The sequence below is a fragment of the Ctenopharyngodon idella genome, chromosome 12 (genome assembly GCF_019924925.1).
Source record: "Ctenopharyngodon idella isolate HZGC_01 chromosome 12, HZGC01, whole genome shotgun sequence".
Lineage (NCBI taxonomy): Eukaryota > Metazoa > Chordata > Actinopteri > Cypriniformes > Xenocyprididae > Ctenopharyngodon > Ctenopharyngodon idella.
In genome coordinates this window covers 31,060,367-31,202,826 of record NC_067231.1, presented here as the reverse complement: position 1 = coordinate 31,202,826, position 142,460 = coordinate 31,060,367, and the positions used below count along the sequence as shown (strand labels likewise).

The 142,460-nt window shown below is 37.3% G+C and overlaps 12 protein-coding genes and 1 pseudogene across 22 annotated transcripts; 6 read left to right on the top strand and 7 right to left on the bottom strand.

Moving 5' to 3' along the window:
• Window positions 1-196: 196 nt before the first annotated feature.
• Window positions 197-15,217, bottom strand: LOC127523903 (alpha-actinin-2-like; annotated as a pseudogene).
• A 116-nt stretch (window positions 15,218-15,333) lies between these two features.
• On the top strand, window positions 15,334-24,299 carry LOC127523904 (centriolar coiled-coil protein of 110 kDa). 5 transcript variants are annotated; one of them, XM_051915068.1, is made up of 13 exons: window positions 15,334-15,606; window positions 15,778-15,883; window positions 18,234-18,353; window positions 19,159-19,927; window positions 20,496-20,599; window positions 20,743-20,835; window positions 22,354-22,470; window positions 22,539-22,640; window positions 22,726-22,842; window positions 22,912-22,985; window positions 23,497-23,541; window positions 23,624-23,668; window positions 24,064-24,299. In XM_051915068.1, the coding sequence occupies exons 1-13, from the start codon at window positions 15,494-15,496 to the stop codon at window positions 24,140-24,142; spliced, it is 1,884 nt and encodes a 627-aa protein (XP_051771028.1). In that variant the 5' UTR covers window positions 15,334-15,493; the 3' UTR covers window positions 24,143-24,299. The 5 variants fall into 5 exon arrangements, with proteins under 5 accessions (XP_051771028.1, XP_051771027.1, XP_051771029.1 ...); XM_051915067.1 differs by having other exon boundaries at window positions 20,740-20,835; XM_051915069.1 differs by having other exon boundaries at window positions 15,457-15,606; window positions 15,724-15,883; window positions 20,740-20,835.
• A 1,936-nt stretch (window positions 24,300-26,235) lies between these two features.
• On the bottom strand, window positions 26,236-48,310 carry LOC127523194 (rho GTPase-activating protein SYDE2). 2 transcript variants are annotated; one of them, XM_051913627.1, is made up of 8 exons: window positions 48,119-48,310; window positions 35,908-36,693; window positions 33,712-34,590; window positions 32,606-32,835; window positions 32,275-32,401; window positions 31,987-32,156; window positions 29,683-29,965; window positions 26,236-28,537 (listed from the first exon to the last, which is right to left on the bottom strand). In XM_051913627.1, the coding sequence occupies exons 1-8, from the start codon at window positions 48,201-48,203 to the stop codon at window positions 28,092-28,094; spliced, it is 3,006 nt and encodes a 1,001-aa protein (XP_051769587.1). In that variant the 5' UTR covers window positions 48,204-48,310; the 3' UTR covers window positions 26,236-28,091. The 2 variants fall into 2 exon arrangements, with proteins under 2 accessions (XP_051769587.1, XP_051769588.1); XM_051913628.1 differs by lacking the exon at window positions 35,908-36,693 and having other exon boundaries at window positions 48,119-48,253.
• A 2,247-nt stretch (window positions 48,311-50,557) lies between these two features.
• Window positions 50,558-59,122, top strand: LOC127523202 (cytochrome P450 4F3). 3 transcript variants are annotated; one of them, XM_051913650.1, is made up of 13 exons: window positions 50,558-50,702; window positions 50,859-51,057; window positions 53,103-53,247; window positions 53,435-53,488; window positions 54,118-54,245; window positions 55,247-55,368; window positions 55,445-55,733; window positions 56,464-56,530; window positions 56,605-56,734; window positions 58,151-58,284; window positions 58,388-58,452; window positions 58,550-58,632; window positions 58,713-59,122. In XM_051913650.1, the coding sequence occupies exons 2-13, from the start codon at window positions 50,869-50,871 to the stop codon at window positions 58,879-58,881; spliced, it is 1,575 nt and encodes a 524-aa protein (XP_051769610.1). In that variant the 5' UTR covers window positions 50,558-50,702; window positions 50,859-50,868; the 3' UTR covers window positions 58,882-59,122. The 3 variants fall into 3 exon arrangements, with proteins under 3 accessions (XP_051769610.1, XP_051769609.1, XP_051769611.1); XM_051913649.1 differs by having other exon boundaries at window positions 50,589-50,730; XM_051913651.1 differs by lacking the exons at window positions 50,558-50,702; window positions 50,859-51,057 and adding an exon at window positions 51,370-51,543.
• Window positions 59,123-60,799: 1,677 nt separating this feature from the next.
• On the top strand, window positions 60,800-65,229 carry LOC127523201 (tripartite motif-containing protein 16-like). Its single transcript, XM_051913648.1, has 6 exons — window positions 60,800-61,412; window positions 61,610-61,705; window positions 63,724-63,957; window positions 64,053-64,212; window positions 64,410-64,469; window positions 64,548-65,229. The coding sequence occupies exons 1-6, from the start codon at window positions 60,846-60,848 to the stop codon at window positions 65,075-65,077; spliced, it is 1,647 nt and encodes a 548-aa protein (XP_051769608.1). The 5' UTR covers window positions 60,800-60,845; the 3' UTR covers window positions 65,078-65,229.
• Window positions 65,230-65,832: 603 nt separating this feature from the next.
• Window positions 65,833-73,151, top strand: LOC127523221 (testis-expressed protein 47). Of its 3 annotated transcripts, XM_051913686.1 has the most exons (8): window positions 65,833-66,167; window positions 68,292-68,364; window positions 68,491-68,594; window positions 69,314-69,378; window positions 69,622-69,832; window positions 70,073-70,229; window positions 72,463-72,517; window positions 73,077-73,151. In XM_051913686.1, exons 1-7 carry the CDS (start codon window positions 66,066-66,068, stop codon window positions 72,498-72,500), a joined length of 750 nt encoding a protein of 249 aa, XP_051769646.1. In that variant the 5' UTR covers window positions 65,833-66,065; the 3' UTR covers window positions 72,501-72,517; window positions 73,077-73,151. The 3 variants fall into 3 exon arrangements, with proteins under 3 accessions (XP_051769646.1, XP_051769645.1, XP_051769647.1); XM_051913685.1 differs by lacking the exon at window positions 72,463-72,517; XM_051913687.1 differs by lacking the exons at window positions 65,833-66,167; window positions 72,463-72,517 and adding an exon at window positions 66,918-67,703.
• Window positions 73,152-74,347: 1,196 nt separating this feature from the next.
• On the bottom strand, window positions 74,348-78,459 carry LOC127523224 (dual specificity protein phosphatase 13-like). The gene is made up of 3 exons (XM_051913691.1): window positions 78,202-78,459; window positions 77,453-77,670; window positions 74,348-75,602 (listed from the first exon to the last, which is right to left on the bottom strand). Exons 1-3 carry the CDS (start codon window positions 78,324-78,326, stop codon window positions 75,391-75,393), a joined length of 555 nt encoding a protein of 184 aa, XP_051769651.1. The 5' UTR covers window positions 78,327-78,459; the 3' UTR covers window positions 74,348-75,390.
• Window positions 78,460-79,145: 686 nt separating this feature from the next.
• On the bottom strand, window positions 79,146-83,336 carry LOC127523225 (dual specificity protein phosphatase 13-like). Its single transcript, XM_051913692.1, has 3 exons — window positions 83,157-83,336; window positions 80,728-80,945; window positions 79,146-80,409 (listed from the first exon to the last, which is right to left on the bottom strand). The coding sequence occupies exons 1-3, from the start codon at window positions 83,279-83,281 to the stop codon at window positions 80,207-80,209; spliced, it is 546 nt and encodes a 181-aa protein (XP_051769652.1). The 5' UTR covers window positions 83,282-83,336; the 3' UTR covers window positions 79,146-80,206.
• Window positions 83,337-83,647: 311 nt separating this feature from the next.
• On the top strand, window positions 83,648-92,274 carry LOC127523212 (sphingomyelin synthase-related protein 1-like). Its single transcript, XM_051913665.1, has 7 exons — window positions 83,648-83,819; window positions 88,329-88,657; window positions 88,735-89,002; window positions 90,104-90,199; window positions 90,433-90,550; window positions 90,890-91,040; window positions 91,304-92,274. Exons 2-7 carry the CDS (start codon window positions 88,342-88,344, stop codon window positions 91,606-91,608), a joined length of 1,254 nt encoding a protein of 417 aa, XP_051769625.1. The 5' UTR covers window positions 83,648-83,819; window positions 88,329-88,341; the 3' UTR covers window positions 91,609-92,274.
• A 1,751-nt stretch (window positions 92,275-94,025) lies between these two features.
• Window positions 94,026-99,703, top strand: vdac2 (voltage-dependent anion channel 2). Its single transcript, XM_051913681.1, has 9 exons — window positions 94,026-94,189; window positions 95,765-95,836; window positions 95,926-95,975; window positions 96,098-96,250; window positions 96,425-96,477; window positions 96,550-96,777; window positions 97,104-97,254; window positions 97,368-97,425; window positions 98,733-99,703. Exons 2-9 carry the CDS (start codon window positions 95,770-95,772, stop codon window positions 98,822-98,824), a joined length of 852 nt encoding a protein of 283 aa, XP_051769641.1. The 5' UTR covers window positions 94,026-94,189; window positions 95,765-95,769; the 3' UTR covers window positions 98,825-99,703.
• A 1,194-nt stretch (window positions 99,704-100,897) lies between these two features.
• On the bottom strand, window positions 100,898-106,069 carry comtd1 (catechol-O-methyltransferase domain containing 1). 2 transcript variants are annotated; one of them, XM_051913683.1, is made up of 7 exons: window positions 105,840-106,069; window positions 103,773-103,903; window positions 103,488-103,593; window positions 103,296-103,414; window positions 102,715-102,769; window positions 101,431-101,564; window positions 100,898-101,356 (listed from the first exon to the last, which is right to left on the bottom strand). In XM_051913683.1, exons 2-7 carry the CDS (start codon window positions 103,875-103,877, stop codon window positions 101,204-101,206), a joined length of 672 nt encoding a protein of 223 aa, XP_051769643.1. In that variant the 5' UTR covers window positions 103,878-103,903; window positions 105,840-106,069; the 3' UTR covers window positions 100,898-101,203. The 2 variants fall into 2 exon arrangements, with proteins under 2 accessions (XP_051769643.1, XP_051769642.1); XM_051913682.1 differs by lacking the exon at window positions 105,840-106,069 and adding an exon at window positions 104,905-105,080.
• A 9,137-nt stretch (window positions 106,070-115,206) lies between these two features.
• Window positions 115,207-118,072, bottom strand: LOC127523205 (zinc finger protein 503-like). The gene is given in 3 exon segments (XM_051913656.1): window positions 115,207-115,534; window positions 115,536-116,735; window positions 117,636-118,072. Coding segments are annotated over 3 exon segments (1,449 nt in total). The 5' UTR covers window positions 117,864-118,072; the 3' UTR covers window positions 115,207-115,513.
• Window positions 118,073-124,041: 5,969 nt separating this feature from the next.
• On the bottom strand, window positions 124,042-126,562 carry LOC127524264 (nucleolar protein 58-like). Its single transcript, XM_051915724.1, has 4 exons — window positions 126,519-126,562; window positions 126,325-126,407; window positions 125,852-125,883; window positions 124,042-125,745 (listed from the first exon to the last, which is right to left on the bottom strand). Exons 1-4 carry the CDS (start codon window positions 126,560-126,562, stop codon window positions 125,509-125,511), a joined length of 396 nt encoding a protein of 131 aa, XP_051771684.1. The 3' UTR covers window positions 124,042-125,508.
• Window positions 126,563-142,460: the final 15,898 nt, after the last annotated feature.

Below are 142,460 nucleotides of genomic sequence, written 5' to 3'. Positions count from 1 at the left end.
AACATTTATAATAGACTTACCATAGTAAATCAGGGTAAGACAAAAACACGTTTTGGAAGAAGGAAGGATTGATGATGTATTGACTCATTTAAATGTTGTTAATTTTGAACAAAAAACGTTACATAGTGTAGGCCTACCTTTAACATCTTTTACAATACATAATACTACATTACCTGAAAAGCAACACGCAGTGAGATTTGGTTGTGATAAATCTTTAATGTTTCAGTTGCATTGGCACATTTTTTCACTTGTTTGAAACACAGTGAAAAACGGGTAAAACTTATTTAAAACTGGTATAAACTAATTTATCTTGTTTTATGAAGGTTAGCTATTTTTACTGGAACAAAGCAAAAAGCTTTAAATTATTTTTTATGTATTTGCAGTGGACTGGACTAAGCGTTTCATCGTTCAGCATTATAGTTTTTCTTGCATTGATATGAGCTGTAAGTCAATGACAGATCCATCAGTCTGAAGAGATATCAACATCATCATGATGTACAGTGAGTCCAAAAGTCTGAAGCACTAATTATTGGTTCCATGCTGCACGCAAAAGTCATTACAAATGATATCTTTTTTGATTTTATAACTGAAATATAAATATGATTTTGAGAACATTATTATTTGATTTTACCATTCTAAAATGGTAGTTGGATTTTAAAATATTTAAACCAAGGATAAAAATATATTTTTTTTATTTTTCCTTGGTTTATTTAAAAATTGTCTAAATGGGGGAAATATATATATATATATATATAACTGAATGGTCTCAGACTTTTCGACCCAACAGTATAATTCATAGAAATCTATGCCTGATGGATCAAAATGCAATGCCTAAAATTCTTTATTTTGAAATGAAACACATTTTTTCATTTTCAGTAACTGTTCTTGGATGTTACACACATGAAAGATTATCATGGCTGATATTCAGAGACAAAGAATCAAGAAAGAGTACGAGAGAAACGGCACACATGCAGTCTTGTCTTCTATTGGGCTCCAGACAGCTAGAGGTCACTCTCTCCATACAGGGCCGTAGAGAACGCAGTGTAGTCCAAAGCCCCTGGGACTCCATCAGGTCCTTTATACGGAGGCATCCTGGAGATGCAGTATTCCGCCTGCTCTGGGGGCAATTCCCGACGGAGTTCATCCACCAGAATATACGGCTGGAATCACATGAACGGATAAAGTTGCTTATGGATTATGTAAGGTATTTAAATGTGGTTTAACTAGCATTCAAAAAATATTTAAGATTTACATATTTGAATTTCATATAAATTTTCCATCCATTTGGATTACACAGTTTTAACACACATTAGATTTATTTGTTTATTTTAAAACTGAAATCCAGATATTTATATGCAATTCATAAATCTAAAATTTAGGCCTAAATATTATTCAGAGTGTGTTTATGCACCTTATCCGCAGCCAGGATCCTGAAGGAGGCGACGACCTGCTCCGAGGTGTCCGTTTCTCCGGTCTCACGGGTCATGAAGTCCACAAAGGCCTGAAACGTGACCCGTCCGGAACCGTTGGGATCAACCAAAGTCATGATCCGCGCAAACTCGGCTTCACCCTGCAGACGCAGTTAAACATCAGAGAACATTCATGCGTTTTCATCCATTACCAACACAGAAATGAAATGCATATGTGAATATCTGCTGGGGTCACGTGAGATGTTCATATAATCAATCATGTACACAGCAAAATCCCCAGAGTTAAATCAACTCTGCTCAGAGAACATACGGTCCCTCTCTACATAGAGTTAAAATAACACTGAAGCAGAGTTAAAGTTAATATGCTGTTTGTGAAGTTGTTTAATCAGATCTTGAGAGATTTAATGTCTTTTATCTTCAGTTGATTTCATCTAAGGCTGTGGCTGGAAGTCATTTGTAGTTATTGTGTTTCTCTTCAGTAATTCTGCTTGTTAACAGCAGGTGTTCATCACTAATGCTCAATCATAACTTAATTAATCTCATTAGTCTTCAGTGTTACTTTAACACTATATAGAGAGGGACCATATGTAATCTGAGCAGAGTTGATTTAACTCTGGGGATTTTGCTGTGTATTTATGGATTTTTAACCCCTAGTTACAGAAATAAATATATCAGATGTTGTGTTACAGAAACCATATTCAACATGAGAATTTGTGCAGGAACATTTGAACATGTTTGTTGTTGTTGTAGTTATTTCACCAGATCATAACCCATAGAGATCAGACAGGCTCTGAAGTCATCCGTCTCCATGCCACCCTTCTTCTTCTGCGAAAATCAGGAAAAAAAGGTAAGCAACAGGCCAGAAAAGCAAACCACAACCATCCAATCAATTCCCCACAGACAAAATCAAGCCCCGCCCTACATTTGTTCTTGTTCCAGAAGTGTTTCACTCGGATATACGGGAAGAAAATTCTAGTGTGACTTCACTTTCATGCCGACTTTAAGTATGAATGGAAGTCAACCTTCTTATACTGAAGTATGAAAAGCTTTAGTCAGAAATGATGGTTAAAGCTGTATGTTTGTAATGTTTGTTACCCTGTCAAAGTGTGTGAAGGAGGATCTGAACTCGTTGAGCTGCTGTTGGCTGATTCCTTTGGCGTCGCGTGTCAGAATCTGAGTCTCGATCTCGTTGATGGTGCGAGCGATGGTGGTGAGCAGCGACTCCCATCCCACACGGATGTGCTGCGGAGAGACACATGTTAGACGCTGAAGGAGTGAGGTTACGGTATATACACACATCTCTGTACCTCCATAGTGTAGTTAGTGTGTTTGTTGTCGAATATGAGTGACTCCTGGATGAGCTGATGGTCTCCCTCCAGTTTGTCGATGTTCGGTTTGTAGTTGATGATGTCATGCTCGTATTGTTTCAGCTGGTTCATCTGGTCTTCCAGCGTTCCGGCCAGATCCACCGAGCTGCGAGCGATTTCCTGCACGAGCCACATTCATTTCTATTCACTTTATACAATACAGGTTGTGTCAAAGCAGCTGCACAGTAATGCACAGGAAAATAACTGGTAAATTCATCCATTTTTACAAGAAAAAAACACGTATAATGGTGTGTTTGTGTGCGAGACCTCCATGCGTGTCTGTATCCAGGGTCCGATGGCATTGGCTTGTGCTGCAAACTGTCGTCTGAGTCTCTCGTTCACATTCTGTCTGGACATTTCCTCCCGCAGAGCGCTGTCTCTCTGAGGAACCAGCCTCTTCACCTGCACAAACACACACAAATATATATTTATATGTATACACAAATATGTGTATATACATAGTCTAGTTCACTGTGGACACACACACACACACTCACATACCTTCTCCCACATCTGGTTGATGTGGGCAGGTGTGATGTCGCAGTAGATGTTGGTGAGTTTGCTGGAGATCCCGTAACTCTGCGCGATCTTCTGCACCTCGTTGTAAATGCTCAGAATGGCCTGTCGCTCGCTGTCGGCCTCGGGCAGCGTCGTCTTAAACTGATCATGAGCCGAGATCAGATTCTACAGAGAGACAGTCAACATCAATCAATCGAGTGAGACGCACATAATGTGACGCGTTTGTGCATGAAAATCACTGACCATGTTGGCCATCGGGAACTGACTGGTATGTGAAAAGTGTGTTTATGAGAATATGAGTTTGCAAATTAATGAAACAAACAGTTTTTGTCTTCAGAAAAAAATGATGAATGTTCCATCATGCATTAACTAAGTAAAGAGAGTGAGTTTTGACTGACCTGAACCTCGTCCACGGAGTGAACCAAGAACATGTCCTGCAGATCTTCCATGGCTCCTTCCATCCAGTTATTGAACGGAGCCGATCTCTTAGCAAACTCCAGAAACAGCTGATCAATCGTCTCCAGGAGTTTCTCTGTCCTCTTATAAACACACACACACACACACACACACACACGTTTCATTACAACTTTACAACAGAAGCAGAAGGCCAACATCAGATATATATTATGTATATATACACTACAGATCAAAAGTTTGTAATCATTAACATGTTTTAAAGTCTCTTCTGCTCACCGAAGATGCATTTATTTGATCAAAAATACAGTAAAAATAGTAATTGCAAAAATAAAATATTATTGCAATTTAAAATAGCTGTTTTCTATGTGAATATATAGTAAAGTGTAATTTATTCCTGTGATCAAAGCTGAATTTTCAGCATCATTACTCCGGTCTTCAGTGTCACATGATCCTTCAGAAATCATTCTAATATGATGATTTGCTGCTCAAGAAACATTTATGATTATTATTAAGTAATATTTCACAATATTTGTATATTTACTGTATTTTTGATCAAATAAATGCAGCCTTGGTAAGCAATAAGATCACATTAAAAACATTTAAAAAAACGTAATAATTCCAAACTTTTGACCTGTGTATTTTACATTTACAGTGTATATATGTGTGCATATTTAATTAAATATATACTATGTAATTTTACATACTAACATACATAAACTCTCCAATAATCAGTAAAAACAGCAGGTTTGTTAATATGATTGATGTTCATGTGTGTGTGAATCACCTCCAGAGCTTCTCTGCGCTTCTGGGTCAAAGTTCCCAGCTGATCCCACTGATCACAGATCGTCTGACAGCGTTCATTAATGACACCAGCAGCATGATAGTCCAGTTCACTGTGGACACACACACACACACATTAATATCATGACAAGGACTTTCCATTGACCTCTAACATTTTTATACTGAGAGAATGATGTTTATCCCAAAAACTTAACTGTCACACTTTTATGCATTTTAATTTTTTCATGAAAACATAATTTAGTGTTTATTTAACTAAGTTCTGTGGACAGTTGAAGCCTCCTCAGAGCAGATTTAAGATTTTACTACTTTTGTTTTACAAACAACCACAAACAGATGATCATAACACAGCATATTTAATATCCTATTCATTCAATGCAAGTTCTCTTACAGTACATCATGTTTCCACTGGAGGGCAGCATCAGCTCAGACTCATGACGAGTGAAGAACAGTCCAAACAGATACAGTAAGCTCTTATAATCAATTATATTTTGCACATGTTTACATTGATTTTAGATTGGGAGAGAGTTCTGATTAATCATCTGTCTGCTATAGTGGGCATCATGCATCAATAGCTATATTTCAGCTACAATTCACACTGTTACTGTGACTGTTTTTGAAAATACTTCATCTGCAGTAACTTTTTTGACTGTAAATTAATATATGTGTTATTAGAATGTAAATTGCTTCAACATCAAAAAAGTAGTCTGATTACGTTATGTATGTGACTTGTAATGCATTACTTTACTCTTTAGATCAAAAAGTAATCTTATTACTTAATGCACGTTACTTGTAATGCATTACTTGTAACATCAAAAAAGTAATCTGATTACATAATGCACATTACTTGTAATTTGTTACTTGTAATTTCAAAAGTAATCTGATTGCGTTATGCATGTTACTTGTAATGCATTACTTGTAACATCAAAAAGTAATTGATTACATCATGCACATTACTTGTAATGTGTTTCTTGTAACATCAAAAAATAATCTGATTGCGTTATGCATGTTACTTGTAATGCTTTACTTGTAACATCAAAAAAGTAATCTGATTATATAATACACGTTACTTGTAATGCATTTCTTGTAACATCAAAAAGTAATCTGATTGCGTTATGCATGTTACTTTTAATGCGTTACTTGTAACATCAAAAAAGTCACGATTACATAATGCACGTTACTTGTAATGTGTTACTTGTAACTTCTAATGTAATCTGCATTATGCATGTTACTTGTAATGCATTACTTTACTTGTAACATCAAAAAGTAATCTGATTATATAATACACGTTACTTGTAATGCATTTCTTGTAACATCAAAAAAGTCACGATTACATAATGCACGTTACTTGTAATGTGTTACTTGTAACTTCAAATGTAATCTGCGTTATGCATGTTACTTGTAATGCATTACTTTACTTGTAACACCAAAAAGTAATCTGATTATATAATACACGTTACTTGTAATGCATTTCTTGTAACATCAAAAAAGTCACGATTACATAATGCACGTTACTTGTAATGTGTTACTTGTAACTTCAAATGTAATCTGCGTTATGCATGTTACTTGTAATGTGTTACTTGTAACTTCAAATGTAATCTGCGTTATGCATGTTACTTGTAATGCATTACTTTACTTGTAACATCAAAAAGTAATCTGATTACATGATGCGGAAGAAAATGAGGAAGAACATTTTTTTTTAGGTACTTCAGACTGAATCACATGAGTCAATCGAACCCCAAAAGGACCCACAAACAGACAGCAGTAAGACCATCTGAGTACAGGATGACTTACTGTGGGTGGAAATGCCCTCATACATTTAAAAAGATCCTTAAAAATGTGGCTCTAAAGATTAGACGTCATGACGTTCCCAGCAGCTGTTCTGATGGAGGTGTTGACAGCGTTTCAGATCAGAGAGTGTTCAGATGCCTCTGTCACTTTGACGCACCGAATGCAGCTTCTACAAATAGAGCGTTGAATATATACTGAGGTGTGTGTGTGTGTTTCTGGGTACGACATTGACTCATTGTCACAGAGGGAATCTGACAGGTGCTGCGATTACATTTAGAACAATAGAAACCCAACACTGCTGCCACAGCCTTACCTCATCTGAAACACTGCTTCAAACATACAAACATCTCAAGAAAACCGTCAACAACATGTTCGAGTAGTTTACGTAAATGTACCTTAACGCAAGACACCACAAGTGAATAGAGTAACACACACACACAAAACTATGGTAGAAACAAGGCTGACGTTCATGTGACCCCGCATAATGAAAACCCTCAGTGTGAGGCCATGAGGAGGAAACAGGAAGTGGTCATACTTGAGTTCCTGTGCTATGGCAGCGATCTGCTCCACTCTGTCCTGATGAGCAGCCAGGTCACTCTCAAACGCCTCGTGTTTCCGTAGCAACGCTCTCACCTCCGTTAGGGATGCACTCTCGTAATCCTTCAGAGTCAACAGCTGATCCTTTCCTGCAGCACACACACACACACACACACACACACACACACACACACACACACACACATATTACAATGGTTCCCCAAAAAGTTGCAGCAGGTGTGAAGATGCCCAACACCTTCTTGAGTGCTCCAGAATTTTCATTTGTGCATGAACTATTCCTTTAAAGTCTTTATGTAAAACATTTGTTGTGACTCATGGTCAACTTGAAGGACACAACAGGAAGTGATGTCATCTCACCCTGAGCCCAGCTCTCGTGTGTAGTGACTTTCTGCTGGAACTTCTCAGCCAAATGTTCCACACGCTCCAGACGTCTGATCTCGCTGAGCAGCCACTCCTCGTAACCCTTCTCGGCGTGCTCCAGACCCTGCCACGCGCTGGTGATGTCCTGCACACGGGTCTCAGGGTTAGAGGTCAACTCACTGTAATAACACAACTCAGACAAGCACTGTGTGTGTGTGTGTGTCTTACAGACACCATCTTCCCCTCTGAGGGCATGAAGGCGGGTCTGTTGCTGATGTTGAGTTTGGTCTGTAGCGTGTTGAAGCTGATCTCCAGCTGGCATTTCTCCTGGACTTTGGGAGGTTTGTGCATGCGGCGATAGTCTCTGAAATCCTCCAGCTTGCATCTCATGGAGGCCATCGTGCTCTCAGGGGCTCGCTTCTCAAGCCATGGCGTGGTGCGACGGATCCACTCCAGCAACTGAAACACGCAAGAGTTGGGGTCGGTATAATTTGTGTGCGAGTGAGTGTTTTTGTGAGTGTGTGTGTGTGTTGTACCTCACTGGCCAGCCGTTCATATTCCTCCATCAGTTTCTCATTTTCCTGATTCACTCCAAGCACTTTACAGATCCTGTTAGCCGCAGTTTCTGCCTTTAAACACACAGATGTCACATGACAGACTCAACTTTCTGTGGTTTCATTGAAAGTACCCATGATGCATCTACAGGCTCTATGTGTGGTTCACATTTAGTGCAAAAATACCTGTTCTGCCCCAGCGAAAGCATGATAGAAACAGGACACATAGGTCATGATGGCTCGCTCGTCCGGCTTCGGGGTGTTAATGATGTCTGGAGCACAGAGACACAACAAATGACATCTGAAGAATTATGAGAACAAACACTGCAACTTATGCCTAATGCATTGATTACACAGCCATCAGAGGGGAATATGTGCATTGCATTCTGGGATGGATTTTTCAAGGCTGTCACCTTCTGGGTCATGAGGTGCGTGATAGTAACACGACACGCGGGTCATAAAGAGCCGCCCACCACAGACAGCTGTGTTCGCTAAATCTGTTACTGAGTTCAGCAGGAGAGTATTGTATATTAACAAGGTCACATGACTTGTGCACTTTCCTGTGTTGTGTTATGGTAAGAGGGCTCTTCATTTAGAATTTTAAATTCATGTTCCTGGTAATCTTGAATCAGAATATCTTCTCCTCCCTCTTGCGGCATCTCTTCTCTTCTCTGATGACGAGGGTGGGGCAACCTGTCACTCACATGAGATCCACCAATAGCAAACCACAACCATCCAATCAATTCCCCACAGACAAAATCAAGCCCCGCCCTACATTTGTTCTTGTTTGAGAAGCGTTTTACTAAGATATACGGCACATTAGGGAACTATTGTTTTATGGCAACCTTAATGCATAAAGCTGCAATGAAAAAACTATTTATTAAAGATTAATGCTTGATTATAAAGGCTTTAATTTGACACATATGAAGGTGATCTGTCCGTGTTTACCTTCAGGGTCCAACATTTTAGGGATGTCCAAGTGTTTCTCCGCAATTTCTAAAGCCAGATTGAGATTTCCAAGAGGATCGTCCTGCACAGAGAAATGATGCGTTTGTTTTAATTACAGCAACACGTTTGTAGAAAATCCTCGTTTAAGTGATTAGCAAAAGCTCCATACAGGATTATTATCATGAACTAAAAATAAAAATAAATCTACATTAAAAAAATGTTTATGCTATTTGAAATAAAATAAATGTTAACTGAAATAAAATTCTAAAATTATTTTTATTTAATTTAACTTGATGTATTAAAATAACTAAAAAAAACAACAACTATATTGACAAAAAAAGTTAAAAACTAAAACAAAACACTCTGTGACTCTTTTTAATAATGTATTTGTAAATGTTGAAATTGTCATTAACTGAGATTAATTCATGTTAACAAATGGAGTCTTATTGTAAAGTGTGTACCACAAAAACAAAAATGACAAAAACACACAACAAAATTAGTAAAACTTTAACGAAAATAAAAATAAAAACATTACTACAAAATCTAGTAGCTCAGTGATGCTGAAATGACAGGTTAGGTTACAGATCACGACACAGATTCACACAGGTTTGTTAAAGCGTTCTGGTTTCAGACGGGATTATCGGAGGATTTCTCTCTGTAAATCCGTCCGGACCGTCAGACATCAGCTGTATGAGGCAGAGGACCTCGAGTAAAGCCCTTCACCTCAGACTCGAATTACTCACATGATAAACTGATATCACTCTCTCAGTCTTCAGCAAACCCATGTTCAGTTCAGTTCTGCTCATGTCTGGAATATTCTGATTTACTTTAGCTGTGTTTGTTTAAATAAATGTTTCTGCTGCACATGGATCAACTCTCCTTCATTTCTGAAACAGCCGCGTTACAGTAATAATTCATTTAAACGGGTTATCCGTTAGTTAACCCCTGCATGCGCGTGAGTCAGTGACCAGCATGCACTAACAGAGACCTTGTTGAGTTTGGAGTAGTCGATCAGGTCAGGTCTGTGTCTGTGAATGAGCGCACAGAACGCCAGACCGTCCTTCCAGCTGAGTGAGGATATCAGACGTTAGCAGGACGAAAGAAAACTGAATATTTCTTTGGCACAGTCTGAACTAACACAGATAACAAAATGATTTCAAACCAAATGCATTAGGAAGACGTCTCTGTGGCATAAAAGAATATAACCATGTGACATTCTGTGTTCTTACCTGCAGTGGAAGTTTTGTACATTGACGTTCCTGTATGGGGCCGTTTTCCTCTGACACCACAGCAGGAGCCCTTCTTTAGCCGAGGTTTCTGACGAAGAATCGATGTTATTAGATTCATTAGATGTCATTAGATTGAGTCTGTAAGTGTGTGTGTGTGTGGGTGTGTGTGTGTGTTTGAGACACATACCCTCCACTGAGATGTCCTGGATGGCGAAGCGGAGGATGATGGTCCAGATCATTCCCAGGGTCATCTTCACATTTCCATCAACGATCTCTGAGGATCGAACAGACGAATCACTTGAGTTTGATCTCTCAGCCTCTCAGGATCTAAACATTTTTACTAATGCAAATGTCATACAAATAAATATTCAAGATATTAAAATGTTTTAAATAATATTTAAAAATTTACATTTTATATTTTGTTTGGCTTCATATATATATATATATATATAATATATATTGATTATAAATATATAAAATTATATATATATATATATATATATATATATTTTTTTTTATAAAAATAAAATATAAATTTATATATTTATAATATCTATATATATTTCGAATTTTTTTTAATGTTTTTTTATTTTTTGAAAAAATATATTGGAGTATTTGAAATACTCTGAATTATGTAAAGATTAAAATACAGTGAATGTGGAGTGTTTTGCACTCTATGCATTTCTATATTCACTTAAAATTTATTTATTTGGACACCAATATCTGATTTAAAGTGCAGTTATTATTTCATATAAGTATAATCAAATTATCGCAATGAAACTGCTGACTGGGATTTTAATACATTTAGAAAGTGCCAAACATAAAAAAAAAAGAGTTTAAAGCAGTCAAATTCTCAGAAGTACCTCATTATTTTCTTCAGTGGTTCGTCGCATAATTGCTAAAAGTATTTCTTTTATGATGAAGAGCCTGTTCACACCAAAGATGATCACTAAAATGATAACTATAACCCAGCTGACAAATATGTTCTAAGAACATTTTGCTAATGTTCCCATTACGTTATGAAAACATTATTTCCGAATGTTCTCGAAGCATTTAAAACATTAAATGTTTTAAAAATGTGTTTTCTTGGTTATGCGAACATTAAGCAAACATTACATTTTATCATTTTTTAAACATTATGGCAGTGTTTCTTCTGAATGTTCTCTGAACATTTTAAAAAATGTTAGACGAACGTCCAACTAAAACGTTTCAGAAAAAAACGTTCCATGAACGATGTATAAATAACAACGTTTTGAGAACGTTATTAAAGACCAGATAACTGGACGAACGTTCTATTAACATTACTGGAAGAACGTTTGTTCAAAACGTTGAGAAAACCTTGCTAGAACGTTCTGAGAACGTTTCCTGTTAGCTGGGAAAATTTTTTTCCAGTTGATGAAGGATAAAAACATTGACAGCCAATCAGAATCCATCCTGCTTTAAACGACCAAACTGCAGCGCGCTTATCATAAACAGAACGATATCATGCACTGGTGTATATAGTTATCGTTATAATTATCGTTCCTGGTGTATATTTTAGTAATCATCATAAATTAGGCATCATTTGAAAGGGTAAAAATTCATCTTGTGAAAAACACTTTGAAATTGGACAGTTGTAACGATACTTTAAAACCTTTTAGCGGCTCAATTTTTGTGATATTAACTTCAAATTTGGAACACAACTTGGTTGGACATACGGCTTTGATTTTGAGTCCAAATTATGTTGTAAAACATATTTTGTATTGAATAAAAAATGTTTAGTTCAGTACATTTGCTTTACAGTAAAATTTAACTTTATAACTTTTTTACACTTTCATTTTTTAAAGTTCTTCTTTAAAAAGAGTCCAACCAAAGCATTCATGAACTACAAGATCTATGATCAGAAACAGGATGACGAGAGAATCTCACCCTCAGCGCCGATGGACACCAGCTTCACACCTTTACTGGTGATGTAGTCCAGAGCTTTGTTCACATTGGCTATTTTGTGAAGCGCATCTTTCCTCGGTCTGGTTTGGGAAGCCTTTCACCTGGAGGAGAAGACGATGTTACAGAGACAGACCTGCAAACATCTTCTTTAGAAACCAAACCGAGCGTTGATGATCGTCGATGTACCTGAGATGACCTCCAACAGCAACATCAGCTTCAGTCCGTTCCTGAAATCGTCCTCGATGTTCTCGATCTGAGTTCCCGCTTTACGCAGGTGAGAGTTACACCAGGCGGTGAACGTCTGAGAGACGACAGGTGTTCAGTTTATTATTTATTACACATTCGTTCATTTATTAAGAGTCATTTCGATTGACCGAAACATTCACCATGAAATCAAAATGGACAATTCTAGTTTTTTTTTTTAAATTGAATATTGCAGTTTATTCTAAATGATTTATTATTGTTTTAAATCAGAATATCTTCTCCTCCCTCTTGCAGCATCTCTGATGACGAGGGCGGGGCAACCTGTCACTCACATGAAATCCACCAATAGCAAACCACAACCATCCAATCAATTCCGCACAGACAAAATCAAGTCCCCGCCCTACATTTGTTCTTGTTTGAGAAGCCGCTGTAGTGACAAATTGGGTCCCCCCTGAAATCGGGTCTCTATTAGAACCACGAGCGATCCTATTGGTTCAAATTGCTTTTAATAGGTACTCTCTTCAGATTACAATTCCTACAAAATCATGTTATGATAGACGCTGCGTTATAATGAACATTAATGTCTGAATTAGTACTAACATAGCATACAGATACCCGATTAGCCTGATAGCTTAGTTTATACACGCATTTGCACTTACTCTACATGTGTTCACAATCATCTTTAATGTACTTATGTGTTAAATATTTCAGTTATAAATAAAACAAATGAATGACCCGATTTCGAGGGGGGACCCGATTTGTCACGACACCGTTTCACTGGGGAAGAAAAGACGAGTGCAACTTCCATTTCAATGTGATTGTGAGTTTGCAGTGTTTTTAATGGAGGATCAACTTAAAAGCAGAAGCCTAAAACAACGAGTAACAACTATTTGGCGAATGCTGAACATCAAAACAAAAGCATGTGCATCATGTCCGAGCACACAATGTCCGTCCAGTCAATGACAGCGAGGTCTGTTCCCTCATAAATCACACGTGTTCTGAAATAAGAGTGAACCTATAAAGTGCACATGCCAGAGGGAAAACCGCTCCTGACGCGCTTCATCACATTCACGCCAGTCAGTTCACAGAACACGGCGAGGCGTGGAGATTAATCGAAAGCACAAAACGCCCCCTGCAGAACTCACATCTGTGGTGGAATCTAAACAATTCGTCTGTTTAAAATGAAATCAACTATCAACTCCAGCTGACAATATGCATGATCACTTCTGATTCACATACTGTGCTAATTTGAGTTTCGGTCAAGATCTAGAGCTGAGATTGGAGGAGGTCGTGTGGACGGATGATGCTCCTCAGATTCACCGACATTAACAGACACAACAATAGAGAAGCAGGAGTCACGTTTCATCAGCTGTTCTTCACACACTCCATCTATCTGTCAGCTCACTGCGCTCCTTTAGCTCGGCATGTTTTCTCAGTGTTGTCAGACGGATATTTTGTACCCTGGGAAAGGCAGAGCACTTTACAAGCACTCCGAGGATTTTCATTGTGGAAAAACTGTCTCTCGAGAATATAAATAGAGAGTTTTTTTAGCTCTAAAAATCCTTCTAAATAAAAAACAATAGCAGAGTTCAGAGCACCACTAACTGAATGAATGAGTTATTTGTAATGATGTGTTTGCAGGACAGCAGCTCTGGACACACTCCCTCTGAACGTTCATCTTAAAAGGGAAGGTGAAAGAGTTTAGGAGTGACACAAATGAATTTGGCATCAAGGACAGTGGATTAGTGACCCGCACTGACCGACCGTTCCACAGATAAAATTAGAGCTTCATCATCATGTGTTACTGCGCATCTGTCCACAGGTGTCACCACACACACACCCACACACACACACACACACACTCAGAGCTATTGTTAGAGGATACACACATACACACACACACACACACACACACACACACACACTCAGAGCTATTGTTAGAGGATACATACATACACACACACACACACACACACACACTCAGACACACACACACACTCAGAGCTATTGTTAGAGGACACACACATACACACACACACACAGACATACACTCAGACACACACACACACTCACTCAGACACACACATACACACACACACAAACACAAAGTCACTCACACACACTCAGACACACACACAATCACACACACAAACACACACACACACACACACACACACAGTCACTCACACACACTCAGACACACACACACACACACACACACTCAGACACACACACACTCACTCACTCAGACACACACACAAACACAAAGTCACTCTCACACACACTCAGACACACACACACAGTCACACACACACTCAGAGACACACACACACACAGACACACACTCACACAGTCGCTCAGACACACACACACACACAGTCGCTCAGACACACACACACACATTAATCGACAATTCTTAATTGATTTTTAAATTTTATCTTATTTGACATTACTTGGTTTTAATGTTTTTAATTTCTCTTTTTTAGTTTAAATTAATTTTGCATATGAAATGTGTATAAATAACTTACTGTTTTTAATTTACTGCTTATGTTAAATTAGTAGATTGTTACAGTTTATTCTGCATTTAGAACTATTTATAAATTATTTTATCTTAAGCTTCTCAATAACTTTTGTTACAACACTGTTTAATATTTTATAATTCATATCTTATTTGACTGTACTTCATTATTAATTACTTTTCTCTTTTCAATTGGAATAACTTTTATAATAACTTACTGTCAGTTTATTTATTGCCTGTGTTGAATTTGTGGATTGTATTTTACACTATTGGTTATTTTATTTTTCAAATCATTTACGGCGCCATTTGCATTATTATAATAATTATTTTAGTAATACGGATGAATGAACTCTGACCTTCCTCTGCTGTTTCTCCCACGCGGGGTCGAGCAGCAGGTCTCTGTCCCAGTCATCCTCCTGGATCATGTACTCCTCCGGACCATATCCGTTATTATTATTATTATACTGCATCTCCATCGTCATCATCGTCGAGCGGCAGCGCGTGTCTCTCCGGTCCTGCTGTGTGTCCGCGGTCGGTCACTCTCGCCTCATCCGCCCAAGATAACGGCTCCCGTGACGTCACCGCCCACCGGCTACACACGTGACCAAACAGAGTTCCATATAATTACATTCAGTGTTCTTTACATTTTAAGGGCTGTATGCGTGGACATAATATTGCAATTTTATTATTCGTATTTATAAAACTAAAAAAAATAATAATTAATTATTATTCATTTATGAATAGATTTCATGATCTGCGTGACGCTGAAGCAGTTAAAGCGAATCGTGCGGCAGGGGGCGCGGCTTCCCGTGGTTGCTAGGCAACGCGTCTATCTATAACCGCCGTGATGCGCGCGTAGAAGAGCGCGAGGCAAATGAAAGAGAAAAAACGAACAGAAAACCAAACAAACTCTCATTTTTTTGTTACTGTATGTGTGAGATACAGTATTAGCATCGGGTTTTACACAGAGAATCCAGCTGAACAGCGGTGAGTGATTAAATTGTTCCTCATGGTATGAAAAATACTCGTTTAATGTCAAGGCGTGTAGTTTAAATATTTTTTATTTAAGATCATTTAATTCAGCTTCAGTAACCCTCTTTTTAGCTGTGTTTAGTGTGTCATATTGAGAGAAATGGAGAGTTATGAGCAGTTCTACAGCAGGACACTGAACACGCTGCTGCCGCCTGACTGCAGTACCGCGCCTCAGCAGCAGAGGGCGCTGTCCGACATCCACTTCCACGGCAGGAGACTGTTGGAGCCTGTGGTGAGAATAACACTGAGATGGCAATGAGATTTTTGGTAAATAATAATGCATATATTAATATACAGATGAGCACTGGTTAACATGGACTACAATAATCAGACAGATCTAGATCTAACACACTAGTCCAGTGGCCTGTTGCACAAAGCCAGTTTCAGTTTCTACCCAGGTAAGTTCAAGATTAGTTTGAGCAAACTCTGGTTTTTCGGGCTTATGAAGGTGGATTGGTTTTTAGCAGGGTTCATTGCTATGGTAACTTAAGCTACACGGCTGACCTGCTCCGGAGCAGGTTTTATTCTGGCTTAGAGATCACAAACCCAAACTGGACCAATCAGCTGTGAGTAAAGTGTATCTGATGCAATAAAGCCACTCCCCCTGTATCTCTCACTCCAAATGAAATCACTTTATAGTGAAAACATTTTAGAGACAAAATTGCTCAACATTTGCTGTTAATTATTCATTATATTTATATTAAAATTATGTATAATTTATGACATATTCATATAATTAGGCCTATTATATTAACTGGATTTGTCAACTCCAAACCTACTCTGAAACTCAGGGTTTGTTCAGCTAGCTTCATGCAACAGGCCACCGGGGTTTTCAAACTGGCGTTCGGGGAAAAGTTCAGAGAAAAATGAAGGTCCAAATAAATATTAAAGTAAAAATAAATAAATGATTAAATAATTTAATAATAAATATAATCGCACAGAACTATGAGTAAATAAAAAATTAGATTTAAATAAATAAAAATTTATATTAAAGTAAATAAATAAAAGTACATAATAAATAAATGATTAAGTAATAAATCTAAGAAAAAATAAAGAAGTGATAATATAAATGAGTACATAATAAATTTAACAGCACACAATTATAATGACAAAGGGAAAAAACATAATAATGTAACTTGATAGAAACAACATGTTTTCCAAATAATATTTTAGACATATTTATAATATTCATTTTTCAATAAATTCTATAGATGCTTTTTGGGGGTCGTGGCATTTAAAAGTTTTGAGAAACGAAATCAGTCGAGTCTCAGCTGTGTGTGTGTGTGTGTTGAGTGTGTGTGTTTGTGTTTTGAGTGTGTGTGTTTGTGTTTTGAGTGTGTGTGTGTGTGTGTGTGTTTGTGTTTTGAGTGTGTTGAGTGTGTGTGTCAAGTGTGTGTTTGTGTTTTGAGTGTGTTGAGTGTGTGTGTGTCAAGTGTGTGTTTGTGTTTTGAGTGTGTTGAGTGTGTGTGTGTGTCAAGTGTGTGCTTGTGTTTTGAGTGTGTTGAGTGTGTGTGTGTGTCAAGTGTGTGTTTGTGTTTTGAGTGTGTTGAGTGTGTGTGTGTGTGTCAAGTGTGTGTGTTTGTGTTTTGAGTGTGTTGAGTGTGTGTGTGTGTGTGTGTGTGTGTGTTTGTGTTTTGAGTGTGTTCAGTGTGTGTGTGTTTGTGTTTTGAGTGTGTTCAGTGTGTGTGTGTTTGTGTTTTGAGTGTGTTCAGTGTGTGTGTGTGTGTGTGTGTGTCAAGTGTGTGTGTTTGTGTTTTGAGTGTGTTGAGTGTGTGTGTGTGTGTCAAGTGTGTGTGTTTGTGTTTTGAGTGTGTTGAGTGTGTGTGTGTGTGTGTGTCAAGTGTGTGTGTTTGTGTTTTGAGTGTGTTGAGTGTGTGTGTGTGTCAAGTGTGTGTGTTTGTGTTTTGAGTGTGTTCAGTGTATGTGTGTGTCAAGTGTGTGTGTGTTTGTGTTTTAAGTGTGTTCAGTGTGTGTGTGTGTGTGTGTGTCAAGTGTGTGTGTTTTGAGTGTGTTCAGTGTGTGTGTGTGTGTCAAGTGTGTGTGTTTGTGTTTTGAGTGTGTGTGTGTGTCAAGTGTGTGTGTTTGTGTTTTGAGTGTGTTGAGTGTGTGTGTGTGTGTGTGTCAAGTGTGTGTGTTTGTGTTTTAAGTGTGTTGAGTGTGTGTGTGTGTGTCAAGTGTGTTGGTTTGTTCAGTGTGTTTGTGTGTGTGTGTTTGTGTGTTGGTTTGTTCAGTGTGTGTGTGTTGTGTGTGTTTGTGTGTTTGTGTGTTGGTTTGTTCAGTGTGTGTGTGTTTGTGTGTTTGTGTGTTGTTATGAAGCGCTCCTCAGATCCTCTCATGTTGTGTAATGTAATGCCACGGTTTCATAGAGACAGTGAATCACAGTGAGTATCGGTGCTGAAAACTACACAGATGACCAGTTCTCGGTAGGATTATAGTTATAAATGTTAATAAATGTAATATGTTCCAAACAGAGTGATGATAGAGACAGTAAAAAAGCACCTGAATGTGCGTCTGGGTTTTTCATTTGCTGTTTAGTTTAGAGAATAACGTTTGTGATGTCTGGTTTGAATGTGTCTGTGCAGTTGAGTGAAGAGCTGCGTGTTCAGATGGCTGAAGACAGACAGACAGCCGTGGAGAGAGACAGGAAGAGACAGACAGACGCTCTTCTGCAGCGAGTGCAGGACATTCTCAACAACATCCATGTGAGTTTACACACATTCACACACATTCAACTCTGATCAACCCTGAACTGAACATCTCTAACGTCTAATAAACAAAAAACTTATGTTGTTATGTATGTTTATCTGTACGTTTATAGGGAATAGGGGTTTTGGGGAAACAGCCCTGCTGAAACTAATACTAAACTGCAGATGTAGTATTATTGGGATTATAAAGCTTATTTTGTGGTAATATTACAGCTCTGTAAACACAGACACCTGTTACCTGGAAATTTAGTTTAGATTATAAGCGTGATTGAACACGAGCCACAACAGATAGACCACACACACACTCACACACACACTCACACACACATACATGCGCAGGCATGCCCGCACTCACACAAACACACACACACTTATGCACACAAACACGCACACACACAAACACACTCACACATTGAGTTTTCATTTTTTATGGGGACTTTCCATAGTTTTTATTCAGATTTTGAATAAGTTTGTATTTTTATATTTTCTGTTTTCATTTCAATTTTAGTTAAAGTTTTAGTCATGTTGTTGTGTCATTTTTTATTAGTTATCAGGATTAGTTTTTAAATATTCAATTTTATTTCAGGTTTAGTTTTAGTTATTTTAGTACATCAAGTTAAACTAAAATTATGAATGTTCCCTTGGCAACTAGCAGAAATAAAATGTTTTTTTTTATATTTTAATTCATTTTCTAAAGAGACTCAAACAGTCTCTGCTGGTGGAGATCTCATTTACATGTAGCTTTTATCCAAATGAAGAACTAGTTCTGTAGAAATGTGTATCCTCTTTTCTATTCCTGCAGCTGAAAAAGACGCAGAATGAGCTGGGCAGCATCACATCAGACCAGTCTCTATCTCATGGGTCCAAAACCAGCCCGATCCGTTCCATCGGGCCGTTCACGGCCCCGGCTCAGAGCCAGAACCTCAGTCCCAGCAGCTCTCTGAAGAGAGAGACCCTTCGACTGCTGAACCAGCGCATGGAGAAGCTGCTGTCTGATGAGTCCAGTGACGGTTCTGACCCAGAGTCCCTTGATTCCACCCTGTCCGGTCTCTCTCTCAGTCTGACGGGTTCTTACGCTCAGTTACCTGGTCCTCAGCCCAGCCGCAGCCCTCTCACACACCGAGCACGGAGACCGCGACCGCACACCACCGGAAACATCCTCATTTCTCATCCCGTCAGCGAATCTGAGCTCAGCACGAACGGATCTGAATATCTGTCCGGAAGCGCTCATAATGAACAACATCTAATAGAGCGATCGGTTTTCACAACATCTTCTCCTGCCCCTTCTGGTGCAGAATTGAACTGCAGCTGTTCAGAGTTCAGTGACAGACAGCTGTCAATCATTACCTCCACACCCAGCAGTCGGAAGGAAACGACCAAGTTAGATTCAACACAAGATGTGAGCCATGAGAAAACCAGACCGGCCCGTCGTTCACCTCCGGCGCCCCTCAACCGGTCCTATGATGTGGAAAGCCCCTCGCCATCTCTGATCAGACCGCAGGTGGTGTCCGCTCCCTCACCGGGCTCCGTCGGGCCGATCCGACACTCACAGCAGCAGGATGAGACGGGAGGTTAGTGGGACATCAAGCATGAAGCTGAAGGTTTACTTGACTTAAAGCTAAACAAAACACATGACTGACGTATCCACCGCACATCAGTGAACATGATAACAATCAAATATCAATAAAAATTATAATTACTACTATTATAGTTACTAAAATAACACTGGCATGGTTAAATAAAATGGTTACACTTTACAATAAAGTCCCATTAGCACTACATTTATTACAGTATTTATTAATCTTTGTTAACGTTAGTTTATAAAACACAACTGTTCATTGTGAGTTCATGTTAACTAACGTAGTTAATTAATGTTCACAAGTGGAACCTTATTGTAAAAGGTGAACTTGGACTACTAAACAACCACTTGATCAACCCTCAAAAACACACTTCAGCAGCTGCAGAGCAATGCACTGGTCACCTGACACAACAACATCCAAGTGTTGTATTGCGCTACTCACATTTTCTTAAGGAAATCTTGCATTTGTATGTTGATTTAAAGGTTTCCTCCTGCTCTTCTGACATCTGTGTGTGTGTGTGTGTGTGTGTGTGTGTGTGTGTGTGTGTGTGCATTCGCAGTCAAGCAGCAGATTCAGGCTTTAGACACGATGCGTGAGCGTTTAGAGAGAGAACACGCTCATCAGATCTCTGAGCTCCTCGCAGCACAGGAGAGACAAACACAGGTATCAACACACACACCAAACAGCACTACACCTGCAGTATGAGGCTTTAAGGTATTATAAACATTAACAGAATGAACTTCTGTAAACTGAGAGAGATAATGCAGCAAAAACACAGACAGCTGATGTTGGTGTGTGTGCAGCAGCTCCAGAGGAAGCTGAACGAACAGAGCAGGAGGAGCATGATGTCATCAACGCCGGAGCTCAGCCGGAAGACGAGACACACTTCACACACACAGGTGAGGGTTTGTGAGGGTCAACTTCCTTTAAAGTGCTTCAAAACAATAGTAAAACAGTTCTAAAAATACGATAGATAGTTTTCATTACTTGAAATAAAATAAACATTAACTGAAATAAAAGGAAATATAAAAAAACGTAAACATTTTATTTCAGTTTCCAACATTTGTCATCTTAGTTGAAGTGCTAAAATAACTACAACTAAATAAACTAAAATATATATATAGAGAGAGAGAGAGAGACATTTAAAGGGTTATTTCACCCAAAAATGAAAATTATGTAATTAATTACTCCCCCTCATGTCGTTCCACACCCGTAAGACCTTCATTCATTTTCAGAACACAAATTAAGATATTTTTGATGAAATCCGATGGCTCAGTGAGGCCTGCATAGCCAGCAATGACATTTCCTCTCTCAAGATCCATTAATGTACTAAAAACAGTTTTAAAACAGTTTATGTGAGTACAGTAGTTTATAAAGCGACGAGAATACTTTTTGTGCGCCAAAAAAACAAAATAACGACTTTTCAACAATATAGTGATGGGCCGATTTCAAAACACTGCTTCGGAGCTTTGTGAATCGATTCAGTGACTTGGATCTCCTGTCAAACGGCTAAACTGCTGACATCACGTGACTTTCACTTATTCGATTCGCAAAGCTCCGAAGCAGTGTTTTGAAATCGGCCCATCACTATATTGTTAAAAATTAATTTCATTTTTGTTTTTTTGGGCGCACAAAAAATATTCTCGTCGCTTTATAATATTAATATTGAACCACTGTACTCACATGAACTGATTTAAATATGTTTTTAGTACATTACTGGGTCTTGAGAGAGGAAATGTCATTGCTGGCTATGCAGGCCTCACTGAGCCATCGGATTTCAACAAAAATATCTTAATTTGCGTTCCGAAGATGAAGGTCTTACGGGTGTGGAACGACATGAGGGTGAGTAATTAATGACATTATTTTCAGTTTTGGGTGAACTAACTCTTTAAAAGCCCCATAAAAACATAATAGACTAAATAAAAATGTGTGTATCGTATCAATAACACTGATATTATATATAAAGAAGTCTCTTCTGCTCACCAGGGCTGCATTTATTTGATCAAAAATACAGTAAAAACTGTAATATTGTGGCAAAAATCTAAAGCAGCACAACTGTTTTCAACACTGATAATAATCATAAATGTTTCTTGAGCAGCAAATCATTATATTAGAATGATTTCTGAAGGATCATGTGACACTGAAGACTGGAGTAATGATGCTGAAAATTCAGCTTTGATCACAGGAATAAATTACACTTTACTATATATTCACATAGAAAACAGCTGATTTACATTATAATAATATTTCACAATTTTTACTGAATTTTTATCAAATAAACGCAGCCCTGGTGAGCAAAATTCGAAAATATAAAAAAAATGTTAATGTTTCCAAACTTTGCCGGGTATTTTATAAATATATGATTTTTTTATATTTGAATTTTTTACTTGCGAGTTACTGAACCAGTCGTTGTACAGGACGTGTGTGTGGAGCAGATGAAGCCTCTCTGTCGTCTCACTGCCGTGGCTCGAGGTTTTCTAACACGCAGACTCTTACAGACGGAGAAAATCACACACCTGCGCAAAACCGTACAGGTAAAGACACACACTAGTACTTCCTAAACATTCCAGCCGCTGTCAGTCAGAGTGTGAATGTGCTGCAGGACTCCAGAGCATTCATCCGCTCGTTCCAGACGGATTCCCAGCAGAGGAGAGCCTCCGTCTCCCATCAGGATCTGACACTACAGCAGCGAGTTACAGCGCAGGTAACGCACAAATCTGCATAACGCACAGCTGTACTCTATTCATCTGTGATTGTTTTTCTCTTCATTTGTCTGGTGTGTGTCACAGCTGCAGGCAGCGCTGCATAACATCCATCAGATCTTCTTTGTGTGGCCTTTGAGAGACAGACTGCGTCTTCTTCAGCAGGACAGAGAGATACGCAGAGAGAGGACACTCAGAGAGATGGTACACACACACACACACACACTCTCACAGCGTCCTACACACATACTGACATCACGTCCTTCTGACCAGGAGAAAGACAGTCCTGGAAACACACGGACTCTGTCCTCGGCCACTCAGAAGACGCTGGACAGGAAGGCTCAGAGGTGAGAATCAGCTTCTGATGACAAACTGACACCCACATCACACAAGTTTTACAGGATTTAAGAACTCACTTTAACAACTCATTTAAAGGGATAATTCACCCAAAAATGAAATTTGCTTCCGTGTTGTACGTCCGAACACCAGCCAATACTGAGCCAGCGTTCAGACGTAGAACACAGAAGCAAATTTAATTTTTGGGTGAACTAACCCTTTAATGTAAAGCATCACCATAATTTTTCTAAGTTAATACATTGTTTTCAATTGATATTCAAGTGTTCTCAGATGTTTGGACCGCAGTGTGTGATATTTGTTAATAAAATAATTGAATTAAAGAAAATATAGTGGTTTATATTAAATAAAGTTCTTTATAAACGTTTCTTTATTATAATGGAGCGTCTAATTTTGTTTTGAGTTCAGAGTTCAAAATGAAACTAGATGATCCCAGTTGGACGCTTGTAATGTGTCAGGCGCATGAACATAATCACACTCATGCTGCTTTTCATTTGTTATCAGGCAAACAAAAACAATGAATGTGATTCCCAAGAGCTCAGCGGCGAGGTATGAAACACGATCAGAGTTGAACTTCATTGCTCCGGCACATGAACCCCTGATTGACCTGCTCTCTGTGTCTCTCCTGTAGGATCCTGCGGCCTCGTCTCAGTCAGAACACAGTCTGTTCCTCTCAGTGAGTAACTAAAAATCTCTTCAGATGTGAACATTATGCTCCATATTAATCAAGAGCACAGTAAAGGCTTGTTCACACCAACGACAATAACTATAATGATATAGTTCTAAAAATCGTTCCAAACCACGACTACTGTTTAACGATAGCAACACAGAGGCACGATCTCGTTGGAATCACTTTCAGAGCGATTTTCTCCAGCTGAAAACAATGACAGCCAATCAGAATCCATCCTGCTTTAAAGAGTGTGAGCATTTAAAGCGACAGATGACAAAACTGCGCACCTATGATAAACAAAGATATTGTGCGTTGGTTTGGACGCTAATACAGTTATCGTTCTTGGTGTGAATGGACCTCAAAACTTGTACAGATTCATCATGACGCCTGTCTCTCTGCAGGAGTGCGGTGAAGAAGAGAGACGGGTGTTTGGGAGTGAGACCGCGCTCGCTTCAGAGGAAGTGTCTGTCTCTGGGATAAACACACACTCGTACGGATGATTACTGATCAATAGCGGTGATACACGTTCACACATCACTGTAATCGCTCACTTCACACTGATAAACAGTTTCAGTAGTTCACGAAGCTTTAAAATTGTAAGAATTAAAAAATATATAATAAACTTTTTTGATATGAAGCATTACTGATTACACACTGAATACTAACATTATTTCTAATGCAAAAAGAATCGCATATTCAGAAATGAATATAATTAGAAATACATATAATTGTATGCAGTGTACTGATGTCAGTATGCAGTGAGAAGTACACTAGTATTCTGTTCCAAACAGTTAAAGTCTACAGGAGAAACATGAGCCGTGTGATGATTCACGTGTGCTGAAATGAGTTTGACTCATTCAAAAACATTACAGTCTTCAGTCCAAACCTCAGTGAGCACACACACACACACACACACACACACACACACACAGAGACAAACTCACACTCACATACACACAAACACTACATTCACACACTCACAAACACACACACACACACACACACACACACACACAGATTAAACAAACTATTAAAGGTTTCAGAGTTTGACTCATTTAAGGAACGCCGGCCAAAAATGAACACTGCAAAAATAGATGTTCTTTTTCTCAGTATTTCTCTCTACTTTTCCAGTACAAATATCTAAACATTCATAAATCTGCAGTCTTAAATATCTCAATTCAATAAACTCAATTCAAAGGGGAAAAAGTTTTTTCGGACCCTATTGGCAGATATTTGGGTTTCACTTTATTTCGATGGTCCACTTTAGACATTCTACTTGCAACTACATGTCAACTAGCAGTCATTAAAGGATTAGTAGACTGTTAGGTTAGCGTTCAGGTTAGTAGAATAAGTTGAGGCACTTGCAGAGTCAGTAGAATGTCTGTCGAGGAGCGTCAAAATAAATTGTTAGCAGATAGTAAGCAGACAGTCTACTAATACTCTAATGACTGCTAGATGACATAACATAGTTGCAAAGTTACTTATAGTCAGCTCAACAGAATGTCTAAAATGGACCCTGAAATAAAGTGTTACCAATATTTCTTGTTTTAAGCATAATTTTTTTTTTAGAAAACAATACTTAATATCTAATGCAATTTTGCATCTTAAGTAAATGCATGTTGATTTAAAGGGTTAGTTCACCCAAAAATGAAAATAATGTCATTTATTACTCATCCTCATGCCGTTCCACACCCGTAAGACCTTCGTTCATCTTCAGAACACAAATTAAGATATTTTTGATGAAATACGATGGCTCAGTGAGGCCTCCATAGCCAGCAATGACATTTCCTCTCTCAAGATCCATTAATGTACTAAAAACATATTTAAATCAGTTCATGTGAGTACAGTGGTTCTAACTTAATATTATAAAGCCACGAGAATATTTTTTGTGTGCCCAAAAATAACAATATCTAGTGATGGCCGATTTCAAAACACTGCTTCGGAGCGTTACGAATCTTTTGTGTCAAATCAGTGATTCGGATCACGTATCAAACCGCCAAACTGCTGAAATCACGTGACTTTGGCGCTCCGAACCGCTGATTCAATTTGTAAAGCTCTGAAGCTTCATGAAGCAGTGTTTTGAAATCAGCCATCACTAGATATTGTTAAAAAGTCTTTATTTTGTTTTTTTGGCGTACAAAATATATTCTTGTCACTTTATAATATTAATATTGAACCACTGTACTCACATGAACTGATTTAAATATGTTTTTAGGACATTTATGGATCTTGAGAGAGGAAATGTCATTGCTGGCTATGCAGGCCTCACTGAGCCATTGGATTTCATCAAAAATATCTTAATTTGTGTTCTGAAGATTAACGAAGGTCTTACGGGTGTGGAACAGCATGAGGGTGAGTAATAAATGACATTATTTTCATTTTTGGGTGAACTAACCCTTTAAGAATGTTTAGATATTTGTAATGGAAAACAAGACATAAAAATGCTAATGCAGCGAATATTTTTCTCCGTTTCTGCCCCATGGCAGACATCATCATCAGCATGGAACAACATTGTTAACAATCCCTTTAAAGTGTCATTTAGGATGGTTTGATCCAGAGAAAACACACTCAGATTCATTGTAGAAACGTAACACTGCTTTATTTCTTTAACATAACACTGAATGGTACATTATCCACACACACACACACACACACACAGTAGATGTGTGTATCTCTGGGTTGTGGCTATGCATGAGCACAGACAGAAGTGCTTAATGTTACAGGTGCAATAATAGAATATAATAATACTGTTTATACAACTAAACAAAATTTGTATTCAAATAAAGCATGTAAAACAGTTGCATATAGGGAGCCCGTGGGCTCAGTCATGGCCTTTATATTCCATTTGTGGCTTTTAGAATCAAATCACAGTCGAGATTATTTGTACCGCGTGCAGATATGAAGGATAAAGCTGCTCTCAGTAATGGACTGACCTCAGATCAGCTAAAGCACAACCTATAAAACTATACACAGAAGTGCAATAATCCATCACAACAGTCTTTGGCATGACAATACAGGTTACATTAGCATGTCCTGATTCATCGTTTTAGCATTTATGTCTTCTAAAAAAAAAAAAAAAAAAAACCTGAATCATTTATTTTGGCATAACAAACTGTGCAAATTCAGTCAAAATTAACACTATATTATATTCGTCTCTGGCCAAGCTTTCCTTTTGTTGATTGTCAAACATGAATTCGGTTTTAAACGAATGTTCTGAGTTCAATACAAGTTAAAGATGATGTCATATTGGATAATTTTGAATTAGTTCAAACACTTTAGGTTCCATTTGTTCATTACATGAACTAACAATGAAAAATAATTCTAAAGCACTTATTATATATGTAATATTTAATTTTATTATTTAATGGACCTGAGCTAACAAACTAACAATGAAAAGTTGTGTTTTTATTAACTAACGTTAACAAAGATTAATAAATACTGTAACAAATGTACTGCTCATTGTTACTAATGGGACATTATTGTATCCTGTTACAGTTGCATGCCAACTTTGACTCAACCAATGATGTGAGTTTGGGGGCGGGGCTATCTGTCTGACTGACCAATGAGTGTTTTGACCAAATGAGTCATTGCTTTTCTGTTTGTTTTAGAAATGACACACTTAACCTTAACTTTTAATGACAGCATTTATGTCATAACATCAATTAACCGGCATTGCATCAAATATTGATTTTGGCTCCTCGTTCTCAAACTCAAATCAACATTGCGTCACAAATGCTGTAAAGTTGTACTGAACCCAGAACGTTCCTTTAACATGACCTCGAGGGAATGTAATAAATACGTCCACCGTTAAGCATTACACAGGAATAGAAAATAAGGCTGGTCAGAAAAGCTGTTGCCAAAGACAGTCTGGCAGTGAAACACGCGTAACGGAATGTCCCGGTGGAAAGAATGATGAAATCTTGGCCCGGACGCTGCTGGTTTCTCACACGGAGACACAAACCAGCCTTCTGGAATAAGAGTCGTACACAGAGCTTTAAATAAAATAAACTTCACACAAACGTAACGCAGACGTACTGCCTGCCGTCATCCTTCAGCGTCATTAAGAACTAGTGTTTATATTGAGTTATAATGCATTTACAGCTTGTTATAATAATCGATACGCGTCTCCCCTTCAGATGAACGGTGAATAAAAAAAAAATCGTAGTTTTTGTGCTTGTTGAATATTACGTTACAGTAGCTGCTATGAAACGTTCAAATGCTGCGTCATACACTAGGATGGGCACAAATACCCCAACAATGAAAATACATTTCTTGCTTGACTTTTAAAAAAAAAATTCCGCAATACAAATCGCATTTTTTATCATCTGAAACGTGCTGTGATATTCCAACGCGACTTATATGACGTCAAGCATGCATTTGTGTTTGTTCTGGAAGACAGAAGTGCTCAAAATGACCTTGGAGTCCTGGTTCAGAGGCAGATGTTGATTTGTTTGGCTAACTCTCTCTCCAAGTCTGAAATCAGAGTGTCGAAGTCCTTCAGACTCAGTCGGCATGTGAACGGCGCGTCGAAGTCCAGAGCAAAGTCATCCACGTACAAACCGTCAGGTGACGGCCACACGTCCCGCTTCTTCTCCATGTCGTCGTCACTCTCGCTGCCCGCCACCTCGTCATAATCTGCCTCGTCGTTCGACAGGAAGTCCCGCCCACAGACGCTCCAGTCACCAGCGTAGCGGTTGCAGGGTGGGCTTTCCAGGCGGCCACGCCCCCTACGGGAAACAACCACCACATCCTGAACCGAGGGAAGCTCGACTCGCAGTGGCACACGCTGAGCTCGCCGCAGTGAGGAACTCTGGGATGCCAGAGACGTGATGACATGTGATTGGTCAGAGTCATCCGTCACTCGTCCTCTGGGTACTGCGAAGAAAAGGACATGAAACGCCGTTATATGCTTGACATGTGGCAGATGTGCAAGTCAAGCCGGCTTTATTTCTAAAGAACTTTATACAAGACCGATCGTTTCAAAATCAGCTTCACTGTAATAAACAGGAAAATAATAGAATCAGTGAGGCAAACTTCAGCAAATATGAGACTAATTCAAATTCTGCTGTAAAGAAGCTCTAAAAAAACAATAGAGTCATTATTTAGATCAGTTCAGTTCAGTTTTGATTCAATTCAGTTCAATGACTGTCGATGTTGCAAAATTTGTCAATTAATTTATAAAGCAGTTCTACAGAAGACAAGAGTCATTCAGCTCAATTCAGTTCAATATAGACTCAGTTCAGCGTTGATTCAATTCAGTTTAATATAGATTCAGTTCATCGTTGATTCAATTTGGTTCAGTGTTGATTCAGTTCAGTTCAATGTTGATTCAGTTCATTGCTGATTCACTTCAGTTCAATGTTAATTTAATTCAGTTCAGCGTTGATTCAATTCTGTTTAGTGTTGTTTCAATTCAGTTAATTGCTGATTCAATTCAGTTCAATGATGATTCAGTTCAGTTCAATATAGATTCAGTTCAGTGTTGATTCAATTCTGATTAGTGTTGATTTTATTCAGTTTAATGATAGTGTTGATGTTGCAAAATTTGTCAGTTATAAAACTAATTTGAATCAGTCATAAAGCAGTTCACTCGTTCACTCGCATGCATCAAACTCTAAACACGCGGCACATATTTATACTGATGTGGCATGCAAATCGCCAACAGCTGTCACAGGTTACTGAAATTCCTCCTGCATGTTGCACGTGTGCTGCATCATGAGAACATGCTTCAGCTACCACACGCAAGTCAAGGGTCGTAACATGATGCTCAAAGATGACCTTTCGAGACGCAGTCGATGATTATCAGATTATATGCATGACATTTCATTGCATGAGCGGTGCTGGAATGATAATCAAAACCAGAGGACATTCAGAGAAAAAAGCATGGATAAAATCTCCCACACATGACTGTGTTTTTCATGTGGAAAATTATTTTTTGCAGTGAAAGAAGAAATAAGTCAAACAGGTTCGAAATGACATTTAAGAGAGTAATTGATCATTTTTGTTACACACAAACTCACCAGGCCAGAGCTGCAGGAGGTAGTGCAAAGCCTCTATGTGTCGTTTAAAGTCCACGGCGCTGGCAATCTCTTCACTGTGTGCAAAGCTACGCCCTCCTCGACTGGCCCCGGACCCCATCATGGCCCCTGAGCCGGGTGCCGTCAGCCCGGCCTGCCAGGACTCCTGGGTGGGCGTCAGGAGGACCGGCCCGAAGCATACAGCCAGGTTCTGGCACGTCATTCGGTTGCTGTCGCTATAAGATGCCACCAGACTCAGATGATCCAGCAAGAAGGACAGAGTTGCCTTCAGAAGACACAAAATCAAACAGGAAGTTCTAAAGTTACTTCTGTGAGATATTCAACAAGACAGGATTTGATTTTATGCATCAAGGGATTTTCCTTTAGAATAACATGCATTGATGAATTGTTCGCAATGGGGGCTATATGTAGAATTCAAAAAGCCTTGTTATTAGCAACACCGGTGGCCGTAAAGTGAACTGCAGCCAGCGACTTATTTCTCATGCTCGCACTCGTGCACATGTAACGCACTTGATTCAATGCCCGATATACTCATGCCAAAGTTCTTGTTCATTCTTTGCTTAGAAGTAAAAAGTAATTAGAAATACCATAATTTGCTGCGATATCCTGTTAACGAACTTCTCTACGCTACTCTGCTGAGAGCGATGGTTAGATGAATATGTAAATATGTGCTGTGCGCTTTCCTCATAATGACTAAAACACAAAATGAAAATGGCATTTTCGGCATTATCCTAAACATTGTATAAGCATTTGCTTCATGTGTCATTGAACAGAAGCACATAAACGTCACATCTTTTTGATTTTCCCGGCAAAAACATCCCAAGTCCTCCACATAAAAATCAGTCTACAGGCGTTCATAGACAACCTAGGAAGCTGGGGAAGGTCTGTTCACATATTGGTAATAAAAAAAACAATTAAAGGGGACCTATAATGCCCCTTTCACAAGATGTAATGTAAGTCTCTGGTGTCTCCAGAATGTGTCTATGAAGTTTCAGCTCAAAATTTCCCACAGATCATTTATTATAGCTTGTCAAATTTGCCCCTATTTGGGTGTGAGCAAAAACACAGCGTTTTTGTGTGTGTCCCTTTAAATGCAAATGAGCTGCTGCTCCCGCCCCCCTTTCCAGAAGAGGGCGGAGCTTTAACAGCTCACGCTTCGGTCGCTCAACAACAACAAAGCTAGAAAATCTCACGCAGCCAAAATGACGAAAGTGTTCAGGCTTACATTGTTCAAACCGGAGTCGACACTGATGGAGAGACTCAGGAAGAAGTTACAACTTTTAGACGTTTCTGAATGGTTAGTGGATAAATTTATGTAGAGACTGAATCATGTTAATCTTTTGTGTTGAATTGACCCTCGTTTGTGAAGCAGTCCGGTGAAAAATGGCGGCATTTCAACAAAACTCTACTACAACAACTCTTCCTCTTCTCTAAAGCAGCCCAACATGGCCCCGCCCCCTTTGTTGCGTGTTCTCGGGGGCGGGGTTTATGTAAATTTTTGGGTTTGTGATGTCACCAACCCGGGAAGAAGCTTGTTTGTTCAGCCGTTTGGTGTAGTCCTTAAATAGAGAATTCTTTAAAAGAAAATTTCTCCCTTTGCATATGCTCAAACAACAACATTACACACTAACTAAAGTTAAAAAAGTGAAATCATAATCAACCACCCCTTTAATATATGAAAATTCTTACATATAGTCCCTTTAAGAAAGCAAATCAAGCCCATTTTGATTTCAAGGATGCTCAAACACAGTAAAATTATGCACACTCCTAAAAGTGACCCAAGCATTTCTAAATGAAGAACAAGAGATGAGAAAAGAAAGTATAAATGTTTGAGAGCAGGAGGGACGGACGGTTCTCATTCCCAATTAGTTTGTTTTGGACAATGCTGGAAACCCTCAGGCTGCTGGTTCTGCTGCTCACAAAGAAACCATGTACAGCGGCACAGAGCCAGACACACACACACACACACACACACACACACACACTCCCTCTCGCCCAAATACTTCAGTACTCTTACATAAAATCACATCCTCTCTTCCTCAGGAAGAAGCTCAGACTCACGTCTGGCAAAAGCACAGACAGCCGTGCAAGTAAGAAGACAATGAAATAGTGATAAACCGCTTAAGAAATAAATGACAAAAAATCTAAATGTTTGCATTTCTTATTAGATTTGTTTGCTCAGAGTTACCCCAAACTTTTGAACGGTAGTGTAAACAGAACTTTCATGACATGCATACGCCTTAAAGGTTCACAGACACTCAAACAGGCTCAGACTGGATGAATTACCCTCTCTGGTTCAGGAAGACACTGCAGCAGTGCCACGGTGTTTTGTGATCGCTGAGCGTCGCTGTCGTTTCTACAGGCCGGTCGAACCATCATGGCCTCTAATACCACTTCATACAGGGTCCTCGTGATGAGAGGAGACGGCAGCTCGCGCAGGTAGTCCTTTAGAATGCCTGACCATAAAATTAAAAAGCAATCCAGATTTTCATCTACAAAAATCCATACCTTCAAACCAATACCTTGAAGTACTAAGTAAGAAGCATGCTACATGAATATATTAGGTTAACTGACCGGTAATGACGTTGACGTCAGGATAGAGCTCGTCGTTTAAGGTAACTGCTGCACTGTCCTTCTCAAACGCATCGCGCAATTCCTTCTTCACTGCTGCGGAACCACAAAGACGATATAATCCCACCACCTACAGACACACAGAAACACATTCAGTCTCTTAGTTCAGACATTAATCAGTAGGACACATTTCTCAATACTTAGATCAAAACGCTTCGCAGTGATCACAACAGCAGTCTATGTGGATCATTTATCATTGCTTTGGCACATACACCATTTAAATTATATGAATTATTTTCTCACACAGAGACAACTCTGTCTGAGTTCGGCTCACCCTCAATCCTCTCCTCTCAATCTCAGAAACACACTTCTGAATGATCAGAGGCACTTTGAGTGCGGATGCCTCCTTCTCCACCAGGTGGCGCAGCTCCACCCCGAACACCGTAGGAGGAGGCAGGTCACTGAGGCGGGGGAACGGGGTCACGAACTGCTCCAAAAGGGTCAACTTCACATACAGCAAACCACGAGGCTCCAGACGAACACACAGCTGCTGACTGCGAGAAGCTGCAGGAGAGAGAGACCGAAAGAGAGAGAGAGCAAAGATAAACAGATAAGAGGCTCAGTGCAAGATCAAAGCCAATGAAGGGTACGGCTGGGTGGTATGGTTGTGTATATACACAGTGCAAGGGTAAAATTTGTTATAACGGTAGATATATTTGCTATCATTTCTTCCGTACTATGGCTTATGGCTTGCAACGTGACAAGTTACTACAGAATTGAACTGATACTTGCGATCTTAAAGGGATAGGTCACCCAAAAATGAAAATTTCATCATCATTTACTCACCCTCATGTTGTTCCAAACCCATAAGACTTTCGTTTATCTTTGAAACACAAATGAAGATTTTGTTATGAAATCTGAGAGAATTTCTGTTCCTCCATTGAAAGTCTGTTCACCCAAAACTCTGATGGTTCAAACAGTTTTAAAAAAAAAAATCCTTATGAATGGAGCAGTTTATTCCAATACCTCTAAAAAGACACCATCACTTTATATGATGAACAGATTTAATTCAAGCTTTTATTTCACAAATAAACATTGTTCAGCGAACATATAGAGAAGTTCAACTGTTTTTGCTTGATGTGCAAGAAACAGACCTCATTGGTTCTCGTAGAAGCTCAACCATGCTTATGTAACACGCTAGAACGAACCTCATTGGTTTGCTAATTTCAATCAGATTTTTCTATAAAAATATCTTCATTTGTGTTCTGAAGATAAATTAAAATCGTAGCGGTTTGGAACAACATGAGTAAGTGATGACAGAATTTTCATTTTTGGGTGAACTATCCCTTTAAAACAGCTTCAAAAATGGCTCATCCAATCAGAATTTAGAGAACTATCAATTTTGTGACTTGATTCGCAAATGAGGAGTTGTTCTCTTACCCTTGAAGAGGGGTGGTATAGCCACAGCACCCAGACAGCACACTCGGTTACGCGCGGGAGCGGCAGGCGCAGAAGACACGTTGTTTGCGCTGGGTGTCGTTGGCGTCAAGATGACCAGTTTGAGCAGCCGTGCCCTCTCGAGCTCCAGGTTAAAGGTGTGGTTTAGTGGGAGACACGCCCCTCGACAGGTGAGCAGGGACGTTCGTGCCCGGGTGACCCCGTCCACTTGAATGGCACAGAAGACTTCTTTAGTAGCGTCGTTCCGAGGGGGTCGCAGTAGCTCTTCGACTCCCAGCAGATGCACCGTGAGCAGCCCTGAAAGTCTCTGAGGGCAGCGAGGCTGATCCGTCAGCGAGTACAATCGGAATGACTCTGCGTCTGCTACAGCGAGTGAATCCTGTGGTCCACGGTGTGGTGGTGGCGTAGGCAACCCTTTTGACCCCTGACCCTTTGGCAGGAGTTCAGGTGAGTCTCCGTCGCTAAGATACCCTCCTTTACTAGCAGAGCGTGTTCGAGAGGATCGACGTCTTGGCCTAGCAGGTGCACTGGAGTCCAGGTGGTACTTGCTGATGATGTTGGATGATTCTTTGCGTGCATTTGGTGGTGAAGCCTCATCTGATGCTCCCGGTGCACTGCTGGCATTTCCTTGGCCCTGTCCATGACGCTGATTACGGGACGAGCGCAGGCTAAGCTTACGCCTTAGTTCTGGGAGTTTCCGCATCTTCATAGAGAGCCGCCGAACCGTTCCTGGAGACTTGATCCTGTCAATCACACTGGTGCCATTTCCACCCTCTCCTGGGCTTCTCTTTGGTGCCCCCGAACTGTCAGAGTTCACACCACTAGAAGAGCTAATACAGTCCGACTGTAGTATAACCAGATCTGAACCCAAAGAAACAAACTGTTAGAGACTTACAGGGAATTACAACTTTTAAGGTCCTACACCCTGACAGGCAAGCAGAAGTTGTACTAGTCAGTTTCAAAACATAGTGAGATGCCTTGCTGTTTCCTACCTACATAGGCAGCCCACTGGGCAACAGAAACCTGGAACCTTATAAACCAGGGGAGTTCAGTCCTGCTCCTGGAAGGTCACCTTCCTGCTGTTTGGCTCCAATACACCTGCCTGAAGTTTCTAATCATCCTGAAGACCTTGATTAGCTGGTCCAGGTGTGTTTAATTAGGGCTAGAGCTAAACTCAGCTGTAAGGTTGCCCTCCAGGAGCAACTCTGGCCCTTGAGATCCACTTTCCTGTAGACTTCAGCCCCAACACTTATCAAACACTCCAGAACATGCTAGTTAAGGTCTTCAAGATTACTAGAAAGCTACAGAGAGATGAGTTTGATCAGTGTTGGAACTGAACTCTGCAGGACAGTAGGCCTCGAGGGCCAGAGTTGTGCCAACTCCTGCTCTACGTAGGCAGTAAAACAGTGGTTCATGTGAAGTGCTCCAGAGACTCCACTCACAATAAATTCCGACAGAGTTTGGCATTAGTATGTCACTAGGCTAAAGACGTGATACTGGTTCATGAGTTAACACTTACAAATAATCAGATAGAATAAAATGTATGCGTATTTTGGAGAGGGCTCAGAATTTTGGCCTGAACCCAGGTTCTCTGGTTAGAGTAGTAACCAGGTGAGTGTGAAGAGACGGGGTGGTGGAGGGATGCAGAAAACTGTCGAAAAACGTAAGTTAGTCGGCTATGTGTATATTCCCCACGAACTTTGTTAATAAAACATCATTTAACATAAAAATACACACACAAATATTGGGTAAAGCAGTCAGTTTTTAATTATATTGAACAATTTGTGATGCAGCATATTCTGGGATTGCCTTCTCCACAACTGTTGTTGACTTAGAATTTGGCCAAAAGAAGGATCTTAAAAGGCAGCCCAATTATAATTATGCCGCCTACTTTTTGGAAGAGCCTCTGGAGCACACATATGATGCCTTAAAATGCTGTCTAGGTAGGCAGCTCACTAGGTTTTAGAAAAGAACTTATAATTACATGTAATGTGGTTGCTTTCCATCCCATTTTTTTGAATGCCAAGCACAATCAGCAAAACATAACACAGCATTTCTGTCTACTTACTATAAATATGATTTCAAAACAGTACTGCTCATTTTAAGACCAGCTTTATGTGGCTGGCAGTGCAGCTTAGTTTATGACAAACTCTTACATAATGGAAAACCTGACCATACCCGAACTATCCGCCCTGATGACGTCGACTTCAGTTTGAATGTCTCTCATTTGATGGATGCTGGTGAGGGTCAAACCCCCTGATCGTTTCTGGTCTCTTTTCTCCTTTGCCAAACCCTCGTTTTCTCTCTTTCTCCAAGGGTCTCCGTATTTTTCCTGATCTGCTTCTCCGCTGGCCCTCAAGTCGTCCTCTTCAGGAATGGGGTTGTACCAAATGTTTCCATCTCCATCTGGGCCCTGTCGCCACTCTGTGATTCTAGTTGGATTCTGGGCTTCATCTGAGGCCTGGGGCTTTCCTGTGGACAATACCCAGGCTCGACTGCTTCTGTCCAGGTGCTGGAGATAGGCACCTTGCCCAGAGATCTTTGCTGAGCTGGAAGAGACACACACATCCATATAGGTTGCAGATGGAGGGGTCAACTCTGGTAAACCGGCGTCAACTGAGCTGCACGGTGTCCTGGAATATCCAAACTCCAATTCAAGATCATTTCGATTTCTCTTTAAGCCATCCTCACTTAAAGTCCGTTGGCTCCAGGCCTGTTTTGAGACCTCAGCCTTTCCAGAGCACAAATCCCAGTCCTGTGGCCCGTAGACCAGACTAGGACACAGATCTGTGCTGGCAGGGTCTCTGCACGTGGAGGGAAGTTTGGCCCAGTTCTGTTTTTTGGAGACAGTGATCTGGGAGCGTCTGGTACACTCCTCCACGGTGGCGCTCTCTGTCTCAGCGTGGCCTGAGGTGGATGCAGTTGATGAAGAACTTTGGAAAAGGTCCACCTTTTCTGTCACTTCTAAAGCAGAGGAAAGAAACCAGCAATCATTACCATAGCAGGAGTATTTGGCCTTATTTGGTGTTGAAATATTTGTCTGGATTGGAGTGACTAACATGAAGAATAGATCACTGGAGACTTGCAACATTCAGAAACAGCAAATACCACAAGTAAAAGTGAAACTGGGGGCTATTAACCTTTACAGGGTTTGATTCCTCCCTAAAACAACATTTCTGAGATGAGTTTAGAGTGACGTACATGGACTAAGAGTAGAGAAGAGAGAGGGCGACTGGAAAGAATTAAAAAAGACCAAAAACAGACATCAAGAGGAGGGGTGAAGATATTTACCATCTCCTTTCCCCTTGCTCCCTCTCCCTCCCATCTGGCACATCTGGAAGTTTCTCCAAACTCCCTCCTCCCGTTTTCCCCTCTCTCTCTGTCTGTTCTTTCCCCTCTTGAAATTATGAACGTGGCTTGTGACACACAGTTAGCCAAATATCTTATCCAGTTCCAGAAGCCATGAATAACTCCTGTGTGTGTGCTCTGCGCATTATCTCCCTTGGCTTGCATGACTCTGGAAGTGCTGAATAAAAACATCTCTGTCGATCGCTCTTTAGTCAGCACTGCTCATGAGTGTGTCAAAACCATTGCTAGTTTACAAGGCCAAGACAACACTCCACAACCAAATGCCTAAACCACTAATGCTGCTTAAACACTGCTCAAAGATCTGACAAAAAGTTTGACAGATAGATATGTGCAAGTCTATTTTAGGGTGCGGAAAGAGCCAGATCAGTTGGGAACACAGCTAATTGGATTTTCGAGCACAGAACTGAACCCGCTCGTCTGAAGTTTTCTTTGGTCATTTGATGCCTACACCAGAGGAAAAGTTCAAATTCAATGTTTGTACGAAGTTTGACTTTTGCAGACCTTGTGAAGCACCACAATGCATTTGAAATGTTCTCTGTCATATAGCTTTCAATTAACGGTATTCAACTCCCACCCTACTTTTCTTTCTCAATTAATATCCTGGATCACTCTGAAATGTGTCACATTACAGAAGCCAAATTGACTTTCAGATGAAAACAGAAAAACACAGACCCCTTTATGCTTCCCTGAGCAGGAAGTGTTACAGTACGTTAAGTGGGCCAGCAGATGACTTCCTGTTTTGCCAAAGCAGCCAAGAAAAAGAGAGGGAGAGAATCAGAAAGCAACAGAGCTACACAAGACGTCAGACATATCGCAGACAAAAATGCACAGATAGACTGAGGGAAGGCACAGAAGAGATTCATTTGATTTACATTTAAAGGGGTGGTTGATTATGATTTCACTTTTTTAACTTTAGTTAGTGTGTTGCTGTTTGAGCATAAACAACTGCAAAGTTACAAAGTTCAATGCAAAGGGAGATACTGTATTTTCTTTTAAAGAATTCACTGTTTAAAGACTACAATAAACGACTGGTAGGGACTACAATGAGCTTCTTTCCGGGTTAGTGACATCACCCTAACTCTAAAATTTACATAAACCCCACCCCCAAGAACACACAACAAAGGGGGCGGGGCCATGTTGGGCTGCTTTAGAGAAGAGGAAGAGTTGTTGTAGTAGTGTCGTTACCATGCCATCATTTTACGCAGGACTGTTTTACAAATGAGGGTCAATTCAACGCTAGATTTGCACAAAAGATTAACATGACGGCACATGCTAATGGATGAGTTGAATCAACTCCACAGCAATTACATAAATTTATCCACTAACCATTCAGAAACGTCTAAAAGTTGTAACTTCTTCTTGAGTCTCTCCATCAGTGTCGACTCCGGTTTGAACAATGTAAGGCTGAACACTTTCGTCATTTTGGCTGCGTGAGATTCTCCAGCTTTGTTGTTGTTGAGCGACCGAAGCGCGAGCTGTTAAAGCTCCGCCCTCTTCTGGAAAGGGGGCGGGAGCAGCAGCCCATTTGCATTTAAAGGGACACACACAAAAACGGTGTGTTTTTACTCACACCCAAATGGGGCAAATTTGACAAGCTATAATAAATGATCTGTGGGGGATTTTGAGCTGAAACTTCACAGACACATTATGGAGACACCAGAGACTGATATTACATCTTGTGAAAGGGGCATTATAGGTGCATTCCCTGGGAATCGAACCCAAGACATTGGCATTACTAGCACCATGCTCTAATGTTTGTGCTACAGGAAAGCATATAGTCAAAGATGCAAAAATTAGGATGAAGAATAAAGGTACAAAAAAAAAAAAAAAAGAGACAACAAGATGCACACATAGAAGTACAGAAAGCCAAAACAGGGAGCGATTTCAGTGAGAAACACAGCTGTTGGGCTGCTGAGAGGATTTCAATGAGCGGTCTGTGTTGAGGGCTTTCCTTCACAGCTGGACACACACACTTAACCCTATTCACTATTCATTACAACACCCTAAAATACACACGCTCACACAAAGCACACTCTCACGGGCGGCACGCTGGACTCACCCTTCACCTCTGACGCTACCAGTCTGTGTGTGTATGTGTTTATGAAGCCTTTTCTGGGTTTAAACAGCACATTGATAAACTGCTCTGTCTCTATTTAGTTTATGACTGTAAATAGCCACATGCACCCCACCCAAGACAGACGAACCTTCACACGTAGAACTTCAGTATATTGAGTAGGTCGATTAACCAATCAGCAGATATTTGTCCATTTTTACATCACCAATAACATGACCAATTGGAGAAGTAACAGAAGTGTTAGTTTTGTTGGTCAATTGAGAGCCAAAATACATATAAATTTGCCATTTTTTAGGGTTTTAGATGTTGGTGTCTTCTCAGCTTGCATCAAACACAGATCAAATTTACCTCTAATGCACGACAGATTCATGCAGTCAACGAGTTTGTTGAAAGATAAAATGTGATGAATAATCCAAACTGAAAAGGTTTGTTTGCATGCTTGTTTATTTACCATGTTTGGCAGTGTGAAATAATTAGTGGAAATGTTTGCTGAGAATATTCACAGCGTAACGGTTAAAGAGTTTTTCCCAGAATGCCGATCCCTCCCCCCTTCAGTCGCCCACATCTCTGCAGGATAATTTGAGACATCCTGTCGCTGTACTGCTCTCTTTTGCCCCGAAAACACAAGCCAAACTATTAATAATCGCATCAGGAAAGACTAAAAACATGGAAGCAGATCTTCAGTTTCAGAACATTTATATCTCAAGGCATTAAGAGTTATTTCCTCTAATAGAGCAGCAATAATAAAGCCAAAATAAATATGCATGATCATTTAAACTGAGCATGCTTTTTGAGAGTGAGTACAGGCCCAATCCAGAGGGAAATACAATACTTTCAAGCCTCAGATCCCCCGTGTAGATGTTTCCTCTGAGAGCTCCAACCATCGAATCAGATCTGAGGAAAGTCTCTCACGTCCTCAGTCGTTAGATTGAGAGGAAACTCGCTTCTAAACATCTGCAGTCAATGTTCTCTGTAATTTTTCTTGTCTAATGGTCAGATCCTTCGACTTGAGCAGAAACACTAGACCAGTGAGAGTTCAAGAAAAAACAAACAATATGTTTCATCTGAAGGACTCGATGTGAACTTGAACAATCTGTGCTGTTCTAGGATGAGCTCCTTATCTTAACAATTAATCAGTGCTGCATATTCCTGCACATGATTTATCGCTGCTTCAGTTTCACAGAAAAGCAATGGACACGCGGCTGGACTCCCACTGAAACACAGTCCATTCATTTAGATCTGATACTGAAAATACCATTTTCCACACATTTTTGAGTCTGTGTTGAGTTTGTCCATCACAAGTAATGCAGATTTTATGCAATGCTCTATTTTTCAGATTGGAAGTGGGTCTCCTCTCGGTTTAGATCAGGATTATAGAATTAAACATCGGCCCAGACGCCACATGACAGATACGTCCCAGAACAGCATTATCAGTTTATTAGTATGACCAGACGCTGACAGCTGCATTTCTGCTTACATATTTTCACAGAGCGCCTCAAACCGCACATTACATTCTACTTCTGTTTGGAAGCAGGCCCACAAAATCAGTATGCTTTCCCGTAAGACCAAACTAAATTATTTTTTGTTTGTTTTTTGGAACACTGTAAGTATATGTTGTAAGCGACATAGTTAAAGGGGTCATGAATTGAGAAATCAACTTTTGATTTTGATATGTAAGAGGTCATCGTACTATAAGAATATCCTGTAAGTTTCAGAACTGAAAACTTCCTTGTTAGTCCAAAAACAGCTTTTATTGACACCAGACCCAGAGAACGACTGATCCTGGAATGTGTCTCTAGATAGGTGAAACTCCGCCTCCACAGAAGAAATCAACGCCTACTTCATCATTGCAGCGTTAGCCCCGCCCACTGGTGTGTTAGTGAGATGAGGAGGAGAGAAGAGCGATACAGGACTAAAATAACATTACCTTTCAAAGGATCCTAATGCAGGAATATGATTATTTATTTTCATCAATGTGAATGTCTCAGTTGAGCTTTATTTGTATTCGGTACATTTCACTGTGGATTCTTTGGTAAATCAATCGCATTTCGGTGCAAACAGACTTTTCCGATATGGACTCGACAGTAATGCAACAACATGTCAGTAACTGTGTTAATTCTGATGCCTGATCTGATATTAATGATTCATGTACAGTCAGATGATCTTTGTCTGTGTGTCAGTAAATCAAACTCAGCGGCCAACTTCACCATGTTTCTCTTATGAAAATAATCTATTATTAAACGGTGATTAAATTATATATAGAAAGCGATTAAAGAACGCTCCCTTTACAATCGCTGGAGCTGTCAATCAAACAGTGTGAGTTTATCAGGGACTGAGTTCTGGACTCAAAACTCCTGTTTTATTAAACGAATCTCTTAGTTACATTATTGATGAAAGCATTCATTAGTGTGCAGAAATTGAGTTCCAATGACGAGATCACTGCTTTCATGAGCTCAACAACATGTCTGTGATCGACTACAATGTTCATCACTGCAACCTTTCATGCCACGATCTAAATATAATGCTATAATCAACACTTTTCACGATTAGTTAATCTTGAGAGCTGTAATAATGAAAATGTGCTAAAAGTTTTCGAGAGAGTAATACTTAGCTATTTGATATGCAAAGATGTCAGCCAATCACAGCAGTGGGCGTTTACACTGAAGTCTCACACAGACACGCCCCTTAAAACAGAGCGTTCAAATCAGAGGATAAAATCAGGGAGGAAAAATGCCTTTTATTTCTAAATTACGACAATTTTTGATGTAAAAATCATACTAACATTATAAGTGCACCCCAGGAAACATAAAACAACACAGTTCATGACCCCTTTAAAGTAAATACAATAAATTAAATGAATACATGTACAAAAATAAAAATTATTTATATAAATTATTTTTAATATATATACAATAAATATATAAATTAATTATATACATTTATTAAAACTTTATATATATATATATATATATATATATATAAACTTTATATATATGCTTAATATTTATTTTTATTATATAAAATATAATAATATATATATATATATATATATATATATATAACTAAATTAACATAAATATATTAAAATGCTAAATATTTCCTAAAAATATTTATATATTTTGATGTATAAATAAATAAACAGATTAACAAACAAATAAATAAAAGAATAAATAAATATATATAAAATACCATGGTATAAACTATGGTATTGCCACAGTACTTTATTGAAAGCTCAGACAGCTGACTAACTGCTGTTCTCTGATCAAGCTGTGAATCTGCGCTTCCAGGAAGAACATCAGGAAAAGGAAGTCGTTAAAATAGAATTAACAACATAAATATTTTTCCTCTGAGAAACAGACAGCAAACCTGGACGAATCCTGCTGAAGCTACGCAGGAGATGTTGACAAAACTCATCTATTAATACTGACTGCAATGGTTTACGTTCAGTTATCTGCAGCTCTATTATTTTCAGCATTAGTGGTGTTTATGTATCTCATATCAAGCATCACTATCACTGTCACTGGAGGTTAGTGATTTGTATTAAACGACAACATGTAACTCATCCCACATGCTTGTCAAAGCCTGTAAGCTTACAGATAATGAACGAACAAATGAAATACTGAGTCACGATGATGATAGAGATCTGGTTTTGACTGGAGTTTGCACTTAAATCCTTTTGTATAAACAGTCAAGATCCTGAACCATTAGACGGCCACTAGAGAAAGAAATTATGAAGCAAAAAGACATATGAAGTGTGCATGTTTACATTCTAATGTGGAGCAGCGAGAACATGCCGTACTTCTCTGATGAACCAGCGTTCCTCAAGATGTCAGAATCAGTGCTGTTATCGTTAACTAAAGGCTGGAATACACGACTTAAAATCTGAACATCATTTCTGTAAAATCTGTCAACTTTCGGCAACTATAGCGTTGACTCGTCCAGACTGTCAGTCAGGGCTGAAGTCATGAAGTGTATTCCAGCCTTAAAACTATTATTTATATAAATAAACTTAAACATGATAAAAAATGTATCGAAAATGAGAAACGTTGCCGTCACAGCTAAATGAAACAAGTTGAATTTGAAATACTAAAAATGAGTAAAACTGAACTAAAATTAATTAAAGCTAAATAGAAATATTAACTAATAAACTGAACATATAGGGATGCACAATATTGGTATCTGCCGATAAATGCTCATTTTTAATGCTATCATTATCGATTCGATAAGAAAATTATTTTCTTCAGCTGAGACACTTCAGATTCACACTGTTCACCATGATGGTTTTGAATCACTTCGAAAAGGAAAATACAGTTAAGTGCAACATGTGCAGCACAAATCTGTCATATAAGATACATAAAATTATAATGAGAACATGACTGTAGCAGAATGTTGTGAATACTTTGTGTGCCCGTGTTTGAGCGCGTTGAATCAGACTCTCAAAGTAAATCAAAATTTTAATTTAGATTTATCGGCCAATATATCGGTTATTGACTTTCAAATATAAAGAATTATCGGTCATCGCTATCGGCCAATATATCGGTTATTGACTTTCAAATAAGTTATCACTATCGGCCAATATATCGGTTATTGGCTTTCAAACATAAAGAATTATCGGTTATCACTATTGGCCAATATATCGGTTATTGGCTTTCAAATATAAAGAATTATCGGTTATCACTATCGGCCAATATATCGGTTATTGGCTTTCAAACATAAAGAATTATCGGTTATCACTATTGGCCAATATATCGGTTATTGGCTTTCAAATATAAAGAATTATCGGTTATCACTATCGGACAATATATTGGTTATTGGCTTTCAAATATAAAGAATTATCGGTTATCACTATCGGCCAATATATCGGTTATTGGCTTTCAAACATAAAGAATTATCGGTTATCACTATTGGCCAATATATCGGTTATTGGCTTTCAAATATAAAGAATTATCGGTTATCACTATCGGACAATATATTGGTTATTGGCTTTCAATATAAAGAATTATCGGTTATCACTATCGGCCAATATATCGGTTATTGGCTTTCAAACATAAAGAATTATCGGTTATCACTATTGGCACAATATATCGGTTATTGGCTTTCAAATATAAAGAATTATCGGTTATCACTATCGGCCAATATATCGGTTATTGGCTTTCAAACATAAAGAATTATCGGTTATCACTATTGGCCAATATATCGGTTATTGGCTTTCAAATATAAAGAATTATCGGTTATCACTATCGGCCAATATATCGGTTATTGGCTTTCAAATATAAAGAATTATCGGTTATCACTATCGGCCAATATATCGGTTATTGGCTTTCAAACATAAAGAATTATCGGTTATCACTATTGGCCAATATATCGGTTATTGGCTTTCAAATATAAAGAATTATCGGTTATCACTATCGGCCAATATATCGGTTATTGGCTTTCAAATATAAAGAATTATCAGTCATCTGCTTTTAAATATAAAGAATTATTGGTTATCACTATCAGCCAATATATCGGTTATTGGCTTTCAAACATAAAGAATTATCGGTTATCACTATTGGCCAATATATCGGTTATTGGCTTTCAAATATAAAGAATTATCGGTTATCACTATCGGCCAATATATCGGTTATTGGCTTTCAAACATAAAGAATTATCGGTTATCACTATTGGCCAATATATCGGTTATTGACTTTCAAATATAAAGAATTATCGGTCATCGCTATCGGCCAATATATCGGTCATCTGCTTTTAAATATAAAGAATTATTGGTTATCACTATCAGCCAATATATCGGTTATTGGTTTTCAAATATAAAGAATTATCGGTTATCACTATCGGACAATATATTGGTTATCGGCTTTCAAATATAAAGAATTATCGCTTATCGCTATCAGCCAAAATTTGCATATCAGTGCATCCCTAACTGAAACTATTAAAATTGTTTTCAGTAATTGAAATAAAGTTGAAATTATATAACATGTTAAATGTTTAAAAAAAAAAATGTTTAGAAATGTTACCTTGACAGCTTAACGAAATAATACTAAAAAAATTACTAAAATTAAAAATGAATTAAAGCTAAAAATAGATATTAAAAAAAAAAAAAAAAACTAAAACTAATAAAATGCCAAAACCCCATGATAAAATTACTAAAATTAAACTACAATTAAAATGAAAACTGAAAATATATATATATGAAAAAAGATTTTAATAATTATGAGATACTGTAAATAATACTAAAATAACAACACTTGGAATATAGTGCATGAGTCAGACGGACTACTGGAAGAAAGAGAGAAAGAAAGTCATATGAGTTTGGAACATGATGATGGCAAAGAAATATTCCTTCAAAAAATGAACACGCATTCACAGAAGGCAATTCAATTCTTGGGAAACTGCGGATCTTTTTGCGAAGTGCTGCGGGCACAAACTCTGTGTGGCGAAAGTCAAAGATCAAGAAAAACAGACACACATCCAGCAGAAAGAGTTTTCTGTTTTGGACTCTCATGTGCTTCACAGATGGACAATGATGAAGCAGTCTGTTGACCCTCACTGATGAACACACACACACACACTCTCACACACACACACACACACACACACACACAGCATCAAGTTCCTCCAAGGCTGAACTCTTCCTCTGGGAAGCAGCGATACGCTCTCAACAGCCGTGAAGTTGCAGCTGGGATCAGTATTCCCAAGCGCAGAGTTCACATTCCTTCTCTCTCCGACTCTTATTCTCACATACTTTCAGCGTCGCTGTTTTTCCTCACTCATTCCTAATGGATGAGTCGGGCAAACTATATTCTTCTAAGGCAGCATCATATGCATCCTTTATGGACAATGCAATCCCAGAATGCATTGCAACATTTATGCATTTGGCAGATTCAAAACAAATAATGCAAAACAGTAATGTCAGATATCCCATATTATCAGCCAAAATAAAAAATGATGCCGATAAGATGATGTGATCTAACAAGTAAACTTTTGGTAAGGATACCTGAATGAGAGTTTTTGCTCAAAACTAACTGAAATGAAAAATTATTTGTTCATAATCCATGCACAGGGGAGACTTGGTGTTGTTTCCAAGCAAAGAAAAAAAAAAAGATATGCATATCAGTGTCAACATCGGCCAAAATATCGGCAAAATCCAATATTAAGCATTAAGAACTTTATCTAATATTGCACTTTTTTTGCATGTAATATGGCATTTTTTGATCTTTCATTTCAGTTAAGATGCTGCCTTAGAAGGGAGACAGTAACGCGTGTCAGACAGTTTACTCTACATCTTGTTCTCTGAATCTTATCAATATTTCTTGGTCTCATTCCTCACATAGTGACACACTGACTGTAGATCAGCATGATGACAACACACAGCCTGAGAGCAACTGCCACTGTTTACACACTCTCACACACACACACACACACACACAAGCCAGCCAGCAAACTGCTTTCCCTATTTTAGACATAACAGGCATGGAAAGAGAATGAGAGGGAGACAGAAAGAGGACTACTCTGACTTCTGCGACTATTGAGATCATCTCATGAACTCAAACACTGAATTATCATCCTACAGACCGCAGTACACTGATGGGAACGTGGTGTACAGTAAAAATACACATGAAAACAATCAAACTGATCAGTCTTTAAGATCACATTAAAGAAAACCAGAGCTGTGCGAACGAGCCACGAGGCAATAAAAACAGACTCGATCATCACAGTCACTTTGAGTTTGAATGTAATGTTTGTTCGAGTCAAGAAATTAATACACAAAAGATTCTTTCTGTGTGGGTTTAGAAACGTCATTCAGGTTCAAGTGAAAGTCGTAATGTTTATAGCAGACTAGACTCTTAAAAATAAAAGGGTTTTTTTCGCAGCAGTGCCATTTTTGGTTCCCCAAAGAACCTTTCAGTGCTAAAAACGAACCTTTTTTCTTAATGAAAAGAACATTTGAATAATCTGAAGAATCTTTTTCTGCTATAAAGAAATGGAAATGTAGACATTTCGATGCCAATAAAGAACCTTTACTTTAAGAGTGCATGTGTGCATATTCATGTACATCACATTTACTCCAGAGGAGGAACAGTGACGTTGTGCATCTACACAGAAAGGGAGCGACGTCAGGCTCCTCGACGCATTATGTAACGAACTCACAGCGGTGTTCTGGAGATCCAGCAGCATTAGTCAGCCGCTGTCCATCGACATCACCTCATCACATGAGAGAGGAGCATTAACGCTGCCTTACACCAGAGCACAGAGCTCTCTTTGTTAGATATACTGTAAAACACGAGCGTTTCTCCAAAAGAAACAAATCAATTACACTGACAGTCAAAGGTTTGGACACACTGTTGCTCATGAGCTTCAAAACTTTCCATCTAAAGGAAAAAAAGTTCTGTAGACAAATATAAATTGTGGCTATTCATTTTGACCTACAATTAGTGCATTTACAAAACTTTATATATATATATTTAATGGATGAATTGGAGCAGATATAGAAATCATGTATATTTAAAATCACCTGAAGAATGTGAGTTGGAAATAATTTAACACACATCTATGATAAATATATGGGTTTTCACGACTTCACTCTAATTCTGCTGTGGAAACAAAATGAGTGGATGTGTCTAAACTCTGGTAGATATATATATATATAAGAAAAAAGAATCCTATATATTATAATAACAGGATAAACATATAGAAAGTAGCCTATAGATGTACAGAGATGTTTTTAACTCTCTTTAAAACTGAGCCTAAGTCAGATCTACAGCAGCAAATTAATTTTTCATTTAGGTATTTCACCTCTAATCTGTTCTTCAGCATTTGTTTTAGTTTTAGAATAATAGTAGAATTATTATTTTGCATTTTTAACAAGGCTTCATCTGCACTGTAATAATAACAGAAGCATATTTAAACAGATTTCTGCAGCGGTCTGGCTGTGGTTTGTTCTCTCACCGGTGAGTTTGGGGTCCGTCTTGCGGCGGAATCGCTCTTTCGCCCGGAGTTTGGAGAAGGTTCGTTTGAGCAGCGGCTCGGCCATCACTGGAGCTCCGCAGACCCGCTCATTCAACTCTTCTGCGGGACTGAAGCTCCGAGAAACACACGGAAAAGCGGAGAGACTGAGCTGAAGTGCGGAGCTCCGCGACTCTCGCGCTCATGATGCCAAACACAGGAAACACATTCCAAACATTCCACTGCTGAGAGACTTTCACGCGCACAGCGAGGCATCATGGGAAATGTAGTTCACAATCTGCTGTCAGCATACAGATAGATAGATAGATAGAAAGAAAGAAAGAAAGAAAGAACGATAGAAAGATGGATAGATAGATAGAAAGAAAGAAAGATAGAACAATAGATGGATAGAAAGAATGATAGATAGAGAGAAAGAACAAAAGAAAAAGAAAGAAAGAAAGAATGATAGAAAGAAAGAGAACAATAGATGGATAGATAGATAGAAAGAAAGAACGAAAGATAGAACAATAGATGGATAGAAAGAATGATAGATAGAAAGAAAAAGAAAGAAAGAACGATAGATAGAAAGAGAACAATAGATGGATAGATAGATAGAAAGAAAGAACGAAAGATAGAACAATAGATGGATAGAAAGAATGATAGATAGAAAGAAAGAACAAAAGAAAAAGAAAGAAAGAAAGATAGAAAGAAAGAGAACAATAGATAGATAGAAAGAAAGAAAGAACGAAAGATAGAACAATAGATGGATAGAAAGAATGATAGATAGAAAGAAAGAAAGAGAACAATAGAAAGAAAGACCAAAAGAAAGAAAGAACGATAGAAAGAAAGAGAACAATAGATGGATAGATAGATAGATAGATAGATAGATAGATAGAAAGAAAGAACGAAAGATAGAACAATAGATGGATAGAAAGAAAGAACAAAAGAAAAAGAAAGAACGATAGATAGAAAGAAAGAGAACAATAGATAGATAGATAGAAAGAAAGAACGATAGATAGAACAATAGATGGATAGAAAGAATGATAGATAGATAGAAAGAAAGAACAAAAGAAAAAGAATGATAGATAGAAAGAGAACAATAGATAGATAGAAAGAAAGAAAGAACGAAAGATAGAACAATAGATGGATAGAAAGAATGATAGATAGAAAGAAAGAACAAAAGAAAAAGAAAGAAAGAACGATAGATAGAAAGAAAGAGAACAATAGATAGATAGAAAGAAAGAAAGAACGATAGATAGAACAATAGATGGATAGAAAGAATGATAGATAGATAGAAAGAAAGAACAAAAGAAAAAGAAAGAAAGAATGATAGATAGAAAGAAAGAACAATAGATGGATAGAAAGATAGAACAATAGATAGAAACAACGATAGAACGATAGAAAGAAAGAACAAGAAAGAAAGAACGATAGAAAGAAAGAAAAAGAAAGAACGATAGATAGATAGAAAGATAGAACGATAGAAAGAAAGAAAGAACAATAGATAGAAAGAACGATAGAATGAAAGAACGATAGATAGATAGAAAGATAGAACAATAGATGGATAGAACGATAGAAAGAAAACAATAGATAGAAAGAACGATAGAATGATAGAAAGAAAGAACAATAGATGGATAGAAAGAATGATAGATAGAAAGAAAGAAAGAACAATAGAAAAAAAGAAAGAACGATAGATAGAACAATAGATGGATAGAAAGATAGAACAATAGATAGAACTAGAAAAAGAAAGAATGATAGAACAATAGATATAACGATAGAATGATAGAAAGAAAGAAAAAGAAAGAAAGAACAATACATAGATAGAAAGATAGAACAATAGATGGATAGAACGATAGAAAGAAAGAACGATAGATAGAAAGAATGATAGAAAGATAGAACAATAGATAGATAGAAAGAAAAAAGAAAGATAGATAGAACGATAGAAAGAAAACAATAGATAGAAAGAACAATAGATAGAAAGAACGATAGAAAGACAAAGAAAGAACAATAGACAGATAGAAAGTATGATAGATAGAACGACAGATAGAAAGAAAGATAGATAGATAGAAAGTACGATAGAACAATAAATAGATAGATAGATAGATAGAAAGAATGATATAGATAGATAGATAGATAGATAGATAGATAGATATAGATTGATTGATTGATTGATTGATTGATTGATTGATTTGCTCAGAATCGGTTGTTGTTATTATGCTGTAACTCAGCGCCATCTGCCGGTAGGATTTATATAAAACTAAATACCTGTTCAAAACAAACGCGTAAAAACACACTGTAACATGAACCACTTTGATTAATGTCATGAATATGAACATTCGAGTCTGTATTGGATTCAAATACAAACATATAATTTTCAATAAATTAATATTATCAATATTAATATTTATACACAGGACAATTCTGTTCTATGTTTACTATAAATTCTGTTCTGTACCTTGATGACCAAAATATAAACCTTCAGTCACGTGCATTAATCCTGTCGCAGTTGGACAGTGTGTGTGATGATGATCAGGACCCGGAACTGCAGAACCTCATTTGTCTGGAGACGCTTCAGCTGCTCATCATAAAGGTGTTGTGCTAAAGCGACAGTTTAAAGAGTATGTAGTGTGTTTAAAGCGTTTTTAGCGTGAGAATGCGTCACTGTCCGTATATGATTTCAACTCAGTTTCTGACTGGCGCGCACATGTGGTTATAAACTTTGGACAGTAAATGTTTTTCTCCTCAGGTTCTGGAGGATGGGTTCGACGTCTCTGATCGGGGTTCTGCGCGCGCTGCTCCACAGCTGCTCGGTGTCCGGGATCCTCGCGCTCTCCGCGGCTGCGCTCCTGTGCGCGCTCGCGGCGCGTCTCGCCGTCAAACGGCACGCGCTGAGGTGCTTCAACCAGCCGCCGCAGCGAAACTGGCTGATGGGACACATGGGACTAGTGAGTTTACCTGCGTCTGTATTTATATACACATCGATATGATAAAAATATCAAAATGTACCACACATTTATTACACATGAACATCTGAAGTTTGTGCATTTTTGACATATTTAGCCATGCATTTTCATACTGTTACAGCAGCTGTTTTTGGGTTTTGCGTTTGAAAAGGATTGAGAGATCTTCATGATAGTGCTGTAGAGGTTTGAACCAGAAGCTGTTGCTGCATCAGTACAATCAGTCCGCGGAGGAAATGCCATTTCTCAATTGAGAACAACAGGAACATGTCGTTTGAAAAGAGGAAAGAAAGACAGTCACACAGTGATGTTGCATTGCTATAAAGTTGTACAACTCAGCACGTGTCGTTAGAAATGTAATATATTTGGCACGCAAAGCAGAAAAACGTGTTCTGTTGAAATGACATCCGAGCTCAGTTGATCAGCTTTTGAATGAAACTAATAATTCATCTGTTCCAGGAACTAGAGCAGGTATTTAAAACATTTTCTAACATGTCAGAGCTCGTGGTTTGTTGTTTGTTTCTAATTTGAGGATCCATCAACGGTTTTTCAGAACGGTTTTCCTCACAGACCTTTGCTGACCACAGGCCTATTTGCATCTTGTTGTTTTGGGGGCGTGGTCACATGTTCTGAGGGGGCGTGGTCATTCTACCTGAATACTCTTACTGTTCCTGCAGCATACACTGTGCATATATTCAAATTCATTTATTTATTTGAATTTACATTACTTTAATACATTTCTTATTTATTTTTATCAAATGTATTTATTTATTTACATTTATATTATGTTAATACATTTCTTATTTATTAACACACACAGTTTCTGCCAATCTCATGTTAATCTTGAGTACATATAGAGTAATATTGCATCCTTCATATCTCAGAAAAGTCTTTAGTTTTATCATATTTATAAAAGATAGATACGCTGTACGGAGTCTTTCCGAAAAAAGCAGAGCTCCTGGAGGCGTGTCTGCCGTCAGTGCTGTGGGCGGAGCTAAAGAGTCACGAGCGCGCGCAGCTTCTGCGCAGAGATCGTCTGCTAGCTGTGACATCATTATAAATAAAAAGGGAACAAAAGCGTTTACATTTTATGCACTTGTGCGCCGATTGCTAACAAAACACAGACATCCGATCCAGCTTTACTCTCTGCCCGCGATCTGCAAATCCAGCACCGAACTGGGACTTGTTTACAAAACATTCATCACCAAAATCCCCGGATCAAACAAACATACGTGCACAACTCCGTTGCTGTCCCGGAAAAACAAACTTCATCCTCTGTTCCCTTAACACTGGGTTGTTTGGGAAGCTGAAAAAGCTAATCTTTCCCTCACAACCAAAAACACACTCCTTTGTTTACAGGAGCTGCGGCTCATTTCGGAGGCTGCGTCCTTCGGAGGTCTCATTTAAAGGCTGCATACTTCATCAAGGATGTCTTATTTAAGAAAAATAACCGTAATAAAATTGACTGATATTCATTGTGAGGTGTAAAACACTGTCATTTCTTTCTTACGTTGCAATCTAACGCTTATTTTTCTTAAATGACACTGCCTCGATGATGTGTGCAGCCTTCAAAGGGTGCAGCCCCTGAATTGGGACACAGCCATTGTTGAAAAATCTCTCGTCTTCCGTATCCCGCACTCTGTGTGATGTGTGCGCTTATCAGGGAGAAGTTCCTATACAAGGAATTCCGCCCTTTATGACGTGATAAAGGCCATACTTCACAAAAACTCTCAGAAACCTGGTCCGAAGTAGTGGATTTGGCGCGTCCAACTTGTGTTTTTTTTTATTTAATTTATTTTTTACGCAGTTTTTCTTTAAACTTTTCCCCGGACCCCAGTTTGAAAACCCCTGCTTTATAGTGTAAACTTCAAAGTCAGAATCTCTTTAGTGTGGTTCCTCCGCAGGAGCAGAACATAAAACACACACTTCACACATCATGTCGAGTGTTAAAGCCACAGGAGCCGTAATTATAATGTTTGTGCCTTCAGCGGAAGATTTTCCTCCACTAAACGAGCTGCTGTGTGTTTCAGATGGGCCATAATGAAGCGGGACTGCAGGCCATTGATGATTTGGTCAGGAGGTACGTCCACTCCTGTGCCTGGTATCTGGGTCCCTTCTATAACATGGTCCGTCTCTTCCACCCAGACTACATCAAGTCACTTCTGACCGCCTCGGGTAAGACATGCACGTCTGTCTGGAAAACACACCGCAAATTAAACACCATAAATCATGAACACAGACAATCACATTTTCCCCTTAAATTGCCATTGCTGTATTCTAAAATAGTCTGAAATGGAACCTAATAAGTGAATTTTCCCAGAAGTGTGTAATAACATTAAACTCTTTATGTTTGTTCTGGCAGCTAACATTACTTTCAAAGACAGGATCTTTTATGGGTTCATGAAACCCTGGTTGGGTAAGTGATGTCCTCACACACACACACACACACACGAAATGTGAAATGTCCCAATTCACGTTCTCTCTTTCCCAATCTAGACTAAAGGTGGCGATTTTGAAGAAGGTTAAAGTTTTCATTTGTGTCAAGAAAACTTCATTACATCTGTTCATGTTTTCACTGATGCTTCATCGAATCATTGATTCAGTTCATACTTTTATTCATCGAGGATGCATTAAATTGATCAAAAGTGACAGTAAAGACATTTATAATGTTACAAAAGATTCTGTTTCAAATAAATGCTGTTCTTTTGAACTTTCTGTTCATCAAAGAATCACGGTTTCCACCAAAATATGAAGCTGTTTTTAACACTGATAATAATCAAATGTTTCTTGAGCAGAAACTCTCAGAAGTTCTAATCTAAACTCACTGAAGCTCATCTAAGCTTTTACAATAACTGAACTTTCAGGTTAGGCTTTCTCAAGCCAACATCAAGGTTTGTTGACATGATGAAATCATTCAAATATGCTGATTTGCTGCTTAAGAAACATTTCATTTTCATTGCTTCTTTTAAAACATTATAAAAAAAACAAACTTCTGAATGCCAGTGTGTTCACAGCCGTCTAAAGCTCTTCCTGTGTTTGTCACAGGTCACTGTCTTCTGCTCCAGAACGGTCAGGAATGGTCACGCCACCGCCGACTCCTAACTCCAGCGTTCCACTTCGACATCCTCAAAAAATACGTTCACATTTTTAACCAGTCCACCAACATCATGCACGTACGTCAAACACGCACACATTTTACAAGGTCTAAACTTTCACACCAAAACTGAAGCTGTTTTACCAACAGAAACGCTGCAAAGTCGCAGATGATGATGACAGATTAGTATCTGGTGATGTTTGCAAGATTTTAAGCACGTCTCACAGCGTTTGAGCTCAGACACGCTAACTGCGTGTATCTCATCAGATCATCTGCCGGCTGAAGCATGAAGGCCTGCACAGATAGGGCTTAATCTCGTGCCAGACTGAAATGCACGTTTGAGCTGTTTTAACCAGCAGCATATATCTTAAAATATGTCAGTGCCATTCTTTTGTCTCAAGATGCACACCAGTAATGTTGTTTATAAAAGCTGCTTATTGAACTAATCTTGGCTTAATCTTAATCTTATTCTGTGAAATCAGCAGGCCCAAAGATATTCATCTGGTAAAAAGGGAAGTAAAAGAGGGTGAATCTTACGAAAGCACAACCAAGAAATCTATTTTTTATGGTCATTAAGATTGTGCCATTGAAGTATAATTAATTATAGCTTCATTAATATTTTTAATTTGTTATTTTAGTTATTTTGATGTTTTTGTTATTTTTATTGTTTTTTTTTTAGTTATTTTACTACTTAAACTAAACAGAAATAAAATGTGTTAAATTAAATATAATAGAATTAAAATAATATTTAATATTTTATTTCAGTTTAATTTTTTTTGTTGTATTAGTTAACAATAATAACCCTGATTGTGACATTATTTTAACAACAATTTCCCCCCAAATTCCCATGAATGTGTTTTAATGTTCCTAAAATAAGCTTTAGGTGAAATATAATTTCTTCTTTCTTCAGATTTGACAGTGAAAGTGATCATGTTTTTGTGAGATGTACGCTTGTATTCTTCCTGTTTTAAGTGCGATCTCATCAGTTGTTGTTTCACAGCGGAAGATTGTACTGATATGTGAGGAACTGTATAACTGCTGGTTCCTTCTGTGGTTGCATGTGTTTATGTTTTATTTCAGACTAAATGGCGCCGCCTGCTGGCCGAAGGACAGAACAGCCTGGACATGTTTGAGCACATGAGCTCCATGACTCTGGACAGTCTGCTCAAATGCACCTTCAGCTGTGACAGTCACAGTCAGGGGTGAGTGTGTGTTCATACGTACGTCATACACACGTACAGCAGAGCACGGTCATAGTGTCTGTCTCGTGTCTCGCAGGGAACCCAGTGAATACATCACAGCTATCCTGGATCTGTCTAAACTGCTCGTTCAGAGACAGCATTACCTTCCGTATCACTGGGACTGGCTGTACTGGCGCTCCGAACAGGGACGGCGCTTTCGCAAGGGTTGCGACATCGTACACAGCTTCACTGCTAAAATTGTTCAAGAACGGCGTTCCCAACTCAAACAGCAGGAATCCGGGAAGAGCAACACGAAAAACCTGGAATACACAGGAGGATACAAGAAGAAGGACACGGACCTCATCGATTTACTGCTTCTGTCAAAAGCAAGTTGTTTTTAACAACATACAACACTACGGAATCATTACAATTTTTTAATGCATTTATTGCATTTATTTGATTTTCAACTCTCAGAAGTTCTAATCTAAACTCACTAAAGCTCATTTCAAGCTTTTACAATAACTGAACTTTCAGGTTAGGCTTTCTCAAGCCAACATCAAGGTTTGTTGACGTGATGAAATCATTCAAATATGCTGATTTGCTACTCAAGAAACATTTTTAATTTTTGTTTTTCAGGAGTAAAGAAATAGAATAGAAGGTTCAAAAGAACAGCATTTATTTGAAATAGAATCTTTTGTAACATTATAAATGTCTTTACTGTCACTTTTGATCAATTTAATGTTTCTTGATGAATAAAAGCATATGATGAATAAACAAACATATGAACTGTTTTCAACATTGATAATAATAATAAATGTTTCTTGAGCAGCAAATCATCATATTAGAATGATTTCTGAAGGATCATGTGACACTGAAGACTGAAAATTCAGCTTTGATCACAGGAATAAATTACACTTTACTATATATTCACATAGAAAACAGCTGATTTACATTAAAATAATATATCACATTTTTTACTGTATTTTTGATCAAATAAATGCAGCTTTCGTGAGACTTCTTTCAAAAACATTAAAAAATCTTATTTATTCCAATCTTTTGGTCGGTATTTATCCCAAACTAAAGGAAGTATTATATTTAATGAGTTTTTCTGTTCAGGATGAGAATGGCGAGGGACTCACGGACGAGGAGATCAAGGCACACGCAGATATGTTCATGTTTGCAGGTGAGTCAGTGTTCACATGTTCATTGGTTTGCTGTTGGTTTGGATGATGAGCGCATCACTGCCGTCTGCATCAGGTCACGACACCACCGCCAGCGCCCTCTCCTGGATCTTCTACAATCTGGCCATGCATCAGGATCATCAGGAGCGCTGTCGTGCTGAGGTCATGTCGCTGCTGCGGGACGGAGAGACACAAGACATCAGCTGGTCAGTGCAGCTCGTTTAGATGAACAGCTGATGCTGAACATTTTAAAAAAAATAGGATGTGAAACAGTATGCAGTATGCTTCAAGTATGCATTCTGCAAGACATAAACATAAATAGTGGTATGATACAGTGTTGTTGTCACATGACTTGTTTAATTCAGTGAGTGGCATCATATGGACGACACTTAAAAACAAAATCAAGGAATCAGTTTTCAATGTAATAATTCAAACACAAAAATGGACATTGCGAATCACTTCTTTAAATGGACATTTATATGCATATTTACTTATTTAATGTTTTAAAATGTAGTTAAAAGAAAACAAGTGAATAAATCATTTTTTAATTGAAAAATAAATAGACATGTATAAAATTGTTTAATAAATTTAAGCTTTAAAATGCAGTTTATATAAAACAATAAAACAACGTGTATTAAAAAAAAAAAAATATATATATATATATATATCCTAGTATCATTAATTCATATACTTTTATAGTTTTTATTAATATTTTTAATTAGTTATTTTTTAATGTTAATTTTTTTATTTTAGTAATTTTGTTTTTGTCATTTTTATTAGTTTTTGTTTTTTAAAATGTCTATATATATATATATATTTTTTTTTTTTATTTTTTTTTTTTTATTTCAGTTTTCATTTCAATCTTAAACTAAATGTTACATAAACCCATGAAATAATCTAATAATACATAATTTTTAAATGCATCCAGTTATAATCTCAGAAATAAATATGGTTATTTTGCATTTTCATTTTTTTTTAATTAAAAAAAACAAAAAAATAATAATAATAATAAATAATAATAATATAATAAAAAAATGTATTGAATATTCAAAATAACCATATTTATTTCTGAGATTATAACCAGATGCATTTAAAATAATTTATTATTTGACTATTATATATATGTGAAAAATCATTTTATTCAGTTCAAATGAAGGTCAGGTCAAATGTAGCACATCATCTATATTATATTTTATATTTTATAGATATTTATTAGTATTTTATTTATTTTTTAATGTTTTATTAGTTTTTTTTTTGTTTTTAATATTTCTATATTATTTATTTATTTATTAATTTTTTTCAGTTTTTATTTAAACCCAAAACTAAATGTTAAATAAACCCATAAAATAATCTAATAATACATAATTTTTAAATGTATCCAGTTATAATCTCAGAAATAAATATGGTTGTTTTGCATTTCGTTTTTTTTTTTTTTTGTAAAAAAAAAAAAAAAATTATATATATATATATATATATATATATATATTTTTTTTTTTTTTTAACAAAAAAAATATTAAAAATTCAAAATAACCATACTTATTTCTGAGATTATAACTAGATGCAAATAGTAACACTGAACACATATATGGCTGACTGTGATTCTGCGCTGTGATTGGCTGTAGGGAGGATCTGAGTCAGCTGCCGTTCACCACCATGTGCATCAAGGAGAGTCTGCGGCTTCACTCGCCTGTTCTGGCGCTGACACGATACTACTCACAGAACATGAAGACGCCAGGAGACTGTGTCATTCCTCAGGGTAACGGCAGCACACACACACACACACACACACACACACACACTGCTGCAGCATTGCATCATGGGGGAATAAGTTTCACATTGAGGCATGTGTGTGTCTGCAGGATGCCTCTGTTTGATTAGTATTTATGGTGTCCACCGTAACCCTGAGATCTGGACCGACCCAGAGGTGAGTCGAAATGTTAATTTTTTCCTGCTGTCCGTGACTCAATCTTAACCTAAGTTGAGACGCACAGATCTCATGAAATCATCGGGTCTCTGTGCAGGTGTTCGACCCCATGCGCTTCGACCCGGAGAACTCACACGGACGCTCTCCTCACGCTTTCATTCCTTTCTCAGCAGGACCCAGGTGCGTTCCTTATTAAAACACAAAGAAACACAAAGAAAAAACCTCATGGTGTTCATGCTCTTGCTCTTCTGTTTCTGCAGGAACTGCATTGGGCAGAACTTCGCCATGGCAGAGATAAAGGTGGTTGTCGCTCAGACTCTGTCCAGGTTCAGGATTCTGCCGGGACCCAAACCGGTGCGGCGTCTCTATCAGCTGGTGCTGAGAGCAGAAGGAGGCCTGATTCTGAACGTCGAGAGGCTCAGCGAGTGACCAGCGCTGAAGCACATCCCCTTACAATGCTTACTGTGATATTTTTTAATAATTTATTATTGGTTCAAAGTTTTAAAGGGGAACTGTTGAATTGCAAACCAACTGTTTTGTAACATATACTGCTCTAACTGCGTAAACTTATTATGCTTTGATTGAAAATTTAAAAACTTTGTTGCATAGCCAATTTTGCTTTTTTAAATATTAAAAAGATGGAAATATAATTAAAATATATTTCAGTGAATATTCTAATCTCTTTAAATACCTAATCCTGTTTGTGTTGCTGTTGTTTGCTTTAACAAAATTCAAATGAATAGTTTGCACAGCATGATTTTCTGAAGTTATGTGCCTTGTGTTCTAAAATATAAACACACATAGATTTGTGTGTGAGTACACAACTCTATTACTTGAGTGAAAGTACAGATACTGCTGGTCAAATATTACTCCATTACAAGTGAAAGTTGTAAAGACAGATTTTTACTTAAGTAAAAGTACAGAATATATTTTTTGAACGAATGTCTTGAATGAATGATTCAATGACAAATACATTTTTAACAGTCACTTGTCGCCACCCGGTGGAGAAACAATGTATTTAGTACAATCGTTATTTGAAGCGTCAAGTTAAAGTGTTAGTTCACCCAAAAATGAAAATAATGTCATTAATTACTCATCCTCATGTCGTTCCACACCCGTAAGACCTTCATTCATCTTTAGAATAAATTAAGATATTTTTGATGAAATCTGATATACAGCAAGACAGCAAGTTAATTAACACTTTCAATGCTCAGAAAGCTACTAAAAACATATTTAAAAGTCATGTGACTGCAGTCGTTCAACCTTAATATTATAAAGCGACGAGATCTTTGTGCGCCAAAAAAATGACTTTTCAACAATATCTAGTGATGGGCAATTTCAAAACACTGCCTCAAATATTTTGTTTTCTCTTGTTCTTGTGATCTTTTGTTACTTTTGGGCACTGAAAGTGTAAATTGTCTTGCTGGCAATAAAGGCCTCACTGAGCCATCGGATTTCTTCAAAAATATCTTAATTTGTGTTACAAAGGTCTTACGGGTGTGGAACGACATGAGGGTGAGTAATAAAATACATTATTTTCATTTTTGGGTGAACTAACCCTTTAACTTTCAAATGTTTTATTTTGATCATAGACATCAGTGTTTATATGGGAAATGTAAAGTTTTATCCCAGTACTCATGTGATAATTATCAAATACCAAATAACATGATATTTAGCTAATTTTACCAGAGGAACCCCGCCAAAAACATGGATTTTTGTTTGTTTTCTGGTGGACTTTCTACTCGAGGACCTTGATAGAAATGTAGTGGAGTGAAAAGTACGAAATTTGCAAAGTCCCATTCAAGGCAAGTCTGTTCACTCGGCGGCCATTTTGCAACGCCTCCCGGCAGCTATTTCGGGCATCCAAGACCAAGTCCTATCAGTTTGAATGGGGGAATCCTGAAATCTCAAAGACTGCTTGCCGAACTCACAATTAAATAACATATTTCAAATCAGCAACCAAATCTGACACGAACTGTCTTATACTTAAATAGCAAAAAGCTCATTTTTCAGGCTAGACAAGCCAATGCGCATGTGCAGTCTTAATGAGCGCGAGTCTCAGGTTTCTATGGGAACCGGAGATTCTAACAGCAGCTGCAGTGACGCAATGACTGTCAATCAGCGGTAGAACGCGGGACGTTTTCCGCCATATTGCGCGTCTTTCTATATCTATAGTTTTTGATATTTGTCTTTCAATGTAGTGAAGTTAAAGTCACAAGTTTCCAGAAAAAACAATACTCAGGTAAAGTACAGATACTCCAAAAGTGTAAGTAAATGTACTTCGTTGTACACATTTTCGGACTCCCTCCCATTCCATAAAACCCAGAACAAGGAAGTCACATGCTCATCTTTAACTGAAACCGAAACTGAAAGGACTTTGTTTGCACAGTGAGATGGCGGAGGCTGCTCTCGCGCTCTGCTGTCCAGTCTGTCTGGATATGCCCAGGGATCCCGTGACCATTCCCTGTGGACACAGTTACTGTATGAGCTGCATTACAGGCTGCTGGGATCATGAGGATCAGAAGGGAACCTACAGCTGCCCCCAGTGCAGACAGACCTTCAGTCCAAGACCTGCTCTCATGAAAAACACAATGCTGGCAGATCTGGCAGAGAAACTAAAGAATATGATGCCTGAAGCCACTCTCTGTTACGCTGAGCTCGATGATGTGCCGTGTGATGTCTGCACAGGGAGAAAGTACAAAGCTGTGAAATCTTGCTTGGTGTGTGTGGTGTCTTTCTGTGAGCTACACCTGAAGCCTCACTGTGTGTCTGAGGCATATGAGGGCCATAAATTAGTCACGGCTTCCTGTGCGATCAAGGAGATGATCTGTTCTACTCACAAGAAACCGCTGGAAGTTTACTGTCAGACAGATGAAGAGTTTGCGTGTTTGCTTTGTGTTCTGGAGGAACACAGAGGGCACGAGGTTGTGTCAGCTGCCACTGAGAGACAAACGAAACAGGTAAATGCAGTCTATCAGGAATCAAATGAGAAAGTTTCATTTCAGCTTATTACAGAGTGTTTCAAAGCAGCTTCACAATAATAAACATGCATGCAAGCATGTATGTGTATCACACATAAATATGAATTTCATTCATTCTGTCTGAATTTCATCCACACATCATTAGGCATTAGCTGATTTTCTATGTTTGTCCACAGAAAGAGATTGAGGAGATGCAAAGTAACTCGAAAAAGAGAATTAAGAGACGAGAGAGCGAGTTAACGGAGCTCACAAGATCAGTGGAGACGATCAGGGTGAGTTTTGGGCAATACTGTTCAATGCCTACATAAAATGAACATTATTTTAAAAGAAAATTCAGTAACACTTTGGTATGGGGAACACATTCACTATTAACTACGACTTTTGCCTCAATAAACTCTTAATTTACGGCTTATTAATGGTTAGTAAGGTTAAGTTCAGGAATGGAGTAGGATTATAGTGGTGTAACTTTGTTTTAAAAAGTGGGTGGGACATGAGTGCTGTTTTTGTTTTGTTTTTTGAATGGATGTCAATGGAGGAGAGGCTTCACAAACAGCTTTTGTGGAAAAACAGTTTCTATCATTAAAGGAATCAACAGCCGTTCAGCTAATCTTCAACATGTTTGCCATTAAACCTTCATTTTGCCAAAAAAAAAAAAAAAAAAAAAAAGGAGTCGTCTGCTCTCCAATCGCTCTCATGGTACTTCAATGTCATACACCGATTGGTCTGCGCAGCGCCGACGCATCTGGACAAAACCAGCAACTGGGTTGTTTTGACCCAGTAGTTGGGTGAAATGTTTGCCTAACCTGCCATGTACTTTTATTTAACTCAACTATTGTTTAAAAAAATGTATTGCTTGCATAAAATGAACCCAGTAGTTTGAAAATTAACATTTATTAAAATGTTTAACAAATGAACAATTAAACAATAAACATTTAGTAAATAACTTATTAATAAATGTTCACCTTTTGATTATTTTTGTTGTAATTATGTGTCTGATTTTTAATTTCCAACCTATTTTGGGTTCATTTTAAGCCAGACATATAGTCATTTTTAAACAATAGTTGGGTTAAATAAAACTGCCAGCACGTTGGTCAAACATTTAACCCAACCACTTTGTCCATTTTCAACGCAACTTGGATTGTTTTTAACCCAGCATGTATGTTTTATACACAGCGAAAATAGCCTGTATTGATGTTTATATTATTGTCACTGAATGGGATGCTAAATATCTTGAACAAAGCACTTTTACAAGCTGTTACAGATCATACAGATCATAATCACAAAGTAGGAAGTAGGACATTTCCGATAGCACGTGAAGGCAACATAAATTAGTGTAAAATGTTCCTTTACCCGGGGTCAAAAGAGTTTAAAATGACAATAACTCGAGGTTAAGCACAGTGTGAAAAGCCCTAAAATTAAACAAGTAAAACACCAAAGCCTTTTTATGTTGATCTTATGAATCATTCATTAAAGGGTTAGTTCACCCCTGTCATTAATTACTCACCCTCATGCTGTTCCACACCCGTAAGACCTTCGTTCATCTTCAGAACACAAACTAAGATATTTTTGATGAAATCTGATGGCTCAGTGAGGCCTGCATAGCCAGCAATGACATTTCCTCTCTCAAGATCCATTAATGTACTAAAAACATATTTAAATCAGTTCATGTGAGTACAGTGGTTCAATATTAATATTATAAAGTGATGAGAATATTTTTTGTGCGCCCAAAAAAACAAAATAACAACTTTTTAACAATATCTAGTGATGGCCGATTTCAAAACTTCGGAGCGTTACGAATCTTTTGTGTCGAATCAGTGATTCGGATCACGTATCAAACGGCCAAACTGCTGAAATCACGTGACTTTGGCACTTCGAACCGTTGATTCGATTCGTAAAGCTCCGAAGCTTCCTGAAGCAGTGTTTTGAAATCAGACATCACTAGATATTGTTAAAAAGTCTTTATTTTGTTTTTTTGGTGCAACAAAAATATTCTCGTCGCTTTATAATGTTAATATTGAACCACTGTACTCACATGAACTGATTTAAATATGTTTTTAGTACATTAATGGATCTTGAGAGAGGAAATGTCATTGCTGGCTATGCAGGCCTCACTGAGCCATCGGATTTCATCCAAAATATCTTAATTTGTGTTCTGAAGATGAACGAAGGTCTTACGGGTGTGGAACGACATGAGGGTGAGTAATTAATGACAGAAGTTTCATTTTTGGGTGAACTAACCCTTTAAGGCAGGACACTCTCACCAAATCACCGAATCCCTTGTGTTTGCTAGCGCTCTGCCCAGGAAGCAGTGGGTGACATGGAGAAAGCCAGCACTGAGCTGACAGACTTCATTAAGGCCCAATGCAGTGAGATAATCCATCTGATCAGAGCTCAGGAGGAGACGGCCGTGAGTCAGGCTGAGAGAGTTCAAGAGCAGCTGCAGCAGGAGCTTTCTGAGCTTCAACAGAGAGATGCAAACATTCAGATGCTTCTAAGTTCTGAAGACGACTTCCTGTTCCTCCAGGTTCCTTTAACGTCCTCCTTCCTGTAGATTAATGCTTTTAAATGGGTCTGATATTAACATTAACGCATCCTGTGTTTTGTTGTGCCTTTCACCAGAGTATTAGATCTCTCTCAAATCCTCGAAGGTGTGAAAATTCACCCAGAGTTAATATGAGTTGTCGCGGCTTATTTGGACAAGTGAGGAAATCTATCTCTGACAGAAAAGACAAAATGATGGATTTTCTCGAAGAGAACCGCATACAGTTATCTGAGGAAGGTGAGGGGACCACACTGACACAGTTTGGATCAAAATGCTCTTCCGATGCTCTTCGTCACACAAGACATTACAATCACAGAACTTTTACTTTTATTTAATATCCCTTTTCACTCAAAATGACATCACATTGCAGAGATTTGAAATGATCGAGAAAGCTGTTGACTTTGAAATCTTTTTCTGCATTTCTGTCTCCACAGTTCAGAAAGTTCAGATTTTCAAGCCTCTTCACCCCAAGAACCGAGAAGAATTTTTGGAGTGTAAATCAATTTTTTTCTTCTTAAAGTGCCATATTGTGCAACTCAGAAGAGATAACAGTCTGTTTTTCTCCCGTGCAGATTCCTGTAAACTGACGCTGGATCTCAAAACAGCTCATAACAATCTCCATTTTTCGGAAGGAAACACCAAGCTGACGTGGGGCGTGGTACAGTCGAATCCTGATCACCCAGAGAGGTTTGATAGTTGGTGGCAGGTCTTAAATAAAGAGGGTTTGACAGGCTGCTGGTACTGGGAGGTGGAGTGTAACGGCACAGTCATCATTGCCGTTTCATACAAGAGCATTGTCACTAAAGGTCCTGGAACTGAATGTGGATTTGGACGCAATGATCAGTCCTGGTGTCTGTGCTGCACATCTTCTCAATACACTTTCTGGCATGATAACACTGAGACCAAAGGGTTAAAAACTCCCAGCTCATCTCGAGTAGGAGTGTATCTGGATCACGGTGCAGGAACTCTGTCCTTCTACAACATCTCTGACACTATGAGCCTCATTTACAGAGTCAAGACCTCATTCACTCAGCCTGTCTATCCGGGGTTTGGTTTCAGGCTCGGGTTTTTAGGCTCCATTCAAATTTCTCCCAAAGTCTGAAGTCATAAATACTGAGATTTTAATTTATATAAGTATAGCAATTATAAATTTGATGAAAATCTGTATTTCTATTACATATACACTGTGCAATTCTGAATATTGTGCACTCAAATAGACACCAGTTATATTGACATTAAAAAACGTTATATGAACATTTAAATAAGTTTAATCATCTCTCATTATGTGAAATGTATCTTTTCTGTGTGTAAAATTAATCCATGTTAAAGCATGAGTAGGTTTTTTTTTTTTTTTAATTGTTTAATGAGTACGTTATCTTATGTATACACTCTAAAAATGCTAAAAACAACCCAAGTTGTGTTGAAAATGGTTGTTTTGACCCAGTGATTGAGTTTTTGTATAGTAATTTTTAAACAATAGTTGAGTTAAATAAAACTGCCCACGTTGGGCAAACCCAAACTTTTGTACATTTTCAACCCGACTTGGGTTGTTTTTAACCCAGCCTTTTTTAGAGTGTACAGATAATGGGAAACAGAAAATAGAAACAAGATAGAAAAAAGAGAGAAAGCTCATAAATGTGTCATAAATGTTTTTGACACGTGAATGAAGTCCTATGTCCTTCTGAATCTCTCTTTTTGAAGGCATTTTAAGGGAATAGTGCTTAGGGATCTTCTAAAGGGATCTTCTTGTTAAGACAGCAAACATAAAGTTTGTACACACTAGGTTGATTTTTTGTTTCTCATGACACCTATATACTGCATAACCTACATAAATGGACTTTATATACACATATAGGTGTGTTTGATTTAGAAGATCCCTAAGCACTATTCCCTTAAAATGCCTTCAAAAAGAGAGATTCAGAAGGACATAGGACTTCATCTTTTTGCAGATCTCTTTGGAACAACATTACAACTACAAAATGGATGCCGCGAATCTTCTCCCTTCAAAGTGCCTCACAAGTAAACTAAAGGACTGTCCCGCCCCCTCCACTGGTGTTGCTTAGCAACCAGTGCAAACACACACACCACTCATGGCTTCCCGGGAACTGGACGCAGAGTTGGGCAGATCATCGCTGGAGGACAGAGTGTCTCTGTTCGGCCGGCTGATGGAGAACCGCAGGACTGGCAGGAAGGTTTGTGATGTTCTTCTGTTCTCTGGAGGAGCGTGTCAGATTTCTGCTCATGAACGGTTGCTGGGTTACACCTCGACAACACCCTCACCTGCACTCACAGCGCATTAGTGCACACTTTAGTACACACTTCAGTGCACACTTCAGTGCACACTTCAACCCTGAGCTTCTTCAGACGCAGGACTTCTGTGTGCCACGGGTTGATTTGTATCAAAACTCAGAGATTTAGAAAGAACTTTCTGGATTGGAGACTTTATTCCATGATACTTTTCAAATGTCTTCACTGTAAAAACGAATTGCTGATTTAACTTAAACAAAAGTAAGTTACCTGGCTGCCTTAAAATTTTGAGTTCATTGAAATTTAAAATTTGAGTTAATACAATGAAGGCGATTGATTTAATCAACAGAAACTCAAGATATGATGTTGTCTGAAACACGTTAATTATTGAAGTTGATTTGACAAAAGAAAAAAATGAAAATAGTTTTTTACAGAGTTTAAGTATAGATTTTAATTTTATCCTTGTCCCAGATCAGCATTACTGGTAACTAAATAAAATTAATATAAATATTAGATTAAATATTAATATTAAAACTTGAATATAAAATAAAACTGAAATAAATTACAGTTTAAGTTGAATTTAAGTAAAATGACTAAAAACTGAAATAAAAATAAATTAAAGTTATATAGAAATATATAAAACGTAATAAAAATGCCAGAAGAGACAAAATTACTAAAATTTAAACTAAAAATATTTTTAAAAAATCTAATAAAAATATGTATAAAAACTATAATATATATATATACTAAAATACCAGATTTAAACTTTCAATCTAATAAAAAACATCTTAAAAATATATATGATTATCTAAACAAAGAGTGAAATAAAAGAAAAATATAGGAAAATATCATTTCTTATCAAGCTCTAATTTTGCCAAATTATGCATAAATTATGAAAATATTACAAACATTAATGTTAGCCATGGAATGAGCCTTAGTAAGACCACTGAGGTTTTTTAGTGCTTAAAATGTCATTTCCATCACAGAATAAATGCTGATTTTTTTTAAAAAAAAATTTATGTGATGGAAATGACATTTTTATGATGGTTCAGGGGGGAAATGGAATTCTGCATGTACTGCGGTGGACAAACTTTGAGAGTTTAAAAACATGTTTTAAAGGAGTTTCTTTTCTAGAAATCCTCAGGATGAAAAGTGCTGTAGAAACACATGCTTTCATATTGAAATAAGAGCTGTAGTTTGTCCAGCTGTAGTCATGGTCACTCAGCCTGTCGTATATAAACGGGAACAGGCTGATGGGCATCAGAGGCACACGCTGCCGGTCCGTCTGGGATTGTCATGATTCAGGTTTAATTGCCCCAGGGGCAGAACTGGCGTCTCCAGGAGCCAGGTAAACAGAGGCAGGGCTGCAGTAGATCCAGAGAGACAGAGACATGCAGAGCTCCAGTAAGGAGGAGAACGGCAGCAGTCTGTTCCACCGCCGGCTGACACACCGGAGACGGACACGGCCGGACAACGAGCTGGTCAGTGACGAGAATGACAGGATTTCACTGACATTAATGGATGTTTTAGAGATCTAAACGGAAGTAGAGACTGAGCTTCACGAGAGAACTGCAGAGTTCATGAGTCGATCACTCGAAAAATGCTGGGTTAAAAACAACCCAAGTTGGGTTGAAAATGGACAAACCCAGAGATTGGGTTAAATGTTTGATCAACCTGCTGGGTAGATTTATTTAACTCAATTATTGTTTAAAAATTGCTTGCTTAAAATGAAACCAAAATAGGTTGGAAATTAACATTTATTAATAAGTTTAATGCATAATAATTAAACAATAAACATTTATTAAATTGCTTATTAATAAATGTTCACCTTTTGATTATTATTGTTGCCTCTATGTGTCTGATTTTTAATTTCAAACCTATTTTGGGTTCATTTTAAGCCAGTAATTTATAGTCATCACAGGTTGATCAAACATTTAACCCAACCGTTGGGTACAACTTGATTTTATTTCAGTTAGTTTTCACTGATAAACTCAAACTCTCTCAGCAACCCGTGAACAACACAGTCAAACGGTTTAGTTCATCACTTCCTGTCTGTGTCTCTCGAGCAGAAGTTCCTGTTACACCGGCTCATCGTGGTCGGCCGTCTCTCTGGCGCACTCGCAGACCGGACGACGGTGGGAGGTTTGAGAGCATCTGATTACATGAACAATCTCAGATTTCCCAAAGATTCTGTCAGTGTGTGAACGCTTCTGAATTATCACAGGACAGTCAGTGTCAAACTCTCTGAGGTTTTCCTCTGTGTCTCAGATCACTTCGAGAGGCTGAACATCAGTGTTCAGAGGAGCCGTCCGGGAGAAGACGTCACCGGCGTCCTGCTGCTCTACCCTGAACATGTCCTGAACGTCATCGAGGTGCGACACCTTCATCATTCACTCACACTCATCTTCATATGGCCTTCTGTACACTGTGGAACACAAGAGGAGAATGTTCACTATTGGAAATGACATTTGAAACTATCTTTTAAAAAAAACTATTTTAGGTTATTAACTAGTTTAAGTTTTAGTAAATCTAATGTGTGCTTTTGTCATTTTTATTAGCATTATTTCTATCTTTAATTCATTTTTATTTTAAAGATGCAGTAAGCAATTTCTGAGAAACCTGTTGATGTTTGAAATCACCAAAACAAACACACCCCTAACCCAGAAGAATCACACCCCTATCTTGATAGCTCCGCCCCCAAATTCACCAACACACTATGCGACACAGGCACCTCCCCCCTCACGAGTGGACACGCCCCTTACTGCTGATTGGCTACAAGTGTGTTTTGGCGCTCGGTCCAACAGCGTTTCTCAGAAATCACTTACTGCACCTTTAATGCTGATATTTTCCACACAGTGAACAAACTCAGTCTAGATCTAAAAATGATCTTCAGCTGAAGTTTTTCAGCGTGCAAAATATCTAAATGTTTGTTTTCCACAGAAGAAAGAAAGTCTTACAGGTTTGCAATTTCATTTTAGCTGAATGCATTACATTCCCAAAATCTGGAATAGTTCAGGAACGTCTCGCATCTCCTCATATAACAGAAGCAGTGATTATAAAATGTAAATCCATGATGTTTTTCATCCATTAGTGTTCCACTGAAGCTCTGCTGTCTGTCCTGCAAGACCTGCGACACATGGAGGAAAACCTGCACAGGTGAGACGAACGCAGATCATCTGTTACAGACACACGCCAGTGTCCGAACATCTGCTATTCTTCTGGAACATGAACAAATGTAGGGCGGGGCTTGATTTTGTCCGTGGTTGTGGTTTGCTATTGGTGGATCTCATGTGAGTGACAGGTTGCCCCGTCCTCGTCATCAGAGAAGAGATGTTGTTATGTCCCTTTAATTTGCTCTAACGGAGCTGCAGAAGTTGACAGTCCCTCTCTGACCCGCAGCGGCCTGATCCTGGAGCCCAGAATCCTGCTGGCGTCCCACGACCTTCACAGCAGACTCTTCCAGCAGTGGAACTACAAGCTGTTGAGCGAGTCTGACGGCCGCCGGACCGTCGTCTCAGAGGACCAGAGCCCGGAGGAACTAGTGAACGAAACTCTCCGTCAGGTCCTGCGGCTCGGGCGTCACCTCTTCAACGCGACAGAACAGATGACGGTAGACGTTAGAAATACAGTTGTGCATTAAACCATTGCGCTGCTCAGAGGTTGCTGTCATTTCTCACTTATGTTTCTGATCTTTTGTTTCTGATCTTGTCAGTAAACAAAGCATTAGCTTAAGTGTGTGTTATTATGTACATAGGCGAGCCTGAGATGATTTTAACACTCACAACACTCTAAAGAAGTGTTAGAGACGTGGATAATGCCTCACAGGAGGGAGATCTGTGTGTTTGAACAGGGATCTAAAGTGATTCCAGATGAAGTTCTGAAGGACGCAGCAGATGTGATTCCTCCTCAGGCCGCAGTGTGTCGTCTGGTCCAGATGGAGGCGCTGTTGAGCCCTGCGCGCTACTTGAGCACATATCATTCACCTCTACATCAGCTGCTGGACTCTGGTAACACATCATCACATTCTGCTTAATGCTCCTAATGTGACATTATTCACACGCCAGCTGTATATTATTTCAAATGTAGAGGATTTATACATCGAGGTCTTTAATTTATGGTTTAAATGGAATTTTATTATGGAAGGTTGTTTCCACCATAGAAAAAATAAAAAAGGTAATTGCAACTTTTTTATCTCACAATTCTGACTTTTCCTCACAATTGCAAATTTAGATGTAAACACAGAATTGCAAGAAAAAAAGTCAGAATTGTAAGGAAAAAAGTCAGAAATGCGAGTTATAAAGTCAGAACTGCAGGATATAAACTCACAATTGCGAGAAAAAAGTCAAAATTATTGTGAGAAAAAAGTCAGAATTGCAAGAAAAAAGTTGCAATTATGAGAAAAAAAGTCAGAATTGTGAGAAAAAAAATCAGAATTGTGAGAAAAAGGTCTGAATTGTGAGGAAAAAAGTCGCAATTACGAGAAAAAAAGTTGCAATTATGTGAAAAAGTTGCATTTTGCAAGAAAAAATTCAGAATTGGGAGGAAAATTTGCAATTGCAAGAAAAAGTCAGTATTGCGAGAAAAAATGACAATTGCGAGAAAAAGTCAGAATTGCGAGAAAAAATCAGAATTGCAAGAAAAAATGACAATTGCGAGAAAAAGTCAGTATTGCGAAAAAAAATTGCAATTGCGAGAAAAAAGTCAGAATTGTGAGAAAAAAAGTCAAAATTGCAAGGAAAAAAGTCACAATTACAAGAAAAAAGTCTGAATTGCGAGAAAAAGTCAAAATTGTGAGGAAAAAAGTCGCAATTACGAGAAAAAAGTCACAATTATGTGAAAGTCAGATTGTAAGGAAAAAGTCAGAACTGCAGGATATAAACTCACAATTGTGAGAAAAAAGTCAAAATTATTGTGAAAAAAAAAGTCAGAATTGCGAGAAAAAAGTTGCAATTATGAGAAAAAAAGTCAGAATTGCAAGAAAAAAAATCAGAATTGTGAGAAAAAAGTCTGAATTGTAACGGAAAAAGTCAAAATTGCGAGGAAAAAAGTCACAATTACAAGAAAAATTGTGAGGAAAAAGTCTGAATTGCGAGAAAAAGTCAGTATTGTGAAAAAAAGTTGCAATTGCGAGAAAAAAGTCAGAATTGTGAGAAAAAAAGTCAAAATTGCGAGGAAAAAAGTCACAATTACAAGAAAAAAGTCAGAATTGTAAGGAAAAAGTCTGAATTGCGAGAAAAAGTCAAAATTGCGAGGAAAAAAGTTGCAATTATGAGAAAAAAAGTCGCAATTATGAGAAAAAAAGTCGCAATTATGTGAAAAAGTAGCATTTTGTGAGAAAAAAATCAGAATTGTTATAAAGTCAGAACTGCAGGATATAAACTCACAATTGCGAGAAAAAAGTCAAAATTATTGTGAGAAAAAAGTCAGAATTGCGAGAAAAAAGTTGCAATTACGAGAAAAAAAGTCAGAATTGCGAGAAAAAAGTCTGAATTGCGAGGAAAAAGTGAATTGCAAGAAAAAGTCAAAATTGCGAGGAAAAAAGTCGCAATTACGAGAAAAAAGTTGCAATTATGTGAAAAAGTAGCATTTTGTGAGAAAAAAATCAGAATTGTTATAAAGTCAGAACTGCAGGATATAAACTCACAATTGCGAGAAAAAAAGTCAAAATTATTGTGAGAAAAAAGTCAGAATTGCGAGAAAAAAGTCTGAATTGCGAGGAAAAAGTGAATTGCAAGAAAAAGTCAAAATTGCGAGGAAAAAAGTCGCAATTACGAGAAAAAAGTTGCAATTATGTGAAAAAGTAGCATTTTGTCAGAAAAAAATCAGAATTGGGAGGAAAATTTGCAATTGTGAGAAAATAGTTGCAATTGCGAGAAAAAAATCAGAATCGCGAGAAAAAAGTCAGAATTGCGAGAAAAAAGTCAGAATTGTGAGAAAAAAGTCAGAATTGCGAGAAAAAAGTCACAATTGCGACTTTATATCATGCAATTGTGACTTTATAACTCCCAAGAACTGTGAGATAAAAAGTCGCAATAATCTTTTTTTTTATTCTGTGGTGGAAACAAGCTTTCAAAAATTTTTACGTTGTAATATAGAAAAAAATACTTCACAGCAGTGATAATCATTACTGAGGATGTTTTTTCTGCAATAGTATTATGGTCGGGATTATTCTGTAGTACGTTTGACTGAAGTTTGCCGTTTACTGAATGTGTTGTTTTGTCATCTGTTGATCATCTGAAGGACACGTTTTCGGGAGTTTTCGTCCCACCACAGTGTAGGTTTGGATTTAGGGGAGGTACGACATCATGTTTTACCCTCTCAGTGCATGCAATCATGTGACCATATAGACTGCATGTGTGCATGTGATTAAACCGCCGGAGGAACGACGGATGTTATTCCCGCTTCAACCCAAAGAACACAAACCACCTCTCAGAGGTTTCTCCTCAGAAAAAGACCCCAGTAATCGACAGCTAACAAAAATATCTTCAGAGAATGTTATGAACACGTTATTTCTGAATGTTCTCTGAACGTTAAAAATGTTTATAGCTTATAATAATTTTAAATAATTTTATAGCCTGACAACTATCAACTGATCGGGTCAGTTTTAGGAGAAACATCTGAGACAAAGTTAAGCATACCCGAGGACTCGTTCAGCTCCAAACTCTGATTGTTTTATGACTCTGATTCTTGTTTATTCTCATGTCTTTCTTCAAAAGTCTCATCTGACCTCCAACTAACTCCATGAATGTTCCCATCAACCCATGACTTTATATGTTCTCATTTCGTCTAGATAACTAATGAACATTTCAATGCATATGTCAATAATTGTTGTCATTTTTTGTGTATTTTGACAGAATCTGTGTGGCCTGCAGTGGAACATCTTCAGATCGTTTGAACAACTTTATTAATAAATACACATTTTTTTCACAGCTGAGTGTTTGTTACCTCATTTTACCTCAGAAAGTTTCTTTTCAGGCCAACATTAAAGGGGACCTATAATGGCACTTTCACAAGAGGTATAGTCTCTGGTGTCTCCAGAATGTGTGTGTGAAGTTTCAGCTCAAAATACCCCACAGATCATTTATTATAGCTTGTCTAATTTGTCACTTTTTGAGGGTGAGCAAAAATGCTCCATTTTTGTGTGTGTCCCTTTAAATGCAAATGAGCTGCTGCTCCCAAGAAGAGGGCGGAGTTTCAAGAGCTCATGTTATCAGCGCTGATTACCTCACACAGACTCACTGAAAAAGAGCGAAGTTTACATTTTCTAAACCAAAAACACAAGGGAAAAAAGAACACAAACTCAACTAGACAGCACACCAAAACAACACAAAACTGTTCTGTGTATATGAACTGTTTCATACGGAGTTTCAAACACTGGCGTTTTACAGAATGTTTGTGATTGAGGCTGAGAGTGTAACGCTGGGAATGGAGCGAATGCACAGAGATGAGAGACAATGAGAGAACTGAGTTCAGAATCAGATGAAATGCTGTCACAGAAGGGGAAGCTCTCAGTCCGGATTGATCAGTGTAATGCATTGAGTTCAGTCGGGAACGTTCCCATAACTTTCACTAACGTTCTTGTAAATGTTATGACAAAACGATCTAAAAACATTTAAAAAAACTATGTTTTCTGTAAAGCTGCTTTGAAACAATGTGTTTGTGAAAAGCACTACACAAAAAATTTGACTTTGACAAATAACACTTTAAAAAACGTTTTATGCAAACCTTCCAAAAACATTCAGCAAATATTAACAACACCATAAAGATGTTCTGAGAATGTTGTCCTGAATGTTTTCTCTCAATGTTATGAGAACGTTCATCAAGTAAAAATAACATTGTAAGGACGTTCTATGAATGTGATTCAGGCTGAACACTCTTTCTTCAGGTTCCTGATCCAGAAGCACCAGCAGATGAAACCATATAAGATCATCTGATGAAGATCATCCTCTATAATATCACACTGATTAGATGAGGAAAGATTCTGCTTATTTTCACACACTTCAGTCACCCTCATCTGTGTCCGAGTAACAGCGTCTTAAATTAGACAACCTCATTCCCACAGCGGCGAGATAAAAATACATCCTCGTCATCTGTCAACACTTCACTCTCAACACAAGTGAGTTCATTCGCTTTCCTACGCACCTGCTTTTTATATATATATTCAAAGAATCAAAATGTACAGATTGAACTACAGAATCCAACCTCATCAATAATTTTGCCTATATAGTGATTAAAAAGCAGTATTTTAAGGTCAGTTAAGCATTTTTTGTTGACTTTACATATTCTACACATGTATCACTGATATAAGACAACTCACAATATATTTATTTTGACATCTGCAACATATTTAATGTACAATACACATAAAAGATTGAGTTCGGAAAGATTTGTTTGATTTTGAAAGAATATGAATACTTTTATTCAGCAAGGCTGCAGTCAATTAGACATTTATAATGTTAAAAGATTCTATTTCTAATAAATGCTGTTCTTTTGAACTTTGTATTCATCAAAGAATCCTGAAAAATAAAATGTATCATGTTTTCCACAAAAATATTAACTGTTTTCAACACTGATAATAATCATAAATGTTTCTTGAGCAGCAAATCATCATATCAGAATGATTTCTGAAGGATCATGTGACACTGAAGACTGGAGTAATGATGCTGAAAATTCAGCTTTGATCACAGGAATAAATTACACTTTACTATATATTCACTTAGAAAACAGCTGATGTACATTATAATAATATATCACATTTTTTTACTGTATTTTTGATCAAATAAATGCAGCTTTGGTGAGCAGAAGAGACTCTTTCAAAAACATAAAAAAATCTTGCTGACCCCGAGCTTCTGAACAGTAATGCATGTCACGTTTGCATGATCCTGAGGTGTTTTGGTCCTGTTGTGTAGTTGTTGTGTAGTGTGTGTGTGATGGTCCAGAGTCTGCTGTACATGGAGGTAGTGTATATGTTATATATATATATATATACGGAGTGCTGCATTATGTAGCTCCACCCCCAGTCAAATCTCATTGGTCCATATTCCAGCTCCTCATTACTGCATATTAAGTAGGTCAATTGCATTTGTTCTCGTTCTTGTCACGTCGGGCCTGGTCAGGACATGGTGTTCTGATTATTTTGATCATGTGATCAGTCCTGTAGGTGTTGGCTCACAGCAGGACACATCTTCTGTGTTTCCTCTTCCTCTGTAGGTCCAGATCCAGCAGCAGAGCCAGGAAGTTCCTGTTGGGATAGATGGCTCGTTTCTGGACGATGCGGCGTATGGCCGTGTGCAGAGGCATGTCGTGATACAGCATCAGGTACGCCAGCACGAGCGTCGAGGACCGGCTCATTCCCATGATGCAGTGCACCAGAACTTTTCCTATGAGGACGAGATCAGATCTGATTACAGCCTTTATGATTCTAACAGAAGTCACGACAGCAGCCTCTCATACTCCTGTTCATAACACCCACAATTCAGACATTCTAACAAAGCTTAGCAGCTAGTTTAGGCATACTAGAAACATGTTAAAACATGCTAGCAACATGCTAAATTATGCTAACAACATGCTAAATTATTCTAGCGACATGCTAAATCATGTTAAAACATGCTAGCAACACGTTAAGACATGCTAACAACATGCTTATTCATACCAGCAACATGTTAAAACATGTTAGCAAAACATGCTAATTCATACTAGCAGTGTGTTAAATCAATGCTAGCAACATGCATAATCATGTTTGCAATATGTCAATTCATGCTAGCAGCATGTTAAAACATGCTAACAAAATACTAAATCATGCTAGCAACAGGCTAATTCATGTTAACAACATGTTAAAACATGCTAACAAAATGTTAAATCATGCAAGCAACATGCTAATTAATAATTAATGCTAACAACATGGTAAATAATGCTAGCGACATGCTAATTCATGCTAACAACATGATAAATCATGTTAGCAACATGGTAATTCATGTTAGCAACATGTTAAATCATAATGCTAACAACATGCTAATTCATACTAGCAACATGTTAAAACATGTTAGCAAAACATGCTAATTCATACTAGCAGTGTGTTAAATCATGCTAACAACATGCTGAATCATGCTAGCAACAGGCTAATTCATGTCAGCAACGTTAAAACATGCTAACAAAATGCTAAATCATGCTAGCAACATGCTAATTTATTTCTAACAACATGGTAAATCATGCTAGCGACATGCTAATTCATGCTAACAAAATGATAAATCATGTTAGCAAAAATGCTAATTCATGTTAGCAAACATGCTAATTCATGCTAGCAACATGTTAAGTCATGCTAGCAACATGCTAATTCATACTAGCAACATATTAAAACATGTTACCAACATGCTAATTCATATTAACAGTCTGTTAAAACATGCTAGCGACATGTTAAATCATGCTAGCAGCATGCATAATCATGTTTGTAATATTTTAATTCATGCTAGCAGCATGCTAATGACATGCTAAATCATGTAAGCAACAGGCTAATTCATGTTAACATGTTAAAACATGCTAGCAAAATGCTAAATCATGATATCATCATGCTAAGTCATGCTAGCAACATGTTAAAACATGTTAGCAAAATGGTAAGTAACGCTAGCAGCGTGTGCTAAAACATGTGAACAACACATTAAATCATGTTAGCAACATGCTAATTAATGTTAACACTGTGCTAAATCTAGCAGCATACTATAACATGCTAGCAACAATGCTAAATCATGCTAGTGACTTGTTAATTCATAACAACACATGCTAAATTATGCTAGCAAAATGGTAAAAATGCTAATTCATGCTAATAAATGCTAAAACATGTTAGCAACCTGTTGAACCATGCTAGCAAAACATGTTAATTCATGATAGAAACATGCTAATTCATGCTAGCAACGTGTTAAAACATGGTAGCAACATGCTAATTCATGCTAGATGCATGCTAAAAGATGTTAACAACATGTTAAATCATGCTAACATGCTAATTCATGCTAGCAATGTGTTAAAACATGTTAATTCATGCTAACAATATCTTTATCCCTCCTTCCACTTCACTAAATTTAAAGCTTATAAAACTTTCATATGACTTTGTCAAGCCAACATCAAAGTTCGTCCCAATGAACTTTACTCATCTAGTTATGTTTGATGTTGATTTTAAGTGCACACACTGTTTTACTTCTAAGAGTGAATTCTTTGATGTTGTAAAATGATTTCTTACCATCAGGAGTGTTGAGAGCCTTGTGAATAAAATCTGCTGCCGGTTTGAAGTAAACATCCAAATCAAAGTGTGTGGAGTCTTCAGCGGGGATACCGCAGTACACAAAACTAGTGCCGTAGTACCTTTGGTCCCCAATGCTTCCTCTCTTGGAGTGAGCGGCGTTCAGAATATGAGTGATGCCGAGTTTCTGCAGGGCGTTTCTGTTCTGTGCTATTCCTCTGATGGGAACAATAATACATTCATCATCAGAAGATGGTTAGCCTGAATGATCACATATCAAAATCAGAACTGACCTGGTTTACTTTCTTTACACTCCTAAAAATAAAGGTTCCAAAAGGGGGTTTTCACAGCGATGCCATAGATGAATCATTTTTGGTTCCCCAAAGAACCTTCAGCGAACAGTTCTTAAAAGAACCATTTTTTTCTTAGTGTGAAGAACATTTAAATAATTTAAAGAACTTTTTGTGGAACGTAAAGGTTCCACAGATGTTAAAAGTTCTTCATGGAACCATCAATGCCAATAAAGAATCTTTATTTTTAAGAATGTAAGGAAGAATTCACCTCCATTCTATAAAATGGCCACTTTTCACCATCCAATCAACTGCAGATAAACAAATTTAAGTCCCGCCCTATTTTATCTTGTTGAATATTCTGTTTCACTAGAAATCAGCTTGAAAAAACAGTCACATTTAACAGAAATAATATGATTTCTACAGACTCAAGAGATTTGTCAAGCGGCTTGTACTCACACGTTTCCGATGTACAGGTTTGGCCAAACCTCATCGATTTGGTGCAAGTTTAACTTACACGAGTCCAGAACTTTCTCCAGGTCTTTGACTGACAGATACTCTTTCCTGCTGTATTTACGGGCCATCACTGCTTTCCTGAATTACCCGCCAAATAGATGAAGAGAGTGTGTTTATAATGACCGGTGCGTTTGACTCGTGGCTCTCTGACTGATCCAACACAACAGCTGTTGCCCAATTTAGTGCCTTAGTGTGCAGATAGTCTTACTCACAGAGACATGTACACACACATGTACACACATGTACACACACATATACACACACTCCACTAATTGACCAACAGGCAAAGGTGATCAGGAGAACATGATTATCTGATGTTTGTACCTTTTTTTGTTATGTTTTATTTCATAGTTTATAGTGACATCATCTGTCAAGCTCCAGAAAGGCATTAAAAACTTCATTTAAACAGCCATAAAGAAGTCAATGTTCACTGATGATCTTTCGCTGAAGGTCAGAAATCTTTTTCACATTTGCATTCAGATGTTAAAACTAGTTTATTAGTAATCACACAGGTCTGCTCAGTACAAGATCTCTTTAATATTATTCAGACATTTATGTCACACCTAAAATGATATTAAATGCAAAACATCAAAATAAACATGCTAATAAAGTGTTAAATAATGCTAGCAATATGCTAACCATGCTAGCAAAATGCTAACAAAGTGTTAAATAATGCTAGCAATATGCTAACCATGCTAGCAACATGCTAAAAAAGTTTTAAATAATGCTAGCAACATGTTAAAAAATCCTAACAACATGCTAAATCATGTTAGCAAAATGCTAACACATGCTAGTAACATGCTAAATCATGCTAGGAATGTGTTAAATCATGTAAGCAAACATGCTAAAACAAGCCAACAATGTGTTAAATCATGGTACCAATATGTTAACAACATGCTAATCAGGCTAACAACATGCTAATCATGCTAACATGTTGCTAACAACATGCTAATCATGTTAACTATGTTAAACTTGCTAGTAATATGTTCGCAAAATGCTAATAATGCTAGCAACATGTCAAAATGTGCTAGAAATGTGTTACCACATGCTAGCAAAATGTTAAAACATGTGAGGAACAGGTTAAATTATGTTAGCAACATGTTAATCATGCTAGCAAATTGTTACATTATGCTAGAAACATGCTAATCATGCTAGCAACATGTTAATGACATTCTAAAACAGGCTAGCAGTGTGTTAACAACATGCTAAAATGTTAGCAATGTTAAAACATGCTAGTAATATGCTACCAAAATGCTAATAATGCTAATAACATGTTAAAATATGCTAGCAATGTGTTAAAATGTGTTAACAAAACATTAAAACATGCAAGCAACAGGTTAAATCATGTTAGCAAAATGCTAGCAACACGCTAATCATTGCTAACAACATGTTACAAAACATTAGTAATGTGTTAAATCATGTTAGCAACATGTTAGCAAACATGCTAATCATGCTAGTAAAGTATTAAATTATGCTAGCAACATGTTAAAATGCTAGCAATGTGTTAAATCATGTTAGCATGTTAAAACATGCTAGTAACATTTTTTGAGTTTGTCAGAGTAAAACCTTCAAACTTCTAGCTTTTCAATTTTTTTTTAAACGTTCAGACCTGGCTTTGTCAACGCAACATCAAAGTTTGTCATCAAACTCTAGTTTTATTTTATTATTGAGTACAGGAGACCACAGGCTGCTAATCTGATCTTCTAACGATTTTGCTTAATGCCAGTTAAATAATAAAAAAAAATTAGGCACTTTTAGAAACCTTTTGTTGTTTTTCACAATAAATTACAGTACAAAAAACATTTTACAGTAAAAGTACATGTATTGTTAAATATAAAATAAATCATCTAAATTATAACAAAATAACTGAATATCTAATATCTCTGTAAATCATTACGTTTTCCTTCTAAAGCTGAGAGCTGAGGTGTGATGATTCCAGTTGGAAGGTTTATGTTGTGCTCTTCATACAGCGGAGCGTCACGTCCAGGGCCCGCAGCTGTTTGAGGAAGCCTCGGTTCGGGAAGATCCAGCGGTGCAGTTTGACTGTTTTAACAGCGTTCAGAAGAGAAAGCCGCTGGTGGATCATGAGATACGCCAGAACCAGAGAGGCTGAGCGACTCACTCCCACCGCACAGTGAACCAACACCCGTCCTGCAGAACATGAACTCATGACCAAACTCAGATATTTGTGTTTACAGTATATCGCAACAAATAAACCTTCCTCAAAAGCCTGATGATCATATTTTTCTATAAAATGCTGTATGAATAATCAAATAAACCTGCTTCAGTCCAGTAAGTGTTCATCTTGAAATATTACTAACAATGTACTATGTTTAGTTGATAGAAATCAGATTTTCACATCAAGCATTGATCAGAATTGTGTTCATCTAATATGATGCAGTAGTCTTTAGGGGTCTAATGCATGTTCATGGTGCAGATAAACACAGTCTGAGGCTCAGCAGGTTTTACCTCCTGGAGAACTGAGAACCTCTTTGATATAATCAGCGCAGGGGTGAAAATAAACCGACAGGTTGAACGATGGCGAATCGTCTGCAGGGACTCCGTAATACTCGACGGTTGACCCGTAGAACTCGTGACTGCCCTGACAGTGCATCTTCCCATGAGCGGCGTTCAGGACGTGAGTGATGCCCAGCTTCCACAGACTGAAGCGATCATTGGCCACAGACCTGAGGTCATAAACACACAGCTGTTGAAATGTCAGCTGAGAGCTGAGAGAACGCAGATCTCTGGGTAAATTTATACTGCCCATAAAACCGAGCTCATCTAGAGAAGAAGTATCCGACCTGACTTTGAGAGATTAATTTAGTGTATGATTGAGAATAAAGAGAAATTATTGTTTCACCTTCACCTTCTGCATTTTATGGCATTACAGCTAGACAGCATTTCTGGGCACTATAGTGAGAATTTTTGGCCGTGATAGACAAATTTTGCACATTCAAATTAATCAATTAATCGATTTAACAGCATATCGATCAGTCATGATATACAAATCGAATAATCACAATTTATTGCATCTAACATAAAAGATTGTAAAAAATATATATGTGTATGTTTATTTGTGCATGCATCCACGAAACCGGTACGATTTGGACTAGATTTTTTACCAAAATGTATGACTTTTCTGAACACCCCACAACATTAATGACATATTTAACTTCCAGAAAAACATATTTTCCCATCTCAGGCATCAAATCCCTATTTGTAATGATGGGTCGGCAGAGCGGGGATCCATTTGCAAGCTTTATTAAGAACAGTATTTACACAGGTAGACAGGGGCAAAGGCAGGAACATAAACAGGGACAGGCAATGGTTGAGGCAGGCGGCAGACAAACAGTATCGGGTCACAGGCAGAGATCAGGGCAGGCAGCAAACAAACACAGTCCAGTACACAGGCAAGGGTCAGGGCAGGCAGCAGAGAATCACAACGGGTAAACAGTCCAACAGTAACAGAATAAACAATCCACAGGAAAACGCTCGGAAATGATCACCGGGGCAAATCAAGACTTCGCAATGAGGTGGTGTGTGTCTAAGTCCTTTATAGTCCAGGTAGTGTGCTAAACTGTATGTGGCAACAGGTGATTGGTGTGGAGTGTGCATGTGATTGGCAGGGAGGATTATGGGAAATGGAGTCCAGAAACTGACAGGAACAGACGGTGATCGTGACACTATTATTATTGGTCATCATTTTAAGTTATGGACACTATGGGAGCTCTCTGAATATTATTATAAAATGTATTTGTGATAAAATCAACATTTTCCTATTAATCAGATGACCCTCACACTAATTCAGTAATTGCAAATATAGAAGTTGCATAAAAAAATCTCTCACTTTTGCTATACTAAAGCCTGAAATGGGCACTTTTTCCGTTTCATTTTTTATTAAAGGCTTCAGAATTTGAACTAAAATCAGTATTCTTATGATTGCTCTGAACATTTCAGACAGAATTCAACTTTAAATTACTTTTTCATAAACTTAACAAAATAAAAATGAAAATGTAGGTGTGACGGGGTTGTGATTTTTTGCCCAAATTGGCCACTGCTCTAAATCTAGTGAATAAATGGAGAGCACATGGCATGCATGATATTAAGAAATCATGAATAATGTTGAAATAACAAAGATAATTTTCACAAGTAATAGTTTTCTATCTTTAATTGATGTAAAGGTGTTGAGTCGTTAAGCTTGACAAACACAATTTCACAACATAATTTAATTATAATTATTAAAGAAGGTGTCTGCTCACAGTGTTGTTCAGAAGACTTCTATGATGTCACTTCCTATTAATGGTGTCACATAAGTATCGGTTCATTATTTTTATAGGGGGAGAATGGTTTGTGTAACAGGGCTGAGGGGTTACTGAGGCACGGAACTAAATGATGTGACTTTAATGAATTTACTTAGAAAAAAACATTACCAGCAAAAAAGCACAGATGGATATTTATGGGAATGCCAAAATGAATGGACTTTTTTCTCATTTTATTAGTCATATCCCAAGTACACTTTCATAGAAGGCCTTGATGGACATGACAAAATAGGTGGTGTCAACTGAAAAAAAACAAAATAATTTCTAATATGAAGATAAAATGTATGTCATGACATTGATGCATGCATAAACAAATATATACATATATATGTATACACACACACACACACACACACACACATATATATATATACACTGAGATTTTTTGACCATAATATACAAGTTTTGCAGATATATAGTTTATATACATTTTTATTTCAGCTGTAGTTATTTTAGTACATCAAGTTACACTAAATGAAAATGAGTGATGTTGCTTTGGCTTTGTTCATTTTATTTCAAGTAACGAGAATGTTGTTAGTTTTAGTTTCAGTTCGCTGTAATATCCCTGCGACTCACATGTCACCCAGGAAAAGGTTGGGCCAAACTTCATCCGCATGATTCCCACTCCTCTTCCCTCCAAACAGGATCTTCTCCAGTTCCTTAACGGAGGGTGTTTCACACTCATCATCATCTTCATCCATTAGACAGACTCATCGTAAAGTTTGATATGAGCACGACTACAATATGAGCCTGTCATACTGCTGCTGTCAAATATGATTTAATCTGAAGTGACAGGAGCAGGTGCAGCTGGTAATCTAAAATTAAACCACACTCTCTACCTAGCAACCATTTCAGAGCGTCCACCCATGTGGCCTGGCTATCACCAACAACAGTATTTTCTTCAGAAATGACTTTAAATAAATATATACATTTAGTTAAATTAAATTGATTAAAGACAAAGGAGATCAGTTCACTAAGCAGGTTATGAAGAACACATTAGAAAGCTGCAGCACGGTGTGATTCCACATGTTGGCCAGCAGACGTCACTGTGTGAGTAGCAGCGGAAGTGACCTCATCTGCAGTATTTACACACACACACACGCACACACACATCCACTGCTGTCAGATCGACTGTGCACCTCCAGCTGGGTCAGGGCGCAATGATTTGCCACAGATGTCCCGATAGAGTGACATTTAGGAGATTTATCGCAATTCCGAGTGAAGAATCTGATGTTTAATGTAAGTGAAGCGAGCAGGCTAGCCGCTAGCATGCTAACACACTGAAATATCCTAATAATTCTGCTGTGATGTATTGTCATAGGCGTATGAACCCATTTTCAGGTTCATTCTTGATTTGATCTGTAAAGTATTATTGCTGTGGTGGGTTTATGGGTGCGAATGAGACATGCTAGTCATTTAGAGTCTCTGATTGCAGACTAAATGTGTCACACTGGATATTTATGTCATTTGGCATTCATATCTTGAGCAGTGTTGTGATTATAAGCCTCGTTTGTGATGATTATTGTGCACAGTCAGTGTTATCCTGACAGGTCTTTGTGCTTTTCCTTATCAACAAGCTTCTCCGTGTCAGGTATTGATTAAAGTCCTCAGTGTGACGAGCTGAGAGACATAATTATACCTGAGGTACTTTACTAACTGGCTCATATTACTTTACTCTTGTTTTCTGATAACAGCCTTATTCCTCTCTGCTGATGAGGGGCGTGGTTAGCGGAGGGTGTGGCGACGCGTGGGTGTGGCTACCTGTTGTTTAGACTCTGATGGGCGTGGCCGCCACTGTGATGTTTGTGATGTGCAAAAGCACATATTTTAAATATCGACCCATAATTTTTTTTCTGATGCCATTGTTCAGTATTAGTAACTTTAGCTGGTCCAGCATGTAAAACAAAATTACCAGAATGGCAGTTGCAATAGTGCAGCTTTATTCAGTGAAGGTCATTTTCTGATATTTAAATATCTTGTTTATTGACTTATTTGTTTAGAATATGCAAAGTAAAGTGTGATGCAGACGCACACAGATGTGATTTCACATGCATCTCTGTTGATCTTGTCACTGATTTGCATGTTTGTTTAGCTTCTTTTTCTGGAGAAAAGGACTAGTAATGGACTAGACCGTTTTGGTGCTGTTAGACCAGCGGCCGGTCGACACGTGTCCTGCTGTACTGATGTGTCAGTAGATCCGTGGCTGTTTTAATCAGGAAAAGAGGATGTTTCCTCACCAGCACAATCATCTCTGCGCTGTTTCATTTGTGAGACGTTTGAGACATCAGCAGAAAAAACAAACAAACTCATATGTTTCTCTTCCTGTTGTGTGTTAAAAATGTAGCTGTTATGTTGGGTGAAAAGTGTCATGTTCTGTAAATTTCTAAGCATCTGTTGCTTCTGAAGAGGTCGTCCACAGGGAAAAGACAGTGTTTTCTGAGAGCTAATGAACCGAGATTCGGGAACAGAACAAGATGGCCTGTTGGTTCTTGACCTTTTTGACTCCAAGGTCTCCTGTTGTCCACAACAGTAATGCTTCTAGTTTTTGTACATGAAGTTTAAGTATTCCAGAAGTTTTAGTGTTCTTTTAAACAAATTAATTTGCATAACTTTTCCAGTCATTAGTTTTTTTACTCACAATTTTCTACCTGATAAATATTTTAGAGCTTGGCATAAATGGAAAAATGCCCACAGTGTTGCAGGATCTTTTATTAATTTGCATGACTTTTCCAGGTGTAGAAATCACACTTCTGAAGTTAAATTAACTCAATTTTCTAAGACCGTGGGAATCCTGCACTTCACTGGAAAAAAACACACACATTGAATTAAAATTATCTTATTTTAGCTTAATTTAATGCTTGTTTTGTGTTACTTTAAATTATTTTCTGTCTTGAGAGTTCTGTGGTCGAGAATCACTGCTTTCAAAGTGCTGCTAAATTATTAATAACTAAGAAGTGTTTTGTAGTTATAAGCAAATACATTTTTTATTTTTATTTTTCTTCCATACCGAGAAATTTACATATAATTTGTGAATGCAAAGTCTGATCTTTATCATGTAAATAATCATTTATGTTTCTCATAATTTATCTCAGGTTGCATTATAACGCTTTCCTAATTAGAAATATGATCGAATTGTGTATGTGGATGTTTGATTTTAATTTAACTCCCACAAAATGAATGAAATGACTCAAATAAAGATGAACTTTTATTGACAACAGTAACATGCAAAAATCTCATTTTTAAAGGTAAAAATGAAAATGTTGTACTCTTATTAAATGTACCATACTGAACTGAGCTTCAGTGATTAAAAAATGAAGAAAAGTTTTTGTTTTTCATGAGATGTTGTGACTTTTCCTACTTTTCCCCATATATTAGGGAGTGGAAATGGCTAATAAGCCAATAACCGTCATCTACCGGTTATACTTGTAATTTCATGTCTTTTTTAAATAAAAGTTTGTTTCTTAATCTTTAAACTTTTGGTTTTACAAATCATCACATTAAAAATAACACTGAAATTAGATCATATTTAGAGATTTGAAGTGCTGGAAAAAGTGTTTAGCACTTTAAAAAGTCCTTGAAAAGTGCTTGAATTTCACTCCCAAAAGTTTGCATGAACCCTGAAATGAATAATAAAAACACTGAATAACAAAAACGTTGCTCTGTTTTTTATTGTCCGAGCTGATAAACGGTCCGCGCTTCGCAGCTCAAACAAGTAGCACGGTTTCATTCCGCTTTCGTTTGCCGTTTGATGTTTCTCATATGCATTATGTGCAGCAGAAATGGAAGCGCTCATCAGTTGAGCAACATGGTGGTCGTACCAGTGCGACCTCTAATAGGCAGGAAAAAAGGTCACAAAATGCCACCATTTGGTCGCAGTCTGGAGCCCTGCATCACTAATAAACCGCTGGAACATGAAGAAATCTTGCAAAATGTAATACGTTTTTAATGCTAATAGTTCAAAAAGAATTGTATTTGCAATTTGTCAACTTTATGCACAGCATCAGTACAATCTACTCTTTTAAATTTGGCAATTTTCATCGATTTTACCACACACTTGTGGCTGCATTTTGTGATTTGATTTTCACCTTGTGCATTTAAGAGGCAGTTTTTCATGTCCAGTCGTCTCTGGACAAACAGATACTGCTTGCTGACCGTAATGAAGGAGTTGGTGACCAGCCAGATACTCTAAGCTCAAGCCAAGAAACACAGCTGGGATTTGGTGATTGCAGTCATGAGATCTCTGTGCTGTGAATGTGGCCTGTTTTACCAGAGTTTTACCACAGTATCAACATATGTGCTGGTTTACATCTACACCTGGATGTGATGAAGAAATTTACTCAAAATCTGTTCCTACTGCCTTCAGATGTCATTGTCTTCATGTAGATGATGATTATGATGTTGTTTCTGGAAATGGGATGAATGTTACAGAAATATACAGTGATATGAAATAAATCCTAGTTTAAGGTTCTTTAGTAATTTTACATCTAGGTATGATCAAGTTGTTTTTACTAGATGCCGTTTAGGTCATTCAAGATTCACATATGGTTATGTGGGTCATTGATGAATAAGGTTTTTAAAAGTGTAAAAAAAACATAATGGAGATATAATTAATTTTGAAGTTTTATTAAGTGTTATGTGGTTTTTATAATCAATTAACACTTCTTTTGTCATTTTTTTACAAGATGGACAAAATTTGTCACCAAAAAAGTCGGTTTAACCAAAATTTTGATTTTACCGAATGACGATATTTTCAAACAATGCTAACAGGCTGATATCTAGCTAGCTAGCAAAAGGACAATCAAACATTTTATATTTAGTACAAGTTTTTAAAATATTACAACATTTTCCATGTTTTATAGCGGTTGTATCGAATGACCTGATGTTTCGGGACATGCGTATGAACAAGTGAAAACATTAATTTTTAATGTTTTAATAGTTAAAAGAGAGTTAGTTACTTTGCTTCACGACCATGTGGTCCTTTGCAGGTGTCTGAATGATGTCACATCCTGTCACATGATATTGACCGCATGACTTGATCCAAAATGGTCCCTTTATATTGGTTACTCTGAATGACATCAATGAAATTCATTTTTCCGGACATTCTTTCTCATAACAAAGCAACGACTTCTACACATAATTGTAACACCATTTTGCACTATGTTGATATATGATGTTATAAAATCATGCCAGAATAAAAAATATATACATTTATTACATTTTAAGATATTTTAATCACAAATGAAATGGCTGTATTGGCCTTTGGACGGTTAAACCAAATGACCTTTTGACACTTCAAAATCTTTAAAATACCTTTATATGTAGAAAATATAATTAAAACCTTTTGGATTTGATAAAGTCTTTATTATTATTATTAAGGCCTTTGGACAAAAAAATGACCCGTCACGTCATTAACCCAATTATTGAAGGGAGAAGAACCACCATCATGTCTTTATAATCAAACTCAATGACTATTAAAGGGTTAGTTCATCCAAAAATTAAATTTCTGTCATTGATTCCTCTCCCTCATGTCGTTCCACACCCGTAAGACCTTCGTTCATCTTCAGAACACAAATTAAGATATTTTTGATAGAAAGCAATAGAAAGCAACATAATTACCATCTTTCAAGGTCCAGAAAGGTACTAAAGACTGCAGTGGTTCAACCTTAATTTTTTAGTACGCAAAAACAAAACAAAAAATAATGATTTTATTAATCAATCTCTTCTATGTGGTTTCTGTCTTCTGTCCAGTTCCTGTGAGAGGATGCGCGAACGAGAGATGGCCGGTAACGGCGGGCAGCTCGGCGTGCGTCACTGGACCCCGAAGCACGTGGGCCGCTGGCTGCGAGAAGAGGGTTTCTGCGATTACGTGGACCTGCTGTGCAACAAACACCGTCTGGACGGAACCAGCCTGCTGACCCTGAGCGAGTACGACCTGCGCTCTCCTCCGCTGGAGCTCAAGGTCCTGGGAGACATCAAACGGCTGATGGTTTCTCTCAGGAAGCTGCAGAAGCAGAACGCTGACGTGTTGGAGGAGCTCGGACTGTCCTACGACGGACACTCGCCTCAGAACAGTGCAGGTGCTGCTTCTGATGATGATGATCCTGTCAAGTTTTGTAGTAGTTTGTGTGTTTCATGTAGTTCTCATGTTGTTCAGGTGGAGTGGACTGGTTGTGTAACGGTGAATCTGTGCGGGATTGCGATGCCGTTCTGGATGCGTTGAGCGGCGACCAGTATCACCAGTACAACAACGGCAAATACAAGCAGCAGCCACGGAGACTGGACCCGGAGTACTGGAAAACCATCATCAGCTCCGTCTACGTAGTCTTCGTCTTCGGCTTCACGTCGTTTGTCATGGTGATCGTCCACGAGCGAGTGCCAGACATGAGGACGTACCCACCGCTACCTGACATCTTCCTGGACAGGTGAGTCTGTGTTGATCCCGCCTGTGGGTTTAATGTTTTTGTGTGTGTCCCTTTAAATGCAAATGAGCTGCTGCTCCCGCCCCCTTTCCAGAAGAGGGCGGAGCTTTAACAGCTCGCGCTTCGGTCGCTCAACAACAACAAAGCTGGAAAATCTCACGCAGACAAAATGACGAAAGTTTTCAGCCTTACATTGTTCAAACCGGAGTCGACACTGATGGAGAGACTCAGGAAGAAGTTACAACTTTTAGAATGAAACTGGACGTTTCTGAATGGTTAGTGGATAAATTTATGTAGTTGCTGTGGAGTTGATTCAACTCATCCACTAGCATGTGCCGTCATGTTAATCTTTTGTGTTGAATTGACCCTCGTTTGTGAAGCAGTCCGGCGTAAAATGACGGCATGTCAACAACACTCTACTACAACAACTCTTCCTCTTCTCTAAAGCAGCCCAACATGGCCCCGCCCCCTTTGTTGTGTGTTCTCTGGGGCGGGGTTTATGTAAATTTTAGGGTTAGTGATGTCACCAACCCGGGAAGAAGCTCGTTGTAGTCCCTACCAGCCATTTGTTGTAGTCCTTAAACAGAGAAAATATCTCCCTTTGCATTGAACTTTGAGCGTCGTAACTTTGCAGATGTTGTTTATGCTCAAACAGCAACATTACACACTAACTAAAGTTAAAAAAGTGAAATCATAATCAACCACCCCTTTAAATCACCCTTTTAAGCTAACTCAGAGCAAATGCATAGATGTTGAGATGAATATCAATATATCAAGGTGACACATCTCAGTTGTTGAACTGTGAAACAGACTGAAACTCATCTGATGGTTAATTTCTTCCGCTTGCTGATGATGATTGAGGTTTATGGCAGCAGAAATTAATGTAAACAGCTCTATATTGAGTTGTACCCATTACCTCTGTGAGGTTTGTGGTTTACTGTTGATGATAATTTTGTCCATCATGCTGAAACACCACAGGACAGCTGAAGATGAGCAGGAAAACACAAAACAGCTGCATAAATCACCATCTGTTTGGAGGAGGATTGTGTTTTGCTCGCTCTATCTCTCTTTTTGACCTTTCGCCCGGTTCTCTTCTCCCTACAGTGTACCCAGAATCCCCTGGGCTTTTGCGATGGCCGAGGCCTGTGGCGTGATCCTCTGCTCTATTTGGCTGCTAGTTCTGCTGCTTCATAAACACAGGTAACACACATACACACACATGACAGACGCCATTTTAGAGTCATTATATTTCAATGAAAAATCATTTGTACACAATAAATGTTGGAATGCGTATTGAGAAAGTTAGAGTCGTTAGAGACATGAGCTCGTTTCTCTGTAATCATGACAGCATCCGACGGCTCATAGAAACCGAAGGTCAGTCCATCAAAGACGCTTTTATCCCTGACCCACTTTCACACGTGTGTGTCTTCCAGGTCGATCCTGTTGAGACGGTTGTGTAGTCTCATGGGGACGGTCTTCATGCTGCGCTGCGTCACTATGTTTGTGACGTCTCTCTCTGTACCGGGTCAACACCTGCAGTGCACTGGGAAGGTACAGATGTTTTATGATTTAATTCATTATTAGCTTCATCAATGCTGAGGTCATGTGTTCATGTAACTGATTAAATGTATGTGAACCTTGAATACAATGTAAATCACTTTGGATAGAAGCACCAAATGCATAAATGTAAATTGAAACAAGCTCAATGGGGGAAAAATCCATCCAAAATGTGAGAAATGTTGATTAAACACAATTCAATTAATATTATCTATTATCTTGACGGTATGTTACCTGCAAACTCTATTGAAAGTGAAGTCATTTTCCCAAAACTGTATTAGTATGTTTTTTTCTGTGTGTGTGTGTGTGTGTGTGTGTGTGTGTGTGTGTTAGATATACGGTGACATGTGGGCGAAGCTTCAGCGCGCTGTGGCCATATGGAGCGGGTTTGGAATGACCCTCACCGGTGTCCAGACGTGTGGAGATTACATGTTCAGCGGACACACCGTCGTTCTCACCATGCTCAACTTCTTCGTCACAGAATGTAAGTATTTGAGTATTTGCTGTGATGAACACCATAGCAAGTACAGAAATCTGTAACATTTAAATACTGATCAGAAACAGAAGCTGTGTCCCAATTCAGAGGCTGCATCCTTCGAAGGACACGTTTGGAGGAGCCTTCGAAATGGGACAGCCTTCGTCGCGATTCGCATTTGACATGAATTGGGACGCTGCTTTGTTTACGTGGTTACTGTGGTAATTGTGAATCGCCTGACAGCCCTAGTTTTGATCTCTCTCTGTTCACAGACACGCCGCGCAGCTGGAACTTCATCCACACGCTGTCGTGGGTCCTGAACCTGTTCGGGATCTTCTTCATCCTGGCGGCTCACGAGCATTACTCCATCGACGTCTTCATCGCCTTCTACATCACCACCAGACTCTTCCTGTACTACCACACGCTGGCCAACACACGCGCCTACCAGCAGAGCCGCCGCGCGCGCATCTGGTTCCCCATGTTCTCCTTCTTCGAGTGCAACGTCAACGGACCCGTGCCGAACGAGTACTGCTGGCCCTTCGCTCGACCCACCCTACTCAAACGACTCATCCGCTGACCGGCGCACACGTCTGTACTGTGATTCTTGCGTTGCCATGATGTAGAGGAGGCCAAACACCGCATCTGACCCCTCGATCAACAGCACTCCGCTTCCTCCTGTAGCTGTCGGTCTTTAAAGGGATTTCTCTTCCCATCACTGTGGATTTCAGCTTATTTATGGAAATAAGAAATCATTTTATTCTTCATTTTATGCCAGACACTAAAACTACTAAACTGGAACTACAGAAGTCTTGCTTTTCCTGCTGACAGGAAACTTTTAGGCCTCTTGAAATGGTTTGCATGGCAGTATTCATTTCGCCTAGTTTCATAATACTAGATACTTGATGTTGTAAATTCCTCATTTCTCTCAAAGACATTCAACATCGTAAACATACTGACATGATCAACCGTTGAAGCAATATAGAACATCTTAATGTTCTTTTAAAATCTTTGTGGGAAACCGTATGATTTTAATTCAATTATGATCGCTGAGTAGGTCTTATTGCCATTTATTGTTGCTATTTTCATAGTGCAGATTTTATTTTGGCAGTATTAGTATCTAAATGGAATGACAAAATGAAAATTCTGTGTTTAAGACTTCAGATTGTCCCCTGTATTTCAGTGAATCTCACAAAATATTTAAAAATACATAAATATATATATATATATATATATAATAAAATATGCAAATTATATATTTTATTAAAAATTATTTATATATATATATATACACATTATTTTTCATTAAATATATAACTTGCATAATTTTTATATATGTGTGTGTATACATATATAAAATGTGTATATATTTTATTAAAAATATATATATTATTTTTTCATAAAATATATACACATTTTATATATGTATATACACACATATATATAAATTATGTTAAGTTATATATTTAATGAAAAATAATGTGTGTGTATATATATATATATATATATACACACAAATAAATAAAATATACAATTATATATTTTATTAAAAATGATATAATATATATATATATATATATATATATATATATATTATATCATTTTTAATAAAATATATAATTGTATATTTTATTTATTTATATATATGTATATATATATATATATACACACATTTTTTTTCATAAAATATTTAATTAGCATATTTTATATATATGTGTGTGTATATATGAGTACATATATAAAATATGTGTATTTTATCAAAAATAGTATATATATTATTTTTTCATAAAATATATACACATATTTTATATATGTATACACACATATGTGTGTGTGTATATATATATATATATATATATATATATAATATGCAAATTATATATTTTATAAAAATATTTTTTTCATAAAATATATCATTAGCATTTTTTTTGTTGTTGCATTATAACATTGTTTTACTATTATTTATTATTATTATTTTGTCATTTTCACTGAGTATTCTAATGAGCATAATTAAAACCAAAACATCAAAGATTGCAATGATGTTTAAGTATTTTACTTTATTATTATTAACCGGACAGGTTTTGTGAGATTCACTCTCAGTTTTGTCATTTTTACTGTACGTTTTCCCCATTTAATGAGTGTTTTGAAAAGCAAATCTCGCCAAACTTAGTAAGTTTCTTAACAGCATCATTCCAGTTGCCAATGGTACGTGTCTTAGACTTTATACAAACATTTTTTTCATTGATGTTCTGATTTATTTTCAGATTTACTGATTATGAGGGTATTAGTTTTTGAACGTTTACAAAAAAGTATGTAACTGATGGTAAAACAGAGAAATCTCATGTCTTAACGGATGTTTAAATGGAGTGAACTGTGTTTTTATCATAATCAGGGCTAGTTTTGATGAGATTTTCTGTGTTAGGTCATTAGGATTTTAATTTGGTGTATTTATAGATCTTTGAGCACAGAGAATTGAGAGACCTCATGCGTGTTTTATGGAGATGTACAGAATTATAATGTTATTTGTTTAAAACTTCTGACATTTCCCTTTTTGCAGTATATAATACTGGATCAAAAACATGAAAAATAAATTTAAAAAAGCAAATTTCAGAAAATAATGTAAGAGGTAGCTCGGGGATGAGGAACATAGTTTGCCGCTTTCGACTCGCCAAACGACTGATGTACTTCCTTTTAAAATATGCTGCATAACACGATCTAACAAGAGCTTCTGCTCATCATCTGTAGATAATTTCATTGTGAAGTGCTTGAAAATGCCATTCAGCCTCTTATGGACTTTTTTAAGGCTGGACATGTATTTTTGAAGATCTGAGTGGAATATTATTGTGTTCCAGTGGATACAGGTGAGATTTAGGATGCTCTAGATGTGTTTGTCTGCCATTATAATAAAATTTAAAATTCAGAAAAGTGCATTTTCTGTCCAGTTATTATTATTATTATTATTACTATTATATAAATTAAACGTCTTGTTAGCAGAAAATCTGCTGAATATGTAATTTAGGTCAGGCGTTATTCGAGGCAGCTCTCAGAGGTCCTGATGCTGCTGTGTTAGCATTAGCGTTTAGCGCGACTCGAGTCTCCTTCAGCTCTCGCCGGTGAACCTCGGCCCGGTTCTGCTGCACAGGTTCGACCTGCATTCTCAGGTTAGTGCAGTTTAAAGCTTTAAAACTCTTCTGTGTTTGCTGATGTGAGTCTGGGCTTTAAAATGAACATTAAAACTGATCAGGAAGGTTCGAACCGAAGCTGCGCGCTCCTCCAGGCCAGGCTCGGTCCGGTTCGGTTCGGTGACGGATGAATGACAGACGGCTGCAGGTCAACAGCTGGAGGCTTTTGTTTTGAATTTATAGGGTGGTTCGAACCACACCGGCTCAGTCCGTATGTTTATCTCTATAAAAATGATCTTTGCTATTAAGTTAATCTCTTAATATTTTTGTGATTATTTGTTTTGTCGTTCAGCTTATATAACTACCAGAAATTACTTTTACCTGCTGTATTGTTGTGCATGTAACAAATAAACATGGACACATATGGACAATAATAATAATACATTCAGAATAAAATTTAAAAGGAATTATTATAATTATTATTATTTAAAATATAATTGCCAAAAAATTACTGACAGAAGTTTTATGAATGCTCATATGATGTTCTGATGATTGATAAAATAAGTCAATAAAATTGTATTAATTAAAGTTTAAAAGGAAGGGGCTGTTGGACGCATTGCATTGTGGGATACCGTTGTAAAGGTGCAGGTGTTCTGTGAATCCAGTGGGTTTCAGGTTTGTTCTGTACTGGATCCTGGATAAATGAGAGGTGTGTCTGTTTACTCTGACCACACCTGATGTGTGTGTGTGTGTGTGTGTGTGTGTGCACAAGAGGATTCATAATAACACTCATCACATGATCCAAGAATGTCTGTGGGATATTTTTTTTGGCTGTTTCACTTCCTCAACAACACATGATTTGAGGAATCATTCATGTCTGGAGCACATTTAATGTGCTTATATTAGGATATTCAATTATTTCCTTTCATATAGTGTGTAATAAAGCTGTTTGTGAATGTAAAAGGTCTACAAAGTTTTAAAGATCAAAGATAAATGGAGTTTTTGTCTCCTAAAAGAAAGAATCGATTCTGAACTGCCTAAAACGAGTCGTCAGTAATCCAGTCTCACTCCTGCTGGGGTTGTAACTAATTTGCATAATGCCAGCCTATTGGCTAACAGCATCTCTTTGCCCCGCCCTCAATCACTGTAGTTGTATCTGAGACTGGAAGAGTTTGGTTTGTGTTGCTCATGTCGAGAAGACGCTGTTTTCTGCTGCCAAAGCAAATCCACTTTGATGAGATTGATACGGTAAAACCGTTACTGTTCGTATCACTGTGAATCAAGATTCAGATATGCTAATGAGCGTTTAGATTCTGACCAATCAGAGCAGAGCAGCTCTCAGAAAGGCGGGGTTTAGAGAGACTGAATCTTTGAACGAAGCGTTTCAGACACTGAGAGAAAAGAGCTGATGCTGCAGTGGATATTATGAGAAAATTAAAGTGTTTTTGATCTTGGATGAACGTGAACCTGTTGTAGGAGACGAGAAACAACATTAGAAACCTTTAAAATAGAATAATAGAGGCACTTTAAAACTTTAAAACTGTCACTTATCTTAACCTGCAGTTCCGCTCTTAAACACAGACGATTAAAATCATTGTTTTTCATTGTTTTCAGATAAAATGGCTGTTCCTCCAGCATACGCAGACCTCGGAAAGGCTGCGAAGGACATCTTCAATAAGGGCTACGGTAATGTTCCTCATCTGTACATAAAGCGTATTTATCATAAACATGCATATTGTGTCATATTTTCTCATGTGTCCTTTCAAATGGAAAAGGTTTTGGAATGGTGAAGCTCGATGTCAAAACCAAGTCTGCTAATGGAGTGGTACGTGCTCAAGTCAAAATAACATTTTCTGGTCTTCCTTAGATGTAATGACCTTCCTTAGATGTCGTCTAGGCCACGCAGGCTGTTGGATAATACAATACTGTCTCTCTTTCCCTTATTAGGAGTTTAAAACATGTGGCACGTCTAACATGGACTCAAACAAGGTCATCGGGAACCTGGAGACCAAGTATAAATGGGCCGAGTACGGATTGACCTTCACGGAGAAGTGGAACACGGACAATACGCTGGGCACAGAGATCACCGTTGAGGACCAGGTGCAGACACACACACACACACACACACACACACATATCACAGAATAAGATGAGGGAATTATAAAAACTATAACTATAGCAGTGAGGTTAGGGGGCATTCACTTTTGCAACAAAAGGCAAAATTGGTGCGTAATATACTGTGCCCCTCAAATAACTATATTTTGTGTTTCACAGATCACCAAAGGACTGAAGCTGACCTTTGACACGACCTTCTCACCTAACACTGGGTATGATGAAGTCATAAGCATCGTGAGCTTTAGATGAGGTGATTTTAATGTTTATTTGTGTTATTTTAATAGCAAGAAGAGTGGCAAGGTGAAGTCGGCCTATAAGCGGGAGTACGTGAACGTGGGCTGTGATGTGGATTTTGACTTCGCCGGTCCTGCCGTCCACGGAACGGCCGTGCTGGGATACGAGGGCTGGCTTGCCGGCTACCAGATGACCTTTGACAGCGCCAAGTCCAAAATGACACGCAGCAACTTCGCGATCGGATACAAGACCGGAGACTTCCAGCTGCACACTAATGTGTACGTTCTGCTTTAGCAATCCATTATTATTGACATTTATATTACATATCAATTATTTTTATTTATAATCATTTTAAGAATAACTAATAATAATAGCAAATAATAATAATTGATAAACATCATTATTATTATTAATCATAATAATAATGTTGTTTATTAATTATGCATCAACACTCACACCCATGATGCAGCAGTTGTTTGACGGCTGATCTGTTTCTAGAGCAGGATATTCCCTGTAGATCTTCCGAGATCCGCCGGTGTCGTCCTCGTTTATCTGATGCTTCACTGTGACACAGCTGTGTTCAACTCTTCTGTTTGTGGCGTAGGAATGATGGGACGGAGTTTGGCGGCTCTATTTATCAGAAAGTGAGCGATGACCTGGAGACGGCAGTGAATCTGTCCTGGACCGCCGGAAACAGCAGCACACGCTTCGGCATCGCCGCCAAGTACATGCTGGACTCCAGCTCCTCCATTAGTGTGAGTTTCACTGTTGCTGTGGATCCCCTTTCCTTTGATTCCCTGGATTACCCATAATAGGATAGTGAAACATGTAAAACCCAAACCATGATGCGTCTGTGTTTTCCTCTCAGGCTAAAGTGAATAATTCCAGTCTGGTCGGGATCGGCTACACTCAGACCCTCAGACCAGGTGAGTGTGTTTGTGTTATATTTTTTGTATAAAATTATTTTGTTTTATTTTATTTTTTATTTTAATTGTATTTTTGTTTTGTATGAAATATTGTTTTTGTATAAAAAATATAATTTATTTTATTTTAATTTTGTATAAAATTTTGTATAACTTTTTTTTTTATTTAATTTTTGTTTTATTTTGTTTTTTATTTTTATTTAATCTTATTTTGTTTTATATAAAATATTTTTTTGTTTTATTTCATTTTGTATAAAAATTTGTATAAAATATTTTGTTACATAATTTTATTTTACTTTTTCTTTTGCGTAAATTTTTATTTTTTATTTTTTTTTTATCAAATTATTTTGTGCTTTTTTTATTTGTTTGCATAAAATATTTTTTATGTTTTGTTAGTTTTGCATATTTTTAAATTTTATTTTTATTTTATTTTGTGTTATTTTTAATTTGTTTTAATTTGTATTGTTTTTTTTTTGGCATAAATTATTTTGTCCTTTTTTATATATATATATATATATATATATATATATATAATGTTTCATTTTTCAGTTTAAAAAAAATGTGTATAAAATTGTTTAATTTTAAGTTTTTGTATAAAATTTCATTTTATTATATTATTTGTTTGTTTTGTATAAAATTATTTTGTATTATTTTATTTTTTCTAATAAAAAGTAGTGAATTTTTGTGACCGCAGCCATATGCAGTGCTTTCATACTGACAGTGTTTCTGTCATATCTGTGCAACGTGAGCGTTGAAATTAATATCTTGGTGAATCTCATTAAATGAAGCAAAACTACAGTCAAACCAAAAATTATTCAGACATTAGATATAATTTTTTATATATTTTTACTAGTGGGTTCAGGACACTATAGTTCATTTCTGTAAGTGAGGATAGCAAAATAAACTGTGACATATTATACACAAAAACTCTTCATACAGTGACTACCAGTAAAACTGATAAAAATTTGGAACCAAAAATTATTCGGACACTTTGACCTGACCATGTTATCTGACACAATTAAGATTCAATTTTTTATGACACAGTTTAACTCTGAGATCTTGTCATATTTTATTACTATTTTTTTTTAAACTATAGTGAATAAACTGTAATAATGAATGAAATGTTCAAGGTGTCTGAATAAATTTTGGTTTGACTGTAAGTATTTTGATTTGATTTGGGGGTAAAATGTGAGCTGGACATGAGTTTTTCATGAGTTTGTCCCAAGTGTCGTTAGCATGCTGATGTGAGAAACCCGTCTGATGCTACTGTGTGTGTGTGTGTGTGTGTGTGTGTGTGTGTGTGTGTCCAGGAGTGAAGCTGACTCTTTCCGCCCTGGTTGATGGAAAGAGCATCAACGCTGGAGGCCATAAACTGGGACTGGGGCTGGAGCTGGAGGCGTAGCGTCCGTATCTCCGACTCACGGGAACATCGGGAAAGGGAAGAGTCTGACATCTCCACACGCAGACGACAGCCTCTCGTTGAGTTTAAACCGAGTGCTGAACCCAAACCCAATCGTCGTCTCTTATTTATTTGCAGTACTACCTTCACTGTCAATATTTCTCTCCACACCAGCGCTTTCAATCTGTATGTGCTTTCTGTACAGGCGATTCTTCTGATGAATAGTTCACCAAAAATGTAATTTATTATTTATTCAACCTCATGTTGTTGCAAACCTTTATGCTGCATTATGATAAATTCTGACAGCTCTTTTCTATACAACAATGTAGTGACCACGACTGTCAAGCTCCAAAATAAAAAACACAATAACAATAAAAAGCAATCTAATCCATATGATTTGTGCACTAAAAGTCTTCTGAAACCACGTGATAGCTTTGTGTGAGCAACATAATTATACTTTGAAAATGACTTCATGTCCTTTTTGGAGCTCGACAGACTGTTACTAACTTGTGTAGAAAAAGCTGCGTATGTGTTTGGATCAAAAGGAGGGTCAGTAAATGAGAAGCCTAATTTTGGCCTGACCTTTTCCTTCAATGTTCTTTTGAATGTAGATGATTTGCACATGCCGCTCGCGTTTAGTGACGTTCAGACGCTTTTGTTGGCTGTTGTGGTAGTTCTTCTCTCTGTATTCAGGCTTTATCATGTTGAAACGGGTTCTCTAGTGAGATGTTTGGAGAGCCGAAGCTGCTGTTGTCTCCACACAACCTCTCCAGAAACACTCACGCAGACGCGTATGAGGGCGACCAGAGCGTTTCCCCGCTGAACCGCACAATCACACCCTTGTGTATGTCAACCTTTGCAATAAAGTCCTTAAACTGGAAATGTCTTGTGTTTAACTGCACTTCACGTTGTGATTATTTTGTGTCTAATAATTCCAACCTGAATGTTCACACTTTATAAAAATTGAGATGCACAACCAATTTATTTCCACAAATTCCAAAATATTTCCAGAGTGGTTATAGTTAAATATAAGTAAAAGCATGAAAACTAAATGTTCATTACTTGAAGTAATGTAAATGTTAACTAAAATAATGAAATATAAAAAATTAATTTATTTCAGCAATTTGATAAGGCAATATTTTTAATTTTACGAAACACTATACCTTTTTTTTTGTTCAAAATTAACAAAATATAAATAATGTGTCAATACATCATCAAAAGTATTTTTGTCTTACCCTGATTCACTATGGTACTACTATTATAGGTGTTTTTTTTTTTTAGACCTGACTGGTCGGTTTTCGCGGGAAATTGCGTCCATACGTCACTCGCCCTGCGCGGTGAGGGAGTTGCATTGGTTAATAACCAGTCAATATAATAAATGTTTCTTCCAAAATGAGTTTTTGTTTTACCTTGATTCACTATGGTAAGCCTATTATACGTGTTTATATTTAAGACCTGACGGGATGGTTTTCGCGGGAAATTGCGCCCATGCATCATTCGCTCGTGCGTGTCTCGTCATATCCGTAAGAGAAAAGTTGCTCCGGCTGCTTTGCCGCATGTTTGTTGTGGGAGTGGCGGAGGTTAGTTGTCACAGCGAGCGAGAAATGTTGACATAGATCGCTAAATTTCTGGGAAATCAACTGTTTTAAACAAACGCCGAACAGAGGAGAGTCTGCTGGATAAAAGAGAACGCGACAGAGTAATGAAACAAAACAACGGCTTGGATTTAGGAGATAACGAGAACTGAGGGATTTGTAAAAGCGACGCGGAGATGATGGCATTTTTATTACTTAACAGGTGAGTAAGGTGTTTTATTGAACCGATAAGTCGCCACATGTAGCTCTCTAGAGTTCATTGTAAAGCATTATCTGTTGTGAAGGCTCATATTCATCCGCAGTCAGCAGAGCCGAAGCACAACATTGTTGCACCAAAACAATATTCTTCCGCAGAAATGCATTTTTTTTTGACCGCTAGAGGGCCAAAAGTTGCATAGTGTAACTTGATGTAGTAAAACAACTAAAACTAAACCTGAAATAAAAATGAATAATAACTACGTAGACATTAAAAAACACAAACAAAATTGCTACAAATTTATTAAAAACAAAATCCTTTTTTAAAACTAAGAATACATATATTCAAACTGTTCCTTTAAAATATCACAGATTCAAGTACAGTAGTTTTATTTATTTAAAAATTCTATACTAATACATTGTACAGTTTTTTCAGTAACAATCAATAGTTGGCACTTTTGAATACAAAACTTCATATTTATTTGGTCAAACTTCGATTATTACAAAGCATATCCCCAATCGAGCAACGTAAATGATTACAAATAGTTTCTTCAGTCTGTAACGTGTTTGTGTTATCATTATCACTCTAATGTTAGATTTTGAATGCTAATGTTAGGCCGTCGCCCACAGTGAGCATGCTCAGATTGACTCGGATATCTCGGTGGAGCTTCTTGTTCAGCTTATCGATTGCGATGGTGTCGACGTCGCCCTCTTCTGGGTTCACCACTCTACCGCTCCACAGGACCTGAAGGAGAACAGGAGTGTCATTCAGCCCTCTGCTAAAGGATACATCGGTTCAACCAAACATTATACACTCACATTATCTATAGCGATTATTCCTCCTTTCCTGACCAGCTGCAGGGATTTCTCATAGTAGTTGTCGTAGTTGACTTTGTCGGCATCAATGAAGACGAAATCGAACGTCTCTGCTTGACCTGCAGCCAGAAGCTCATCTAACAACAACAAACAGAAACAAACATTATCAAAGGACACGAAAAAATTATGGGAAAAAAATGAAAAAAAAAATAATAATAAAACGAAATTTCACCAAAATGATTGAAGTGGGCGTGGCCACTTTTACTAAAACAGCTGTAACTCTTGAATGGAATGAGATATTTTCACCAAACTTGGTACACCTATGTACGGGTTTAGTCTGTGGTCATGTGAAATAGGATGCGCCGACTGGCCACTTGGTGGCACTATAACATGGAAAAAACATGAAAACGGCTATAGCTACACAACAGTCTGTCTGATTGACTTGAAAACTGGCATGCAGTGTCTTTGTCCAAGCTGCCACGATTGTCTACGAAGACATCTGCGTATTTCGAAAAACACAGCTGCCATCGGCCAATGAAGTTTGAGCGGCTGTCAGAAAAGGTTAACTGAGGTCAATCGGAACGAAACTCGCTGGGCCTGTTTGACTCACGGCCCTAGAGGCCTGTGAGAAATTCGACAGAAATTGGCCACCAGGGGGCGTCTTCGCATTTTTCATATGCATGAAGGATTGTATATCACACGATTTTTCGCACACGCCAATGACATTATTGACATTATGAGCAACTTTGCCTCTAGGACCACCGTTGTCAATTGAATCGTTCGTTAAATATCGGAGATTATTTCAAAAACCTACTTTTGCAAACTAGTCCTAGATTTTTGGCTCAACCTCGATAACTGTTAAAAAGCTTTAAAACGTATATATCCTTTGTAAATGGTCTGTTTTTGGCTGTAAATTTTCTTTTTCGATCTATGATCGAGATGGTTACAGGCTTACTAATTAAAACATTATACCTTTTTACACATGTGCCGAAAGACCTTAAAGCACTTGAACCTCGATAATTGTTGCTTGCAGCTATATTTGGACTTTTCTTTGTAAATACTTCAAATTGCATTTAGTGTTAAATTACTAAAAGTTTAACTAAAATTAAAATGGGAAATAAAAAAAAAAAAAAAATATTAGTAAAAACTATAATATCTCAGTGATTCTACTGTTCATTCACCTTTTTTTGCTGTTTTTTGTGTGTCTCACGAGGAGAAACGATCAGACGTTTAAGGGTTATTTGGATGTGAAGAATTTCAAACTGCTTGAATAAATCCAGATCTTACCGAGAGTTTGCAGTGCTGGCTTCAGACGCACGTCGATTTTGTGCTCCACCCCACCCTGAGAAGAACATGAGAGGAAGATTATTAAATACATGATTATAATGTTAATGATTGTAATAGAGCCTGATTGCTGATCACACAAAACATGAACCTGGAGATCCAAAATCTTTATAATAAATTTGTTTATTCATAAAACATAATAGCACAGTGCAGACAGTGATTCACTGAGAATAACTGTTAACAGTTATTTAGCAAACATCCAAAGCAAATTTTATGAATATTAATTTCAGTGACCATCCATTGGAGCAAACTGGGGGTAAACATTGATACTTATTAACTATGTTAAAAGTCTCTTAAGTTAAAAATTAACCCACATAAAGGCGATGGTGAAGATTTATGGTCTCTGATAAGGACAGATAAAATTTATCAATATGCAATCTGATATTAAAAATCTTATGGGATTGTGGAAAATCCAGGTTTTCCTGTGCAGACACTTCCTGCTTGGAAAAAAAAACATAAAAAAAAAAAAATTCTTATACACATGTACGTATACATGGAAACTATGCTGCTCACGAGTATCTCACCAGTGCCCAGAAGGGTCTGCCGATGTTGATGTATTCCTCGTTGATGTCGCACGCGATCAGTTTCCCGTCTTCAGGCAGGGTGAGAGCGATGCTCATGGCGTTATAGCCCGTATACACACCTGAACACACACGACTGGAGTTCAGCACATGACCAGTGATTTACACAATATCTGTACAACGACGGTCACGTACCGATTTCAATGGCTTTCTGCACCTTGATTAATCTGGCCAGATTTGCCATGAACTGCGCCTGTTCGCAGGACACCATGATCAAGCTCAACTTGTGCTCCAGGGTTTTCTAGAGATGGAATCAGATGTTCACTAAACACAACAATACAAAATGATGTTCATTGCAAATTATTCTTAGACATATTAATCTTAAAGATCTATTATTGGTAGTGATATCTCCGATAGTAGTGATATCACCCTGATGGACATCTGGGTGTTTTTAGGGTGAGACAGTCGTCATGTTTTTACCTGCCGGAGTTTTTTAAGGGCGGGATGTTCCCGCAGGGAATGATTCAGCAGGTACTGCATCACCGGATCGTCTTTCTTACCCACGTGGCTTTTACCCGACGACATTCTGAAGAATTTAGATTTGCGTTTGCCTGTAGAAAGAGGAAATCAGAGATAGAAATTACTTTTGGCTGTACTGTGTTATTTACACTAGTGTATATTTCATAAAACAACATTTTAATCTTTTTTCTATGTGGGATTTCTTGCCATTTTTAACAATTATTTCATTGTTATTGTTTATTTATTTATTTGCAATTTCAACATAAAATTATGTTTTCACTAAAATACCTTGGAGATTTATTTCAGTTCCATGTGTAAATTTTTACTATTATTTAACTATTTGCAAATTTCAACATAAAATTGTGATGTTTGCATTTATGAGCAGGTGTATTTTCACTGAAACACCTCATTTATTTGCTTGGATGGTATTTTTTGCAATTATACATGCTTTTTTTTTTTTTTTTTTAATTATTATTTTTTTTTTTTTTTTTACTATAACTAGTAGTAGCGCTGTAGTAGTATTTATTTATTTGCAATTTCAACATACTGTAGTAGTATTTATTTATTTGTAATATTTATTTGCAATTTCAACACAAAATTGTGATGTTTGCATTTATGATCAGTTTTATATTCACTAAAATACTTAAGTAACTTGCTTGGAGAGTTTTATATATTTTGTATAGTTTTTTTGGGGTGCAATTCCACATGCTGTCACTTTTCTTTGCATTATCAACACAAAACTATCCAATAATACAATACACTTTTATTGTATATATATTTTTTGTATGCCATTTAGGCGGGAAGTCTTAAAAAATTTGTTTTTTGTTTTTGTTTTGTTCTTTTACAGAAAAAAAAAAAAACCCAATAACTTTACCTTTTATTACAAAAGATAAGGAAAAAAATAACACATGATCTTTATTTTTCACAGGCACAGCTGAAATTGTAAAGTCGTTTCAATTAACTGACTGGCTCGTTTTGTTTAATTTAATTGGGTGCTGGGCCTTTAATTGTGTCATGTTGGATCAAAGTACAAGAACTTCCGGAAAGTTACACACGATTGATTCTGCTGTAGTTCTTTGGTTTCGGCACTTACCCACATAATATCCCACTATAAAAATCACTCCCAGCGTCGCCGAGCCTATCAGCGCTTCTCTGGATAAGTTATGAGATGACATTATTATTATTATTATTATTATTATTACAGCCCTCAATCTGAAGAGCTTTACATCTGACTGACTGAGGTGAGCGTGAACCAACCGCCACACATAAACTCACTTACCGTAAAACACCGTGTATGCGCTCGGCTGAACCGGCTCGTACTGTACGAGTAATGTATGTGATGTGAATGTTTGTTTATTTATAATCTTATCTCATAAGATTAAGAAAAGTTCATGATAAAATGTTTTTTTGAGATTTTGTTTGCGATCTGCCATGTTAAGTTAAGAGCTGTATTTGCAATAACTGGGTATAGTGACTATCAAAGTTAGTGTTTATTGATCTTTTGTATCTGGACCAAAACCCCTAAAGACTCCGTTTCACACATTTAAACCATAGACTGTAAAAAGATTTAAACGCGACTGGTTTCTATCTGCGCTTAAACTCGGAGAACTACGACATGAGCGCCATCCAGATCACATGACCGCTCCTCTGCACATGGACACTCTATTATTTGTCTTATTATTTAAAGCGTTTAATTTATTGACAGCCGTAATGTGTAAGAATGTTATATATTAATTTGCTGTTGTTGTTTTTTTCCTCCCCAGAATTATCTTTTTAAATGCTTTTCCCCCCTAATCCGTCTTCACTGACGCTTCTAGTCAAATAAACAAGTAAACACCAATAATTCAGTGCTGATGTTCACTTGAGGTGTCATAAATCTCGATAAATATGCGTTACAAAATCAGATGCATTAATAAAACAAGCGAGATTGATTCTCTGAAACATGCATGACTGCAGTAAACAAACATCAGCGATCATGTGAAATGAAGCTCGACGTACAGTATTCAGATATGAACGGCTGTAACTCACAGTTTTATGTGGTTTCTTCTCTTCTGCTGCTGATCGTGTTCTTCTCTTTCTTCTGTAAAATGGCTCCAGTTTTGGGGGTGGAGATTGTCCGCTTAATGACTCCAATCATGAATATTAAACATGACAGGAATCCCTTTGTTTAGAGCAATGCTTTGATGCATGAAAAGACAGTATTGAGCCAAGTGCAATCTATATCTTCGTTTTAATGCATTTTTACATGTTTGTATAGTCAAATAAATGAATAAATATAAAATATAAAACACATAGATTAAATAGATTTGTCCAAATGATGAAGGTTAGGCTCTGTTCAAACTCGAGGCCATTAAACTTGTGCTTGTTTAGCTTTAATGTTTTCCATTAGTCATTCCAGACGACCTTGAAGCTGAGTTATTGATCTGAAATAAATCTAAGTTGGCTGGTTTCACATATTTGTTTGATGCAGATGGGATCGGGGTTATATAACAGGCTCAGATCCAAACTAAAGACCACATTTAATCAAACATTTCAGGATACCAGTTTATTTGCTGTCGGGTTTGAGAATGTTTAGTCAGTGTATATATACATGTATGATAACAATAGAGTTGTTTATAAAGAAAGATGATGTTGTTGCACTCTGGAATGAACTTGTACAGAATTATTTTGCTGTTTCATTGTGTCCCTGTATGAGGACAGGCTGTAGTTGATCAGATTCACCAGCAGGTGGCGCTATAATCTAATACATGTGGCTGAAACACTTTCTGCAGGTCATGATGACTTGCAGGAGCTTCAGTTTTCCACACATAAATCAGTCCAGTAAGTCCAGTATTTATTTTTTTGTTAAAACTTTAGATGTAAGTATACTGTATACACTGTACTGTGATTCTGACCTCTTTTCTTGCACTTTTTGCATCTTCTTTCACCGTGTAGATGCTTTATACTGCAGACGTGATGCAGATTACCTCAAACTTTAACACTATTCTTCTACATATTTAACGTACAGTACCGTAGAAAAGTTTAAGGTCAGTGTGTGTATATATATATATATATATATATATATATTTTTTTTTTTTTTTCAAAGAAATTAAGACTTATTCAGCAAGGATGCACTGCAGCAAAACATCACATTAGAATGATTTCTGAAGGATCATGTGACACTGAAGACTGGAGTAATGATGCTAAAAATTCAGCTTTGTCAATTTCAATTTAGTATGTCATAATTTTTTATTTAATGTCATAATTTTTACTTTTTATCATACTTTAAATTTAATGTGTCGTAATTTTGTCTTTTTATCTCAATTTCAACTTAGTATGTCAATTTTGTCTGTCATAATTTCAATGTCATAATTTTGACTTTCTCATAATTTCAACATGTCAAAATTTAGACTTTATCTAATAATTTAAATTTATGTCTTAATTTCAACTTAGTATGTCAATTTTGACTCATAATTTTAACTTAGTAAGTCATAATTTTGTCTGTCATAAATTTCAAGTTAATGTCATAATTTTGACTTTTTATCTCATAAATTCAACTTAGTATGTCATAATTTTGCTGTCATAATTTCAATGTAATGTCATAATTTTTACTTTTTATCGTAATTTCAATTTGTCATAATTTTGTCTTTTTTATCTCAATTTCAAAAGTATGTAAATTTTGTCTCAATTTCAACATGTAAAAATTTAGATAATCTCATAATGTCTAATAATAATAATAATAATAATAATGTCTCATAATAATCTCATAATCTCAATGTGTCTTAATTTCAACTTAGTATGTCAGTTTTTATTCATAATTTTAACTTAGTAAGTCATAATTTTGTCTGTCATAAATTTCAAGTTAATATGTCATAATTTTGACTTTTTATCTCATAAATTCAACTTAGTATGTCAAAATTTAGACTGTTTATCTCATAATTTAAATTTAGTATGTCAGTTTTGACTGTCATAAGTCAAAATTGACATTAAATTGAAATTATTTCATAATTATCTCATCCAATTTAGTATGTCATAATTTTTACTTTTTATCTCATAATTTCAATTTGTCAATTTTAACTTTGTCAAAATTTTGACTTTTTATCTCATAATTTGAATTTAGTGTGTCTCAGTTTTGACTCATAATTTCAATTTGTCAATTTCAACTTATGTCATAATTTCAACTTAGTATGTCATAATTTTGACTTTTTATCTCATAATTTCAACGTAATGTCATAATTTTGACTTTTAAGCCATAAGTCATTATTTCAACATTATTTCATAATCTCATAATTATGATTTAGAGCATGATTTTTGTTCTTCTGTGGCTGAAGTGAATTCATCTTTGATCACAGGAATAAATGAAATTTTACTACATATTCACATAGAAAATGGCTGTTTTAAAGTGTAATAAACTTTTACTGTATTTTTGATCAAATAAATGCAGCCTTGGCGATCATGAGAGGCTTGGTTAGTTTCATCGAAGGCCAGAGTCATGAATTGCACAGATCTGGTGTCTCGTATAGATCATCTGTTCTGTACCGCTGATGATGATCCTGTCAGTCGTTCTCCATGATAACCGCTAAGAATCATGTCAGGAAGAAGGTAACACACCCGTCGTCTGCTCTCAATCTCGCCCGATGCGCGCATCACGCTGTCGGTGAAGTTTGAAGACAGCAGAGATCAGGAAGATCATGTGATCGGTCACATCTCAGGTTCCTCTTAAAGTGCGTGACGGCATTCGTGCCTGATGGCTCTGCCGTTTAACGCTTGAACATTTTTATGGACTTTTCCCCTGGATTGACTTCAGAGACGCGTGTCAGAGTGACTTATGGGCTGAAAGCGAGTCCAGAGCCTGAAAGCCCAGCTGGCATCCATCAGCCCAATGAAACCGATAATTGGGCAACATTTTGAAGGCTGGTATTTGTAATCGAGTGGCTGGAGCCGAGAGAGCTCAGCCTGTATAAAGGCCGCATTGAGGAGAGGCGTTAAACGCTTTCTGCTGAGCTTTACATGTGAGCGACTCAACAGTAGAACCACAGCCTTCCTCTGACCTCAGATCAGGCAGAGCAGTGGACCTTTAACAGACCATTTCATTTTCTGTCATAATCAGTCATAATTCTGACATTTTCATTCAGTTATAATTATGACATAATTGAAATTATGACAATTATGAGAATAAAAAGTAAAAAATATGACACAAGTCGAAATTATATATACTTTGTCAAAATTGTAAGAATGAAGTCAAAATTATGACAAAAAGTTGAAATTGACAATTGATGTAATATAAACTTATGCTTTAAATTCAACTTGGTATGTTATAATGTTAACTTAGTATGTCATAATTTTGACTTTATCTTCTAATTATAACTTTTATATCAAAATTGACAAAATATTGTCATAATTTTGACTTCTAATTATGACTTAAGTCACAGTTTCACCTTAGTATGTCAGAACTTTATCTCATAATTTTGACTTGTCATAATTTCAATTTAGTATGTCATAATTTTGACTTTTTTCTCAATTTCTGTACTTATGTCATAATTTTGACCTTATCTCATAATTTCAACTTAGTATGTGAAAATTTTGACTGTCATAATTGCAATTTAGTATGTCATAAAGTTGAGTTTTTATCTCAAAATCTCAACATAGTATGTTGTAAATTTAAGTTTTTATCTCCTAATTTAGACTAAATATTGTCATAATTTTGACTTTTTAATTGACAATTTATAATTGACTTGAGTTATAATTTCAATTTAGTGTCATATTTTTGAATCTCCTAATTATGAATTTTAGCATAGTATGTCATAATTTTGACTTTTTATCTCCTAATTATGACTTATGTCAAAATTGACTAAATATTGTCTTAATTTTGACTTATAATTATGACCTAAGTCATAATGTCAACTTAATATAACTTTGACTTTTTATCTCATAATTTTAACTTTGTCTCCTAATTATGAATCTAAACTTAGTATGTCATAATTTTGACTTTTTTCATAATTTTAATTTAGTATGTCATAATTTTAACTTTTTGTCTCATAATTTCAACTTAGTATGTCAAAATTTTGACACTTTTTCTCATTTCAATTTCTCAGTTTCAACTTAGTATGTCAATGTTGACTATCATAATTTCAATTTAGTGTCTCCCCACTAAAAAAATTCAGTCAAAAGTCAAAATTTCGACTTTTTTCTCATAATTTCAATTTATCTAAATTGCAACTTTGTCTCCTAATTATGAATCTAAACTTAGTACGTCATAATTTTGACTTTTTATCTCATAATTTCAACTTAATATGTCATAATTTTGACTTTTAAGCCATAATTATATTTTTAAAGTCATTATTTAAACTTTTCATCTCATAATTATGATTTAGAGCATGATTTTTGTTCTTCTGTGGCTGAAGTGGGCTTCCATACGCAGCAGCTCAACATGGAGAAGATGATGATGATGATTCCGCATGTTTGATATTATATTGCTAGCAGTCGTGAGCTGGACTCTGGTAATCTTGTCCTGATCCTCTTTTCGATTGAAACGTAACTTTTATGGTCATCTCCAGACGCTGGTGTTCAGCAGCACATGGTGTGCTCATAAATGAGTGATTTCACCCCTGAAACAATATTTGAGGTATTCAGAGCAGAGGTCAGATATGGCACCGCTCTGCTATATTTGTTTTTATGATGCCATATTTTGTGTTTATGTGGAAAGCAGCGCTGCAGAAGATTCATGCGGCTGTCACTGACGTGTTATTGCCAGCAGAGCTCAGATGAAGGCTTGCGGTTTGTCTCGTGTAGTTTTCACATGTTTGCAGTGTTTCTAATATCTCGTGTTCTTCATAAAGTGTTCAGAATGAAGCACCTGCATACTGAATCATCCTGAACAACTTCATACACACTTCAGCAGCCATGTTCCCGATTAGCCCGATGGAACAAACATGTTCTCTGACGAGGTTTCTTTACTTTATTTTTTTATGTGAAGCAGTAACAATCCTGAAATGCTGAAAAAAAATATTAAGTTTTCAACACTGATAATAATCGTAAATGTTTCTTGAGCATCAAATCATCATATCAGAATGATTTCTGAAGGATCATGTGACACTGAAGACTGGAGTAATGATGCTGAAAATTCAGCTTTGATCACAGGAATAAATTACACTTTACTATATATTCACATAGAAAACAGCTGTTTTACATTAGAATAATATATCACAATTTTTACTGTATTTTTGATCAAATAAACACAGCCTTGGTGATCACAGGATGCTTAAGAATGTAAAAAGGATCAGTTTTGATATGATGTTGACCTCAGATGAAGTGTAATGAGTTATGAAATCACTGCGTTTAGTCTGAGAAGAATGTGTCTCACACAGACACACATGCAACCGTTTCAGAAAGACAGCGCATCAATCTGGGCTCGAGAACGGACATCTGTTTCCCTGGAAGTGAAATATTACAGCGGCGACTGCTGTGCTGTCTTTGGAGGGACTGTCGAAAACAGCCCTGAGAAACTCTTTGAGACTCGATGCCAAACCTGATTTAAACACCTCAGCGGGGAGAATCTGGACTGCAGTTTCGACCCGAAGCACGAACATCCGCGGCGCTGGCACGACTCAATGCGCTTAAATACTCTGGAAATTACGGTGTGTGTCTGTGGTGGAGGCCTGCGTGTGTTTGTGGAGTGCTTGTTGAGACTTCATTTATCTTACTCACTGCACATGTGTTTAGAGGTAAGAGTTTCCATGTGTGCCTGTGTTTAAGTGTGTGTGTGTGTTTAAGTGTGTGTGTGTGTGTGTGATGCACAGTGTATTTGTATCCAATCTGTGGCTAATTTTCAATCTCCACAGACTTGCAGAAAGCGCTCCGTCATTAATCACCTGCGCTCAACGCTTCAGTGGCTTTAAAACAACTGTGTAACTTTGCACATTTTCTCACTTCACCCCAAAAGTCTTTCCAGACTGTTCTGATGAGTCAAGCATCATTATTGCTCATATTTCATGTTAAGGTTCCACAAAACACCTGATGCTTCAATAGAAAACTCCTGCTGCAGACATGAATTGTACTTCAGATCGTTAGTTTCAGTTTTCACCTCTTAAAAATAATGGCATTGATGTTCCATGAACAATCTTTCCATCTTTATATCAGAAAAAGGGTCTTTAGATTATTAAAACGCATTCTTTTAAGGGTTCTTCTATGGCATCTCTCATTGGGAGCCTTTATTGTAGCAACATGCACAGAACACCCTAGCAACCGCATAGCAACGCTGTGTATGTGTAGCAGACAGAAGCGCAGCTGTAATGATTCTGTAAACACGCCGTCAGAATGAACGATCATCTGTGTATAATCTGGGCTATTTGTGTTGACGACAAGATGATTTATGGATGACAGACTTTCACTCTTCCAATATGTGTGAGAGTGTGTCTGTTTGTGTATGTTTGGAGATTTACAGCATGCACAAATCATCTACATCTTCTTTATCTGGGTCTCGTTTTCCAGTGAAATTATCCAAACATCCTTAAAACAAGGTACGAAAGATTTTATGTTGAGAGAAACGGTTATTTTCTAACTGTTAATCTAACACAATTTAGTGGGTTTTTGGGGAACAATACAGTTAAAAATGGTGAAATTTGGCACACAGATAGACGACAGTCTGAATATAACTCGCACCAATTTTGGAGTTTCTAACTCGATCCCTCTAGCGCCACCAACTGGCCAAAGTTGCACTTCCGAGTAACTTTTGAACTGTAAGGGCTAGAAACAAAATTCTTTTTTCCTCAAGTCTTTTTTTACTTCTCAATCTTGTCATTCTTGGATATTTAGTTATTTTACAGGAAAGCAAGACAAAAACGTAATGACTTTTGTGCCGAGTCGTGGTTTGAGAAGCCGACAGCTGGTGGTTCAGTGCACCGAAAGATTCATCGTCCGGTCGTTTAGACGGGCTGAAGCACATGAGCGATTGTTGTTTTGTGTTACTCATATATGAACGTGTGGTCAGCCGGCGGTCACGTCTTCATGTCGGATCAGCAGGAGTCTAAAAGAGTCGTGCGTTAGACTGCCAGCTCAAGCATGTTTGGACCTGAAATGCTGTGGGTTTGGTTTGTAACTAAAACATGCTGTGTTTTAAATGCATGTGACTCCTGGAGTCTGTCAGGATGAATATTTAAAGGAACTGTGTGATTTAAGTTTGCACGCCGCAGTACACATGGTCATGCAAACGTTTAAGCCAAAAAATTGCAAAAATGCACAAAAACAAAAAATGTGGTGTGGCAAAAAATGCCCATATATGCAATTTATTTACTCCATTTAGCCTATTGTGCTGGCTTTAGTTGTTGTGCTTTTTCCATTGAAAGGAAGATTTCTTGCATATACACGTCTTGATCTAATTTGGTTAAAAAAAAAAAAAAAATGCTGATTTAATAAACCTCTTTAGTTGAATTCTTCATTTAAATATGACTCTGTATCTCCAAAATATCAAATATCTTTCCATGTAAGGTGAAATGTTTTATACCGGCCTAATTATAAACAACCAACATTTGCCACTAGGAACAACAAGTTCATATTATATAATAGTAGTTCAGTAGTGGCCAAAAGTGACGTCCGGATTGGATATTTGTTTTTAATGACCCTAAAAGTTTGATTAAACAATCAATGTATGAGGAAAATATTTGATGTTTTTTAAACATTTTAAATATGAGGGAAGAACACAACTTTAAACTTGATTCAGGTTTTTATCTGACAAAATTATTTGGCAAAAAAGACAAACTACAGGTTTTATTTTACTATGCAAAAAATAAAATGCATATAAAAACAAAAAGCTGACAGGAAAAAGCAAACATTGACTACAACATAATCAGTTATTAATATTTTGTTGGTTTTCTCTTGTTTTTGCATTCATAATTGCTTTGTATGACAGTCTGGCCAAAAACTGTTGCACAATTTGTCATGTTTCATTGCATTATTATCACAAATAAAACAATCGACTCCAAGCACAACTTTGCAGTATGACTACAAAATCTGGTAACACTTTATTTTACAGTGCCGTAGTTACACGGTACTACATGTACTTACTATAGTAATAACAGTAAATTATGCATAAGTACAAGTAACTAACCCTAAACCAAACCCTAACTGTAACTCTATAGTAAGTACATGTAGTTAATTAATATTACTCAGTACTTATTTGAGTAATTACAATGTAACTACGGCACTGTAAAATAAAGTGTAACTCAAAAATCACATTTTTAATAATATTTGAAGAAAGGGTTAATGTCACTTTTGGCCTCTAATGGATGATATTATGCACACTACTCATGTGTTATTTCATAATTCTGATGACTTTTTTATTTGCATGAGAGAGTGTGTCCAAACATTTGACGTGTTTAAATCAAAAGAGACGTGCAGCAATTTTTCTGAATGATTAAATGTCGCTTTGTTCCGTCAAGCTTCAGTTATTATTGAGATGTTTTTCCTCCATGATGAACACGAACCTGTGGTTGTCCATGAATTATTGATCATAAAGACTCGCTAAATTAAACCACTAAATAAATCTGTCATTTCTTCTGATATTCAGACAAATTGAATGTGAAGGAGCAGTTTGATGCTCTTCTGGAGAAATATATTGATGGATGTTTTATTTTCAGCAGGAAAACTGGTATTTCTTTTATATTGTCAAAAACAAACCATCCGTTTATCAACAGAGCAGAACTTCATGAACCTTCAAATAAATTCATATGCTATTTTATATGTGCATGACCTACTGATGTGTGCTATTTATGATTTATTAATATTATAAATTGTTTCCAATAGGTTTTGATCATGTAAACAAATCCCTTCTTAGCACATTTTTAATTCATTTTCATTTCTTTAACAAGGAACAAAACTTTTTAAATGGTTTTTCCCTTTATATATAAAATATTTACCTATTATATTTATTTTAGATCTTAGACCTATTATTTTTTATGACCTGATTTATTTAATACTTGTAAAAAGTAATTAAAAAAGCTAGCCTCATAAGCTTAAAATGATGTGGGAAATAAAACAGAAGTATTTTAACATGAAAACACTCGGACTTGCACACATAAATCAAATAAATGTTTGAATTAGCCAAAATTTGTTGCATTTGTTGATTCCTAAATTATTTTCATGATTTGTCATCATTACTTTTTTCTTTTGTCAAATCAATTTTGATAATTAATGTGGTTCAGATAACGTTATCGTTGATTAAACCAATCGCCTTCATTGTATTAACTCAAATTTTAAATTTCAGTGAACTCAAAATTTTGAGGCAACCAGGCAACTTGCGTGATAATAACGTAGATAATAAATCGAGCCAAACGCAACGTTTAAAATCTTGTTTTTAGTGTCTAAATAAAGCAGTGCTGTAGATTCGACATACAGAAGTCAGATAGACAAATAAACAGACTGAACTGAGTTACTCTTTAATTGCTGTCGTTTTTCCCTGAGTTGCACAGTAAAAACATTTCTCCCCCACAAACGTTAAAATATAAGTATTCAAGTAAATTTAGAAATAAACATGCAAATTTTGGCTATGAGACATTACACAGTGCGGCTTGGCTTCAGTCGAGGGTCGTTATATATATAAGAGAATTATAATGTTTAAATAAAGCCATGTGAGTCTTGTTGAAATGTTTTTATTTCATTTGCTTTAAAGCTATAACTTTAATAAATAATGGTCCACTAGTCCTGAGGTGAACGAAAGCATATAAAAATCACTGATATCCGAGGCCAGGGCGCAGTGGTCAGTCTCTGTCCGTACAGTGCGTACGGTGAGTAAAACGGGCCCGTGGCTGCAGGCATCGGCACCGGCGCGCCCGGGCTTTTGGCGTACGGGTGGTACCGCGTGCCGAGCCCCAGCGTGTGATGCGGGGTCCTGAGCGCCAGCGGGGCTCCGGGCATGTGACAGGCCGGAAGAGTTAAAGAGTTGGGGTATCCCGACACGAGCTTCTCCGCGAATGCCGTGTGAGTCCGCAAATGAGCCAGAAGCTCCTCGGAGCTGGAGAAGCGCTTGTCGCAGGGTCCGTTGGCGGACACCCAGTTGCAGATGTGCTGCTGGGACTCGTTGGGCAGAATGAAGCCGTACGGGTACAACGGGTGTCCGGGGAACGAGGGCGGGTGCAGTGCGGCGCTGGGATACATGAGGGGGTATCCAGACTTGCTGTCGTGCGAGCTGCTGGATGATAGATGGCTGGCGCAGTGGTAGCTCAGGCAGAACGGGTCTCTGCACAGGCTGCTGGACATGATGGATGGCGGAGAGGCTCCGGCGAGGGGACTCGACCCCGCCTTACTGCTGAGAGCGCCGGACAGCTGAGCATTAATCAACTGACTGCCGCCGCCGGCCTTGCTCGGGTCCAGAGAGAGGAAGGGCTGCGGGTAGCCGGCGTACGCTCCGGGATAGGGGGAGATGGGGAATACGGTGTGGCCGGGTCTGTAGGGCGAAACCGGCGCCACGAGTCCCGACCCGAGAGCAGACGAGGCCGAGGATGTGGGAGCGCTGTCGGGCGTGACCGGTTTGGAAACATCCTGCGGTTTGTTTGCCTCGCCGTTGCTCTCAGTTCTCAGTTCCGGAGTGGAGTTTTTACGTGCTTCGCTTTCCTTTTTCCCTGTTTTATCTACGGATTCTGTCCGTCCAGGCTGTGGAGAGATGGAGCTGCAGGAGCTCGGGCTGCCCGTCCGCGGCGTGACCGGCCTGCAGGTGGCGCTCGGTACGCGGAAACCAGATTTATCTCCACCCGTGTCTTTTCTCTCTGACTTTGAGTATGGCTTGAAACTAGACTTATCCTCGGCTCCGATGTCGCTGATCTTCAGCGGACTGGATTTGCTGTCCTTGTCCGAGGCGACCGCAGAGAGTTTGGTCGAGGACGGAGGATCCGACTTCCCGATTTGGGAGCATGTTTGTGCGAGGAGGGCGAGTGGACTCTTCTTGGCATCCAACTGTGAAAACAGACAGTTTTAGGAATATGATAGCTTCAAAATAACACCTACAGAAAATACTGATGCTTTCCACATTAATGTGCATTTAATTAATCACATTTTGTAGGATAAAAAAGGTGTTTAGTGTTGATTTACGTGTGGCACGACTCGAATCTTAAATCCAAAATGCTGCAGAGACATTAAATCAAATGTCATGAGGGTTTTATTATATCTCTCTGTACATGCCATAACATGTGTTTCCATGTGGCAAACATGTATTGTTTTCCTTCACTTATATAGCTAAAGAAAAAAACTGCATTGTTGGAAGTAGGTCAGTTTTTAATGAAACCATTAACATGACATTTGATGTTTGTTTTTGCATCCAAGACTCAAAATTGACTGAAAAAGATGCATAAATAGTGTAAAGTCATTTTTTACACTTTCCAGTATTTATGCATCTTTGATTTAAATGTTTTTTGTTCACATAGCAACTTTGTCATATGGCAACTCTTCAGAAATGCTGAAGTTTATAGTAGCCTAATTATTTATGCATAAATAACAATGGTTTCTCCGTAAAAACATTCTCTAAGGTTGCGCGTAAAAGCTTTTATCGCCACTATTAAATTATAATTATTCACTTGTTTGGAGTTTTTAAGTTCGAAATATATATTAATGCACAAAATACACAGTAAAATTAATTTAATGTAAATTAATACTTTTTTGTTTCTTTTTCGAGTTGCCATATAAGTGTTATCAAAAAAGAATAATTCCATTTATAATTGGATTATTTTATGAAGAAGAAAATGGTTTTAACACTGCGTAATATAAAGGGTTAATTATAACCTCTGGTAAATATTATTGTATTTTCTACACACATTCAGTTGAAAATAAAATGATCAAAGGTGAGAATGTCCTCTTTACCTCGATGGGACTGACGGGAGTGGACGGTAGCGGCTGCAGATAGTCCGGGTGCAGGATGTGTCCGGTGCGCGCGCTCAGCATTTTCAACACTTTCACGGGCAAACGGCTCGCCTGGCGCTGCGGGTCTGCGGGAGGCAGTGAGTGCGGGAAGGGGTTAAGGTTTCGCTTCTTGTCCCACACTAGATCAACCACACTAAACACAGCAGACTCCGTAGGCAATGTGATCATGTCCCACTTCTCTCTGCGTAATCTGGAAACGCATCTGTGGATGGACAAAAAGTATCTCCCAAGAAGACAAACAAATGTTTTCAAATATCACAAAAACACACACAAAATATAATCCTTAAAGGTTCTTGCTGGGGAGCAGAGAGAGTTCGGAGCGCATCTTATCTTCCGCGTCGCGCACTCACACTGAGCTCAGCTCACGGACCTCGCGTTCACGCGCACCCGAGATTAAAGCCTTCCCCGCCGTCCAATCATATCGCTGCGTGAGGTGATTGACAGGTCCAAGGGATGTGTAGCGTCACCGTTGTGGGCGTTTGTTTTGGCCATGTTGAGGAGGTAAAAACCTCACATCAATACATAAAACAAATCCAGTATTATAATTCTGTTCATTTAATTTGAACACTAAAAAAGCAGAGCAGGTTTATTAATATATCTTAAACATGAGATGACTTCACAGTTCATCTCAGACTGATATTAGATATGTCTGCAGCTATAAACTATAAAAACTTATATAATGCTGAGAATTTAACCGGCCCCAATAAAAAAAACATTATACTCTGATGACACGTCAAATATTATCAAAAACCATAAACCCAAAGCATATAAAATGAATTAGAGAAGGAATCATAAATGTCATATCTGGTGATTAAAATGCAAAAATATGGTATTGTGAAGTGTTGGGTGAGTTTTAACACAATCCGTTAAACCAATAGAACATCCATCCATCGCTGGATTAAAAACAACCCAATTGCTGGGTAAAATAAAATATAACCCAATTGCTGGGTTGTTTTTAACCCAGCAATTGGGTTATATTTTATTTAACCCAGCCAACTGGGTTGTTTTAACCCAGCAATAGGATTAAATTTTATTTAACCCAGCAATTGGGTTGTTTTAACCTAGTAATTAGCAATTGGGTTGTTTTAACCCAGTAATTAGCAATTGGGTTGTTTTTAACCCAGCAATTGGGTTACATTTTATTTAACCCTGCAATTGGGTTGTTTTTAACCCAGCAATTGGGTTATATTTTATTTAACCCAGCCAATTGGGTTATATTTTATTTAACCCAGCAATTGGATTAAATTTTATTTAACCCAGCAATTGGGTTGTTTTAACCCAGCAATTGGGTTGTTTTAACCCAGCAATTAGGTTATATTTTATTTAACCCAGCAATTGGGTTATTTTAACCCAGCAATTGGGTTAAATGTTTGCCCAACCTGCTGGGCAGTTTTATTTAACTCAGCAATTGGGTTAAATTTTATTTAACCCTGCAATTGGGTTGTTTTTAACCCAGCAATTGGGTTATATTTTATTTAACCCAGCAATTGGATTAAATTTTATTTAACCCAGCAATTGGGTTGTTTTTAACCCAGTAATTAGCAATTGGGTTGCAATTGGGTTGTTTTAACCCTGCAATTTGATTGTTTTAACCCAGTAATTGGGTTAAATTTTATTTAACCCTGCAATTGGGTTGGTTTTTAACCCAGCAATTAGGTTATATTTTATTTAACCCAGCAATTGGCTTGCAATTGGGTTATTTTAACCCAGCAATTGGGTTAAATGTTTGCCCAACCTGCTGGGTTGTTTTTAACCCAGCAGTTTTTTTATCTATCTATCTATCTATCTATCTTTCTATCTATCTATCTTTCTATCTATCTATCTATCTATCTATATTAATTGTTTACTAATCCAGTGTTGATTGTTATGAATTAAAGCGCGCTCCGGAGCCGCTGATGGATGGGCGGCAGATGCTGATGGATGAGCGGGGGTTGCTGTTCTCGGCGGCGTCTGTCAGCTCTCGGTTCTGCCCGTGAGTTATTAGGGCCAGAAACTCCCCCTTTATTGTGCGGGTGATGGATGACGCCCAGCACACGGGCGTTATTCCATAATGGGAACACATTTCAGACGGGCCATATTTCACCACATTTAAGTAGAAAGTTTTGAACGCCTCCTCGATATTTCACATCCCTCTGGCATATTTATGGAAAACTCCACGCATGCAAATGTAATTACACACTACAGCCTGTAGGACTAAACAGTGGTACCAAACATGCAGTGCAGTGCAGGTACAGTTTTATTAAAGCAAAAGCTGTTAATCTGTTTTATAAATTTAACTCTGGAGTTTAGTGAATGATAACAGTTTAATATGAGTTTATTTATTTATATACATTTTTCAACAAGCCTTCAAACTTGTGTTTGATCTTCTGGCTAGAAAATAGTACTGCTACTTATAATATCAATCAGTTAGTAACTGACAGTAATTGAGCGTATTGCTTTTATTGGGAATAGGGAGCTCAGGAGAGATGATCGTTTGGTAGAGCAGATCATCTGAAGCTCTGCTCATTATCTTCTGCTCATTAATCTACGCCAGAGACACATCGAGCAGGACCTGATGTGGTGGTGAAGAAAGAGAAAACGCCATTAACCACCGCAGAGCACGTGCAAACATATGGTGAGCTGGTTTTCCCTGGATGGCGTGTAAATAAATAAACCTGCGTACAAACAAGGGGGGAGAAAACACCATCTTGCTCATCCTTCTCTTGTAATACTAACCTGAAAACATGCAGTCATTCTTGTGCTAAAGGCCGGGTTTAGTTTAACAAATGTGCATTCAAGGAGTTCGTATTAGTCAAGTATTGTGGTGTTAAAGGTATTATGCCGCTTTTCACAAGATAGTCTCTGGTGTTCCCAGAATGTGTCTGTGAAGTTTCAGCTCAAAATACCCCACAGATCATTTATTATAGCTTGTTGTAAATGCCTATTTTCGAGTGGATGGGAAAACATGCTGTTTTAGTGCATGTGTCTTTAAATGCAAATGAGCTGCTGCTCCCCGCCCCCTTTCCAGAAGAGTATTAAGACACTTAAAGTCAGACTTCGTATGTTTCATATTTTGTTCTGAGAAAAGCTGCGGTTGATTTTGATATTTTGTTATCTAACGCAATAACATTCACACACGTTTAAGTGTCACACGAGTGTCTAAATACTTTTTTTAAGGGGGTCGCTGTCTCATTCCAGGCGTTTAACAGCACTTGTCAGTGAAGAGTGACGGCTGTAATATTGGCACAGATCGACAGACTGAACCATTAGCCCTGACAGACAGGATTAGACTGCTGAAAGGATTCATTCATGGCTTCTAAGCTGTCATTTTATACCTCCTTTCTCAAGCTGTCAAGATGCCGGAGCTCTTAAGAGGAGTTTTAACCTTGTCACATGACTGCTGTCATCTCTCGCCGTTATTGGACAGAATCCTTCAGACAAACTGTTTGCTCTCTTAGTGTTCGCATCAACAGGTCAGTCTCAGAGGAACATCTCACTTTAATGTGTGCTGCTTGTTAGGTTGGTTTGGTTTAGATGATTCATACTTTACATGCTGTTGTAGTTGTTGCGGATTGACTTGACGTGCCAATCAGGTTATTAGATCTGCAGAAAGTCTTTGAGTCTACAGAGGATTCACATATTTAATAGACTTGGAATCATGTTTAGATTATGGGTGAAATATTAACACACAAACAGCAAGACACCATTCCAGGAAAAACTGCAAATCGTTTTGATGTTCAGTCAGTGCAAAGTGTTCACAAGTACACAGTTCAAAGGAAAAAGGAGAAAATACAAATATAATTACCAATTCAGTTCATTTAAGAAAAAGGGTTTACATGACAAAGGTTATTCAACAATTTATAAAATAAATCAAATGTTCCTTTTCAGGCTGTTCTTTGGAAATTTAAATTAATTTGATCAGTATATGCATGCTTTTGTATGTAAAAATGCATTCTTTTGAGGTAAATAAGAGTCTTTCTACTTCAAAAATTCATCTTTAATTCAATGTGTTACGCTCGTAAAAATGAAGGTTCTTTTTTGGCATCAATGGTTCCATGAACAGCCTTTAACATCCACTGAACCTTCCATTGATCAGAAGGTTTTTTATAGTGGAAAACGATTTAAAAAAATGTTTTTCACACTAAGAAAAAAATGGTTCTTTTAACCCTCTGGTGTTCGGTCATTTTAGACCAAAAAAAAAAAAAAAAATCAGAATAGTACGAAATAAGGCTGGGTATTGACACAATTTTCACGATTCGATTTGATTTCTATTCACATGCTTTCGATTCGATTACGATTTCGATTCAATATCGATTGTTTTGGATGTAGTATATCAGATACAGTACATGGCAAATTTTCTAAGGAAAAAAATCTCTCAACTAATGCTGTAAACTACACATGGGAGTCAGTTGGTACTACATTACTATAATATTGTTAAAATTAACTTATTTATAATTAATTTATTTATATACAAACACTTAAATTACACTCAATGATGTTTTTTTTTATAATAACTAAAGTTTAGAATTACATAATCATATTTCTTCTCTTAATTCATTTTTTGTATTTAAATTGTGGCTGTCATAACTGATTTATTCAAACATGCATTAAATAGTGAAGAACATTAAAAATTATAATAAATATGTAACGGTGCATATATTTATCAGAATGCTCCTCTCTAGAGTTCACTTTTCAAGCTGAATAACGAGTTTATGGTCACTTCGGAGGTAAATGTGACGTTACGTGACATTGTTTACAAGCTGTTTTATTGACGTCTTTCCGAGGTTGAAACACTGATTGAGCTATTACACAAGACATGATACGGGTTTCGGTAAGTTGTACTGTATCTTTTAACATACCTTCAGATGTTTATTCATGTATATTTCGCGCTGTAACTGGTATTAAAGCAGAGGAGAGGATGTTCACATGCGCTCCGTGCTGCCGCTTCTCTTTAACTGAGACGCTAAAGTGATCTGTCACGCCGCATTTAACAGCGCCAAAACAATATTTATTTTTTGAATCTCATAATAAGATGGACGTCATTTGAAATCTGAGACTTTGCTTCATATCAAAAGTAACAAAGCACAAAGATTATTGTGATTATTTCTACATGTTCTGTTCATTCATCAACTGAAAACAGACTAATCGATTCTTGGGATTTAAGAATCGATATCGATTAGTAAAAACGAGAAATCAATATATATATATTTTTTTTTACCCAGCCCTAGTACGAAATTCAGTGACTTTTGCCACAGTCGCTATGAGACCACAAAATAAATAAATAAATAAACAAATAATAAAAAAATATAGTAATCGTGGACTTAATTGAAGAAAGCTAAATGGACATTAAAAAATTGTTACACTTGATGTAACAAAATGTCTTTCTCAGTGTTCAGGTTTGACTGTAGTAAAATTAATGCAAAAACTAAAAAAAAAAAAAAAAAAAATCTAAACCTTTACAAAAAGTAGTCTTTGAGAATGTCTAAAAATATATCCAAATCTACAACTTAATAAAAATAAGTATTTATGTCTAAAAACAACTAGAGAATTTATATATAGCTATAAAGGAATCTAGTGGTTACGGCATTACAGATGTTTTTCTTTTTTCACTCCCACCAGATGGCACTAATCTGCCTTCAAAAATTATATTTTAAAGGAATTGTCTCTACTTTAACATGAAATACTGCTTTAATTGAAAAGTAGTTAAAAAATCACTTTTTTTTATTATTTTCAATGGAAAAAAAACCATTAGTACTTTCTCAAAATACAAAATACAAAATATTATTGAACAAAAATATTGCTTTACAATGTTACATTTCAGGTGTTGGGTCACTTCTGACTGCGAACAACACAAGTGTGACTCAAATTAACTAAGGTTCTTTAGGGAATCAAAAATGGTTCTTCTACGGCATCACTACATACTCCCCCCCCTTTGGGACATTTACTTTTAAGAGTTTATTTGCTTGGTAATTATTTGTGAAATTCACTAGCAATTTCTGAGTGAAAATAGTAAATCCTATGCCAGTTTTTTCAGTGTATAGAAGACAAAGTCATACAGGTTTGGAACGAGTAAATGATGAGACAGTTTTCATTTTGCCTGAACTTCTCCTTTAAGCTTGAGTCTTAAACTTGGAGCAGACAGGATCCATTACCCGCAAGGTGAGCTGCCAGCCTGCCGACGTGATCTACGGCTGAAAGTGACATGCTTTTGACTGCACCATTCATCTCCAGAGCAGGTGTGTCTCAGGTGCACCTCAGCTTATCCCTCCATCACACTCCTCTCCTTCATTTCTCTGGCGGCTTTAACCCGATCAGGCCCTAAGTAACGTCTCAAACTCTCAAAACTGTTCAAGTCAGTCTGAGAGGTGTGACTATAGACAGAAGAAGAGGGTTTCTTTTTAAGGGTGTCTTATTAATTAGTTAAAGCTGTGGACCTCAGAGACTCGTCAGGGAAGGGGAGGAATATAAGACTGAGGGATTACAGACGGACATCCACATTATCAGCAGGTGCGTCCAAGAACTGCCAGACTTTAGTTATGCCTCCAAATACATCTGACGACTCTGGCAATCTCCACTGCCACTGGAACTAATTCCTGCAGCGTGTGAAGCCCAGCGACCTGACATCTGTCATATTATTGTCATAAGAACTCTTTGAAACATTCTTATATTCTGAAGGCCCTTCACTTTTACTAATAGTCTTATGAGGATCATTTGGCGCAAAGTTTCTTCAAGGCAAGTCAGTCCGGTCTGCGGCCATCTTGGTCTACAAGAAGAGACGTAGCTATACAGGTCATTTGTGTAAGTCTCCAAGACAGTTTTGGTTTAAATAATAATCCCAAATCAGATCAGATCACACTAGAAACTATTTTTCAGACTGGTTCAGTTGCTCTTCAGTCACGCATGTCGCGATTGGCTTTTCAACTGAAATGTGGGACGTCCATTTCTAGAGTCGCCTTGTTGTTTTTGTGAGATTTGAACACCTTTTGTTTGTACTTGAGTTTTTTGACTGATGTCAGTATTGTGTTTTTTAGGGTTGCTCGTGACTGGATGTGGTTTCTTGTTGCTCCTCGTGCTCGTCTCGGAGCGCTATCAGGTTAAGTGCATTAGCGCAGTGATGGGATTACTGTCACCCGAGTGCCTAGTCCCATCTCCAGCTCTCCCAGTGAATAGTCTTAGCGTGTCTCATGGGCCAGATTAGGGATTACCTGCCGGGAAGCTTCCATCAGGATTATGGGTGGAGAGAGAGGAGGGCTGAGAGCAGTCAGGTGAGGATGAACACACTGTCCCGTCTGGCGCTCCCGACTGAACGTTCCCCTTTTCTTTGTTTTCCATTTCCTTTTTCTTTCTTTCCTGTTTCCATTTAGTTTCCTTACCTTTTTTTTCCATTTCCACTCTCATTTCAGTTACATCTTTTTCTTTCCTTATCTTTTGGTTTTCTGTAACATTTCCTTTTTTTATTTTCCCTTGTCTTTTTCATTATGTTTCTTCTTTTCCTTTTCATTTCCTTTACTTTTCCCATTTGTTTAATTTTTACTTTTCTTCCTGTCTTCTTTCCTCCTTTTCTCAATTTTACTTTTCCAATCCGTTTCCTTACTTTTTCCACTTCCACTACCTTTTCCTTTCTAATTTCCCTTTCTTTCTTTTCCTTTTCCTTTTCATTTTCATTCCTTTTCCCATTTCTGTTTACTTTTTCCTTCTCTGTCTGTTTTCTTTCCTTTCTCGTTTTATTTTCCTTTAATTTCCTTACTTTTTACACTTCCATTTCCCTTTCCTCTTTACTTTCTATTTTCTTTCCCTTTTCATTTCCTTTACTTTTCCAGTTTAATTTTACCGTTTACTTTTGTTTTATTTCCTTCCTTTCTTTTTTCCTTCTTTTTCCACTTCCAATTCCTTTCCTTTTTTCATTGCTTTTTCTTTTTACCTCCATTTTCTTCTTTTCCCTTTTCACTTTCTTTACTTTTCGCATTTGTTTTTTCTTCTCTTCCTGTTTTCTTTCCTTCTTTCTTTCTTTTCCTTTCCGTTTCCTTACTTTTTCCAATACCATTACCTTTTCCTTTTTTATTTCTATTTCTTTTTACTTCCCTTTTGTTTTTTATTCCCATTACTTTTCTCATTTGAGTTTACTTTTTACTTCTCTTCTTGTTTTATTTTCCTTTTTGTTTTCTTAGTTTTCCCACTTCCGTTTCCTTTTCCTTTCTCATTTCTTTTCCTTTTCCCATTTCAATTTACTTTTTTCTTCTCTGCTTTTTCTTGTTTCCTTACTTACTTTCCCACTTCCTTTTCCCTTTCCTTTTTTATTTCCCTTTTCTTCTTTTCCTTTTCATTTCCTTTTCCCATTTCCCAGTTTACTTTTATTTCTCTTCCTTCTATCTTTCTTTCTTTCTTATTTTCTTTTCCTTTCCGTTTCCTTACTTCCACTTCCATTACCTTTTCCTTTTTAATTTAATTTAAATTTCTTTTTCTTCTCTTTTATTGTTTTCTTTTATTTACTTTTCTTATATCAATTTACTTTTTACTTCTCTTCATTCTCTTCTCTTTTTGTTTTCTTACTTTTTCCACTATAATGTCCTTTTCCTCTCTCATTTCCATTTTTTACTTCAATTTCTTCTTTTCCTTTTCATTTCCTTTACCATTTCAGTTTACTTTGTACTTATTTTCTTCCTTTCTTGTTTCCTTACTTTTTCCTTCCTTTCACCTTCCTTTCTTTCTTTCTTTTCCTTTTTGATTCCTTTCCTTTTCCCAATTCAGTTTACTTTTTCCTTCTCAGCCTGTTTTCTTTCCTTTCTCATTTTCTTTTCGTTTCATTTCCTTACTTTTCCACTTCCATTTCCCTTTTCTCTTTACTTTCTTTTCTTTCCTTTCCTCTTCACTTCCTTTACTTTCCACATTTCGGTTTACTTTTACTTCTACTTCTGTTCTATTTCCTTCCTTTTTTGATTTCTTTTCCTTAGATATAAAAATATCTATTTTCCCACTGCCTTTATCTTTTACCATTTCTTTATCCTGTTTGCTTTACTTCCTTTACTTTTCCTTCTTATTTGGCACTAGTGGTGAGAGTTTCAGAAAATATGGACAAAGAGCCACATGTTGAGTCCGGTGAGAATATTAATAAGACGTGTTTTCAAATCCAGAATTGAGACATTTTCACCATCATGTAATTTCACAATGAATCCTTCATTTCAAGGCTCCACATCAAAGGCTGCCGCGCATGTCTGAAGCTGCATGTCTTTTCCTTTCTCTCCACTGTCCTGCATGAGTTGGGATTTGTCGAGCTGTATGTAGTCGCTGTATCGTGTCTCCCGTCAGCGCTGAAGTTTGCCAGGTCTGGATAGCGTTCGGCGGCAGCTCGTCAGAACGAATGATGAAGTGTGAAACGGCTCTGAGGCCGACGGGAGGCAGGTGCTCCCTCAGGCTCCCCGATCTCTCGCTCCTTTACACTAAATCAATCGTGGCCTGCTGGGATTGAGCCACGAGGGCCTGACGCACACTGACTCTTTCATGAGGCTGTTTGAAGTTTTAACTATCGTGAGGAGTGATTCGGTGCCCAGCGGCCGCGCTGCACATACACTCGCCCTTTTCATTTTGATCTGTATTTACCTTTACATTTCAGATTTGAGTGTTGCTTATGTTGCGTCAATAATGCAACACCAAAAAATCAATTACGAACTGTGTAAATAATTCCGTTTGGGCCTAAACAGAGAAAATTACTGTGGAAGTCTGAAAATTCATCCATGTTCTATTTATATTTTCCCATTTAATCATGAAAAAAATGCATTACAAATTCTATTGTCAACATAAAAGTTTGATCAAAAAGTTGAACTTTAATCCAATTATTATTTTAGTTAATTTTATTAAATAAAAAAAAAATGTATTACCTTTTTTATTTTATTTTATTAACTTTATTTTACTAATTTTATTAACTATTTTATTTTTATTTACTATTTTATTTTAACTTTATTTTATTAACTTTATTTTCAGGTTTAAATATTCTTGACCCATAAATTTGTTTAATTTCGATGTTCATCCCTTCTTTTCCCCATCAGTCTTTGGACGCGAGTCTGGGCAGCGATCCTGTTTTCCGTGTGTGGAGTCTGTTGTCCTGATCAGCTCCTGTATCATCATGCTGTGGTGTTAATGAGAGTCTCGGGCTCCTGGTGACCCTAAATCTCCAGCGTTAGTCACCCTCTGTTGACCCGTGTGGTTTAACATGGCGCGTCCCAAACGATCTGGCTTCACGACTCAGATTTTACATTGGACATCAAATGGCGACCCAACACGGTATGACGGTTTCATGCTGTCGGCAGCAAATAATTCACCACACTGAACTCACTGCGGTCGATTCAGATCATGATGGAGGCATGTCACAACCTGTCCATGTTGGCATCTGATTAATCTAGCTTCTTATTAGAGAGTGACTTTGATTGGACGCAAGGCCTTTGATGTCAAGAAAGATATGCAAAGAGCTTTTTCTTTGCTTTATTTTGATATAGCCTACATGATGAAGAGCTTAGTTGCATTTTTATTACTTGCATTTAACATTGTTTTATGATCTGTTTTTCTTCTGTCTGACGTCTCATGCACAAACGCAGGAACGGACATCAAATTCAGCTGTTATAAATCTGACCGACTTTAGGCGTCCAGTAAAGATTTTATAGGCGTTTACAAGCTCTCTCAGAACGGAAGAGCTATAAATTAACAAGAAATAAAAGAAAAATAATAATGCCACTTTCAAAACATTACTGTTATTACTGATATATAATATAGACATTTGATTAGATTATAGAATACAGCATAACTGTATTTATTGTTACGTTATTTTTATTATTTTAAATATTACTTCTTGCTCATATTATGTTTGTTGTCCAGGCCGTCTTGTTTCTTCTGTCATCTTTGTCTTTTCCTGACTTCTTTGAGATACTAAAAGATCAGATGAAGTTGAAAACACTGAGCGTGAGCTGAAATCAGGCGTTTCTTCAGGCGGTGTGAAATGAGTTTGCCGTGAGATTGATGGGAACAGCAGATCTGTGGCTTTCAGCATGTGATTCAGGGCTGTAATTCACTCTGACACGCTGCTGCGGTTACCGGTGTAAATCAAACCGGACGCTGGTATAATGAGAGCCTGTGACTGAACTCTTCAAAACCCAACAGATATACTCAAAACACCTACTCTTATGCAGAAAATTCTCCAGTGAAATGGTGAAGTCCATGTTAAAGTCCCCATGAAATCAAAATGAACAATTCTTCTGTTTTTATGGAATATTGCAGTGTTTATTCTGAATGATTTATCATTATTGTTTTAAATTCATGTTCCTGGTAATCTTGAATCAGAATATCTTCTCCTCCCTCTTGCAGCATCTCTTCTCTTCTCTGATGACGAGGGCGGGGCAACCTGTCACTCACATGAGATCCACCAATAGCAAACCACAACCATCCAATCAATTCCCCACAGACAAAATCAAGCCCTGCCCTACATTTGTTCTTGTTTGAGAAGCGTTTCACTCGGATATACGGCACAATAGAGAAGAAAAAATGACTTTAAACAATTTGCAAGTGAAATTACATTCAAAACCAGTTTTACTGAGTAATTCGACTCACATTGAATGACAAAAAAATAGAGGACAGGACTTGATTCTTATATATACATCCAAAACAGGGGCATATTTGTTTCACAACTGATGAATTTTGCAACATCGACACTGTTATTGAACCAAACTGAATCAACATTAAACTGAATTGATCTGAATAATGACACTATTGTCTTTTAGAGCTGATTTACAGCAGAATTTGAATTTGTCTCATATTTGATGAAGTTTGCTTCATTATTTTCCTGTTTATTACTGTGAAGCTGCTTTGAAACCATCTGTATTGTATAAAGTGCTGTAGAAATAGATGGATTTGTGACGTTGGCTGAAAAGTCGTTTCAGAGGTTGAGCAAATTCTGCTGAAAGTTTATGAAGACAAATCATTCGATCACTTACTTCTCTCTGATGAGTTTATATCTGTTCATTTATAATTCTAACTTTATTTCAGGTTTAATTTCAGGCTTATTTTAAACATTCTGATCCACACACACACACACACACACACACACACACTCACACACACTCAGGCTGTGTGAAAAGGTAAATAACGTTTAAGATCTCGGGTCAAGCGTGCTGTGAGAATTTAAAGCCGTGGCATTTGCGGAGCAGCCGTTTGTCAGAGTGCTGTCTGAAGAGAAGAACATCAGCAGACTCACAGATGACCTCTGACTGACCCCGACACACAACAGCTGCGAGTCAGATGTCTCACACACACACTCACACTCTCTCTCATACACACACACACTCACACACACTTTTTTTTGTCCGCTTGTGGTCATTAATGTACTAAACTTTTGATATAAGCATGTTTTCACACCGGTGTCATAGAAGAACCTTTCAGTGACCAGTTCTTAGAACTTTTAAAAATATAAAGAAACGTTTTCTACTTGAAGGTTCTGTGGTTGTTAAGTTCTTCATGGAACCATAAATAAAGAACCTGTATACATCATACAGGTTCAGAAGAACATTTGTAATCATTTCCATCCCTTTAAAGCAGATCACTAAACAGAGGAATTTTGCATTTTTGTGGCTTCATTCAGATATATGATTTTATTCAAATATGTGGATGTTATTGCGCTTCTGCTGGAGCTCTATGGCCCTCAGGTGCAGGTGTGTGTGTGTGTGTTCTTCAGACGTGTCCCTCACCTGTGTTAATGGGTGTTCATTTGAGCTTTGATCAGCTGACAGGATGGATTCTCTCCGTCAGTTCAAACACATCCTCTCAGTTGTCGCTCCTGCTGAACGTCTGAACTGGGACTGACCTCTTACAGGAATGTTACGGGTTCAGAATTCATACTAATATGATGATTTGCGGCTCAAGAAACATTTATGATTATTATCAGTGTTGAAAACAGTTGTGCTGCTTCAGATTTTTGTAGAAACTGATACATTTTATTTTTCAGGATTCTTTGATGAATAGAAGGTTCAAAAGAACAGCATTTATTTGAAATAGAATCGTTTGTAAGATTATAAATGTTTTATTATTTTTTTACTTTAATTGTTTTATTTTGTTTTATTAATCAGATCAAAAATCCTTCCATTCACCTTTGTGTGTTCAATTTCTTTCCACTGACACTGTGGCTGGAAGGGAAGGATTGTGATATTTTCCATAAAGGAAAGTCGGCTGCACAAGTTATTATATTTTGATTGAAAGATTACAAAGGCAAACATTTTATATTATTGGTAATGACGTGCACTGATGAATCATTCACACTGAGACCAGGAACATGCATTAAGAAAGCAAACAGTTAATTCTGATTTCACATTGACCTTGAAACAGCGGCATTCCTGTAAGAGGTCAGTGCGAGGTCGAAGCGTCAGCACAAACATGAGAGTTTGCTATTTATCATCTTGTCGAGTAGCTTGTAAAATCTACAGGAAATGTCTTACAGGATGCATGTAAATCACATGACATGTTCTCCATTAATCCCTCAAGCTCTCAGTGGGCAATAAAAAAACGAGCGGCCGGCCATTGGGTCGGAAGCAGACGGCAAACGGAGACTTTCTCTCGCTCTCTCGCACGTACACACGGACAGCAGGATGAAACAAAGAGCCGTTGTGTGCGGCATCAGCTGATAAGGAAGTCACGGTGTCATAAGAGCTTTATATAATGCAGATCTCAGATGTTTTGAGTTATGATAGGCATCAGACCACAACAGAGCGTCCTTCTTCCACACACACACACACACACACACACACAGGCCCGCTGTACGCTTCATAGATACTGTAACCTTTGAAGATCTTATCGTGTTAGCTGTTAATTTCCTGTGTGAACGCTGCCAGTGTTTGAGCTGCACAGATTTTATGGCTTTATCCCGAAACCTATGAATGACCTACATAGACAGCATTATAAAACTGTGCTATGAAGATAAAAAGTTCAAAAGAACAGCGTTTACTTGAATTAGAATCTTTTGTAACATTATAAATTTCTTAACTGTTACTTTTGATCAATTTAATGCGTCCTTGATGAATAAAAGTAAGAATGTCTTACTTGACCAAACTTTTGAACGGTTGTTATTGAAGCTTGTTTCTGCCATGAAATAAAAAAAAATTATAAAGTCAGAATTGCAAGTTATAAAGTCAGAATTGCGAGTTATAAAGTCAGAATTGCGTGATATAAAGTCAGAATTGAGTTATAAAGTCAGAATTGAGTTATAAAGTCAGAATTGCGTGATATAAAGTCAGAATTGAGTTATAAAGTCAGAATTGCGTGATATAAAGTCAGAATTGCACAATATAAAGTCAGAATTGCGAGTTTAAGTCAGAATTGCGCGATATAAAGTCAGAATTGCGCGATATATAGTCAGAATTGCGCGATATATAGTCAGAATTGCGAGTTTTAAAGTCAGAATTGCGAGTTATAAAGTCAGAATTGCGAGATATAAAGTCAGAATTGCGAGTTATAAAGTCAGAATTGCGTGATATAAAGTCAGAATTGAGTTATAAAGTCAGAATTGAGTTATAAAGTCAGAATTGAGTTATAAAGTCAGAATTGCGTGATATAAAGTCAGAATTGAGTTATAAAGTCAGAATTGCGTGATATAAAGTCAGAATTGCACAATATAAAGTCAGAATTGCGCGATATAAAGTCAGAATTGCGAGTTTAAGTCAGAATTGCGAGAGATAAAGTCAGAATTGCGAGTTATAAAGTCAGAATTGCGAGTTATAAAGTCAGAATTGCGTGATATAAAGTCAGAATTGAGTTATAAAGTCAGAATTGCGTGATATAAAGTCAGAATTGAGTTATAAAGTCAGAATTGAGTTATAAAGTCAGAATTGCGTGATATAAAGTCAGAATTGCACAATATAAAGTCAGAATTGCGCGATATAAAGTCAGAATTGCGAGTTTAAGTCAGAATTGCGAGAGATAAAGTCAGAATTGCGAGTTATAAAGTCAGAATTGCGAGTTATAAAGTCAGAATTGAGTTATAAAGTCAGAATTGCGTGATATAAAGTCAGAATTGAGTTATAAAGTCAGAATTGCGTGATATAAAGTCAGAATTGAGTTATAAAGTCAGAATTGAGTTATAAAGTCAGAATTGCGTGATATAAAGTCAGAATTGCACAATATAAAGTCAGAATTGCGCGATATAAAGTCAGAATTGCGAGTTTAAGTCAGAATTGCGAGAGATAAAGTCAGAATTGCGAGTTTAAGTCAGAATTGTGAGAGATAAAGTCAGAATTGCGAGTTTTAAAGTCAGAATTGCGAGATATAAAGTCAGAATTGCGAGTTTAAGTCAGAATTGCGAGAGATAAAGTCAGAATTGCGAGTTTAAGTCAGAATTGTGAGAGATAAAGTCAGAATTGCGAGTTTAAGTCAGAATTGCGAGAGATAAAGTCAGAATTGCGAGTTTAAGTCAGAATTGTGAGAGATAAAGTCAGAATTGCGAGATATAAAGTCAGAATTGCGGGATATAAAGTCAGAATTGCGAGTTTTAAAGTCAAAATTGCGAGTGATAGTCAGAATTGCGAGATATAAAGTCAGAATTGCGAGAGATAAAGTCAGAATTGCGAGTTTAAGTCAGAATTGCGCGATATAAAGTCAGAATTGAGATAAAGTCAGAATTGCGTTATAGTCAGAATTGCGCAATATAAAGTCAGAATTGCAAGTTTTAAAGTCAGAATTGAGTTATAAAGTCAGATGAGTTATAAAGTCAGAATTTCAAGTTTTAAAGTCAGAACTGTGTGAGATAAAGTCAGAATATGAATATATATATATATATAATTTCTTGCTTCTGAGAGTTGCCACTCTAAGTTTCTTACTAACGCAGTGTTTTCATTTTAAAATAATATAATTCAATTAAGTAGCTGGATTTATAGTACAAAAAAAATCAACCTAATTAAAATAGAATATTTGCCTCAGTATTTGTATACGCATGGTAAAGTGTGCATGTTTTGTATGATCGAGAGCACACGTACAGTATGTTGGCATTGACGGATCATTAACAGGCGCTCAGGTGGGAGTCAGCGAGACGAACGTGACCCAATCAGCCTGTCAGAGAGTGACATGTTAATCACAGTCTTTAGCTGTGGTTGTGTGTGTATGATGTGTGTGTGACAGCTGTGGCAGGGCAGTAATAGCTCGTCTTTGTTCTGTGGCTGTACAGTATGTGTGTGTCTGAACCTCACCTGTCCCGAGCGTGACAGCTCAAATATTATCAGAGCCATTAAGAGCTTCTGAGTCCGTTCCTGCCGGTTCTCCGAGCTGAAGCTTTAATTACAGACTTCAGCTCAGGACAATCCTCACGGACAACAGAACAGGGAATCTGAGATTATGATGCTTCAGGATGAAGGCCTGTGTTCAGAACGGCTCCAGTGAACTGAATCATTCGCTCCTCAGAAATTCCCAGAATGCACCATGAAACCAGTTGCGCATTGGCTGATCAATCACTGTAGGACCATAAAATGATAAATTAATACAAAACGACCTACTAAATTAACTAAAACTGGGATACAAGTTAATACAAGAAATATAGACGTGTGTGTGTGCGTGTGTTTATACTCATGCTTCAGTGTGAGAAACGGATGTAAGCTGATCTGAGAGTGTAATGAGACTCTGCTCGTTAATCCTGCAGGTCTTTGGATGCCAGCAGGTCGTTCACGTCGAGACACGCCACACACACCTTCACATCCGCAGCCGTAACACACACCAAAACACTGAGACCGGAATCAGAGCAGGACCGATACTGACCGTCTTCATGCTTTAGTTTTATCCCTCTGACACTCCAATCAATCAATCAATCAATCATGGACCAATCAGAATTCAGTATGCAAATACCACACTGATGTCATCAAGGTTGGATGCATTTGTGGACGTTCTATGAGTGTAGGTCAAAGTGAGTTCAAACTTTAATATTAAATTTCCTAAAGTATCATTTTTACAACCACAAAAAAACTTTGAATTTATAGTTTGACCTGAATTAATTACAGGTTCAGAACAAATCTCTCTGATGATGTATGTTGTGTCTGTGATTCTCTTCTTCTTTCTTCGCTCCTCGTTTATCATGACGATCACATTTTTCTCCGCTGGTCGTTCTCTTATTTCTCAAGAAGATAAATTCAGAGCACACGTGTGTGGACGAGGCTGTGTTCTGAATACATTCTCAGATCTGATGTTTTGAAGCACACAAGCCAAACCTTTGATTCTTGATCGAATAGTACTGTAAGAACGTGTTAACATTACAGGGGTGGTTGATTGATTTGACTCTTTTAACTTTAGTTAGTGTGTAATGTTGCTGTTTGATCATAAACAACATCTGCAAAGTTACGACACTCAAAGTTCAATACAAAGGGAGATATTTTCTTTTACAGAAAAGTACAAAAAACGACTGGTAGGGACTACAACGAACTTCTTTCTGGGTTGGTGACATCACTAACCCTAAATTTACATAAACCCCGCCCCCATGAACACACAACAAAGGGGGCGGGGCCATGTTGGGCTGCTTTAGAGAAGAGGAAGAGTTGTTGTAGTAGAGTGTTGTTGTCATGCCGTCATTTTACACCGGACTGCTTCACAAACGAGGGTCAATTCAACACAAAAGATTAACATGACGGCACATGCTAGTGGATGAGTTGAATCAACTCCACAGCAACTACATAAATTTATCCACTAACCATTCAGAAACGTCTAAAAGTTGTAACTTCTTCCTGAGTCTCTCCATCAGTGTCGACTCCGGTTTGAACAATGTAAGGCTGAACAAAATCCTCATTTTGGCTGCGTGAGATTCTCCAGCTTTGTTGTTGTTGAGCGACCGAAGCGCGAGCTGTTAAAGCTCCGCCCTCTTCTGGAAAAACGGAGCTCATTTGCATTTAAAGGAACACACACAAAAACGGCGTGTTTTTGCTCACACCCAAATAGCGGCAAATTTGAGTTGAAACATTCCGAGTTGCAACGATTGCAAGCTATAAATTCGCAAATGCAAGAAATAGTCAGAATTATAAAAAGTCATTTACTTTCACAAGCTTCCGTAGGTTTTAGTGCTTTAGGTATATTAACATTATATCAATATATGATCGTTTTAACTGTAAATTTAAGTTAAATCTGTAAAACATTAAATATTGCTACCATATTTACAGCAAGGTTCTTTCTTTTTTTACCCATAATTCTCACTCTTTTTGTATTTTACAGTGCAGCAGTCAAACGTCAGGATACACAGAACATGTTCAAACCTGTTTTTAGTGAAGTTAGGATTATGATTTCATAAACTCAGTAAACACACACTGGAAAACAACATCACATGAATTACTCTGCATGTATGGATGTGGAGGAGACTGGAAATGCTGAGCCAGCGACTCCATCTTTCCTCTGAACACATGATTGATGAACTCCATCAGACAGAGAGAGAGAGAGAAAGAATGAGAGAGAGAGACACAGAAAGAGAGAGAGAGACAGTGACGGATGTTCGGTGATTCGGCCTGTTGTTTGACACCTTCAGATTTGTCATCTTAGTGTTTTTAATGAATGAGTGTGTGTGTGTGTGTGTCATGATGCTGTGAACTGTATCCGCTGACAGGAGATAAATTGCTGTGTGTGTGTGTGTGTGTGTGTGTGTGTGTGTGTACTTCAGAGGTAATTGCATTCTGTCGTTTATTCAGGTTGTTTGAGCTCGACTTTCCCTCATTCATCCTGAACAACAATCTCTGATCAGAGCAGCACACACTCGAAGTGTGTCGTACGTCAGAAACGTGTTTGTTCAGGAACTACATCACTATTATGAGATAACATGAGAACTTAAAATTGAAAATGAACAATTACGCTGCAAAAGCCTTTCATTTAACAGCAAATTTGGCCAATCAGAAGTGAAGAAGGTGGTGTCAAGAGAGGTTTATCGGAGCTCAAACACACATGATGACGGTCAGTCCAGCTCTTCCTCTCACAGTCTCACTGACGGGAATCTCATCTCGTCTAATAGTATTATCAGCTTAGTGTTTACACTAAATAAAGGCCTCAGACGCTGAGCTGAGATCAGCCGACTCACACTGCAGTCTGTAATTAATCCAGTCTAATATAATAGATAATATGATTATTCATATAACGCATTTCCTCCGGAAATCGGCTTAGCTGATCCTCGATTAGTGTTTACGGTGAACATGCTGCTGCACGAGCACAAACAGAGACGTGTAATAATGTGAGGATGTTGTGAGTGTTTCTGTGTGGATTCTGACCGTCGGTCTAAAATAATCTGTGTACTTTTGAGACGCTAAAATAGTTGCTAATAAGACTGTTAGAGTTAGTTGGAGGACAAACTGCTTCAAAGACTCAAGCTACACATTTTCTATTATCTCACACACACACACACACACACACACTGTATAAAGTTCCCTGGAGGGGGATTTCCAGCAACATCCCGTCACACAGGTGTCCTGAAGACTTTCCAGAAGCAGGAACAGCCCTAAAAATTCCACCAAGACCAAATTAGATCTGAAGCACCAGCTGAAACAAACAGATTCAACAGAAGAAAGAGAGCAAAGTTGTGGCATAAAAGATGTTTGTTCTCTTTCTTCTGTGAGACTGTGTTCACTGTTTAAGTGACGGGTCAGTATCAAAGTCAGTGAGAAATGAAAACACATTCTGACATGTGAGTGATGCTTTACTGTACATTCTTTCAAATAAAACAAAATAAAAAGTCTAAACCATTGTGAATATTTACTTTAATAGACATTGCATCGTGTGTGATTGATTTTTTTTTTTTTAGTGTACATTACTTCAATAAAATTAAATTAAATTAAATTAAAATAAAACATGAAAAACATAAAAAAATGCCTAAACCATTGTGGAAAATGTCCTTTAATTCACATTCCGCTGTAATTGATCTTTAGTGTACATTATTTCAATAAAAAATAAAATAATATAAAATTAAATTAAAAATTAAAAAAACCCCACCATTTTGAACATTTGCTTTAATACACCATATGCATTTAATGCATCATGTGTAAATGATTCCTTAGGTGTACATTATATCAATAAAATAAAAGAAGTAAATAAATAAATAAATAAAAGAAATAAAAGAAAATTAAATTAAAAATAAATAAAATAAAATAAAATAAATAAAATAATTTGTGAATATTGTAAATATTTAATTTAATACACATACCATCATGTGTGAATGATTTTGAATACATTAAAATAAAAAAAAATAATAAAAAAAAAAAAAATAATAAAAAATAAAATAATAAATAAAATTAAATTAAATAATTTGTAAATATTTACTTTAATACACATTCTGTCATGTGTGATTGATTTTTAGTGTATATTGATATTAAAATAAAATAATAAATAAAAATAATAATAATAATAATAATAATAAATTAAATTAAATAGAAAAAAAAAATGCCTAAACCATTTTGAACATTTACTTTAATACACATTGCATCATGTGTGAATGATTCTTTAGGTGTACATTATTTCAATAAAATAAAGAAAAAATCAGGCTTGTTCTGAACATTTCCTCAAAATGTAATAGTTCTGCCTCTGAAAGGACTTTTATTTTCGTCTGAGATCATCAAGACTGCACAAGTTATATCAGTTGTTTAAGGTTATTGCTGTAAATCCTGCAGAATTTCAGAAGTGATGTAAAGCCATTTAATGCTAATTTAAAAGTTACAGCAATTATATGAAATAAGGATAGACTTCTAAAAGAGGCATGTACTGGGAAACATGGAGACTGAATCAAAAACAGATCCATAACTGAAGTCAAATGTAATGTGAATGGCATGTAAAAAAGATCAGTCCTAAACACTTCAAGAAGAAGACGTGTTTTGAAACAAACTAAAAGCCAGAGAAAGACAGCGAATGACTCATTTGACTAAACAGGCGTTTGTCGTGTCCTTAAGCTTTATGAGATTGAGTTCAGTCATGTAAATCTCTGTGGACAGGGTGTGCCTCCGTTTATGACCCTCCTGACAGCTTTAACATCTCAAACACAAACACAAACACCGTCGTTAACAGAGCTGAAGGAACTGTTGATGTGATCAGAATGAGGTCAAACGCAGGACACGAGCAGGACAAACGGCTGATTAACGCTATACATCAAAACACACGGACAGCGGCTACAATTATCAGCTTCTCTCAGTCGTCATAAATTAAAGCTCAGCAAACACGTCACCTGACCGCGAGGAGAGTCACAGGGACGAGGGACATTCCTCCCGCTCTCAGGTGGTCTGGAGCTGAAGATCAGACGTTATTTACAACCTCTCACCTGTCAGTGATGCAAATACAAACACAACTGACACGGAGAAACTAAACTCCAGATGAACTGAACACAAGAGCAAAGGTCACGCAGGTCACAAACCTAAACTGGGTCAAAAAAAAAGAGAGATAAAGTAAACCACACACCCATTCAAAAGTCTCTTCTGCTCACCAAAGCTGCATTTATTTAATCAAAAATACAGTAAAAATTGTGAAATATTTTTACAATGTAAATCAGCTGTTTTCTATGTGAATATATAGTAAAGTGTAATTTATTCCTGTGATCAAAGCTGAATTTTCAGCATCATTACTCCAGTCTTCAGTGTCACATGATCCTTCAGAAATCATTCTGATATGATGATTTGATGCTCAAGAAACATTTATGATTATTGCTTTGGCAAACTAATCCTAGGTTTTTCACCTGATCGGAACCAAACCATTGCAGAAAGATTCTCTGGAGTCGGAGTATGAATAATTATCAAAAAAAAAGTTGAAATTTTGATTCATGGTCGCTAAAAATGTTCGTTATGGGCGGAGCCGCTTTTACTAAAATGCCTATAACTCGAGAATGAAATGAGATATTTACACCAAGCTTGGTATGGGCTCAATCTGAGGTCACAGTAAAAACCAGCGCCACCTAGTGGTAAAATTAAATTTTCAAATGCTTATAACTCAGACTGCTGAATCCTTGCCGAGTCCAACGATACCAAACTTGCCAGGTTTCGCCTTATGGTTTGTTCAACGTTGTGATTTAGCATTTAAAAAACTTTTGCGAATATCTTCGAAACCGTTAGTCCGATTGAGACGAAACCAGTTCTTTAAACAGTTCTTTAACTATACACTAATGCCCAAATGTCAACATTTTGATAGGAAGTGGCAGAAAAATCCAATCAAAGTCTCTCATGGGTCATTTTTTATACTTTCATATATATATGTGTGTCTACAACTTCAAAACAAATGAGATATTTTCACCAAATTTGACACACACATGTATGGACACACTCTGAGAACACCTAAATAAAGTGGTGGTGATTGGGCAATAGGTGGCGCTATTATAACTGTCAAAAAAAAGCCTTTAAAAATCATATTTTCCCTTAGTAAATTGCCTGTAAATGATCTTTTCCATCGTGATCTAAGTGCATACATGCTTGCTAAATAAAATATAATACCTCTTATGTGCTTAAAAGCCTTAAAGTGCTTGAACCCCAATAATTGCTATATTTACATTCACATGTACTCACTTTAGACGTTTTGTTAGCATTCAAGCATCCATTTAAACACACACCTGGTCATATTTATGCCGGAGGGAACAGACACACTCTACATGATACTGTATTTTTGTGTGCAGAAGAGAAAAACAGTAACCAGAGGCTGTAGATTTCCCAAGAGACATCTGAAACTAACACACACACACACACACACACACACACACCAGATACTAATTAACCAGCCAAACACAAAGTAACCAGCAGTTTAGTAGCCAATAACATGTAACTCTAAACCAAACCTAAATTAAGAGATTAAGAAATATGCTTTTATTAGTTTCAACAATTTTACGACTTAAATTAAAAGCAAAAATTAGAAATGTTGTCTTAGAAGACAGCTGTCTATGTAGGCAGTATACAGCTGGTTTTTGGAACAGAGCTTTGTAAAATCGTACCAAAGTTCATTTCAGCCTATCAGTGATCTCGGCAGACTCGAGGATCACATGACCTTCAGTCCAGAGAGAGAAGCTCAGCAGCGCTACTGTAACCCCTCCATGAGGTCAGAGGTCACACACTACAGCCTGGGATCTGACCCCACAACCTGTTCAATTCCTACACAAGAGCTAAAAACAGCAGCGTAAACGTATCCGTCCTCCCGTCCTCTCCCTCGGGTCCAGAGCGCTCCGATTGTCCGTCAGGGTCATAAATCAGCTCTAATTGGTTGTGTAAGCGAGAGCGGTCAGTGATGTTGAGTTACAGTTTAATCGAGCAGCTGTTCCAGAGCTGTAATTTCACAGCGGTCAGCAGCACAAACACACTTACTGCACTATGAAGACAGGAAGTGGACATCAAACACACACACGTCTTTACTTTTCACATTTGAGATCCAAATGATGATGTAACTGAAAACAAACTTTCAGTTCAAGAACATAATTTAATTCTGTGTATTTTTCCCATCATGAGTTTTAATGTAACGGTCAGAAGTTATTTAAATTGGGCTCTACTAGAGCAGGTTTTCCTGCTTGAATGTTGATTATTTTCCTCATATTCTCCATTGTTCAGCTCCTCTCTTCCCAGTCTGTCAGTAACGCTCTGTTTACTTCCTGTTTCTATGAAGCCCCTCCTTCTGAAAAGCACAGTGTGCTCTGATTGGTCGGCTGGAGTAGTGTGTTGTGATTGGTGTTTGGGAAACGTCCCGCCCCTTACTATAACCGCCAGTTTCAACACACTACTAACTAACTCAACCAGGCCCCGCCCCTTTATTCTGCCTATGAATTATTTAAATGAGGAATATTGTGAAGAAAACTCAAGATGGAGGCGTTTCAGAGAGTTCAGAAACACTGACACTGATATAGAGAAGAACTCCCGCCTTTTTCATGCTCAAACAGCAACATCACACACTAAAGACAGATGAAGATGGGAAAAGCAGAGTAGAAGCCCTTTAAAGCATTGATAAGTTTATTTATTTTGTAGTCTTGACTATGCATAATTGTATAGTCACAGCACTGATATAACGTTGAGGCATTGCGTTGTTCTGTCAGGTTACACGCGTGATTTCAGGGCGAGAGAGAACAACATCTGTGAGCTTTTATTCTGTAAATACACACACAGCGAGAGAGCGAGAACATAAATCTACTGACACTATCTCCGTATCATTTCCTAGTGTCGACCTTGGCAAATGTGCAGGCGGCAGTAGAGAGAATAGGACAAGTGTGTGTGTGTGTGTGTGTGTGTGTGTGTGTGTGTGTGTGTGTGTGTGTGTGTGTGTGTGTGCGCAGCTCGGTGATGTATGACCAGTCAAGTGGAGTCGATTATAGAATCAAACGTGTGTGTGTGTGTGTGTGTTGTTCTCTTTCTTTGGTCATCCTTTGCTGTGTGTTTGTGCGTCTAGAAGAGTTTATCATTAAAGATACTAGAGAAACAAAACCACTGACATCACTGCAGTGCTGAACGTCATACTTTACCCCACAAAACATTTACATTTAAAATATAACATTAATTTCAGCTTATTATATTATATTATATTATAGTATATTAAATTTTTCTTTGTGATGTTATTTTAATTTTAAATATACATTATTTGCAACAAAATATCTGCACACATTTATACATTTTTGCTAGTTTATATTAAAAACTACTGTTACTGTATTTTTTATACTGAAATCCCGGTTTATTTTTCTTTTATTTTCTCAGGATGTGTAGTATTGCTTCTCAGAGCTCTAGTTGAGAGTCCAGGATGTGTGTCCTAATTAACGTATTTTAATTTATTATAATTATTTTTATTTTATTTCAGCATATTTTGCTTCGAGTT

Excerpts from the sequence above, each read along its gene's own strand:
- LOC127523904 (XM_051915067.1), top strand. The coding sequence starts at position 15,494 with ATGAAAGAGAAAAAACGAACAGAAAACCAAACAAACTCTCATTTTTTT. Across the intron at positions 19,928-20,495 it reads GCAGCAGGATGAGACGGGAG|TCAAGCAGCAGATTCAGGCT; the intron begins GTTAGTGGGACA and ends GTGCATTCGCAG. Across the intron at positions 22,986-23,496 it reads CTGGACAGGAAGGCTCAGAG|GCAAACAAAAACAATGAATG; the intron begins GTGAGAATCAGC and ends ATTTGTTATCAG.
- LOC127523212 (XM_051913665.1), top strand. The coding sequence starts at position 88,342 with ATGCGCGAACGAGAGATGGCCGGTAACGGCGGGCAGCTCGGCGTGCGT. Across the intron at positions 89,003-90,103 it reads CCTGACATCTTCCTGGACAG|TGTACCCAGAATCCCCTGGG; the intron begins GTGAGTCTGTGT and ends TTCTCCCTACAG. Across the intron at positions 91,041-91,303 it reads CAACTTCTTCGTCACAGAAT|ACACGCCGCGCAGCTGGAAC; the intron begins GTAAGTATTTGA and ends CTCTGTTCACAG.
- LOC127524264 (XM_051915724.1), bottom strand. The coding sequence starts at position 126,562 with ATGTGGAAAGTAAAGGAAGTGAAGAGGAAAGGAAAGAAAAGAAA. Across the intron at positions 126,408-126,518 it reads AGGAAAGGAAAGAAAAGAAA|GAAAGGAATCAAAAAGGAAA; the intron begins GTAAAGAGAAAA and ends AATTGGGAAAAG. Across the intron at positions 125,884-126,324 it reads ACAAGAAAGGAAGAAAATAA|GAAAAGAAATGAGAAAGGAA; the intron begins GTACAAAGTAAA and ends AAATGGGAAAAG.
- comtd1 (XM_051913682.1), bottom strand. The coding sequence starts at position 104,986 with ATGTCATCTCATAACTTATCCAGAGAAGCGCTGATAGGCTCGGCGACG. Across the intron at positions 103,415-103,487 it reads GCAGAAAGCCATTGAAATCG|GTGTGTATACGGGCTATAAC; the intron begins GTACGTGACCGT and ends GTGTGTGTTCAG. Across the intron at positions 101,565-102,714 it reads GCCAGCACTGCAAACTCTCG|ATGAGCTTCTGGCTGCAGGT; the intron begins GTAAGATCTGGA and ends TGTTGTTGTTAG.
- LOC127523194 (XM_051913627.1), bottom strand. The coding sequence starts at position 48,203 with ATGGCCGAGCCGCTGCTCAAACGAACCTTCTCCAAACTCCGGGCGAAA. Across the intron at positions 36,694-48,118 it reads GACGGACCCCAAACTCACCG|AAGTGACAGAAAAGGTGGAC; the intron begins GTGAGAGAACAA and ends CCTCTGCTTTAG. Across the intron at positions 29,966-31,986 it reads GTCTTCCTGAACCAGAGAGG|GCAACTCTGTCCTTCTTGCT; the intron begins GTAATTCATCCA and ends TGTCTTCTGAAG.
- LOC127523225 (XM_051913692.1), bottom strand. The coding sequence starts at position 83,281 with ATGGATGAAGATGATGATGAGTGTGAAACACCCTCCGTTAAGGAACTG. Across the intron at positions 80,946-83,156 it reads AACCTTTTCCTGGGTGACAT|GTCTGTGGCCAATGATCGCT; the intron begins GTGAGTCGCAGG and ends TTATGACCTCAG. Across the intron at positions 80,410-80,727 it reads GGTTCTCAGTTCTCCAGGAG|GACGGGTGTTGGTTCACTGT; the intron begins GTAAAACCTGCT and ends CATGTTCTGCAG.
- vdac2 (XM_051913681.1), top strand. The coding sequence starts at position 95,770 with ATGGCTGTTCCTCCAGCATACGCAGACCTCGGAAAGGCTGCGAAGGAC. Across the intron at positions 95,976-96,097 it reads CCAAGTCTGCTAATGGAGTG|GAGTTTAAAACATGTGGCAC; the intron begins GTACGTGCTCAA and ends TTCCCTTATTAG. Across the intron at positions 97,426-98,732 it reads CACTCAGACCCTCAGACCAG|GAGTGAAGCTGACTCTTTCC; the intron begins GTGAGTGTGTTT and ends GTGTGTGTCCAG.
- LOC127523201 (XM_051913648.1), top strand. The coding sequence starts at position 60,846 with ATGGCGGAGGCTGCTCTCGCGCTCTGCTGTCCAGTCTGTCTGGATATG. Across the intron at positions 61,413-61,609 it reads CTGAGAGACAAACGAAACAG|AAAGAGATTGAGGAGATGCA; the intron begins GTAAATGCAGTC and ends GTTTGTCCACAG. Across the intron at positions 64,213-64,409 it reads CATACAGTTATCTGAGGAAG|TTCAGAAAGTTCAGATTTTC; the intron begins GTGAGGGGACCA and ends CTGTCTCCACAG.
- LOC127523202 (XM_051913650.1), top strand. The coding sequence starts at position 50,869 with ATGGGTTCGACGTCTCTGATCGGGGTTCTGCGCGCGCTGCTCCACAGC. Across the intron at positions 56,531-56,604 it reads AGATATGTTCATGTTTGCAG|GTCACGACACCACCGCCAGC; the intron begins GTGAGTCAGTGT and ends CGTCTGCATCAG. Across the intron at positions 58,285-58,387 it reads AGACTGTGTCATTCCTCAGG|GATGCCTCTGTTTGATTAGT; the intron begins GTAACGGCAGCA and ends GTGTGTCTGCAG.
- LOC127523221 (XM_051913685.1), top strand. The coding sequence starts at position 66,066 with ATGGCTTCCCGGGAACTGGACGCAGAGTTGGGCAGATCATCGCTGGAG. Across the intron at positions 68,365-68,490 it reads AGACCGGACGACGGTGGGAG|ATCACTTCGAGAGGCTGAAC; the intron begins GTTTGAGAGCAT and ends TCTGTGTCTCAG. Across the intron at positions 70,230-73,076 it reads ACATCAGCTGCTGGACTCTG|AATCTGTGTGGCCTGCAGTG; the intron begins GTAACACATCAT and ends GTATTTTGACAG.
- LOC127523224 (XM_051913691.1), bottom strand. The coding sequence starts at position 78,326 with ATGGCCCGTAAATACAGCAGGAAAGAGTATCTGTCAGTCAAAGACCTG. Across the intron at positions 77,671-78,201 it reads AACCTGTACATCGGAAACGT|AGGAATAGCACAGAACAGAA; the intron begins GTGAGTACAAGC and ends TGTTCCCATCAG. Across the intron at positions 75,603-77,452 it reads GGCTCTCAACACTCCTGATG|GAAAAGTTCTGGTGCACTGC; the intron begins GTAAGAAATCAT and ends TCGTCCTCATAG.